This window comes from Stegostoma tigrinum, chromosome 7 (assembly GCF_030684315.1).
Source record: "Stegostoma tigrinum isolate sSteTig4 chromosome 7, sSteTig4.hap1, whole genome shotgun sequence".
Lineage (NCBI taxonomy): Eukaryota > Metazoa > Chordata > Chondrichthyes > Orectolobiformes > Stegostomatidae > Stegostoma > Stegostoma tigrinum.
The window spans coordinates 2,095,526-2,225,836 of NC_081360.1; the positions used below are offsets into that span (position 1 = coordinate 2,095,526).

Here is a 130,311-nt window from a genome sequence, read left to right on the forward strand (position 1 = left end):
TTAGAATAATGGGAATGGAGGTCAGGGCAGTTGAATGTTCCTCCTGCAGAACGTGGGAGGTAAGGGTCACCACTAATTTCCCTGCTGACTACATCTGCAGGAAGTGCACCAAACTCCAGCTCCTCAAAAACCGCATTAGGGAACTGGTGCTGGAGCTGGATGAATTTGGATCATTCGGGAGGCAGAGGGGGTTATTGAGAGGAGTTACAGGGAGGTAGTCACTCCTCAGGTACAATAAAAAGGCAGATGGGTTACGGTCAGGGATGGAAAGGGAACCGGCAAACAGTGCAGGGATCCCCTGTGGCCATTCCCCTCAACAATAAGTATACTGTTTTGGATACTGTTGGGGTTTCAGCTTACCAGGGGAAAGCAGTGGGGCACAGGTCTCTGGCACAGAATCTGTTCCTGCGGCTCAGATGGGAAGGGGGAAAGAGGAGCAGAGCAGTAGTCATTGGGGACTCCATAGTTAGGGGAACAGATAGGAGGTTCTGGGGGGACGAGAGAGACTCACGGTTGGTGTGTTGCCTCCCAGGTGCCAGGGTGCGTGATGTCTCTGATCGTGTTTTTGGGATCCTTAAAGGGGAGGGGGAGCAGCCCCTAGTCGTGGTCCACATTGGCACCAACGACATAAGTAGGAAAAGAGATGGGGATTTAAGGCAGAAATTCAGGGTGTTAGGATGGAAGCTGAGAGCTAGGACGAACAGAGTTGTCTCTGGTTTGTTGCCCGTGCCACATGCTAGTGAGGTGAGGAATAGGGAGAGAGAGGAGTTGAACACGTGGCTACAGGGATGGTGCAGGAGGGAGGGTTTTGGATTCTTGGTTAATTGAGGCTCTTTCTGGGGTAGGTGGGGCCTCTACAAGGAGGATGGTCTTCACCTGAACCAGAGGGGTACCGAAATCCTGGGGGGGGAAATTTGCTAAGGCTATTTGGGTGGGTTTAAACTAATTCAGCAGGGGGATGGGAACCAAAATTGTTGTTCGAGTACAGAAAGGTTGAGAGTAGGGAGGTCCGAAATAAAGTTTCAGGGACGCAAGATGGCACCGGCAAGCAAGAAGTTGGTTTGAAGTGTGTCTACTTCAACGCCAGGAACGTCCGGAATAAGGTGGGTGAACTTGCAGCATGTGTTAGTACCTGGGACTTTGATGTTGTGGCCATTTCGGAGACATGGACAGAGCAGGGACAGGAATGGTTGTTGCAGGTTCTGGGATTTAGATGTTTCAGTAAGAACAGAAAAGGTGGCAAAAGGGTAGTGGGGAGGTGTGGCATTGTTGGTCAAGGACAGTACTACAGTTGCAGAAAGGATGTTTGGAGACTCATCAACTGAGGTAGTACGGGCTGAAGTTAGAAACAGGAAAGGAGAGGTCACCTTGTTGAGAGCTTTCTATAGGCCTCCGAATAGTTCCAAATATGTAGAGGAAAAGATAGCAAAGATGATTCTCGATAGGAGTGAGAGAGACAGGGTAGCTGTCATGGGGGACTTCAACTTTCCAAATATTGACTGGGGACACGATAGTTTGAGTACTATAGATGGGTCAGTTTTTGTCCAGTGTGTGCAGGAGGGCTTCATGACACAGTACGTAGATAGGCCAACAAGGGGTGAAGCCACATTAGATTTGGTACTGGATAATGAGCCCGGCCAGGTGTTAGATTTGGAAGTAGGTGAACACTTTGGTGACAGCGATCACAATTCTGTTATGTTTACTTTCATGATGGAAAGGGATAGGTGTATACCACTGGGCAAAAGTTATAGCTGGGGGAAAGGCAATCACGATGAGAGTAGGCAGGATTTAGGGAGCATAGGATGGGGAAGGAAACTGCAGGGGATGGGCACATTAGAAATGTGGCGCCTATTCAAGGAAAAGCTCCTGTGTGTCCCAGATAAGTGTGTACCTGTCAGGCAGGGAGCAAACTGTAGAACGCAGGAGCCGTGGTTTATGAAGGAAGTGGAATCTCTGGTCAAGAGGAAGAAGAAGTCTTATGTTAGGATGAGATGTGAAGGCTCAGTTAGGGCACTTGAAGGCTACGAGGTAGCCAGGAAAGACCTAAAGAGAGAGCTCAGAAGAGCCAGGAGGAGGCATGAGAAGTTGTTGGCGGATAGGATCAGGGTAAACCCTAAGGCTTTCTACAGGTATTTAAGGAATAAAAAAATGACAAAAGTAAGATTAGGGCCAGTCAAGGATAGTAGTGGGAAGTTGTGTGTGGAGTCAGAGGAGATAGCGGAAGCGCTGAATGAATATTTTTCAACAGTATTCACTCTAGAAAACGACAACGTTGTCGAGAATATTGAGATACAGGCTACTAGACTAGGTGGGATTGAGGTTCACAAGGAAGAGGTATTAGAAATCCTACAGAGGGTGAAGACAGATAAGTCCCCTGGGCTGGATGGGATTTATCCTCGGATCCTCTGGGCAGCCAGGGAGGAGATTGCCGAGCCTTTGGCATTGATCTTTAACTCGTCATTGTCTACAGGAATAGTGCCGGATGACTGGAGGATAGCAAATGTGGTTCCCCTGTTCAAGAAGGGGAGTAGAGACAACCCTGGTAATTATAGACCAGTGAGCCTTACCTCAGTTGTTGGTAAAGTGTTGGAAAAGGTTATAAGAGATAGGATTTATAATCATCTAGAAAAGAATAAATGATTAGGGATAGTCAGCATGGTTTTCTGAAGGGAACGTCATGCCTCACAAACCTTATTGAGTTCATTGAGAAGGTGACCAAACAGGTAGATGAGTTCCGGAACTCGATCCCTCTATGAATAAAAGCTAAAACACTGTATGCCTTCTTAACAGCCCTGTCAACCTGGGTGGCAACTTTCAAGGATCTTCCACCTACCAAAGTGCATCACCTCACACTTGTCCTCATTAAACTCCATTTGCCACCTCTCAGCCCAACTCTGCAGCTTATCTATGTCTCTCTGCAACCTACAGCATCCTTTGTCACTTAGTACAGTTCTGGTCACCGCATTATAAGAAGGATGTGGAAGCTTTGGAAAGGGTGCAGAGGAGATTAAGTAGGATGTTGCCTGGTATGGAGGGAACGTCTTACGAGGAAAGGCTGAGAGACTTGAGGCTGTTATCGTTAGTGAGAAGAAGGTTGAGCGATGACTTAACTGAGACATATAAAATAATCAGAGGGTTAGATAGGGTGGATAGGGACAGCCTTTTTCCTAGGATGATGACGGTCAGCATGAGGGGGCATAGCTTTAAATTAAGGGGTGAAAGAGATAAGACAGATGTCAGAGGTAGTTTCTTTACTCAGAGAGTAGTAAGGGAATGGAACGCTTTGCCTGTAATGGTAGTAGATTCGCCAACTTTAAGTACATTTAAGTCATCATTGGACAAGCATATGGAAGTACATGGAATAGTGTAGGTTAGATGGGCTTGAGATCGGTATGACAGGTCGGCACAACATCGAGGGCTGAAGGGCCTGTACTGTGCTGTAATGTCCTATGTTCTGTGTTCCTTCCCACCTGATCATCAACAATTTCCTCTTTTTTGTCTCGCTCTCTCTTTCTCCATTTATTCAACCCATTCCTTTTTCCCTCCAAAACAAACATTCCTATCACCAGCATAAGTCACAATATTTGCCGGCTGATTTCAGTGTTGATGTATGGTCAGTGGGCTCGAAATTCTAACTCTGTTTTTATTTCAACAGAGCCTACCAAACCTGCTCAGTTTTCTCAGTACTTTATTTCTTTTTGTTTCAGATTTCCAGCAACTTTCTTTGTTTTATTTCAACGTTAATTTTGTTGTTTCGTTGTCTGTCAACATCGCCGGCAAGGCCAGCATCTGTTAGCTATCATTAATTGCCCTTGACTGTGACCATTCCACATGGCAGTGTAGAGCTAAAAACATTTTCGAGGGTCTGAATTCACAGTTAATCCACATCAGGCAATAATGTGAGATTTCTTTACCAGAGGGCATCAGTGTAATGAGATAGGTTGTTAGACAAAATGCAGCAGGTTTTATGGTTGCTATCAGTGAAACTCGCTTTGGTTCCTTTTCTTATCATAACAATTTCAGTTCATCAACAGAATGTGGTGGGAACTGAAACAGTTTCTTTCGTGTAATAACCTGTGCCTCTGAATTACTTGTCCAGCGATTTAACTGTTCTAACATGGTGTCCTGTCGTGAAGTTACTTTAGAGAAAAGAACAAGGGTGTGATCAAAATATAGATAACTCAAAGACTGGACAGAAGAGAGCTGGAACCACAAAATCTGAATTTTACCAAGGCATGGATAATGATTTATTCAGCAACAGCACAAAGACACAGGTGGAAACTGGGGATATTACGGAGATGGTTTTGGATAAGTTTGGTCATGGAGACAAAAACGAGACACGAATCAAAACAAAGACACTCAATGTCGCAAACAGACTTGTTTGTGAGGGGTAATTCTGAAATTCATGGATAGTGACGGGACGTTTTAATTGAAACTGAATGTAATAGTTTAGTCTTTGCCAAATAAAAGCAACAGAAATAGAAATGGAGTTGAATATGATTTAAGGAATTACTAAATGGAAAGAGATAGAGAGACTTACCAGGAACACCAAGAATAGCAAGGATGGGATAGTAACTAGCCTGAATAATCATCAGTACAGCTTGTATCCGATCTGGTGATAATGATCAACCAAAGTAGATAAAACCAACACATAAATTCCTGTCCATTGTTGTAACATTCCAGTCTATTGTTCTCAGATTCTGATCTCTCCCCTGCCTCTCTCTGCAGCTGCTGATCCTTGTTAGTGCCGTAGCTGATGCTCCTGCTCACGCTGTGGGATAACACACTGAATGGTGCCCCTTAGTATTAGGAGAGGGAAAGCCTCCTGTAGCACAGTTACAATCCATAGAGACTGACATCAATCACAGTCACTGAACAAACAGCCCCAGTTAACCCCTTTCAAAATATTTACCTTCAGTTCACCATAGTATCTGGGCTGGATTGCATGTTAACATTGTCGGCTACCAGTCTTGTTTCCCATTGCCAACTACTCTAACAAAGTCTTTGATGAGGAATAATAATGGATGTTGTCTTTTGCAGGCCAAATGGTTCTGTTGTGTTGTCCACGTACAATGTTGTAACCACCTGCATCAACACTCCCCTCCAAAAAACAAGCCATCAAAATGTTGTTACTGTGCTCTCCACTCCTCAAAAACCAAAAAAATTGTTGCTGGGGGTCATTGCCCTGACCTTTGAGAGGAATTGTGGACTTGTCTGGATGTTCTCCTCACTGCTGTAATAAAGCAACTTTGCATTTTCAATTCACATGTTCTTCATTGCAGTCTTTGAGCTTTAAAGCAGTTAACATTTGCATTTCTTGATTCAGTTTAAAGCTAAATGTGGCATGTAAAATGACGTTGTTCATTAAAACCCATGAATTACTGAATCAGGGACACAAGCATGACATTGGATATGAGACAGAGCAGAATCGGGAGCAGTGGCTGTGGAGACTGGAGGGGAGTATAGTGGTATCCTGATGTCACCAGTATTCAACCAACACTTATTCTGGCAGACAGAATGGAATGTAATACAAAGCAAGGAGATGGGTTATATTTGGGAGACAGAATGCCAAACAACAATGTGAGTGCAACATGATCATTTAAATGTGATGCAGGCAAGTATATATTTTGTAGACACCATTTAATCATTGGTTATGCAGATTGATAAGATTGTTCACATCTGCATATGGTATTCAGAATTAAAAGCTGACAAAGATTTCAAAATGTTGGAGCGGTGTGGGGAGGTTAAAGGATGATAATAGTAGGGATATAACACAGCCCCAGCTGGTGCAGAAATGGAGACCTGAGTGATCACTACCTTTGTTGTAATTATTCTGAGATATGTGTGAAAAGTTTTCAGACCCTGAGGAGACAAGCTTTGTCAGTGAAGGACACAGGCTGTACTGTTATTAATAATCTATTTCTGTTGTCTCATGTAGTGCAGCTGCCTCAAAAATGCCTTTTCAATCAAAATCGATTTCCTGAAATTCATGCATTTCACAGGATGTTAGCAAAACACTTTTGTTTGGAACGTAAAGGAGAAACAGACTCCAGTGTAATACATGTGTAACAGGCACAACGGCTCTAACGGATACAAGAATGGCCTACATTGTCCAAATGTAACCACTTTCAACATCTGGACTCATTAAGAAAAGCAAAATGTTAGAAATGGAAATCTGAAGTACGGATTAAAATTGGCGGAGAAACACAGTAGATGAGCAACATCCAGAGACACAATTAGGGTTAACTTATCAAGTCTGATATGAACCTGTTCTGAAAATTTCATATTGTACACACAAGGTTAATTCTCTTTCTCTCTGCTCAGATGCTTTGGGACCTGATTTTATTGTTATTCAAACATTTTCTTTTTTTTTTCTTTTGTATCCAATTTGTCTGATCTGAACCAGACCAGTAAAGGTGTCATTTGACTCTCAAATATTTGGTAATGCTCATTAAATGAAACATTGAAAACTTTCTGTATCGAAGACCCCCAATATCAATGGTGTGTTCATGGCAATTTATCTCAATGCAAAAGTTTGAACTCAGTGGCACTGACATCGCAAGATCAGTCCTCGAAAAGTAACTGATTGAAAATAACGGGGAATGTTACATCAATGTCATGCCATGCTCCTGATGTTGCTGCTATTGCACTCATCTCGCAAAGTCGTACCTTTCTGAGATTTTACAGTAAGCTGTGAAAACTTAAATTGCCTTGGTACTTTTAAAAGGATACATTCATCCATGGGTTCTGGAAAACACTAGCAAAGGCAGAGTTTAATTGTTATCACCAACAGCTCTGGAGAAGGTAACATAGAGCTGTCTTCCTGAGACTCTTTTAATCTAAGTGGTGAAGATGTATGCAGAGAGCTGTTTTTAAGATGATTCCAAGATTTTTTAACCATATTATAAAGAAGCAACAGCAATTTACTCCAGGATCACATGTGGCTTCAATGATAACTTGCTGAGATTGGGTTTCCATTGTTCAGTTGAGAGCATTACCAGTGCAGGATTCTCTTCAATTGATCACATTTTTGTTCAGAGTCCTTGATGCCGCAATGAATCAAGTATGACTGGTGGGATGGGAAGTTACTGTGCTCTCACTTCAAATGACTTTGGAACGTCAGATGAAGCAATAAAGAGTGAAAGTACAGCACACTGTTTGAAAAATGTGTTCACTGTCCTCACAATATTCCAAAGAAATTTCAGGCGTGGACTGCCAATTCTGCCTGGAGGCATTTGCCCTATTCATGATAAGGCTATTTAGTTAAGTGCCTTGTCAGAGGAAGAGAACCAAGCTTCATCTGAACCATTGGAACAAAAATGATCCCATTTCCAGTGCATCAGACAATGGAAAACATCCAGTATTATCTGCTCCTGTTTGCCACTGATCATTTCAACCTCATCATACACTGATGATCAAAAACAACATAGAAATCAGCATCTTCTATCTTCCTGGTTGGAGGACAGAAAGAGAGAGATGGGGATGGGAAATTGCGAGAACCCGGGGAAGTCGTGGGACAGACAGTGGGAGTAGTAGAAGGCTGTGAAGGGAGATGGTCAGAGTAAGGGGATGCAGCAGCAGAAGGGTCAGTGCAAGCGAAGCAGAAGTGTAAGGAAGATGGAGGAGGAGGAGGAGTAGTAGGTGAAGTATGAGCGGCAGGGAAAAGCATGTATTTGGAGAAGAGAGATTGATGGCTGATCTAAAATTACTGTTCAAGAAAATCGGGACATGATTTCCATTGATAATTAAGAAAAGATTTCTGATACTTCTTTTCTAACATTTGGTTCTCATTCAGATTTTACACTCACTCTGCATTTCTGCACTTCCATCAAGTGCAGATTAAATGTTTTTCTCTCCGAGTGCATTGCCTTAACAATCTTTTCAAGGCAGACATGAGAATATGGCTTGATCTCCCAGTGTGTCCAGAATGTAGAATTTAGTTGTATCTTTGTCCTTATCACTCTATCTCTATCAAACAAACTTAGTGAATGAGGCTGTGTCTATCCTGCAGATGAAAAATTCTTTCAGCTCTGACTATTGCAAGGAATGTTTTGAAGAACATGAGCCAGGCCCATGTAAAATATAAGTGTTTCAGTACAAGACACCAAAACTTAACCCACCAAAAATGACATGAAAGCCTTGTTAATATAACATTCAGATGGGCAGAATGGAAAAGGAGAATTCAGCTCCATGTCCAAAATACTATTTGTGCTTCCCTCATAAAAGATCTCAACAGCAGCACATTGTAAATTCATTAAAATAAGAGAAACAAAAGTCTGGGAATTTCAATTCTTTCTCTGCAAATAACATCTGAAAAACAGGAAGAAAATCAAGTTTTAGGTATTGTGATATTCATAAATGATGATGATAATAAGAATGTGGGAGATGGTGGGGAGGGTGGTGGTGCGGGGAGAGGATATGATAGATAATTTTGTGGATGTCACAAAGATTAGCCATGTAGTTCACAATGAGGAGGAAAGTGTTAGGCCACAGGACAATACAAACAGCTTGTTCAGATGCCAGATCAGTAGCTGATGAAATTTAACACTGATAAATGTGAGTTGATGCACTTCAGAAGTAACAAGACAAGAAAATACTCGAACAGTGAATAGAGGCTGGATTTGCTCTCGTTTATCTTTGGAACAGAGAAAATCAAGGGGAAAGCCTGACCAAGATGCGTAAGTGAATGAGAGGTATGGACAGGGTGAACAGACAGCAGCTGTTCACCTTCCACAAAGGGTCAAGAACAAGGAGACACACTTTTAAAGTGAACGGTAAGAGGTCAAGAAAGGATTTGGGCAAATTGTGTTGAATCCAAAAAATGGTACATGTCTGAAATGCATTGCTTGGGAGTGTTGTTGAGGCAGGTAACATCACAAACTTTAAAAAGTACTTGGATCAGCGCCTGCTCGTGCAGACTCGAGGGGTCTTTTCTCGATATGTGGTAGCAGCCATGAAATCTCTGATATATTCCGACGTACCAGCTAATAGAACTTGTTTTTCTGTTTCATCAACTGTGCTCAGTAAATGGTTATTTTACAAATTAGAATCACCTTGTGGAGTATCAGCACTTACTCAACCTAGGACAGCCCAACTATATCTGTGAACATCCAGGGTTTTTCAAATGGTCAGTGCAAGATTATTCCAGCTGTTCGCCACTATCATTTTAACAAAACAAGAGCATGGATACAGCTTTTACTTCATTATAATAAATATTTTTAGCTGCAAGGGTATCATTTTTCAAAAGTAAAATTAGCTCCTTCTTCCCATGTAGACACTTTGAGGATGTCCCTGCTTTCCTGCCAATTGTTAACTCTCACTTCTGTCCACTGCTAATGAACTTGTTGACTGTTTCCATGACCTGGTTCCAAAAAGAATGCTTCTGTTTGAGCCAGGATTGTGAATGCTCACAAACTAACAGACAACATTGACAGTAGAGGAAAACACCAGCCACCAAACTGATTCCTCAGCACCGTTTCACAGTCCTCAGTTCCTTCAGCAGTCTCTGTCCTTATTCCAAAATATGTGGACACCATTCAGGTTTCGCTGATGAATGGGTAACAAGAATAATTTCTCAATGCTCCTGGGCAGGAATTACATCTAACAGGAGGTAATGCAAAAGCCCTTCTTTGATATTCAGTGAGACAAACAACTTCCAATGACAAATATCCTGTGTGTAACTACTCATCAGAAATTCAACTGGTCCAGCCATGTAAAAGAGCAAATCACATAAACCTTGCAATGTGGAAGTAGGCAATTCAACCCAACAAGTCCACACTACCACTCTGCAGAGCATCCCACCAAGAACCATTTCCCTACCCCTGCATTTCCCATGACTAACCCACATAGCCTAAATATCCCAGGACACCATGGGCAATTTGGCATGGCCAATCCATCTCCCCTGCACTTCGTTGGCCTGTGGGAGGAAACTGGAGCACTGGAGGAAGCCCATGCAAATGGGTGGAGAATTTGCAAACTCCATACAGATAGTCGCCCAGGCGTGGAATTGAACGTGTGGCCCTGGCGCTGTGAGGCAGCAGTGCTAACCAGTGAGGCACCATGCAGCCCCAAGAACCTCACATTTATTAAAATTAAACTCTATCTGCCATTCCTTGACCCATTGGCCCATCTGATCAAGATCCCATTGTACTCTGAAATAACCTTCTTCAGCGTCCATTACATTTCCAATTTTGGTGAAACTTTTGGCTGGAACCTTTTGCAGCCAATTAATGCTGGTCGAGCTGCATTAAAACCCCAAATGAATTTAAAAGTAAGTCTGATTTTCTTATGAATTATTGAATTTTGTTGATATTTTTGATGATCTATTGAGCTAATTGATGCTTTTGAAGTGGTGGGGTATATTTGCAAAACTCAGTTCATACATAAATGGAAAGAAAAAGCCAACTGACAGCTCAGGTACCAGATATTACAATATAACACAGCATTTATGAAGCAGCTGCAGGAGCACTCAAAAATGCCAGGGCATCGTGGGCTATAGACCTCAAAGTAAGTGAGATTAATGTAGTTTGGTTGCTTTTGATTGGAATAACCATGTTGAGCTAGAGGGCCTGTTTGTATGCTGAATGACTCTGTGACCTTAATATTGAAAACATTAAATACAATATCACAATTCCCAAAGCTTATGAGCATCAAGTGGTGAGGATTACAATCTCCAAGACCACGCAGCATCCTGACTTGGATCTATATCATTATCACTTCAGTGTAACTTGTTCAGAGACGTGTACTTCTCTATGAAACATACTTGTTAGGGGCACAGCACCATGTGGTTCAAAACCACATTCTGAATGGAAATTAAAAGGAGGCAACAAATGCTGGTCTTGCTAATGAAACTCATCTCACAGGAACAAATGAAATGAGCTGCACTATTAAAGATATCTATTCAGCCCAATCTGATTAATGAAGCAGTTTTAATGATATTTTCACTTTGTCCCACATCTCTGATCTTTCAAGTATTTTCCAAGTACTGTTCAAAAATCACATTTGGAAGCTGTGCCCAGCACTCTGAGTGGAAGGGCCTTCATAGCCATGTGAATTCTCTCATTGTTTTCCTGCATCTAAAGGCAATAGAAATGTAGTAACTAGGATCAGGAGTAATTGATTGGACAACTCAAACCAATTCTACCATGTGATGGAGATCTTGGATGATCTGATTGTGGGCTCAAATAAACAATCCTCTCCACCCCTTATAATGTTAGTGCAGCATTCTTCATCAAGAATATGTCTGCCTCTGCCTTAATAATGTTCAATGGCTTATCCACCATCTCTCTCTGGAAAGAGTTCTACAGACACACAATCCTTTGAGTGGCTTTAAAAAGTCACTTTTTTAAAAAACTGGGATCTTCTTCAGTTTTACAGTCCATCCATGAGTAGTAATCTGTTGCACAAAGTGAAATTGAGTTTCAGAATTCAACTTGAAAAGGCTGGGCGGAATATTCCGGCGTTAAACAAGATCAGGTGTCATTTGCTCAAAGTCCAATAGATCCAGGGCCAGCCTGGTCAAGATTTGCTCCTAAGATAAATACTTCTCACAGGAATCAGTTCAGTGAAGCATCTCTGGATGGCTTCTCATGTCATTATGCCCACAGCTCTCTCAAAGCAGTGTCACCATTAACCTGTAAAACTGCTTAAAAACTGCCCTATTTCTGAATGTATTGTGTTTCAGAAAGTTTTAACATTTACATTTACTCCCTGAAAATTTGATGTGTGTGTATTTTTTATCGAACATGTTCTTGGTTCCTCCATCCCTCAGTTTTGCAATCTCTACATTGAAATAATACATGCCTTTCCATTCAAACCCTCAAAGTATTCGAACACAGACACATGTTCCCTACTATGCTGCATACACCAATAATTTTCTGTTCACTTGACACATCTAGACCCATTTATTGATTTGAGTCTTCTTCATATCTTCCCTTTCAAACCTTTTCAATGTTTATATTCTTCCATAATACAGTCAGAGCATTTTGCCAAATATGTACTTCGTGGCAACATTTAGAGGAGGCAATGGCGTAGTGGGATTATCACTGGACTATTAATCCAAATACCTAAGTAATGTTCTGGATACCTGTGTTAGAATCCCACAATAGTTGATGGTAGATTTTAAATTCATCAAATATGTGGAATTAAGAGTCTAATGATAACCACAAATCCATTGCTGATTGTTGGAAAAATCCATCTGGTTCACTAATGTCATTTCGGGAAGGAAGCTGCCATTCTTACTTCGCCTGGCCTACATGTGACTCCAGCAATGTGGCTGACTCTTAACTGTCCTCTGGTGAATTCAGGATGGGCAATAAATCCTGCCCTTTCCAGTGATGCCCTCATCCTTTCAATGAATAAATAAAATTCCGATGGAATTGACTACATAATCTTTTTTTTACATGTCCAAACTGTCTGTTTGAGACAATGCTAACATGTTTTGCTGTCCAATCACCCATTTCCCAGACCTCAGTTGCAGAAAATATTCTTTAAATCCCAAAACGATGATCAACTCTCTTTGCTTCTGGTGTAAATGGTCACTTGTTCTTTTATTATGAAATTGACATGTTAAGTAAGGATTGCCTGTCAGACTGTGACATTTTGATTTTGTTTACTCCTGGGAATTAAACGTCAGGAATTAGGAACAGGAATACGTGTCTGGTTCACAGATCTGCTCTGCCAGTCAACAAGACCTGATTGCATTCTTATCTCCACATTACTCTCTTGGTCACCACACACCAGGCAAGCCTGCATCTCCCTCAGCTGAACCCCCTTATGCACACTGCCCAACCACCATTGGGGACTAAAAGCCAAAGAACTGCAGATGGAACAACAAAGGAACATAGGAACTAAGAGTGGGAGTAGGCAATTCAGCCCTTGGAGTCCACTGTGGTACTTATTATGATCATAGCTCATCTTATTCAATCTCAACTCAAACTTTTCTGCCTGCTCCCTACAGCCCTTTATTCCACTTTTCATGAGAAACCAGTTTCTTTCTTTTTTTGAATCTGTTGATTGATTCTGCCCCCACTGCACTCTGTGGCAGTAGGTTCCACAGATTCACAACCCTCTGAGAGAAGTAGTTTTCCTCATGTCAGTTTTTAACCTACCTCTTCTCATTCTGTATCTACAACAACTTGTGCAAGGCGTTCCCACAAGAGGTCATGTTGCTGATATCCACCTTATCATTGTCCTTCAGCATTCCATATACCTCAAACAGATCCTCTCTCACTCCTTCGTACTCTAGCGAATGTAATCCCAAGTTATTCAACCTCTGCTCATATGACAACACTTTCATCCCTGAAATCAAACTGCTAATCCTCCTCTCAACAGACTTCAGTGGCTATTACATCTTTCCTAAACTAAGGAGACCAAAATACTCCAGGCGTGGTTTCACCAATTGTGGTGTCATCCACAAACTTAAGAGCCATGCCTTCTGTATATTCATCCAAATAATTTCAATAAATGACAGACAAAATAGGACTCAGAACTGATCCCTGTGGAACGCCCCTGGTGACAGGACAAAAAAGTTTTCTACACATATTTAACAAATTCCTCACTAGCCAAAAATTTAACACTTTGGTAGTGTCAGTCAATGTTTGGAAAATTAAAACAACCTACTATAACAAACTTATTATTTTTACATATATCTGAGATTTCAAAATATTTGTTCCTCCATTTCCCGCTGACTGTTGGGGGGCCTCCAGTACATTCCCATCAAAGTGATCATTCATTACATCGTATTTCCAATTTCAATGTGTATATTTGCACTGGATGATTTTTAAGTAATATTTTCTCGAGTTACAACAGTCATATTTTCCTTAAATGAAAACACCGCTCCTCCTCCTCCTTCTCTTTTGCCCCCCATTCTATCCTTCCTATAACTGCCTCATACTTCTAATGTCTTTCCAATAAAGACTGAGTCCTCACTGTTATTTTTATGACAAGTCCTTTGTTCCAGGGTTATTCTTGTAAACCTACACTTTCCAATGTCAGCACGTCCTTCCTGAGGTTCAGGGTTCAAAACTGTTCACAATATTCCAAACGCTGTCTGCCCAGAGCTGATATAGCCTCAGCAAGATATCTCTGCTCCATACTCTCGGCCACTTGAAATACATGTTAAAATGGCATTTGTCTTCCTAACTGCCAACCGAACCTGCATGTTAACCCTAAGAGAATTCCTGATTTAGGAGTCACAAGTCCCTTTATGCTACAGATTTCTGAAGCCTTTCCCCATTTAGAAAATGATCTATGCACTTATTATTGCTATTTTACTTATGGATCAGGTATTAATCCAGAGATTACCACCTTTTTGGTTGTACTCTTTAATTTGGGACCGAGCTGCCCACATTACATCAGCAGACCCTCATTCCTCTTTTCTGTTTAATGCGATTGTTCATTTCTCATTTCAAGTTCCCCTGCAGCCTAGATGAGATATTCTGAACACAGGCACCGAGTAGGCAACACAGCCTTTGTGACTCCTGCTTCTGGCAGCAGAGAAGAGTGGCTATTTGCCTGACAATTCTATCCAAAATTACAACTACATTTCTTTTATTTTCCCCCACCTCTTGAATGACCCCATCTACCACAGTGCTGTGGCCAGATTGCTCATCCTCCCGACAGCTCCTGCTCTCATCCACACAGGGAACAGGAATCTCAAATCTGTTAGCAAGCTCAGGGTCTGAGGCACCACAGCACTCGCTTTGTTTTCCTCTCCCTGTCTCACTCATGGTCACTGATAGTAAGGATTGGCTAGAGTCAGAGATAACACTGTGTGGAGCTGGAGGAACACAGCAGGCCAGGCAGCATCAGGGGAATAGAAAAGATGACGATTTGGATCAGGACTCTTCTTCAGAAAATCTGTTCCTCCAGCTCCACACATTGTTATCTCAAGCATGGTCACACCTTTTTTGTTCCTGACAACTGACTGTATTTGTGGTAATTAACCTGAAGCCTCTGGTTGCCCCTTCAAACAGAGCATCCAGGTAACTCTTCCCCATCTCTGATGTGTGGCAGTGTTCGGTGCTGAGTCTCCAGCTCATCAATCTGAGCCAGGGTTCTTCAAGCAACCAACACTTGCTGTGAATGGTGTCACTGTGAACCACAATGGGGTCCACTGCTACCCACGTAATGCAGTTGCAGCACATCGCCTGGACCCGCATCTCCTCTTTAATTACTTGTTAATTTTATTTTTTAAAAAATACTGAAACAAAGTCCATTATTCGTGGAGAGAGTAATTGGCCATACTGAAGAGGCTAGCTTAAGGCAATTTTGGCAGCTATCTTGAGGGATTGTGCGGCAGAGATGGGAATTATTATAATCATGGGGGGAATTAGCAAACATGAATGAGCATTTTTTTTTAATGTTGCTTTTTCTCAAACAGCACGCTCGTCATCTCAGTGAGCACAGGGTGAGGAGAACAAGACTCAGTGCAAATGAGTACATGGACAGCGGAGTGTTGGATGAGCTCAGGATTACAGGGAAGTTGAAAGTGGAAGCAAGATCAGGAGTGTTTTAGGGTCATTCAATCAGGAGGTTACAAAGGCCTAATTCTATTACCTACCTTTGGTCCATATCACTGAATGCCTTTGCAAAGCAAAAGTTTGTCTGTTTTAGATTGAAAACTAACAATTGAGTGTTCGAGAATCAACTGCCATTCTTGGAACATAGTTCTGAACCTTTACCACTGGTTTTGTTTAGAATTGATTCCTAACATCTCTCCTGGGCAAAATATTCTCTCAGGTTCTAGACTAAATTAGAGGAAATTTCTATCCATCCAGCACTGGGTGTTGGGGCATCGTGTGACTTAGAAGGAGCTTCAAGGTGGTGACGGTCACAATAAGCCTTGTTCATCATTGTCATGGAAGTGGCTGTTAGTGGAGGCTTTGTTAAAGTTATGGTTGACCTGTTGGTTGATAATACCCCTCTGATTCACCATCTCCTTCTTTCAAAACTCTCTCTTTTCTCAACCCCTCAATCTGCACCAGTCCATTGACGACAGTCTCTATGACCAGACTGGGCAGCAGGTTGCCTCCCAAAAGGACAATGGAGCACCATTTGGGTCTTTATGACAATTGGTAGCTTTCATAGTCGCCTTTTCTGAGTGCCCAGGCCCACAACTTCAGCTCAATTTCACAATCTGTTGCATCACTGGGGAAATGATAGAGTCTATTAAGTTGGAATAACAGATCATTTAGAAATACAGTAAAGAATCAACAGTCAGCATGATTTAATGGAGTGGATGTCGTAGCTGGGAAATTTATTAAAATATTTTCAGGCAGAATCATGAAAGATAAATAAGGGATAAACCAATAAATGAAATATGTTTGGATTTCCAAAAGGCATTCGGTAAGGTATTGCATATGAGCCTATTTCAGATCGTAAGAACCCATGGACCCACACTGTTGGGGATATGTATTGGTCAAGGATATTGGTCAAGGATTGGGTAATGAATTGAAGGCAGAGAGTCAAAATAAAGTGGGAAGTTTCATGATGGAAAATTGTAACTTGTGAATCCCCACAGAGGGGTCATTGCTGAGACCACAATTATTTACAATATATACTAATCATCTGGATGACAAAAGAGAATATACTGTCGCTAAGTTTGCAGATGACACCAAATTGATGGAGGCAAGCAGTGAGGATGGACAACGAAACTATGAGGGAAAGAAATAGGATTAACAAGCAGGCACAAATTCAGTGGGTAGAATATAAGGTGTGAAAATTGAGGCTTTTGTATTTTGGCATGAAAGCTGGGAGAGGTGAATGTTACATACTGTGAAAACTACTGCAGAAAGCGAAAGCACAGAGATTTTTGGGACCTTGTGCTTGAAAGACAAAAAGCTAGCATCCAGGTTCAGTGGGGAATCTGGAAGGTAAACAGTCTGTTGGCCTTTATTTAAAGGGAATGGAGATATCTTGTTAAAACTATACATGGCACTAATCAAATCACACCTGGAATACTGTGAACAGTTTGAATCCCCTTATTTTAGGAATGGCAGTTCAGCGAATTTTAACAAGATTGATCCTAGAGATGGAAGGATTTCTCAGGAGATGCATCCACATAATCATCCAGTACACGCATAGAATGCTTCAGTTGAACCTGATTCCACCACATGTCCAGGTAATGTATTCCAGACCACTACTACTCACTGTGTGACAAAGTTTTTTTTTCTTACAACTCTCTTGTTTCTTCTGCATATCACTTTAAATCTATGCCCTCTCATTCTTTTTTTCACAATGACAAGTGGGAATAGCTTCTTTTTATCGACTCTGTCAAACCCGATTTTGACATTTAAAACTTGCATCAGTCTCCTAGCAGACTTCTTCTCTTTGAGCAGAACTGTTCCAACTTGTTCATTCTGATCACCGGAACTGAAGTTTCTCAATTCCTGGAACAATTCTTGCAAATCACCAACACTTATACCAATGCATTTTTAACTTTCATATAATATTCTGCCCACAACTGCACAATACTCAGCTGAAATCTAACATCTTGTTCAACATCGCCTCCCTGCTCTTGCATTCTGTGCCCCTATAATTAAAGCAGAGAACACAGGGTTTTTCATTAACTTCTCTCCCTTGACCTGCCCTGCCACCTTCAATGAAACACCCATGTCCTTCTGCTCCTGCACCATTGTTAGAATTGTACATCCTATTTTAAATTATCTTTCAGAATTCTTGTGACCAAAGTGCATCACCTCACACTTCCCTGCATTGAACCTCGTCTGCCACCTATCAGAAATATTCCACATGAGTTTAACTGCAACCTAAGATTCTTGCTTCCCAAGCTTCTCTACCATTATACGTTGGCAGAATGTTCCTTATATTTGAAGGTATATTTAATCTCAGCGACACATCAGAACAGCATCTGCTCTCAGCCCTTCAGTCCTTGATCTGATGCACAAGGTTATTCAACTTCGGGAAGTACTTTCATTGTAATCAGACCATGACTCAGATAACATAAAGAACACTCATATAAATACAACAATCTGTATTTATCCCTCATTCCCCACATCATAGGGATAGGAAGAGGTGGGAACATGGGAGGGCACAGTATGAGATGTATTCAGCCCTTTCTTCATCACATTACTCAGATAAGGAGGGGCCATCATATAGAAGGATGAAGCTTGAGCTGTAGTAACCCCTCTGACCTCCACATCAATGGGATATAAAAAACTGTGGTCAAAGTGTCTGTGAGAGAGAATGCACTCTGAGCTGTAGCTCGTATTAGGGATAGTGTGAGATATGATCACCAACTAATCTTCAGTCAAATACAGCAGCAACATTTTTTTAACAAAATAGAGTCATAGCGATATATGAATCACAGCATTGTGAATCAGCACAGGTACAGACACTTCAGTCAAACTCGTCCATGCCCATCAGATATCCTAAATAAACCTCGTTCCACATTTGGCCTATATTCTGCTGAACCCTTCATATCCACATACTCATCAAAATGGCTTTTAAATGTTGTAATTGTACCAGCCTCCATCACTCCTGCGGCAGCTCATACATGCATCATTCTCTTTGTGAAAAAGGGACTCCTTAGATCCCTTTCAAATCTTTCCCCTCTCACCTTAAACCAATGCTTGCTAGTTTTGGACTTCCCCACCCTGGGGAAAAGACATTGCCTATTTACTCTATCAATGTCTTCATGATTCTATCAACCTCTGTAAAGTTGGCCCTCAGCATCTGACACTCCAGGGAAATTAACCCCAGTGTATTCAGCCTCACCCTATAGCTCAAAGCCTCCAACCCTGACAGCATCCTTGAAAATCTTTTCTAAAGATTTCAAGTTTCACAACATCCTTCCAAAAGGAGGAAGACCAGAATTTCACACAGTATTCCAACAGTGGTACAAACTACATCGTGTACAGGCACATGACCTCCCAGCTCATTTACTCAATGCATTGACCAATAAAGGCAAGCATACAAAATGCTTTCTTCACTATCCTATCTACTGTGACTCCACTTTCAAGGAAATATGAACCTGCACTTCAAGGTTTCTTTGCTAATCAACACTCTCAAGGACTTTACCATTTAGTGAATAAGTTCTGCCTGATTTATTAAAGTGCAGCATCTCTTATTTATCTAAGTTAAACTTCATTTGCCACTCCATGGGCCATTTGTTCATCTGAGCAAGATCCCCTTGTGCTTTGAGGTAACCTTCTTTGCTGTCCACTATGCCTCCAGTTTTGGAGTCATCTGCAAACATACTAACTAAACTCCTATGTTTACATCCAAGTCATTTATATGAATGATGAAAAGCAGTGGAACCAGCCCCGATCCATGTGGCATCCAGCTGGTCACAGCCTCCAGTCTGAAAAGCAAGCCTTCACACTACCCTGTCTTCTACCTGTGATCCAACTCAGTATCCACATAGCTAGTTCTCCATTTATTCCGTCTGATCTAACCTTGCTAACCAATCTACCATGAGGAACCTTGTCAAATTTCTTACTGAAATCCATATTGATTATGTCCACCGTTCTGAACCCATCAGCCTTCTTTGCTACTTCTACAAAAGGCTCAATCAATGACAGCTTAAAGAATGAATGGCCGCAAAGTTATGCGTCGTACTGTCAGAAAGCCTGTACAGTCAAGTTGGGGTGAATGGTTTCCATCTGCACCATATGAATTCTGTGGTTGTGAAATGTCTGCTGGGAAATCACAGGAGATCTCCAATGGATCATTTTATCACGTTGGTATGAAGCCTGGTATTTGTATACACCCGAATTTCTGGGGCAGTTTTTCATTAAGGGAATGGTCCCAAGAGAGACAAACGGCAATTGGCCAGTCCTGTTCGTGCCTTTCTCCCAAGTTTTTCAAGTAATCCTGCAATGTGTATCACATGACCTCCTTCAGCCTTGCGAGAGAGAGGCCCACACACAACAGTTGCTGCTTCAGAATCCTACAGAGGACACTGGAAGGGTCTGGTTCCTAACTCAGCTGAAATGTTGCCAGGAGTGAGATTTCAATTCACTCCTTAATAGAGACGGCAAACACCAATGACTCACCTCAGATCACTCAGCCAGGCCACTTTACTTTACCCACTGCTTTGACTAGGATTTATATTGAATTAAATAAATGCAATAAAATTACGTTCAAAAGGAAACAGTAGGTACCACAGATACCAGTATCATTTTTCAGATCCCAGTAACCCTGACGTTACAAAAACAGAAGTTGTTGGAGAAACTCAATGGGCATGACACACTATTAATTATGAACTTTTCCAATGAAATAGCATCCCATAAACGCACCCCTCAGCAAAAACATAAATTTAAGTAGAGATTCTAACAGGCAGGTGGGAACGACATCCAGAGAGAGATTTCAGGGAAAGTCAGAGGAATCCTTTACTGAAGCTTGTAATTCTTCTGGACTCACACATCTTGTGACTGCTGCTGCTAAAAGAAATAAAAACCTGAACTGGGTGAACTGCCCACTCCCCTTCCATTGTTAAACCATTACTCTGTAGACTCTTCAACCACTTCTGCATTTGCAACCTCTCTTCAAAGAAAAAAACCCAGGACATAAATAAGAGATAGCACAGTGTGGAGTTGGAGGAACACAGCAGGCACACAGGCAGCATCAGAAGAGCAGGAAAGCTGATGTTTTGGGTCTGCCCCCTACTTCAGAAATGGGGGAGGGGAACGGAGCTATGAAATAAATGGACAGAGCAGGGGTGGGGCTGGTGAAGTGAGGTGGAATAGTGAAAGTGAGTGCAGGTAGGCAGTGGTGGGAATTGGTCAGTGATGCAAGAGGAGCAGACAGGTGGGAGAGAAAACGGACAGGTTGTCTCAGGTCAAGGAGGCAGGGATGAGAGGGAGGATTAGTCATGGGATGAGGAGGTTTTGAAATTCGTAAAGTCCACATTGAGGCCATTGGGTTGTAGGCTTCCAAAGCAGGGTATAAGATGCTACTCCTCCAGTTTCTGGTTGGCGTTGTTGCAACACTGGAGGGGCCCCAAGATGGACATGTCATCCAGGGTGTGGGAGGGAGAGTTGAAGAGGTTCGGGACTGGAAGGTGTTGTTTGTCGCGAAGTGAGTGCAGGTGTTCCACAAAGCGGTCTCAGAACACCTGCTTGGTCTCACTGATGTAAAGGTTGCCACATAGGAAGCAGCAGATGCAGTTAGCCACACTAGCAGATGTGCTGGTGAACATCTGTCTGATGTGGAAGGTTTTTTTGGGCCCTAGGATGGAGGTGAGGGGGGAGGTGTCACAGCAGGTTTAGTACTTCATGCAGTTGCAGGGAAAGATGCCAGGGGTTTGGGGCTGGGGGTGAGTTTGGAGCGGATGAGGGAGTCACAGAGAACACGGTCCCTATGGAAGGCAGATAAGGGCGTGGAGGGGAATATATCCTTGTTTGTGGGGTCAGATTGCAGGTGGCGGAAGTGGCAGGGAATGATACGTTAAATCCAGAGGTTCGTCGGATGATAGTTGAAGACAAGGGGTTTTCTGTCTTTGGTTTTGTTGCAGTAAGGGGATGTGAGGGCAGAGATGCGGGAAACACAAGAGGGGCGGTTGATTGCATTTTCCCACATAAAATATTCACATGACACAAAATATAGGATTTCTTTTTATCTAGCATTTTTAACAAATAATTCACCTCACTGAATTTCCCTTCAATTTAAAAAAGCCTATTAAACCTCAATTTTAAAGGTTTCCCTACCACTGGAAGTAACACTAACTCTCTATCCCCACTGGCCAAATTGCAAACCTTTAATTTCTTGTCTGCGTCATGTTTCATCACATGCTGTGCTACTCTGACATGCTGTCTAGCCAACTCACATATTCTTAATTCATTTCAATGTTCCTCTCACCTTGTACCCAAAAACTAATTTAAATGGACTGATTTTGGTAGATTCATTTCAAGCATCCCAAATTGCAAGAAGTGCATCAGAATGCTTTTATCCCAGTGCTCTGGATAGTCTTGACAATAAGCCCTCAACATGGTCTTTAAAGTTTGATGCCACCGTTCTCATGCCCTCTGTGATTCTGCATGGTATGCAGTGGAGTTCATTTGTTTTATTCCATCACCTCCTTGAATTACTCCTGTAAATATTGACACTTGATCTGATTGTATTTCTGTGGGTAGTTGGTACCTGGTGAAAAATTTAAGTAACTCTTCTGCAATTCTTTTAGCCATGATATAGCATAATGAAATGAACTCTGAAAACCTAGTGGGCACATCCATTATGGTTAATAAATACTGATCCCGTTTTTTTTTGTTTTATGTAGTCATTTATGATCTTGTTAAAGGGTTCCTCAAACATAGGAATGGATATTAAAGGTACTGGTTACATTGCTGCCTGGGGTTTTCCAAACAGCTGACATTATGACATGTTTTGCAAAATCAGCCACAATCAAATAGTGGACCAAACTCAATGGGTTGAATGGCCTACCTCTTCTCCAATATCTTATGGTTTTATGGACTCGACCCAACTGTCCTGAATGTGGTAGTACAGTGTAATTGGAGCCTAAAGATATACGTTGTTCACATAGAATGACATGCAAGAATGAAAGACAGTACCCAGACCAATGAAAGTGATTTTGCACATTGGCTTACTCTACCACCTCCTATTAGTAATTCATATGTTACCAACACTTATTTTCTATAACCCACCAATAGTATGGCTTGATGACCTGTTTCTCACAGGTCATTTCTCATTTGCCTAAACATGTGATAGCCTCCACTTCCTTATCAAGATTTCATTTTTAAAATAGTGAGGTTCTGGTATACACTCAGATTCTTCTTCTGTGTATACCTTTTGCTACAACTGCTTTATTTTTCATCTTCCTGTTTTAAATCAATAATTTTTTGACTAAAATTATCTACTTTATCCCACACTCATTTTTGTTTTCTCTTAAATATTCGATCAAGCACAGTCACTAACAGTTCTACTTCAACTTTCTTATCTTTGTTTTTTGATTTCTCCTCTTGCTTCACCTGTGGTTTTGCGACCTTGTTAGTACACAGTAAGGAAAAAAAAACACACACTTCCTGTAATAACTCAATTGTCTGATTTTCCACTGGCTTTTCAAGCAAAGAAGTAGAATTCCTACCTGTGATCCAGTGATATTGTTACCAAGGACAAATTCTATTCCTGGAGCTCAAAGTTCCTCTAATACTCTAACCATCACTTCTACACTTTTCATTGGAAACTCCAATTTCACTTTACGTAATGCAACACTGCTCATCTCAGCATCAGTTTCACATATTACCAGTTTTTCTTTCTTTCTGGCAATAGTCCTTCTGAATGACATATCCCCTCATTTCTCACCATCAAAGATTGATATGCTCCTGTATCTCAAACTGTAATTTCTTTATGTAGCTCTTCCTGGAATATATGAGTAAACCTGTTAAAAACCGAAAGACCTGCGGATGCTGTAAATGAGGAACAAAACAGAAGTTGCGAGTAAAGCTCAGCAGGTCTGGCAGCAGAAGAAAAAAATCAGAGTTAACTTTTCGGGTCCAGTGACCCTCCTCAGAATGAATAAATCTTACCTCAAGTAAATTTTTTAAAGAATTCTGGCACTTGCTTCTCAACCAACCCCTAACCATGTTATGCATTCTGGTGCAGCTTTTTAGCTTCCACTGTGCTTTTCATTACCACTTCAACAAAAATTGCTGACTCTTCCTGCTTTCTGAAATCCATTTTCCCAGTGCTTTTCCAAAACCACCAACCATCTGACTTTTTTTTTACCCAACTCATAATCATCAGCCATTTTAGCTGCTAATATTGCAGTTTTAAATCTCTACTTTTCTACAGGAGTTCTCATAGACTCAAGAAATGAATTTTTGAACTCCAACAGAATTGTCTCTCGAAAAGCATCATATGTTTGATGTGTTTTCAATTCTCTTATGCACTGATCAAAATGACTTTGTTTGCTACTTTCAAACCCAATATACATTTGAAAAGGTTCGCTCATTACATTTCAGAAAGGTCGACAGGCTTCTGGCCCAAGTTCAGATGCACTTAGACAGCTTCCTCCACCTCCTCATACTCTGCGGATACCTCCTCGGATAGTGATGCAAATACCTCACTAGCTCTACCTGCCAACTTTGTTTGGATCAACAGTACCTACATGGTCACTGGCCATTCCATGTCTTTCTGAAATGCAATGAAAAAGGTTTTTGCATCTTTCTCATCAAACTAAGGCAACAATTGAACATAATTAAACAAATTCCCATCAGGCCTTTGGCTATGATGGTTTTGCTTGTCTTCACTACCTTGCTCACTAAGCCGACCTTCACCGTTCACCTCCGTCCTTTTAAGTCGACTTTCATCCATAACTGCCAACTTCTGAAGTTCAAACACTCCCTCCTTCCGTTTTTCTTTTTTTATCCCTCTCTCTTTCTTCATTCCTTTTCTCTCTTCCTCTTTTAATTCTGAAGAAAAAATCCTCTCAGCCTTTAATCGGAATTCAAACTGTTTCTTTTACTTTTCTTTTTTCTAGTGTCCCTGGCTCTGCAATGTCCCCCTGTCAATGCACAGAGGCAGAGGACTAGGAGGACCTCTCATTTCATTAATGCTGCAGTGTGACCATGCACAGTACATCATGGTGGTGAATGCCCCCTGACCTGGCAGCAGCCACAGTCTCTGCATACAGAATTAGTTAGCCATTCCTATTGTCTTCATGGCTCCAAATAGAAAGTAAGGTTGGCATTTCAGACAAAGACCAATCCCCGGTGTACGGCTCAAACTACACTCCACAGCACCGCACCCCATTGCAAAGCAATCACATTAAAATATCCAGTATTCACTGACAGCAATGGGCCCACTGGGAACATAGGGAGCAGACCATCAGGGAGATGGAGCAACATTTCAGATGTATGAACGAGTCAGTGTACTCCAGTACTTGCGGCATCATTAAGCCATATAATCGGTCTCGACTTATGTTATATTCTGCCTTTTTTCTTCAAGAAAAAATTGACAGGTTGATATTTATCCACATTGTATTCCATCCACCAATTTTTTGCCAATCAACTTAACCTGTCTTTGTCCAATTACAGAATTTCTACTTATCCTTCGTAATTTAATCTCCTGCCTATTCTTAGTATCATCATACATTTTAGCTGCAATACATTTTTTGACTCTCCAAATTATTGATAAACATTACAAGCATTGGGGACCAGCACTGATCACCGTGTGACTGTGCAGGTTTATGTTCGGTCAAACTGATAAAGGCTGAGTTATCCCTCATGTCTGATTCTTGTTTAATAATGAATCCTTCCCCAGTTCCTGTGTAGCACAGATATAGTAGGAACTGCAGATGCTAGAGAATCTGAGATAACAAGGTATAGAGCTGGATGAACCCAGCAGGCCAAGCAGCACGGTTTTTCTGAAGAAGCATCTCAGCCCGAAACGTCAGCCTCCCGGCTCCTCTGGTGCTGCTTGGCCTGCTGTGTTCATCCAGCTCGACTACTAGTTATCCCTGTGCAGCATATTTGTTTAACTGAATCTTCCAGAAAAAAACACACAAAACGTAAGAACAAGAAGCAATTCAGCAGCTCGAACCCGCTCTCATCTTGTCTCCATGTTCCTGTTAGTTCTCTAGAACCTTTATTTACTTACTGTCCAAGCATCCCCTGAACCCTTGGGTAGTAATTTCCACAGATTCATAACCATTTGTCAGAAGCAATTTGTACTCACTCCATATTAACTCTGCGGCAGATGACCTCCTTTTCTGGATAGTTCCACATGAAGAAGTAAATTCTCTACGTCTGCATTATCAGTCCCCTTTCACATCTTACATACTTCAATTAGATCTTCTCATTCTTCTAAATTCCAATGAGTATAGGACTAAAATGCTCCATCTCTCTTCATAAATAAGCCCCTTATCTCTAAAATCAATCTAGTGAACCTCTTCTGAATTGATTGCAATGCTACTACATCTCTCATCACCAAAAATGTTCATATTACTCCAATTACATTCTCACCAATGTTTTGCAAGAGTGCAGCTACCTCCCTACTTTTATGCTATTTTCCTTTTGAAATAAATTTGGGAATTCCATTTGCCTTGTTTATTTCCTGCTGTATGTATATGCTAGTTTTCTACAGTTCATGGAGGAAGGCATCCAGATTCTCTGCATGAAAGCACTCAGAAGTTTTTTTTTTCTGTACAACATCTTGCCTTTCTACTCCTGTGACCAAAATGCATAAGTTCATACCTATCTACCTTCACTTTTATCTGGGAAATTTTAACCCTTCACCTAAATTATCCATATCCATTTGTAAATTTCTTATTCCTTCCTCACAACTTACTGTCCTAGCTATTTTAGTGTCATCTGAAAAAATTGGCTGCACAAATTTCTTGACCCTCATCCAATTCATTAAAATAGATTAAAAACAGTTGGGGCCTGAAGTCCAATCCCTCTGGCACCCCACCAGTTCCAACTTGCCAAACAGAAGACCTATTTATCACATCTCTCTGCAGTTTGGTGGTTAGCCAATCCTGTATCCACACTAATAAATTACTCCTGAAGCCACATGATCTTATTTTGCATATTGGTCTCAAGTGTCACATCTTTCCCATTTTTTTTCTGGAAGTCCAGACAGAATACACACACAAGGTCCCTGCTATCCAGCTTGCTGGTCACATCTCTAAGATCATCTCAAGCAAATTACTCAAAGATGATTTACCCTTCAAAACAAAACGCTTGCTGACTCTGATGGATTGCAGTTTGATTTTCAAATGTCCTGTTATTAATTCCTTACAAATATATTCTAACCATTTGTCTTGAATCCCAGTAGTTTCTCATTGCATTTTATTCCCTTATGATGATGAACAGTCTTAGTTCCACCTTTTCTGTATCGTCTAGATTAATTTCCAATTCCTGTGTAACGGACAAAAATGGTTAAAAGTTCTGCTCTTATTGCTGTGTAAGAGGCTTGTCTGGCTGAACGGCCTTATTCTTTTCCTGTTTTACAGACTTTATGTGCTGAATGTCCTCATGTTCCCAGGGTCACAGACTCTAGCACCCTGAATGTCTCACTCCTGTGCCTAAGTCAGAGGCTCAAAATCTGAATATCCACCTCCTCTTGTTGTGGAAGGCATTTGAGGTCGAAAGGGATCCAACTGTTGCTGTGTAAATGTCAAGGGGCTGAAGGGTCTCAGCTGTTCCTCCAAATCAGGTTCGAGGTACTGAACAGTTTCCTCCTTTGCCTCTGAACTGGGACTGACGGAGTTATTGGTCCTCTGCTGTCCACATACAACAGATAACAGTACAGTATCCCTAGTGGCCCAGAAAATCCATACTGACATACCTCCCCTGCCCCATCCCTGCAATTCCCATAGCCAGTCCACCTAACCTGCAAATCATTGGACTGTGGGAGAAAATCAGAGCACCCAGCAGAAACCCACACAAACACAGGCAGAATGTGCTAATTCCACACAGACAGTCCCCTGAGGCTGGAACTGAGCCAAAGTCCTGGGCACTGTGAGGCAGCAGCGCTAACCAATGATCTAACATGCACTCGATATGAGAAAGTTTTAGGGGTCAGAGGTTACAAGGATAAGAGATGCATGTACATGCTCAAGCAGGTTACAAATATATAGAAGAGTGTAGGTGCTGGAGAATGTTACAGGGTTCGGGAGTGGGTATAGATGCTGGAGAAGGTGACAGAGATATATCAGAGCTGTGGGAGGCTACAGAGATGTAGAGGAGTGTAGGTGCTGGAGAAAATCGTAGAAATAGGGAGAGTTGAAGTGGCTGAAGGAGTTTACTGAGAGGGGGATGGGACAGGGCAAGGAGTTGATGACAAAATTGGGAGCAGTGTAGCTGAAGGATAAGGTTACAGAGATATGAAGGAGTGAAATCTGGAGGAAATTTGAGGTTTTATGGGCTGGAGGAAGTTACAGAAATGCAAATGTGGGGCAAGAGACATTAAGAGATAGTGAGGCCTATGCATGGCGGAATAGGTTACAGAGATTGTTTTCTTCACTCATTCACAGTATAAGCGGAGAGGTCTGGCTGCTGGAGGTTAGAGAGATAGGAAAGACTGGAGGAGGTGATAGAGATTTGGAGCGTGAATGGGGCTGGCAGAGTTGAGAAAAATCAGGAGGCTGAATGGGTTTGGGAGGTTCGAGAGCTGGGGAGGGTGAATGGGGCGGTGAAGTGAGAGAGATAGGGACTGTGAATAGGGCTGTTTGGGCTAGTGGGATAGGAGGGCGAGTGGGACTGAAGGAGGTCAAAGAGATAGGAAGGGCAAATGGGGTCGGAGGACGTTAGAGAAATGGGGAGGGCAAAGGGGCTGGAAAATGTCACAGGCAGGGAGGGCGAGTATGATTGGAGAAGGCTAGAGAGATAGGGAAGCATGCAGAAGGAGCTGGATGTGGCAGGTGGCGGTGTCGGCAAGGAAAGTTAGAGGCACAGCTGAACAGTTTAAAAACACAGAACTGCACATTAATGGAGAACAAATTGTAGAAATCTGTGCCATAGACAAGGAACTGGCAGTAACTGAAGGAGTGAGACCTTGGAGGGTTTAATCCCAAGGGCTATGTAGTCAGTGTTGTACAGGACAGCAGATGTCATTTGGCCCCTTCAGTTGACAGACACCAAAAATAAGAAGCCCTGTAGACACTGAAAAGTTGTCCTTGCCAGTGTCTGGGGGCTAGTGGCAAAACTTGGAGAGCCATCCTACAGACCAGTCAAGAAACAATGTGACATAATGAAGCCTCATGGTGTCAGATCAGGCTTTGACACAGAAACTTCTGGCTGAATCATCTCCCAGAACTGGTGGATCAGCATTCCTCCACATTGAGCGGCACTTGGAGGAAGCCGTGAGAGAGTAGGAAAGATGGAGAATGTTTACTGGGTGGTCCATTTCAAAACCACCAACAAGAGGCAGCAGCATTGCTGATCGAGATGGTTGGGTTTGAAAGCACATCACTGCTGGGCTCGGGCAGCAACTGGTGGGAAAGGACTGACTAAGAGGAAGAAATGTACTGGACCTCATCTTCACCAATCTGCCCGATGCAGATACATGGATCTATGGCTGTATCAGTAACAGTGACCACTGCGCACACTGTTTCAACAGATGAAGTCCCAGTTTTACATTGGGAATACCCTCCATCATGTGTATGACACTACTACTAAATGAGTTCGATTTCAAGTAATTTTGGCAACTCAAAGCTGGACTGTGAGAGGTGATATGGGTCACCAAAACAGCAGAATTTTACTCCAGCACCATTTTGAATACCATTGCCCAGCATATCCCACACTTTATTATGACTATCAAGCCAGGGATAAACCCTTGATCAATGAACAATACAGGACAGCATGTCAAAAGAGGCAGCAACCCCATCTACAAATGAGGTGAAGACCAGTTCCTCGGCAAATAGAACACGCAGCAAATGATGGACTGATCTAAGCGAACCCAGAGCCAACCAATCAGACCTAATCTCTGCAATGTTGTAACATCCAGTCATGAATGGTGTTGGGCTATCAAAGAACTCACTGGAGGAGGACGCTCCTCAAATACCACATTACTCAATGATGGAACAGCCCAACAGAACAGTAGAAAAGATATTAAAAACAGAAGTTTCTGGAAAAGATCAGTAGGGCTGGCAGCACCTGTGAAGAAAAAAAAGAGTGAACATTTCAGGTCCAGTGACCTTTCCACAGAACGGCCGAAAACATGAGGCTGAAATACTCACAACAATGTTCAGACAGAAGTGTCAGTGGGATGATCTCCTTCAGCCTCCCCCAAAGATTCCCAGTATTACACATGGCAGTCTTCAGCTAATCCCATTCATTTTCTGTGATATGAACAAACTGCTGGAGGGACTGGATAATACAAAGGCTGATCCACCGGCTAAGAAAGGCGATTCAGCAGGAGGTTTCCTCCTCAAAGTTTGATCTGACACCATGACACTGTTGCCATGAAAATAACTGTGTGTAATTACTAGCACATATATTAGTACAAGGGAAAAATAATTGTATATTTTCAAAGTCCTTGCAGTTAATAATCATTTGATCTTGGATGTGGTAAAAGTCTTATGATTTCAAAGTCCTTTGCTGTGATTTGTGCACTGTTCTCATCATATTTTTATCATAAAATTGAACTGAATAAATGGGTAGATGTGCGCTTTTTGGATAATTGGAAAATGGGAATTATTGAAGGCCATCAGTGATGTGATTTTGCTGTTAATAGTTAGATTTGCTGAGAACATTTCCAGAGAAATTTCCATCTCTGGTCACACACAATGTTGGCTTGGGAATGTGTTGACCATCATTGTCGCTGGACAATTCAGTTTGGACACTTACGTGTGGATGAGGGATTCAACATAAGGAAACATGTGCTGCAGGAGTCCATCACCTTTCTCACACCTTCATTCAGGGTTGGGTCCAAGGTGCACAATTACAGAGGTTAGGTGGCACATCAGAAGTCATCAACAGGGATAAACTTATGACACGTGGCTTTTGACAGGTCAATTTCACAAATGTTGAGCTGCAGTTAGACCAACAATGAGCCCAGTGCTAATTCATTGGCCAATCTGCTCCATGCACTTCCTTGTTGTTTGGGGATGCCTCTGACAGGTCTGTTGTGAGGGATTGTGTGACTATCAGTCCAAGTCTCTGGACAGATTTAGGCGATGGCCAGTGTTTTGGAGGTAGTGGTGAGGCCTGGTAGCACTGCGGATGAATTCAAGATTTTGTTTTAAGCTTATTTTTAACAGATTTGCTGACTGCAAGACGATGTGTTCACTGATGTGAACATGATTCAGCTGTTTACAAGAGTCACTGAATTCTGCAATAATTAGGTGTGTATTCTTGTGATTTAATTATTTTCACTTCAGTTGTTTACAACTGAAAAACAATGCATTTGGTTTATTTTAGAAAATTCTAAGACTTCAAGTGATATTAACTCTTTGCTGTAAAAAAAATGTAAAAGTGAGCAGCATTATATTTCTCATGGACTAATCAAGCAACAGTCAGACATCAACTGAAAAGCAGGATTCTGTGAGCAGGATTATGTCCCAGTCAAAATCACCACGCTCTCTACTAATTCTTGCCAAACTGAGCCAGGAAGAGGGGGCAGCTTTGTGGTATCTCGTCACTGTTGTGCTCAGCATTGATGCTGGATCTTGTGGCTGCTCGACTGCTCTGCAGCAGGTTATGAGAAAATCAATAAATGGGAAACATATCCTTAACCTGCATTGTCACCAATCTGGCTGCTGCAGATGCACCTCTCCATTTCACATACCAATAAGAGTGGCCATTGCCTAGTCCTTGTGGGAGGAAGTGACATCTTCACATTTTCTACCCCTCCACCATGTTATGTAGCAAGGTATGTGCTGAACGGGAGAGAATTCAAACAGATCTCGCAACTAACGATGAGGCATCCATGAGGAGTAGTGAACCATCAGCAGTAGAATCATGCTCTGCAAGACTCATCCAGTCTGCAACCTCACGACCCGGCACATTTCTCACTCTACAGTTACCAGCAAGCCAGGAATCCACCCTGTTCAATGAAGAGTGCAGAAGGACATGCCAGGAGCAACAGCAGCCAGACCTAGACATGGGGTGACAACCTGGAAGAAGTTCTTATTGTCTTCAGCTACCAAGCAGAATGAATTGCAATGCCAAACAGCATAAGCAGCAAGTGATGGACAGTGCTGAGTGATCTCACAACAAATGGGTAAGATCTAAACTCTGCAGACCTTCACATTTTGTTGTAAAAGATAGTGGACAATGAAAGAAACCTTTGAAGGAGGAGGCTGATCTCCAACAACTGAATCCTCAGTTCTGGAGAAGCCCAGCACATCAGGGCAAAACAGAAAATGTTAAAGCATTTGTAACAATCTTAAGCCAAAAGTGCCAAGCAGGTATTACGTTTCAGCCTCCTGCAGTGGTCTCCAGCATCACAGATGACAATTTTCAGACAAATTGATTCACTCCATGCTATAATCAAGAAATGGTTGGAGATACTGAAAACTGTGATGCCTGTGGGCTCTGACAACATTTGACTCTAGAAATTGATCACCCTTCACCAAGCTGTTCCAGTCCAGCAAGAACATTAGCATCTACCAATAATGAGGTTAATTAATCAAAAATGTCCTGGACATAAAATCAGGGCAATCTCATTGCAGCCAGTCACTGATATATTGGTTTACAGTCTACCAGGTAAATCTGAAAACAAAGTATCAGCATTAATGTGATCAGAGATAATGGGAACTGCAGATGCTGGAGAATCCAAGATAACAAAGTATGAAGCTGGATGAACACAGCAGGCCAAGCAGCATCTCAGGAGCACGAAATCTGATGTTTCGGGCCTCCGATGAAGGGTCTAGGCCTGAAACGTCAGCTTTTGTGCTCCTGAGATGCTGCTTGGCCTGATGTGTTCATCCAGCTTCACACGTTGCACTTTGTTATCTTATGTCAGAATTGCTCAATCAGCAATAAAATACTGTGATGTTCAGTCAGTGTTCCGTCAGGGTCACTCAGCTCCTGATCTCATTTCAAGCTTTGTTCAAAACAGCTGAACTCCAGAGGGGAAGTGAGGGCAATTATTCTTAACATCAGGGCACCATTTGACAGTCTGTAATAATAGAGGCCCAATTAAAATTAGTGTTAATCAGAATCTTGCAGAAACTTTCTTGCTGTGTGGATTAAATCGCTAGCAACAAAAAAATTAAAGGTTGTCGTTGTTAGTATCAGTCATTTAAAACCCAAGACATCACTGAAGCTATTCCTCAAGTGAGATAGTGTCCAAGTCTCAAACATCTTCAATTGTTTCAATGGCATTCTTTCCCTCATAAGGACAGACATGGGAATGTAGACTGATTATATGTCTACCCAGACACTGAAACAATCCAGGTTCAAATGGAAACAAAAAACTGGAAAATATTCAGGCTTGGTCTAAAAAGTGAGAAATAACAGTGGGGCTATACAAAAGCCAGGCAAATAGAATATTTAATAATCAAACCACTCCCTTAATAATCAAAGGAATTACCATCACTACATCACCAAAAGGATGTTTATCATCATCCTGGGGGAGTTGTCATTGGCTGGCAACTGCATTGGATGAGTCATATAAATGTGACTTCAAGAGCAATTCTGGGGCTAGTGGGTAACTCACTTCCTGATTCCAGTCTTACAGATAGTGAGCAGGCTTTGGGAAGCCAAAAGTGTATTGGAATATTCTCCAGAAATAACCTGAAAAAAAAACAGCTCATTTGATTACTATCACATTGACAAACATTCATCCCTCCAACCAGTTATGCTTCAGAGTAGCAATATACAGCATCTAAAAGGTACACTGCAGAATTTCACCAAGCCTTATGACATAACACCTTCCAAACCATCTAGATGGACAAAGGCAGCAGGTACATGCAAAAAGCACAGTTTGTGAGCTCTCTCCTTCATAAGGCCAGATGTGACTTACAATCATCAGTGATGTACAATTCTCAAGCTCCTCAGATCACCGATCAGTCCAGATTCAAATGCAGCAAGACTTGGACAACAGCCAGGATTGGGCTGACAAGAGACAAGTAACAGTTACACCAAAAAATCTGCAATATACATCTCCAACGAGACAGACTCTGGCCCCTTGACATTCAACAACACTGCTATCACTGCATCACCCACTAACAACATCTTGGGTTTTATCATTGACCGGAAACAGCTGAACTCTCCAAATAAATGCCATGGTTTCATGAGCAGATCAAAGACAAGGATCATGCAGTAAATATATTACCTTCCAATTCCGTAAATCCTGTCCTCTAACTTCAAGTCAGAAGTGTGATGGAACACTTTTCGCTGGCCTGGAAGGGTGCAGCTCCCACAACACTCAAGAAGATTCACACCATCCACTACAAAGCAGACCACCTAATGGTATTCCATCCATTGCTTGGCTTTCTTAGCTCTGTCAATCTGTTGCGACTTTGGTCTGATCCCTGATTCAAGTTCTTAATGCTCCCATGCATTAATTGCACTTGCCCTGCTTGCTGTTAGTTATCCTGTGTCTGGAATGTGCTTCATTTAAGAGCCTTGATAAATGGGTGTATTATGTCTTTTCGATTCTCTCCACTACCAGGGCACAGTAGCTGCAACATTGACGATCTACTGACGTAGAGAATCACTAGGAGACGCGGAGAGTTCTTCAAAAAGATGATCTTTTATTTGCAAACAAAAACCGTGAAAACCAGAAAGCAAATTCTCGATTGTCCCCGTTCTCGGGGTCCGTTATTCTTTATACCTTTTAGTTATCATGATTTCTTCAAAGTTATCAGCATGCCCAATGGTGTCAGTTGAGGTTATCTTTCTGCACTTTGGCAGTAAGCCAATGCTGCTAGTTTATGTTATCTTTCTGTTTCTGCCACTATAGTTATTTTCTACTTCAAACTTAATCAATAAGATAGTGATTATTTATCACTATATCTACCACAGTGGTCTCCCTACTCTAAACTCAATCTTAATCCATTATCTTGATTAGGTTATTTACTATTACATCGGCCACAATGGTCTTTCGCCTCGGGTTGACCCCTTAACATCATGCTAGCCCTTACTTCTATATCACATGCTTTAATTAGCCGAATTAAGCTGCCGTTAGTAGCTAACGCAATTATACTACCATTGTTCTACATTCCCTTGAGCTACACTCAAGCACCTCATTGTATTAAGGTACAGCATTCGATTGATTATTGTAACATTCCATAGATCAGTACATCATTCTACGGATCATTGTAAGATTTATCCCTTCGTCTGCCCCTATATTTTTACTCTCCATCATTCCCCACTTTGATACCTTCTGATCTCACTCAGATAAAACAAAAACCAATAAGTGCAGACCTCCTGTGGGCCAATGAAAACATTGCAGACCCCAACATGGGCCAAGTGAATTTTGAAGTCCAATGCTTAAAGGGTCCTTCCCCTGATCCTGGAGTCCCCTGGGCCAAAAACCTGTCCCCTAATAGCCAGAACAGGGAAAAAATAACCATGGACCCTCACAATCTAAGGCCCACACATCCCAACGAAGTGGTTTTGGCGTCTTCTTTAGAACACACTTCCTGCACCGTATCAGATGTCGAATCATAGTAGTAGAGCAAGGGGCTGGTCCGGGGGTTGTTGGAAGAACCAAGAGTTGCCTTGTAGTAATGCGCACTAAAACAGACGTAATAAAAGGTAAGGCACAACAAAAAACAAAAACGACCATGAGTAGTACAATACCTACAATAATTCTAACCTTGGAAAACCAATGCCCCCATGCCCCCAGTATATTATTTAGCCAGTCAAAACGTTGGAAACTCAGGACAGCTCCAAACGTGGCTCAATGATGTTTCCACGGAGGCCTTCAAGGTGGCCTACTGGCTCAGAGCCATTACGTCTAAAACGTTCAAAGCTCAAGCCTTCACGAATATCAAAGGTAGCCATGGGAACGTATAATTAGTCTTACTGGTGGACCACGGGGTCCTATGGCCGCACCAGTGTTGGAATTGCTGTCATTCTATAGGGTCTCATTGATAAAATGTAGAGGCTTGGAGAAGGAGGCACCAGAAGGGACACTGACACTGTGTGTAAGTTGATGAATCATTCGGGTTAATGGTCTCGGTTAGCTTGTTGCACTCGCCATTGAGAACAGGTGTGGGAGTTATAGGGCATGGGGGAACAACATAATATGATGGAGGTGCATAGGAAAAGGTCCTGTCTGGTCATCATCATAGCTGCATAAATTGCCCATCGATACCAGTGATTATTACGGGCATGTTCTGCACTCCTTACATTCCTGTGTCTCCCAAACTGTCTAACACCAGCATCATTAGGCCAGGTCAGCCACGTTAATGGTTTCCAAGTCTGCATACGAGTATGCAGGTCTGGCACTAGGGAGGGAAGCTTCAGGGGCCTTCCCTGTCCCTTCCCTGGCCTCAACACCAGAAGAAGACCTACCTGCCACAAACTCATCACTGCTCATCCTTAAATTATCAGCGTCTTCAGGGGCCTCACCAACCCCTTGCTCACAATCCCACTGGGGAGTACTAGTTTCTTTATCATATCAACGTAATCAATCACTAAGTGCTTAAACGGTCCTTCAGGTACTGGTATGTGCCCTATAGGGGTCATTATTCCCTTTCAGATGTCGTGCTGGGCACACACCTTGCACTGCATTAGCATATAGTCCACTGAAGCCTGCAAGTAGGGGAACCAGAACCCATCCTGTTTTTTTTTCCTTATTATTTCTCCTCTCGCACAGTGATCTAGCCCATGTGCTTCTGAAATAAGAATTGTCAACAAAGGGACGGGTGCCACCCATAGACCGTCCTCTGTGCTCCACAGACCCTCTTGATTCTACCTGGCTCCCCTTTGTTTCCATAGTGTTTGCTCTGCTAGGATGGCCGTACTTTGAATTGCAATGATGTCCTCTATTGTTGTCTTTGGGTCTATTTGCACCTGGGGTGCAATGACAGCTGAAGAACACCCCAAAGCTACCCTCGCCGCCTCATCTGCCACCTGATTACCCTTTATCACCATATCACTGCCTTTCCTGTGTACCCGGCACTTACTGACAGCCAGTGCCTTTGGCTTCATCATAGCATTTGTCAATTCTATAATTTGTTGACAATGTTGTATGAGTTCCCTATCGCTTTTCTTGAAACCTCTCTGCTTCCACACTGCCCCAAATAGGTGACATACCCGACGAGCATAGGCCAAATCCGTGCAGATGTCAGCCTTCTTACCCTCCAGAAGCTCACATGCCGCCGTTAATGCCTTAATCTCAGCCAGTTGGTCTGAACAGGGTTGTGGGCAGGTCTCCAGCTTAATTGTCTTGAACTGGGACTGGTCACGCATCACAACTGAAAATCCTGCATGATTCCCATCATATTCCCTATAACATGAATAATCCACAAACAAAATCTCTTTATCTTGATCAGGCAATGGCTCAGATTGAAAATCAGCCCTCAATTTAGCAAATGTGGTTACCTCCCTTACACAGTCATGGGGTTCTCCTTCATACTTTAGTGGGATGTAGTCTGCTATATTCTTTGTGGTGCATCTCTGTATAGTTATGTCTGGGAATGTTAGCAACATTCGATATGCTAGAATCCTGGCAGGTGTCAGTACAAATTATCCTTTCTCTACCAATTCTGCTACCTTATGATGTGTATGCAGTACAACAGGATAGCCCATTGTTACAGAAGATGCCTTCTTGTATGCACAGTGTGCAGCTGCTAATCCTTGGTAACACGGTGGATGTTGAGCCACTTCATCCAATCGAGTGCTACAATGAAGCAATTGGCTGTTTGGATTTCCCTACCCCTGCCTCATGCATAAGCACTGCAGTGGCATACCCTTCCTACCCGTTTGACACATAGAGGTGGAAAGGTCTGTCATAGTCAGGCAGGGCCAATGCTGGAGCTGACTGCAAGGCCTGTTTAAGAGTGTTGAAGGCCATTGCAGCCTCCTCATTCCATTGCAGGGCACTCTTCAAGCATGAGTGTCCAGCTTCCTTCATTAATTTCCTTAGGGGTGCTGTCATTTCAGCATACTCCTCAATCCAGTCTGAACTAAACCCTGTCATCCCAAGAATGTCATCATTTGTCCTACCGTCCCAGGTCCAGGGGTTTTAGTAATTGCCTCAGTCTGATTCAGTGCAATCATCTTGGACTCACATCAAGAAGTTAGAAGAGCAAGACAAGAAGGCACTTCACCAGAAGGAGCAGCTACAGCGTGAGCGGCGATACCTGAGACGTCGGCTGGAGCAACTGGCCGTCCAGGGGATGGAGCGTCTCCGTACTGACAGCCTGGGGTCAGCTATCTCCACTGACTGCTCTGATTCTGAACAAGGTAAGGCTGTCTGCCCTCCTGAGGGCTAGAATGTCAGTGAGCTCTGCCTCTAAGCCGCACTCTACTACCTGTGTTCAGTCAGTCCTGGCCATGCCCCGATCTTTAGCATGCCCTCCTGTCCCTGTGCCTTTCACAGCTGTCTACCTCCTGTTGTCTAGCACCAGTGCTCTCCCCACTCTCAGCCAACAAACCAGCTTTAAGATCTCGATAAACCCTGATCACCCGATCTAGTATCTCCATGTGGTGACCTAGTCGAAACATCAGGTGAGGTGACTTGATGGAGGAGCAGCGCTGTGAAAGCTTCTGATTTTAACTAAACCCCGTTGGACTATAACCTGACACCATGTGACTTCTGACCTTGTCCGCCCCAGTTCAACACCAGCACCTCCACGTCAGATCGATACAAGGCACTGGTCGGGCCACTGCTAGAATGTGGTAAACAGTTTTGGCCCCTTATCCAACAAAGATGTATCAGTGGGGTGCCTCAGGGATCAGTTCTGGCGTTGCAATTATTTATGTTAACGAGTTGGACGAGGAAAGTGAAGTACTTTTCATCAAGTTTGGGAATGATTGAAAAGAACCGATCGCGTGTATAAGGTTCTAAAAGGGGAGGGCGAACAGCCAGAAATCGTGTTACATATTGGCACTAATGATATAGCCAGAAATAGGATTGAGGATATAAAAAGTGATTTCAGGGAGTTAGGATGGAAGCTGCAAAGCAGGACGAACAGAGTAGTGTTCTCTGGTTTACTACCAGTGCCACGAGATAGTGAGGCGAGGAACAGGGAGCGGGCGCAGCTGAACACGTGGCTGCGCAGCTGGTGTAGGAGGGAGGGCTTCAGATATGTAGATAATTGGGATGCCTTCTGGGGAAGGTGGGACCTGTACAAGAAGGATGGGTTGCATCTGAACTGGAAGGGGACCAATGTCCTGGGTGGAAGGTTTGTTCGAGTAGTTCGAGAGGGTTTAAAACTAGTATGGCAGGGGGGTGGGAACCTGAGCTGTATACCGGAGGTGAGAGTTGATGCAGGTGAGCAAGAGGTAGACCAGCTAGTGGGAAGGATTTTCCTGGGAAGGAACCAAGGGATCAGTTAAAGTGTGTTTGCTTTAACGCAAGGAGTATAAGGAATAAAAGTGATGAACTTAGAGCATGGATCAGTACCCGGTGCTATGATGTTGTGGTCATAACAGAGACATGGGTTTCTCATGGGCAGGAATGGTTGCTGGATGTTCCAGGGTTTAGAACATTTAAAAAGAATAGGGAGGGGGGAAAAAGAGAAGGGGGTGTAGCACTACTAATCAGAGAGGGTATCACAGCTACAGAAGCTTCCATTGTCGAGGAAGATCTGCCTACTGAGTCAGTATGGGTGGAAATTAGGAGCAGCAACGGAGTAGTCACCTCGTTAGGTGTTTACTACAGGCCCCCCAATAGCAGCAGGGAGATTGAAGAAAGCATAGTTCGACAGATTTTGGAAAAGTGTGGACGCAGTAGGGTTGTTGTAATGGGTGACTTTAACTTTCCTAATATTGATTGGAACCTGCTTCGAGCAGAAGACTTGAATGGAGCTGTTTTTGTAAGGTATGTTCAGGAGGGTTTCCCAACGCAGTACGTTGACAGGCCGACGAGGGGAGAGGCCATTCTAGACTTGGTGCTCGGAAACAAGCCGGGGCAGGTATCAGATCGTGTGGTGGGAGAGCATTTTGGTGATAGTGACCATAACTGCCTCACATTCTACATAGCTATGGAGAAGGAGAGGATTAGGCAAAATGGGAGGATATTTAATTGGGGAAGAGGAAACTATGATGCAATTAGACATGAGTTAGGAAGCATGGACTGGGAGCAATTGTTCCATGGTAAGGGAACTATAGACATGTGGAGACTGTTTAAGGAACAGTTGTTGCAAGTGATGAGTAAATATGTCCCTCTGAGACTGGCAAGAAGGGGTAAGATAAAGGAACCTTAGATGACGAGAGCGGTGGAGCTTCTTGTGAAAAGGAAGAAGGTAGCTTCCCTAAGGTGGAGGAAGCTAGGGTCAAGTTCAGCTAGAGAGGATTACACGCAGGCAAGGAAGGAGCTCAAAAATGGTCTGAGGAGAGCCAGGAGGGGGCACGAGAAAGGCTTGGCAGAAGGAATCAGGAAAAACACAAAGGCATTTTACACTTATGTGAGGAATAAGAGAATGGTCAAAGAAAGAGTAGGGCCGATCAGGGATAGCATAGGGAACTTGTGTGTGCAGTCTGAGGAGGTAGGGGAAGCCCTAAATGAGTTTTTTGCTTCTGTCTTTACGAAAGAAACGAACTTTGTAGTGAATGAAACCTTTGAAGAGCAGGTGTGCATGCTGGAATGGATAGAGATAGAGGAAGCTGATGTGCTGAAAATTTTGTCAAACATTAAGATTGACAAGTCACCAGGCCCAGACCAGATTTGTCCTCTGCTGCTTTGGGAAGCGAGAAATGAAATTGCTTCGCCACTTGCGAAGATCTTTGCATCCTCGCTCTCCACTGGAGTCGTACCTGAGGACTGGAGAGAGATAAATGTAATCCATCTCTTCAAGAAAGGAAATAGGGAAATCCCCAGCAATTACAGACCAGTAAGTCTCACGTCTGTCGTCTGCAAGGTGTTAGAAAGGATTCTGAGGGATAGGATTTATGACCATCTGGAAGAGCATGGCTTGATCAAATACAGTCAACACGGCTTTGTGAGGGGTAGGTCATGCCTCACAAACCTTATCGAGTTTTTTGAGGATGTGACTAGAAAAGTTGATGAGGGTCGAGCTGTGGATGTGGTGTATATGGACTTCAGTAAGGCATTTGATAAGGTTCCCCATGGTAGGCTCATTCAGAAGGTCAGGAGGAATGGGATACAGGGGAACTTAGCTGCTTGGATACAGAATTGGCTGGCCAACAGAAGACAGCGAGTGGTAGTAGAAGGAAAATATTCTGCCTGGAAGTCAGTGGTGAGTGGGGTTCCGCAGGGCTCTGTCCTTGGGCCTCTACTGTTTGTAATTTTTATTAATGACTTGGATGAGGGGATTGAAGGATGGGTCAGCAAATTTGCAGACGACACAAAGGTCGGAGGTGTCGTTGACAGTATAGAGGGCTGTTGTATGCTGCAGCGGGACATTGACAGGATGCAGAGATGGGCTGAGAGGTGGCAGATGGAGTTCAACCTGGATAAATGCGAGGTGATGCATTTTGGAAGGTTGAATTTGAAAACTGAGTACAGGATTAAGGATAGGATTCTTGGCAGTGTGGAGGAACAGAGGGATCTTGGTGTGCAGATACATAGATCCCTTAAAATGGCCACCCAAGTGGACAGGGTTGTTAAGAAAGCATACGGTGTTTTGGCTTTCATTAACAGGGGGATTGAGTTTAAGAGTTGTGAGATCTTGTTGCAGCTCTATAAAACTTTGGTTAGACCGCACTTGGAATACTGCGTCCAGTTCTGGTCACCGTATTATAGGAAAGATGTGGATGCTTTGGAGAGGGTTCAGAGGAGGTTTACCAGGATGCTGCCTGGACTGGAGGGCTTATCTTATGAAGAGAGGTTGACTGAGCTCGGTCTCTTTTCATTGGAGAAAAGGAGGAGGAGAGGGGACCTAATTGAGGTATACAAGATAATGAGAGGCATAGATAGAGTTGATAGCCAGAGACTATTTCCCAGGGCAGCAATGGCTAGCACGAGGGGTCATAGTTTTAAGCTGGTTGGTGGAAAGTATAGAGGGGATGTCAGAGGCGGGTTCTTTACATAGAGAGTTGTGAGAGCATGGAATGCGTTGCCAGCAGCAGTTGTGGAAGCAAGGTCATTGGGGTCATTTCAGAGACTGCTGGACATGCATATGGTCACAGAAATTTGAGGGTGCATACATGAGGATCAATGGTCGGCACAACATTGTGGGCTGAAGGGCCTGTTCTGTGCTGTACTGTTCTATGTTCTATGTTCTATCTTAGTCGCCTTAGAGATCTATCTGCCCAAGTATTCATATATTGTTCACAAAACTGTAGTTTCTTCCTGGACACCTTATGTCCCCCCTTTGCCAGTTTTTCCAGGAAGAGGAGGGTGTCTCGCAGACACTGCTTCTGACTGTCTGAGCTGATTAGTAAATCATCAACATACTGAATCAATATCAACATCATACCCTCCAAATCTGCCTTCAAAACTTGCTTGAATATATGTGGTGAATGCTTAAACCCCTGTGACATTCTTGTGTAACTGTACTGTTTGCCCTTATACATAAATGCAAACAAATACTGACAATGCTTTGCAAGTGGAATGCTGAAGAAAGCAGCGCACAAATCAACAACTGAGAACCAGGCTGCTTGTGGAGGCACGTTAGTTAGTAGTGTATGTGAATTTGGAACCACCACTGGTCAATTCTCCACTACCTCATTTACTGCCCTTAAATCATGCACAAGCCTCCATTTGGACCCATCTGCCTTTAAAACTGGTAACAATGGAGTGTTACAGGGACTGCTTGTTTCCCTGAGGACTCCAGCTTTCAGCAACCCCTGTATTGTTGCTGCTATTCCCTCCACTGCCTCTGGTGTCAAGGAGTACTGTGGTCTTCCAGGCAGAGTGGCTCATGGTTTCAACTTTATTTCCACTGGGTTTGCTGACTTCACTTTCCCCACATCTGTGTCATGTTGTGACCACAGACTAGACGGCAATGTGTTCAATCGCTCATCCTGCTGTTGGTTGTTCTCACTCACTGTCACAGACATACTCTGTTGAGGAGTTCTTTCTACCTCCTTTGGGTTCCCTATCATACCAATGTGTACTATAATTTTAACACAACCATCATCCCCAGATTTCCAAACTCCTGTTGTTATCCTTTGCCAATCCCCAACTATTTCTGCTTGTTTAGTCATGGGCCCAAGGTCTTTAGACTGGTACCCCTCATTCACTAGTAGTGTCACATGGGGTGCAGCTCCTGGCACACCATACCATTTTTCCAGGAATTCATTTCTCTTTATTTGTAGCACTGCTCCCTGTTCTTTTACTGTTATAGCTTCCCCCAATAAATGCTGCGGAGTGACAACCTCACACCGCCACCGTTTCTCTAATACCTCATCCTGAGTCTCATCAAATATTATCGTGCAGTGTAACTCAGACTTAGGTGGCTTTGCCCTCAGTGACATTGTTAGCACTTCTGTTTCCCACTTTTCCCACACATTCTGAATGTAACAGGATATATCACCTATCCAATCCACATTGACATCTCTAGTTTTCTGCATCACTAATGGCGTGTTTGCTTTTTCTACACTGAAGCCCTGCTGTGTGCATTCTAATCTCAATTCTAATTTCAGTAAAGCATTCCTATCTAACAAATTAAATCGGTGTCCCATTGGATACTAGTATTGGCAAGACGATCTCTTTGCCTTCCATTTCTAAATTTACTGGAGCCATGAATGGAGTTAGTTGTGATTTCCCCAAGAACGCTACTATTTTAACAAATTTGTTTGAGTGGCAGACTGTGGCTGCACGCAAGTATATGTGGCTCCAGTATCTATCATCACTGGCATCAGCCGTCCCTCTATACTAAGATGTACAATTGGTTCTTGATCAGCCTCCCAAGTAATTGCAGTGTACAGTCCCTTCCCACCCAGGTTCTCAGGGCAGCCCTAGCACATCCCATTTGGATTAACAGGTCCCGCTGGGCTTGTAGGCATCTGGGGTGTGGCTGCCAGGTATTCCTGATGCCTAGGTCCGTTATGTGATGGGGCGGGCCAATTCCTATAAATGCAATTCCTTCTGAAGCGGTCCGGTTGGTAGTACTCCCAGCACACTTTTTCTGCTCCCCCACCACCCCCCCACCGAATTTGGTTTCTTGCCATGTTTTTCAATCCCCCCCACCCCTGTGCCCCTGTCCTCGGGGACTCCACTTCTGTCAGGGTTGCTGGTTAATTTTTACCTGCCCCGGGTACTGCGTCTGTGGGAAAACTTCCCTGAAGACTTCTATCATTGGCATGGGGTTTTCTAGTCCTTGCCTGGCAATGTGAGACCCCCCCCACCGCCCCAACCCCGTGCTGGCATTCGGTTCACATCTGCATTGACCATTGAGTTGGTTCTCACAGGCAGTACCTTTTTGTCCTTTTCGTTTTCAGCTCTTCAAGCTGCATTTGTGCCAGTTTTCTCTGCACCTCTTCCTGCTGCTCAGACAGTTTTTCTTTTTTTTTGCTACTTTTCAATGCATGAGCTACCTGGTCTCTGAACTCTTGGTGGCCTATTGATGTCAGTCCCACCACCTCCTCCAGTCTTGACCTGACTTGAGAGGGCACTGCATCAATAATAGCATTTTGAAGCATTGTGGTCAGCGACTGATTACACACTGTGTCTTGTTCTGTTTCCAGCCTCCATTTTCTCAGCTGTTTTTCTAAATAGGCTGCCGGGATTTCACTGTCTCCCAAAGGATACCCTTTTAGAGCTTGAGGATCCATTTTAGGTGGATAACAGTCTCTAAGGGCCTGCCATACCCTTCGTCTCACTTGATCAAACCCGGCCCCGTCCACCATCAGGTTGTCCACTGCATTTTTCAAACCGGCTCGGTCCATTATTTCTTTTAACTTCAGGAGTTCCATTAGTTTCACCAGCAATGCTTTCAAGTCTCCCACAGCCAACAAAGCTCTAATCTCCTTTCCCATTCCCTCATGTAAGCTGGGAAGCACACTTTTCAGCCCTTCCAGATCCTGAGTTCCCCAAGGCACATATTGTGGCTGTCTCCCCCCTTTAATAAGTCGTAGTAGCATCTTCGCCCGTCGGGAACCCTTTCCCTTACTGAGCTCACCATCTGATGATTCCTCTTCAGATTCTGATTCGGACATTATTTCTAATTCCTCCCATCCTTTGGTAACCAGTCCTACTTGTGCCCTTTCTCCCCCAGCCCCCCACCCCCACCCTCGCTTTTCTACCTCCTCTTCCATCTTCATTGAGTCATTTTTCCCTCGTCCTCACTCAACTTTTCTTTTACTGTTCAAGCATTCCTCAAGCTCCTTTTGGTCCCTCAGCGTACACAATATGTTAATCTCATGCGTCAGCTCTTGCTGTTCACACTGCATAGCCTCAATTTCTTCCTGCCTTTCTCTTCTTTTCACTTCTCTTTTCCCTCAAGTTATTCCTGTCCTCTCCACTCCTTTTCCATTCAAACTGCCCTTCCATTTCCATCGTGCCCTTTATCACGGGACAATGCCTCATGGATTCTTCATCTGAGCAGGGAGGGGGTCTACCCAGCTCCTCCAGATCTGGGCATGTAGGGACTTCCTTTCCCTGCCCCTCTGTTTCCAGTGACTGTTTAGCTTGTTCTCTAGCACTTTTCTTAGTTACAGCTGGTGCCTGATAAGCTTTGCTTAACTCTTCTCCTTCTTTCTTGAAAAATTTTAGTATCTCCATCTCTTGGCCCCTCCTTTGGCGCCCCTTCTCAGATCTATCTCTTGGTTTGTGGTTTATAAACTAACCCTTAGGTACCATCTTTTGGCCATTTAGTCAATAATTTCTCAGTTCTTTTTCCCCATTTTTCAGAAATTTTCACAATACTATTTTTTTATATTTGGGAATTTTCTACTCAGTATTTCGACTGCAGTCTCTTTATTCATGGTTAAAGTTCCGTTAGTCCAGCTGTCAGTCTTTACTTCCACCCACAAATGCTTTTTAAAACAACGTGGCTGCTCCCTAGTTCTATACTCCAGTCCCGTAACGTCTTCCTGCCTATTTTAACTTCAAGAGGAGTCTAGCAGTCACTGTTATAAAACAATCTTTTCACTTCAGCTCTTTTGTCCATACAGCCCCCTACTTCTTTTTAGGGCGGTATCCACAGAACTCACTACACCACGTGCATTTATTTCTCAGCCAATCGCTCCGTTCTAAACCTATTCACCCCTTGCCCCATTGCGCAGTTTTCATGAACAGTCCTCCACGTCTCCTTCAGTCGCAATTTACCCCTCACCTTTCGGATTTTTGGATCAGAGAGGCCCGCCAGCAGATTCTCGCACCTCCGAGTCACCGAGGACTGCCCCAAGCCAACAGAATAAAGTCCAAATTAGCAGCAAAAGCGCTTATCTCTTTTTGTTGGGTACCCTTATTCTGTCAGTCTTGGGAGCGTACCCGGCAGACCGAGAAGCGGCCTGTTGCTGGCGCCCTCTTTATGGGTAGGTCTCTTCACAACCCTGCTCGCAGAGCCAAATTTGTCATAGAGAATCACCAGGAGACACAGAGTTCTGCAAATAAAAGATCATCTTTTTGAAAACAAAAGCCGTGAAAACCAGAAAGCGAATTCTCGATTGCCCCCGAATCTCAGGGTTCGTAATTCTTTATACCATTTAGTTATCATACTTTCTTCAAAGTTATCAGCATGCCCAATGGTGTCAGTTGGGGTTATCTTTCTACACTTAGGCAGTAAACCAATGCTGTTAGTTTATGTTATCTTTCTGTTTCTGCCACTATGGTTTTTTCCTACTTCAAACTTAATCTATAAGATCATGACTAATTATTACTACATCTGCCACAATGGTCTCCCTACTCTAAACTCAATCTTATTCCATTATCTTGATTACGTTATTTATTATTACATTGGCCACAATGGTCTTTTGCCTTGGGTTGACGCCATAACATCATGCTAGCCCTTACTTCTATATCACATGCTTTAATTAACCTAATTAAGCTGCCGTTAGTAGCTAACCCAAGTATACTACCATTGTTCTACATTCCCTTGATCTACACTCAAGCACCTCATTCTATTAAGGTATAGCATTCCATTGGTTATTGTAACATTCCATAGATCAGTACATCATTCTACTGATCATCGTAAGGTTTAACCCTTTGACTGCCCCTATATTTTTACTTTTCATCACTACAAGATGTAATGCACGTCCCACAGAAGGACAAGTGCAGTTCATGCATGGGAACATTTTGAACTGGAATCAGGATCAAACCTAAGCAGCAGAGATATAGGGCCAGGCAAGCCAAATAGCTTTTCAACATCCAGTTAGGATTGGCAAAGGCAACTAACAACAACTCAGTGAAGGCAGACAAGCCACAAATACCTCCATTCTCATTGATGAAAAAGGTACCTCATTTGTGCAATCAGATTGAAGCATTTAATGCAAACTTCAGCCAAAATTGCTGATGACATGATCGATCTCAGGCTCCTTCAGAGATCATAGAGCAAATTTAATACATTTTTATTGGATTTTGAGAAATGGGTTGCGGCACTGAAAAACACTGAGAAAAGCTCATCAATACAATTGAATTAATGTCCTCCAAAATATTCTGCAGCCCCAGTCAAGCTGTTCTAGTATAGTTACAGTGTTGTCATCTATTTGACATGGTGGAAAATTGTCCAACTATGTCATGTATGGAAAAAGCTATAAAAGTCCAAAATGGTCAATTAGAAATTCATTAGCAATAGAATGATTGAAGGGGACATCAACAGTTCTATCAGACAGCATGCAGTTTGGGTTTTGCAGGGGCGTCACAGTCCTGATGTCATTCTAGTCTTGGTTCAAGCATGAATAAAGAACTGAATATTAGAAACAAAGTGGGTGTAACTGCTCTTAATTTAGTGGCCGCATATGACCAAATATGGGATCAAGGATCCTTAGCAAAACTGGGGTTGTTCATTTTGGAGGCAAGAACACAGCAGTACTTAAATGGGAAAAATGTAGAAAGCTGCAAGACAAAGGGAGTGAAATTAGAAGGAATTCCTTCTCTCATTGAGTGGAGTGCCTATGGATCACTTTGACAGAGAGAGCTGTGGGGCAGAGTCTTTGTACACATTGAAGATAGGTTCTTGAGTACTCGGGGTAAATAGGACTACAGAGACAGAGAAGGAAAGTGGATTGGAGAAAATAACAGGATCAGCAATTATCCTATTGATTTGTTTTTTATGCATTCATATGCTTAGGGGGCCATTGGCTGACCAGCGCTAATTGCCTGTCTCTCGTTTCCCTTGAGAAAGCCACAGTGAGCTGCCTTCTTGAACTGCTGCAATCCACCAACTATGAGTTGACCCACAATGTACTTAGGGAATGGATTCCAGAATTTTGACCCAGTGACCTTGAGGAAACGGTAATATATTTCCCAGTTACGACCACGGTGGCTTTGAAAAAATCTTGCAGGCTGTGATGTTACCACTTATCTGCTTACCTTGTCCTTCTTGATCGAAGTGGTCATGGTTTGAAATGTATCTTTGAATTTTTGCAGCCTTGCAGATGATACATACTGCTTCTCCTGAGCATCAGCGGTGGATGGAATGGATGCTTGTGGATGTGCTGCCAGATCAAGTGGCTGCTTTGTCCTGGATGGTGTTGAGCTTCTTGAGTGTTTTTGGAGTTGCACCTGCCAGGGAGGTGGAAAGTATTTCATCACAATCCTGACTTGTACTTTGTCAGTAATGGGCAGGATATGGGGAGTCAACAGGTGAGTTACTGGTCGCGGTATTCTCAGCTTCTGACCGGCTCTTGTAGCTACTTTGTGTATATGGCGAGTCCAGCTGTGTTTCTGGTCAATGTTTCCCCCTCCCACAATGTTGATAGTGGGGCATTCAATGAAACTAACACCAGTGAAAACGAAGGGACATGGTTAGATTGACTTTTATTGGTGATGGTCAATGCCTGACATTTGCGTGGTATAAATATTCCTTGCGAGTTGTCAGCTTCAGCTTGGCTATTCAGCATCTCCTTTTGTATCTGAATGGCAGAGCAGGCTTGAGGAGCAGAACATCCTACTCATGTCCCTACTTCTTATGGTCTTATGGGAATCAAGCTGCAAATCTCCATTGATTTGAGACTTAGCTGGCCCACAGGAAGATGATTATAGGTTTTGGAAGTCAGTTTTTCAAACTTCAGGACTGTTCTGCAGGAGTTCCTCAGGGGAGTTTGCTATGCCCAAACTTCTTCACCTGCTTCAAAGATCAGGACTGGGTATGTTTGCTGATGACAGCTCAATGTTCAGCAGCAATTGCAACTCATCACTGAAGCAGTCCATGTCCCAGTGCAATATGATCTGGACTACATGCGGGCTTGGGGTTAACATGCAGTGCACAACATTTGTACCACACAAATAATCAGACAATGACCGTCATGAACATGGGGAGTCTCACCATCAACATTTGGCATTATCATTGCTGAATACTTTTTTTCATTGAAATAAGAGCCAATATTCCATTTGCCTTCCAGGTTACTTGGCGAACTATGTGCTAGCTTTGTGTTTCATGGAGAAGGACCCCAGTTCCATTTGTGTTGCAGCTCCCTGCAGTGGTTGCAACAGCAGATGAGAAGCTAGGAATCATGTTGCTTATAAATTTTCCCCTGTATCACCAATAACCTGCTCAGCGACACACAGTTGGGGTTCTGCCAGGGTCAGTCAGCTCCTGACCTCATTACAGCCTTGGTTCAACATAGACAAATAAGCTGATTTCCAGAGGTTAGGTGAGAGTTCCAGCCTTTGACATCAAAGTTGCATTTAACCATGTGTAACATCAAGGAGCCCAAGCAAAACTGGAATCAATGGGTATCGAGTGCAAACTCTATGGTGGTTGGAGTAATACATGACACATCAGAATATAATGGTGGTTGTTGGAGATGAATCATCTCAGCTCCCGGACATCTCTGCAGGAGTTCCTTAGGGTAGTGTCCTTGACATAACCACCTTCATCTGCTTCAATAACGAGTTTCCCTCCATCATAATGTCAGAGGTAATCATGATCGCCGATAATTCCACTGTGCTCAGCATTACTCACGAAACCTCAGACATTGAAGCAGTCCATGTCCAAATGCAACAAGGTGTGGGCAATATTCAGGCTTGGGTTGACCTGTGGCAAGTAACATTTGGCAGATGTGCAGGTGAACCTCTGCTTAATATGGAAAGTCATCTTGGGGGCTGGGATAGGGGTGAGGGAGGAGGTGTGGGGGCAAGTGTAGCATTTCCTGCTGTGGCAGGGGAAGGTGCCGGATGTGGTGGGGTTGGAGGGCAGAGTGGAGAGAACAAGGGAGTCACAGAGAGAGTGGCCTCTCCGGAAAGCAGACAAGGGTGGGGATGGAAAAATGTCTTGGGTGGTGGGGTCGGATTATAGATGTCAGAGGATGATGCGTTGTATCCGGAGGTTGGTGGGGTGGTGTGTGAGAACGAGGGGGATCCTCTTTGGGCAGTTGTGGCAGGGGCGGGGTGTGAGGGATGTGTGGTGGGAAATGCGGGAGACGCGGTCAAGGGCGTTCTCAACCACTGTGGGGGAAAGTTGCTGTCCTTGAAGAACTTGGACATCTGGGATGTGCGGGAGTGGAATGCCTCATCGTGGGAGCAGATGCGGTGGAATCGGGAATAGGGGATGGAATTTTTGCAGGAGGGTGGGTGGGAGGAGGTGTATTCTAGGTAGCTGTGGGAGTCGGTGGGCTTGAAATGGACATCAGTTACAAGCTGGTTGCCTGAGATGGAGACTGAGGGGTCCAGGAAGGTGAGGGATATGCTGGAGATGGCCCAGGTGAACTGAAGGTTGGGGTGCAAGGTGTTGGTGAAGTGGGTGAACTGTTCGAGCTCCTCTGGGGTGCAAGAGGCGGCACCGATACAGTCATCAATGTAACGGAGGAAGAGGTGAGGTTTGGGGCCTGTGTAGGTGCGGAAGAGGGACTGTTCCACGTAACCTACAAAGAGGCAGGCATAGCTGGGGACAATGCGGGTGCCCATGGCCACCCCCTTTGTCTGTAGGAAGTAAACCATGTGTGCATTGAAATGTAAAGAGGCCCCAACAACATGGGATACAATGAACAACCTGAGAGAATCATCCGGGAAATCTATTCGACCCTTTTCAATGTTGCAAATAGATATATGGGTTTAGGAACATGAAACCTGATCATTAACGTCCGGTGTTAAGAATGGCAAAATTTGAGAACTTTGGGCCACAAGAGAAATTGTGAGCTTAGTCATAAAGAAAAATGAGGCGGATATAAGATTTCAGAAACTGAAGGCAGACAGACCCTCAAAAATATAAAGAAAACAGGAAGATTTTGAGAGGTCCAAAAGGGGGCCTTGAAATATCGTTTCCAGACCCGGATTAAGGAAAATCCCAAGCCTTTTTACAGAATATAAGGAACACGATAAAGGTTACATCCATTCAAGGACAAAGAAGGGAATTCATGCATGGAGGTAGATGAAGTGGGTGAAATCTTGAAGAATACTTCCATTGGCATTGACAGGGGAGAAGGGTAAGATGGATGGTCAGTTGAGTAAAGGGATACCTTGATATTCAACAGCATTTCAATATTAAAAAAAAGGTGATGGTGCTGCGTGATCTGAAAAGCATTACAGTAGAAAAGTCTCAGTACCTGATGGGATCCCGGAATCTAAGGGATTAAATTGTTGGGGCCTTGTACAAAATATTTGTGTCCTCTTTAGTAACACGATAAGTACAAGAGTATTAGAGAATAGCCAATGTTGTTCCTTTAAGGGCAACAAGGGTAATCCAGGAAATTACTGACCTGTGAAACTTAGGTCAATAGTTGGGAAATTACTGGATAGAATTTGGGATAGAATTTACTCATTTTTAAAAAAAAGTGGACTTGTTAACAATAGACAGTGTGGCTGTATGCGGGGTAAGTCACATCTCACAGATTTGATTCAATATTTTAAGTTAGTGACAAAGTTGACTTATGAGAGCATGGGGCTGGGTGTTGTCCACATGGATGTTCACAAGACATTTGATAAGGGTCCTGATCACAGGCTGATATAGAATGTGAAGTCAAGTGGATCCACAGTAAGCTGTTAAGGTAGATACAGAACTGGCTTGGTCATAGTATGCTGGAACAGTGATTTTCTGACTGGAGGTCTGTGTGTTGCAGAGATTGGTGCTGGGACAGATTTTCTTAGTGAAATATATAAATCATTTGGAGGAGAATGTGGGTAGGCTGATCAGTAATTTTCTGGATGACTCAAAGATTGTGGACTATGGATTGTGGGAATGATAACCAAAGGATAAAGCAGGACAGAGATGGGCTGGTAACTTAGATGGTGAAAAGGCAGATGTGATTTCATCTGGACAATTGCAAGGTAATGCATTTTGCAAGACTGGATGCAGAAGAGAACAATACAGTAAATGGAAGAAATCCTCATAGCATCAATAACCAAAGGGATCCAGACATACAGGTCCAGAGTTCCCTGAAAGTGGCTCAGAGGATTTAAAAAAGTCACACTGCAGATGTCTACAAATTTAGTTCGGACACATTTGCCAGCAGAAGGATGTACATGTGTTGGAGAGGGTATCGAAATGGGTTACCAGGATGCTGCTTGGCTTGAAGGGTATTAGCCATGAAGAGGCCTTTGGATGCAGTCACAGACATGAGAAGTGTTGTAGCAACTGGTGGAGGCTAGGCAGGTCACAACATTTCCAATGGCTGGTAGTGGCTCAAGGCAGAAGTTCACCACCACCTTCTCAGGCATGAATCAACAATAAATGCTGCTCAGACAGCAATGCTCACATCCCATAAATGAACAAATGAAAAACAAACAAAAGCAGCACTGAGGTCACTCAGCAAGTCTCTTTCCACAGTACTTCACAAACCAGGAACAACTATCACCAGGAAGAACAGGGACTACAAGTGCACGGGATTACCAGTATTCCCAAGGTCCCCTCCAAGTCACACTCCATCCTACCATTGCTGTGCCTGTCCCTGCACCAAAAGGATTGCAGTAGGTCAGGAAGGCAGCACAAAACCACCTGAGCAATGGGAAATAAATGATGGCCTAGCCAGTGATGTCCAGATCCTACAAATTATTTTTTTTTTATATAGAGAAGCTCTCAGATTGTTTATGCCCCTCTTGCTTCCTCTGTACAATTCATATTCCCAGCTAGTTTTGTCATCAACAAGCATGGAAACATTAGAGCCAATAGTGTGGAGCTGGAGGAACACAGCAGGTCAGGCAGTATCCGAGGAGCAGGAAAGTTCATGTTTTGGATTGAGACCCTTCTTTCTCTGCTGATGCTGCCTGACCTGCTGTGTTCCTCCAACTCCACATTGTATCGATTCTGACGTCCAGCATCTGCTGTTCATGCTATTTCCCAGCCCACGGAAACATGACATTTTGTTCACATCCACCAAATTCATTGATTCAGTTAGTGAGTAGTTGAGGGTGAAGCACAAACCCATTTACTTCCACTCTGATAAGGAATGCACAATCTGTGCCAGTACATTCCTTCCAAGCCCACATGTGCCAACTTTACTTCGCCACCGCTTCAGTGGCACTTTATTCAAAGGTTTCTGAAAATTCAAAATGAACTATTCCGCTCCTTCTATCCATTGTATTTACAGTCAGACAGAGAAAAAAATGCAACACAGGGTTCCTCCATCAAAATTTGCCTTTCATAACAACACACATGGCACGGATAGTGGATTGGCTGAAACAGAGACTGGGTTAAAGGGGTCTTTTCAAGGGTGGCAGCCAGTGATGAGTGGAGTTCCGCAGCAGTCAGTCAGTGTTGGGACCACAAGTGTACATGTTACATATTTGCAGTCTGGATGAAGAAAGTGGGGGTATTGTTGCTAATTCTGTGTCATCTGCAAAAAGAGGCAGACAGACAGGTAGCACTGAGGAAGAGGGAAAGCTTTGCAAACACAGACTATGAGAGTGGGCAACAATGTGGTTAATTACAATGTCATGAACTTTGGTAGGAAGAATCGAGGCACAGAGTATTTTCTAAACAGGAAAAGGAAGATCTGAAGCACAAGGGGGCTTGGAATACTCGTTCACTATACTCTTCAGGTTAACATGGACGTTCAGTTTCAGTCAAAAAGGCAAAAATAAATTTTAACATTTATTTCAAGTTGGTTAGCATACAAGAACAGAAACGGACTGCTGAGGTTCGAGAGGGTCAGGTGAGACCGCTTATGGAATACTGTGAACAGTTTTGGGACCTGGACTGAAGGAAGGTTGTGCTTGTCTTGGAGGGAGTACAGCAACAGTTTACAAGAAAGATGCTACAGATGAGGTGCTTGTCACATGAGGAGCAATTATAGACTCCGAGCCTGTATTTGATGAGGTTTCAATGGAGGAGACAGGATTTCATTCAAACTGACAGAATACACAGAGGTGTGGAGAGACTGGAAATGGAGGAGATGTTTCCACTCGTTGTTTATGGGGGAAGCCTAGTGGTATTATTGCTGGATGTAATCCAGAGGCCCAGATAACATTCTGGGAACCTGGGTTTGAATCCTACCATGGCATATATTGGAATTTGAATTCAATAAGTATCTGGAATTAACAGCGTAACGATGACCATGAATCCATTGTCGATTGTTGGAAAATCCCATCTGGTTCATTAATGTCTTTAAGAGAAGGAAACTGTCATCCTTACCTGATCTGGCTTATATGTGACTCTGGACCTACAGCATTGTGGTTAACTTTTAACTGCCCTCAGAGCAGTGAGTGATGGACAATAAATGCTGTCCCGGCCAGTGATGCACTTAGCCTGTGAATGAATGGAGAAAAAAAAGGAGACTCACAAACAGTCTCACTATGAAGGGTGGTAATTGGAGCTGCAGGCTTTACTGAGGTTGGGAGGTTTGAAGAGGTTGGATCAGCTCAGAGTCAGAGAGAATTGTATGGACTGGAGGAGCCAGAGACTCAGTCATACGGCTGAAGGAGTTGAGAGTGAGTGAGGGCTGTGCGGGCAGGCTTGCAGCATTCCCATCAGTTTCACAAAGATGTGGACTGCTGTTTAGGAGGTGGCTATGGAAATTGAGAGGGTTGCAGATGCTGGAATATATTACAAAGACATTAAGCTGTAGTACTTGAGGTGGTTACACAGACAGGATGCATTGAGGGGTTTGAAGCTGCTACAGGCATTAAACATGCCGGAAGTGGTCAACATCCTCACCTGGTTTAGGAGAATTGGAAGGTCTGGCGATAGTGAACGAGAACTGTGGTAGCTGAAGTATAAGTCTGGAAGAGATTTCCCATACAGAATGAAGAAGGGAGATTCAGTTTTCCAAATGACCTGCTCCTACTTCACAATGTGTTGCTGCACAGCTCATAGCAATTTGCCAAGATAACGAGAAATGAAGTCATTCAGGACTGCATAATGTAACCTATGTCGGCAGGTTGTATGGGGTGGAGGTGGTTAGAGAGAGGGCAGACATTCAGCAGCTGAAGGGGTTTACAGGGAGGTGTACTGTTGGGACTGGTGAACAGATTAGACTCACTGAATGGAATCTTCAGGGCCCAGTGCACTAACCTGTGAACCAATTGGTGAGAACCATGGGATAGATATTTATACTGTTACAGACTGTCCAGAAATACTGTTGCCTAGCATTAGACTTAAGATATACAGTATTAAAATTCACATGGTGCCAAACTTTACGAAGCAAAGAAATTCTGCACTCAGACACCTTGGTGACACAATCCTATTATTGACAATTTGAGAAAACAACAGGATCCATGAAAGAGCACTGCATGGGTCTCGCTCAACACTAACGACTGAGGTTCTTGACTTGCTCACCAAGCTGGTGCTTGTTTTTGATTCTGTCAGTCCGATGTAACGTTTTTGGAAACTGTTGTATGGTATTTTGTAAACCACGTTCGTTCATTCATGTTGTGCGAATGGGGTTTTTAATCCTTGTTGGTGTTTGTCAGAGTGTGGCTGTGGGCCACCATGATTCCTAGTGGTCTTAGGAGTCTTGTTGTCTGTTCCAATATGTAATACCATGAAACAACTACCACAAAACATTACATTGGACAGACAGAAAGGAAATTAGCCATCAGAATACAAGAACATCAGCAAGCAGTAAAATGGCACAATGAATTCTCCTTAATATCTGGGCACTCAGACAATGAAGGCCTTCAATTTAACTGGGGCAAAGTGGCCATAGTTGACCAAGCCAAACACAAACAGGCACGGGAATTTCCAGAGGCATGGTTCTCCACCCAACCTTCAATCAACAAATATATAGACTTGGACCCTATTTACAAACCCTTACAGATCAAAACTGGAAATGACAGTACTCACCATAACGGACCAGACAGCATAAACTCCCAGTGAAGTAGAATAAGATCACTTCATAGGCTGTCTCCTCACATGGTGACAAAACACTTGAACAAATACAAGCCAGCTCGGTGAGCAAGTCAACAGCTTTATCCACAACCCGAACTACTGATCTTTGCCAAAACTTTAACTACATTTTTCATTCTGTCCCATTGGAGAACAACTCTTGTAGCTCACAAAACTGTTACTTCAAAGTAACATCAAAAAAAAGTCCAAATGAATGCTTTGATGAGCGGAGTTCTGGCCAGTCACGTAGACGTGGGTATCACCAGATGCATGGAGAGTGCTTTCTACCCCAGCTGTACTAGACGAGTGTCAGATACACAGACAGACTGGGAAAAGAGATTCACATCTGAGCTCACATCTCCCAGCCTGCCAATCTGAGGCTGTGCTCAGCCATTCTAGTAATGAGCCTCAATATCAGCTCAGCAAGATCTCACAATTCTGCATTTGCAGATACAAACCATTTTGTTTTACAATTTCATGATACATTCGGGAAAATCCATGATACAAAAAGTAACCTCCTTGTTCCACACCCTTTCTACCTCGGTACCATCCTACAGGTAATATACTTCCCCCGATCGCTAACATTCTACAGGATACCACCTTTACCTACATTTGCACTATTCCCCCATCTCTGCAAGTGTCCCTTTCTCTGTAACATGTCCAGGTTCTACAACCTTCCTATCTCTGAAACAACCCTAGAATGGCACCGGAGGCAAGTGGAGGTGACTGAGATTGGGATGATTTTGTGCACATGAGGATTTTACATAAATATGGAGGGTTGCAATCACAGAAAGGGGTTTCAAGGAGTTAAAAAGCATGTGATCTGAATGAGGTAACACAAATAGGAAGGGTTGTCAGGAGTAGAGGAGATTACACAGACGGCAATAGATGTCAAGATTGGGAGGGCTGTGCTAAGTGCACGAGGTTTCATAGGTAGACAGGATCTTAGAACTACGAGGAGGTTACATCAAGACAAAGATGTAGGGGCTGTATGAGCTCATAGAAAAAGGGAGGTGAGGAGGGCTGGAGCAGTTTGTAGGGATAAGGATGTTTGTAGGATGAGGGCAGTTTACACAAACAGGGAATGTTTTATGGAATGGTGCATTGTACATAGAAAATGAATTGCACAGAATAGAGGATCCAAAACAGAAATGGACACTTGCAGTGACTGAAGAAATGTACAGATGAAGCAAGGCTTAGCTTCTGGAAGTTATATAGATGAGAAGGCTGGAGTCCAAAAGCATCTTCACTGAGATAGAAACAGCAATAGGGGCTGGAGACAATTATACAGATAAGTAGCATTGAACAAACTGGATGGGTTCCTGAGACAGGGAGGGTTGTTGGGGTGAGTGAAGTTTACATCGACAGGGGTGGAAGAGCTGTTTACAGAGAGGGGGATATTTTTAAGGTACAGTAATAGGGAACACATTGCAGCATTACACAAAGAGACAGTATTTGAGATGCTGGTTTACAAAGAATGGCAGGGCTCTAGGCAGGGGAGGAGTAAACAGAGAAATGAAACATTGTAACGGCTACAAAAAGTGTACAGATTGTAGGGAGATTTATTGGGCCTGGGGGAGATTAGAAGGACGGTGGGCTGCAGAGTCTGTAGACCTGACAGGTGGGGAGTGAGACAGGCGCTGCAGGACTTCACTGGAGATAGAGGTTTGCAGGAAAAGGAGGAGTTCACAGATATAAGGAGGGCAACAGAGGCTGGTTCAGATTGCATAGATAGGGTGGGCTGATGAACTAGAGAGCATCATACAGACAGGCTTAAAGGAGCAGTGATATGGAAAGTTTCTATGTTGTAGGAGGTATGGGTGTGTGGGACAAGGTCATAGAGGCAGGGGTGGCTATAGGGATTGGAGGAGCACATGAAGGTCGGGACACTGGAGGATATAATGATACAGAAATAGGGAGAATTCCAGCAGCTAAAGGTAGTTAAAGAAAATGGGGAAGGCTATTGGACTGCAGGAGAAACAGACTGGGAGTACTGCAAGTACCGGAGCAGATTTGAGAGATAGGCAATATTCTGCAGTCTGAGAAAGTTGCAGTGATAAGAGGCTGTGAAAGTTACACAGATAGGGAGGATAGTAAGGACTGGAGGTGGTTATGGAGACAGGCAGTGTTACCCACAAACACAGGGAAAAAAAAAAGTGTTAGGAGCAGGCTATTCAGCCCCATGGGCCTGCTCCATTCTTCAATAAGATCACAACTGATCATTTAGCTCAGTTCCATCTTCCCACTTTCTCCCCACATGGAGACTGTCATGACTGGAGCCATTTACAATGATAGGGAGCATTGGAGTGACTGGAGGAAGTTACAGAGATAAAGAGAGCTATCAAACCCTGTTGAGGTTAAAGAGGCAGGGAGAATCATTCAGCCTGGAGAAGATTACAATGTTACACAGAGGTGTACAGGCTGAAAGAGGTGACAAAATTGGAGGCATGTAGGGGTTAGAGGAGGTTACTGTGACAGGGAGGACAGTAGAAGCTTTTCTTGATTATAAAAAAATTATTTTCATTGCTTTTGAAAGAGATAACAGACAAAGGTTTCGAACAAATCAGAGTACTCAAACAAGGAGGGGTGGAGGAAGATGGAGAGTTTACAAAGAGGGAGTGTGTTGTCGATACAGAATGAATTTGTGATTGTGAGGGTTGTAGTGATCAAACAACATGATGGCAAGGGTAGTAGAAACTTGACGGTGTACTGAGATAGGTAGGAGCTGCAAGAGGTTATGGCGATAGTGAGTTTGTGGTGATGGGGGATGGTTACATCGATAGTGAGGGTTTCAGGGCATGAAGAAAGTTACCAAGGTAGGGAGGTTTCTCGAGAACGGAAGAGATTACATGGATGGTGACAGTTCAAGGGACTGGATTTTTTCCACAGATATAGGAGAGTCAATGGAACTGGTGAAGGTATAAGGATTGGGAGGGTTTAAGGAGTCAAATCAAATACACACGCACGGAAGGTTGTGTTGATAGGAGAAGCTATAGGGATAGGGACTGTTGTAGGTCCATTTCTTTGTTTTGAGATAATGGGAACAGCAGATGCTGGAGAATCCACGATAACAAAGTGTGAAGCTGGATGAACACAGCAGGCCAAGCAGCATCTCAGGAGCACAAAAGCTGACATTTTGGGCCTAGATACTTCAACAGAGAGGGGGATGGGCAGAGGGTTCTGGAATAAATAGGGAGAGAGGGGGAGGCGGACTGAAGATGGAGAAAAGAAAATAGGTGGAGAGGAGAGGATAGGTGGGGAGGCAGGGAGGGGATATGTCAGTCCAGGGAACACAGACAGGTCAAGGAGGCGGGATAAGGTTAGTAGGTAGGAAATGGAGGTGCAGTTTGAGGTGGGAGGAAGGGATAGGTGAGAGGAAGAACAGGTTAGGGAGGCGGGGACGAGCTGGGCTGGTGTTGGGATGCAGTGAGGCGGTGGGGGGGAGGATTTTGAAGCTTGTAAAGTCCGCATTGATACCGTTGGGCTGGAGGGTTCCCAGGTAGAGTATGAGTTGCTGTTCCTGCAACCTTCCGGTGGCATCATTGTGGCACTGCAGGAGGCCCATGATGGACATGTCGTCTAAGGAATGGGAGGGGGAGTTAAAATGGTTCGCGACTGGGAGGTGCAGTTGTTTATTGCAAACCGAGCAGAGGTGTTCTGCAAAGTGGTCCCCAAGCCTCCACTTCGTTTCCCCAATGTAGAGGAAGCCACACCGGGTACAGTGGATACAACATACCACATTGGCAGATGTGCAGGCGAACATCTCCTTAATATGGAAAGTCATCTTGGGGCCTGGGATGAGGGTGAGGGAGGAGGTTTGGGGGCAAGTGTAGCATTTCCTGCGGTTGCAGGGGAAGGTGCCGGCTGTGGTGGGGTGAGGAGTGCGGAGCGGACAAGGGAGTCACGGAGAGTGGTCTCTCCGGAAGGCAGACGAGGGTGGGGATGGAAAAATGTCTTAGGTGGTGGGGTCGGATTGTAGATGGCGGAAGTGTCAGAGGATGATGCGTTGTATCTGGAGGTCGGTGGGGTGGTATGTGAGAATGATGGGGATCCTCTTGGGGCGCTTGTGGTGGAGGCCTGGGATCATTTTGCAGAACACCTCCGCTTGGTTCGCAATAAACAACTGCACTTCCCAGTTGCGAAACATTTTAACTCCCCCTCCCATTCCTCAGAAGACATGTCCATCATGGGCCTCCTGCAGTGCCACAATGATGCCACTGGAAGGTTACAAGAACAGCAACTCATATTCTGCTTGGGAACCCTACAGCTCAATGGTATCAATGTGGACTTCACAAGCTTCAAAATCTCTCCTTCCACCACTGCATCACAAAACCAGCCCAGCTCATCCCTGCCTCCCTAACCTGTTCTTCCTCTCACCTTTCCTTTCCTCCCACCTCCATTTCCTACCTACTAACCTCATCCCGCCTCCTTGACCTGTCCATCTTCCCTGGACTGACCTATCCCCTCCCTACCTCCCCACCTTTACTCTCCTCTCCACCTATCTTCTTTTCTCTCCAGCTTCGCTCTGCCTCCCCACCTCTCCCTATTTATTCCAGAACCCTCTGCCCATCCCCTGTTCTGATGAAGGGTCTCGGCCCAAAACGTCAGCTTTTGTGCTCCTGAGATGCTGCTTGGCCTGCTGTGTTCATCCAGCTTCACACTTTGTTATCTTAGTTTTCTGTCTTGATTACCTGCCTTGCATTCATTCGTCACTTCAGTATCTGGGTGATCTGTAGGGGTTTACATAGAACATTCCCTGTCTATCTGCTTGGGAAGGTTACACTGACACAGACAATGTTAGGGATTGACGAAACCGACAGAGCCAGGAAGCATTCTATGGACTAGAGATGGTTACGAACAGAGCAAGGATTATAGGGTCTGGAGGGGATTACAGACAAAGGGAGGGTTATAGGATGGGGAAGAGGTTACAAAGATGGTTGGTGTTCTAAGGATGGGACGGCGGGGGGTGCACTGATTGTGATCAATTGGCTTTATTGACATAGAGAAGATCTGTGGAGGTTACAGTCCAAGAGAGGTTTGTACAGGCAATATGAGTTTACACAGACAGGAATGTTTCTCAGGGCTGCAGGAGTTAACAGGGTAGGGGAGTGCTATAACGAATTGAGAAGGTAACAGTCACAGGGAGAATTTCAGTGCCAAGAAGAGGAGACAGTCATATGGCCCTTTGTTTGGACAGGAGTAGGTTACATTGACAAGTAGCACTTTGGAGGCCGAGGGGCTTCACAAAGGAGAGAGAGAGAGAGAGAGAGAGAGAGAGAGATGAGCAGGAACTAGGTAAGGGTTGAGAGAAAAAGACAGTTGACAGGTTTGGAAGATGGTGCAATCATACGGACCATTACATAGTTTGGACGAGGTCTAGAACTTCACAAGGGTTATAGGAACAGGAGGAGGAGGAGGATACAGCTAAGTTGTGGTTTGGAATGGGATAAGGTTACAAGAACAAAAGAAGGTTCCAGGAATATGAAGGGTTATGGGGACTGCAACCAATTCCAGAGATAGGGAGGGATTCACATGCTCCATGTTAGAGAGTTCAGGATGGTTTTTGCAATTGGATGAAGTTAGTAATACAAAGGATTGTAGACACTGGATGAGGTGACAGAGTTCGCACGGTTCTTCGGACTGAAGGACGTCAGAGATAGACAAAGCTGTTGGGACTGGAGTTGGATACAGCAAGAGGATTTTACAGGTACATGGATGGTTTTCATGGCTTCAAGAGGTTAAAGAGTTAGGAAAGCTAATAATGGCTGGAGGAGGGAGAATGAGGGAGCATTGTAGCAACAGAGGAGATTGCAGAGGCCGAACGAGGTTGCAGACATGAAGAGGATTAAAATGACTTCAGAAAGCAATACAAAAAGGAGATTGCAGGAATTGGAGCAATTAACACAGGCAGGAAGAGCTATTGGACTGGAGAAGTTTAGAGAGACAGGGAGCTCTGTGGGAACGGTTGATTGTCACAGATGTCATGTGGTGCTGTGTTACGGGAGGCAGGAGGGTTCTCAGGACTGGAGAACGTTACAGTGATATCATGTGTTGCAGGAGCATGAGGATGATGTCCAGATGGGGAGGTGAGTCGAGGCTGGAGGATATTACAGAGACATAGTGGACTGTAAGTCGTGGACAAGACGACAAGTGTCAACAGTATTGTTATGACTTAAGGAGGAGGACAATACCAAGATTGGACATGTTATCAAGGCTGGGGCATTTTGCAAAGATGGGAAGGGTAGTCAGAATTGGCACAGGTTTTAATTATACAGATGGATTTTAGGGAGGACTGGAGGTGACAGAGATACCAAATGTTCGAGAAGTTAGAAGGATTCAACGTACTGATGCAGATGAGTTGGAACAAAGGATCTGTAAACTTGCTGTGTGGCTGACTGTTGGAGAGGGAACACAGAACGGAAATGTCCCAGGTTTCAATATCACCTCTTGGGAGAGGCCCGCTTTTAACTTTGCTGCACTTATCCTCACTCAGACAGCATAGGCGTGGATTGATAGCTATGAACTTCCTGTGCTGTCCTCGGAAGGTTCAGTGCAACAGAGCTGAAAGTAGGGTGGTGAAGTTTTTGAGAAAATTTGCAGCTCAGGTTGTGGATGATGTTTTAGACTTGCTCACCGAGACAGTGTGTTTGATTGCAGATGTTTCTTCACCCTGCTAGGTAACATTGTCAGTGTGCTTCCAGTGAAGTGCTGGTGTTCTGTCCTGCTTGTGATTTATATGCCTCGGTTTGCTGGGGTGGCTGGCATCACTTCCAATTTTGTTTTTCAGTGGTTTGTATACCAAATCAATGTATTTGTTGATGGAGTTCCGGTTGGAATACCAGGCTTCCAAGAATTCCCTAGCATGTTCTGGGTGTGTTGTCCCAGTCAAACTTGTGTCCTTCTTTGTCTGCGTGTACTGAAAACAGCGCAAACTGGTCATGTCTCTTGGTGGTTAGTTGGTATTTGTGCATCCTTGTTGTCAGTTTTCTTCCAGTTTGGCCTGCATAATGTTTCTCACTGTCCTTGCATTGTATTTTGTATTGGTTTTGGGTGTGGGATCCCATACATTCGTCAAAAGCAGTCGTAGGTGGTTGTTGGTTTGTGGACTAGCCTGATGCCTCAGGGTCTGAATAGTCTCGTGGTCACCTCTGATAGGTTTCTGATTTGCAGTAGGGCGACTGGTGTGTCTGGCTGTATTGTGCCCGATTGTTGTGGTCTGTCATGTGAGTGATAGCGGATTGTGCTTTTTGGGTATCCATTCTCTTTAAAATCTCTGTATAAGTGCTCTGCGCCTGCTCTGAGCAGTTCCAGGTTCCTGCAGCGTGTTGTGATTCGTTTGAATAATGTCCTGATGCACCTCTGTTTACGGGTGTTGTTGGATAGTAGCTGGTGTGATAAAGTATCCAGTCCGTATGTGTGGTACACATTCTGTATACAATGGCCTGGAGTTCCCGGTTGCACTTACGTTCCACCACAGCTAAGGAAGGGTTCTTGTCCTCTTCTTTTATGAATTTTATTCTGGTGAGGATGTTTATCTGTCAGAGGGTTTCTTCTAGTCTTGTGCATGTGATAATCATGAAGGTGTCATCTACCAGAGGGAACCCAGAGTTGCTGCTATGTCAAAGGATAACATCATCTCGCCCTCTTCTGTTCTGGAGTCTTTGATGATGTTGAGGAATTCTTGGGAAGAGAGGATTGTGTGGGTAGTGTTGTCCATGATGTATTTCAGTTTCAGTTATTGCTCTTTGTCTAGCCTATATGTTGGTCTACCTGGTACTGGCTCGGTGAGCAAGTCTACAACATCAGCAGGGTGGTGATTGAGTCTGAGGTTTTTCGGTACTGTGCACCCCCTTCAGCACCGTAGTTACGACATATCTCATGGGTCGATGATTTAAGCCTTCTGCTCTGTTCACTGTGAGTATCTTACCTGACTGCAGGATCTAACGAACGCTCCACATCTCCCTGTCCGTTGTCTCTCGAGCTGGCCAGTTGACTTCAATGTGGTGATGGAGGAGACTGGAGTTGGAAATTCTGCTCAGTCAGCAACTTTAAGGAGCTGCCTAAGACAGAAACATAAACAGGCTGAGAAGTTATACTGACGCCGTGAGGATTACAGATATGGAACGGGACTGAGTACTGCAGGTATCTGGACAATCCCACTCTCCATCCCTGGCCTCTGCTGCCACCTCTGAGTGAAGAATTCTGTTGGCTCAGGGTCTCGTCGTAGGTGCAAAGGCTGCACTCAAAGGCAACAATTAGATCCACACTGTGACAGTTACTGCAAGAAGAGATACTGGGTAATATCACCAGGAAGGCGTCAGGATCACACAATGGTCAGGAAGGAGGAGTTTTGATTCATGGTGCACTGGTATCAGTACTCAGGGATACACGAACTACGAGTGGGACAGGCAATGGCCGTATGTTACTCTCATGAGACTATTAATCCATAAATTAATGACAATGTCAGAGGTACCCATCTGACTCCCTAATTCCGTCAGGGAAGGACATCTGCTATACTCAACTGGTCTGGCCAACATGTGACTTCAGTCCCAGAGCAATAGGCCTGACACCCAACTCCCTCTGAAATGGCCCAGCAAGGCACTCAGCTCAAAGGCAGCTTGGGTGGGAAATAAATGCTGACCAGCTTGAAACACCCACATCCCACGAGTGAATAAATAATCACGGGAACCGTGCTAGGACCAGTGCTCTGGCTAATCATGTCAGTAGGTTTATGGACAGGGCTTAAAACTGATAGAGAGGGTGCAGAGAGAGGGTTCAGATCAAAGAAGCTTTCCAAATCCAAACAGAAAAGGTGAGGCATTGGAACAGCATGGCAATGTGGCTGAAGACTAGCAAGAAGGAGCAGGAAGGGATAGAGTTTCACAAAAACTGTACTTCTGTGAATAGGTGTGGGACAAGAAATTGTGGTAATAAGTAAATTACAGTAATTTGTTTTGAAAGGACGAATATCTGCAATGAGATAGATGGACTTGTATCAGAGAGATTTAGTCACCAGAGACACGTAGTTGCGGGGCAACATAAAGTGGAATTGATTTGGAGCCAATCTACCATTCCCTGAGAAAAAGAACAGGAAATGACATCACCAACCCAAGGAAACCTAAACAGATAAATAGAAAGCGCGACATAACACCAGCGCTTCGTCGGAGGCTCACTGATGATGTTATCTAGAATGGTGACGAAACGTCCGAAAACTAACCTTCCAGCTCAGCGAGCAATCTCACATCCGGAACCTCAACCTGAGCTACAAATCTTCTCAACATAAGGTGGAATTTAAATATTGAACAATATACAAACTTGCAGAAATTCAGGCAGAATGGGGAAGTAGGATGGGTAACCTTGACAGAAATGGATAACAAAAGCATCACAGAGAAAACATTTGGCCTCAGATTATGGAGTAGAATCAGCATTTCATTGTTCATCACTACATGAAACATAAATTCATTGGAATTTGGAACAAAAGGCACTGTGATAATTTTGGGATACCTCAATCTTCTAGCGAGTTTTGAGAAGATTTGTAGCTCAGGTTGAGGTTCTGGACGTAAGTTTGCTTGCTCATTTCTCAGTGAATAAGTGGATGCGAGTTTGCTCGCTGAGCTGGTTGCTCATACGGACCAAATACTGAACTACAGAAGCAAGCATCCCACCACCCACAAACGAAGCTGCATTAGAACATTATTTCAACGAGCCACCACAAACTGCAGCACAGAGGAACTACGAAGAGCAGAAGAAAATCACCTATACAGCATATTCAAAAAGAACAGGAAACCAATGAACACAGTCCTCCAATTTCTCAGCAACAAACCCAAAACAAACAGACAGAAACGTGCCCAGAAACCATAACCACTCTCCCCTACAAAGGCATCTCGGAAATGACTGCCAGACTACTCAGACCTCTTGGCATCATGGTAGCCCACAAACCCACCAACATACTAAAACAGCAGCTAATGAACTTAAAAGACCCTATACAGACAACAAACAAAACGAACGTCATTTACAAAATACCTTGCAAGAACTGTGACAAACAGTACATTGGAAAAACAGGCAGAAAGCTAGCCACCAGGATACATGAACATCAACTAGCCACAAAAATACATGACCCACTATCACTAGTATCCTTACATACAGATGAGGAAGGGCACCACTTTGATTGGGACAACACATCCATCCTAGGGCAAGCCAAACAGAGACATGCATGAGAATTCCTAGAAGCATGGCATTCCAACCGGAAATCCATCAAAAAACACATTGATTTGGAGCTCATCTACCACCATCTGAGAAAAAGAACAGGAAATGACATCACCAACACAGGAAATGACCAACCCAAGGAAACTGAAACACAGAAATAGAAAGCAGGACAGAACACCAGCGCTTCGTCGGAGGCTCACTGATGATGTTACCTAGTATGGTGATGAAACATCTGGGGACAAACCTTACAGCTCAGTGAACCAGCTCACATCTCGAACACAATAAAGACCCACTCTCTTGTGGACTGAGAGGACGAGAGTGCAGTCTTGGAGGTGAAAGGAGGACGTCGGGTTGGCTGTGCACCCTTGCGACCAGTGGATCTTAATGCTGGCTTCGGCCTAACGCTGGTTCAGGGGAGCAGCCAACCTGCAACGATGGCTGCGGCAAGTGCTCGTGCCCCAGGCCAGGGGGTCCGGAACACCATCCGTGTTTCCGTAAAGAAGGTGGATGAAGGTGCACCTGTGGACCGCACCTTCTTCGTGAAGAGGGTCCTGTTGGACTGTTGTGGGTTCGCTGCTGCGGACATTTACTGCCTGCAGGATTTCCCCGGAGGGGGTTTTTACGATGTGACCTTCCGGAGTGCCAAGCTTTGCGAGCGCTTCCTGGAGGTTTTCAAGGAGAAAGGAGGTGAGGGCCCCCTCTCTGTATTGACCGCTGTCCCACTGTTTGTGATGCCAGCACAGAGGAGCCGTATGGTGACTGTACACATGTACAACCCGCATGTGCCAGCAGTTGATGTCCTGACCTTCCTCGGAAGGTATGTGAAGGTGGAAGGGGACCTAACTGACATGGTGGACCCCTTTGGCATCTGGACGAACAAGAGGCAGGTCAAGGTGACGCTGAGGATGGGCGCAGACGGGAATGTCGCACACCCACCGTCCAGCTTCGCGATCGGCGGGAGCAGGGGCTACCTGACCTATGCAGGGCAACCTAAAGTCTGCCATGCCTGTGGTAGGTCAGGTCACATGGCGGCCGACTGCAAAGTCACCATCTGCAGGAACTGCAGGGAGGAGGGACACCTTGCAAAGGATTGCCCACGAGAGAGAAGCTGCAACCTTTGCGGGGAAGCGGGCCACTTCTATAGGGCATGCCCGCGGCGGGGTACCACCTACGCCCAGGTCGCCGGCAGGGGAAATGCGGGGCCAGCCCCCCCAGAGGAGAGTAAGGCACCAGGGCCCAGCAAGGACCCCACTAATGTGCAGGAGGGCCAGGCCGTGCAGGAGGGCCCAGCCCTGCAGGATGGGCCCGAGGCCAGCAAAGCACCCCTGCAGGCTCCAATCCCCCCCGACAACCCGGAGGCAATGGAGGCGGCGACAGGCGACCCAGGGGAGTGGACTACAGTCCGGAAAGCGAGGAGGAAGGTGCGTCGACGGGCCCAGGAACCGCAACAATCAGGAGGGAAGAGACAGCTACAGGGGGGCTATAAGAGCTCCTCTGACGAGGAGGATTCGGAGAGGGCCCACCCGAAGCAGAAGTTAAAGGTCTCGAGGGGGAAGGAAAGCAGCACCCCGCTTCCAGGTGACGGGAGGTGTCCTGAGGCTCACTCCGACACCCAGTCAAGTGCCGCTGGAGCACTGGAGGGCCCCCCGGAACTTCCAGGCGGGAAGGAGGAAACAGCACGTCCCCAGCCTGATCCGGAGCCGGACCCTCCTGCCTCCGCACCCCTGACCGGGGGATGCCACCCGGAAGGCAGCACAGACGGTTTCCTGAGCCCAGAGAGCGTCCAGCAGTTAGCCCGGGCAATGGGCATGAAGGGACAGATGGAGGGGCTGGACCTTGGACTTGGGGAGGGTACTGCGGTCACTGCCCACAATGGGGGTACGAATTGCGAGCATTAATGTGCGCAGCGTCAAGTCAACCGCGAGATGTGTGTCCACGTTGGCCTACCTGACCACCATCAAGGCGGACCTCCTGTTTCTGCAGGAGTGCGGGATACCGCACCTCGGCAGGTACGGGAAATGGTCCGGCGCCTGGACCTGTGGGCCTTCGATCTGGTCGGGGGGTAACGACTGTCGCTCCTCGGGCCTGGCTATTCTGCTGCGGGGGCACAACTTCACCATCTCTCAAGTTCAGGAGGTGGTGGGGGGGGCGCCTCCTAGTGGCTGACATCACCTACAGGAATGCTCCCCTGAGGCTGATCAACGTGTACGCCCCAGTGGTACGGAGTGAGCGGTTGGACGTCCTGCAGCGGCTTCCACCCCTGCTGGCTACGTCCAGGCCGGTCATCCTAGGCGGAGACTTCAACTGCATCATTGATGCAGATGGAAGATCCGGCGTGGGGACAGCGGGTGGGGGGATTCAACTGGACGTCACGTCCAGATTCCTGATGGGCACGGTGAAGGACGCCAAGCTGCTCGACGTCTTCAGCACCCCTGCAGACGGAGCGCAGCAGAGGTACACCTGGTCGCGGCCAGACGGGTCTATCCGCTCAAGGATAGACTTCCTGTTTGTGTCACGGACGTTCTCGGTCAGATCCACTGGTGTCGAGCCGGTGTTCTTCTCTGACCACTGCCTCCTGTTGGCCGACTGTCACTTACAGGACGACCAGCCGGCCGGCAAGGGGACGTGGACGCTCAACACGACTCTGTTGACCCCAGAGAACGTCGAGGAGCTTAAGAGGGAGTACACCGGTTGGAGAACCGTGAAACCCCTCTTTGAGTCTCCAGGCGACTGGTGGGAGACGGTGAAGGAGAACATCAAGAGGTTCTTTGTCCTCAAGGGTGTTCAGAAGGCAAGAGAGAGGCGGGGAAAGCTGTCGCGACTCCAGAAAAGGGTGCAGAACCTGCTCCTTCTGCAGTTGATGGGGGTCGATGTCACGGAGGACCTCCGCGAGGTGAGGGGCCAGCAAGCCTCGCTCTTCGCCGCGGAGGCCTCCAGGATAATCTTCCGGTCCAGGGTCCGCTCTGTGGAGCAGGACGAGACGTGCTCGCGTTTCTTCTTTCAGAAGGTGCACAAAGAGAGCTCTGTGCTTAGCTGGCTGAAGGAGGACGACGGCTCGGTGACGTCGTCTCGGCCCGACGTTTTGAGGATCAGCAGATCCTTCTATGCCGGACTGTACGACACGAAGCCCACGGACAGCACGGCCTCCGAGTCGTTCCTGTCGTCTATCACGGAGGTCTTAGATGACGGCACGAGGGAGTGGCTGGACCGGCCGATATCCCTGGACGAGCTGGCCAGAGCCCTCAAGTCCTTGCAGAGGAATAGGACTCCCGGAAGTGATGGCTTACCGGTCGAGCTGTATTCTGCTCTGTGGGGCCTGGTCGGCCAGGACCTGCTGGAGGTGTACGATAGTGCGCTTCGGGCAGGGGAAATGTGCAAGTCCATGAGGAAGGGCATCATCACCCTCATTTACAAGAGGAAGGGGGAGAGGGAAGAAATTAAGAATTGGCGTCCCATTTCACTTTTGAACGTGGATTACAAAATCCTGGCCAAGGTCATTGCCAACCGGGTCAGGTCTGTCCTGGAGTCGGTGATTCACCCTGACCAAACCTGTGCTGTGCCGGGCAGGAAGATCGCTGAGAGCCTCGCGCTCATCAGGGATACGATCGCCTACGTACAGGACAGGCGGGTGGACACCTGCCTCGTCAGCCTGGACCAGGAGAAGGCCTTCGACAGGGTCTCTCATGCTTACATGAGGGACGTCCTCTCCAAATTGGGGTTCGGGGAGGGCATCCGCAATTGGATCCGGCTGCTCTACGCCAACATCGTTAGCGCAGTCTCGATCAACGGGTGGGAATCAGACAGTTTTCCTGTTAGATCTGGAGTCAGGCAGGGCTGCCCACTCTCTCCTGCCTTGTTCGTGTGCTGTGTGGAGCCCTTCGCCGCCTCCATCAGGAAGGACGTGAGCCTGAAGGGCGTGACTATCCCAGGCAGCGGAGGCCTTCAGGTCAAGACCTCCCTGTACATGGATGATGTCGCCGTCTTCTGCACCGATCGTCGGTCGGTGAGTAGGCTGTTGGACATCTGCGGCCAGTTTGAACTGGCCTCGGGTGCCAAAGTCAATAGGGGTAAGAGCGAGGTCATGTTCTTCGGGAACTGGGACGACCGCTCCTTCATCCCCTTCACCGTCAGGACAGACTACCTGAAGGTGCTGGGTGTTTGGTTTGGTGGAGCTGGGGCATGCACTAAGACTTGGGAGGAGCGTATCTCCAAATTTAAGCAGAAGCTGGGCAGGTGGACGCTCCGGTCCCTCTCCATCGCGGGTAAGAACCTGGTTGTCAGGTGCGAGGGGCTTTCGGTACTGTTGTATGTGGCGCAGGCCTGGCCTATTACCTGGACCTGCGCCGCTGCGGTCACCCGGGCCATCTTCCACTTCATTTGGGGGTCGAGGATGGACCGGGTCCGCAGAGATACCATGTACAAAGACCTGGGAAATGGGGGAAAGGGCGTACCGAACGCCACCCTCGCCCTGACGGCTACCTTTGTGTGTGGCTGCATCAAGCTGTGCGTAGATCCTCAGTACGCAAACACCAAGTGTCACTACTTACTGAGGTTCTACCTGTCCCCGGTGTTGCGAAGGATGGGCCTGGCCTCGTTGCCGCGGAACGCTCCGAGTAGTTGGACCGTTCCGTACCACCTGTCCTTCGTGGAGAAATTTTTGAAAGGAAACACCTTTGACCACAAGGCCGTCAGGCAGTGGTCAGCACGTAGTATCCTCAGGACCCTTCGGGAAAAGGAGAGGGTGGATCCCGTCGTGTGGTTCCCCACGCAGACTGCCAAAGTCGTTTGGCAGAATGCCTCATCGCCAGAACTTTCAAACAAGCACAAGGACATTGCTTGGCTGGCGGTGAGAGGGGCTCTGCCAGTGAGATCCTTTATGCATGCCCGGAATCTCTGCACCACCGCACGCTGCCCTCGAGGTGGCTGCGGGGGGGATGAGACTGTCGATCACCTCCTTCTGGAGTGTGCCTATGCGCAGGAGGTCTGGAGGGGGATGCAGTGGTATTTGTCGAGGTTCGTCCCGAGCAGCTCCGTGACGCGGGACTCCGTGCTCTACGGGCTGTTTCCGGGGACGCACACCGAGACCAACATCAACTGCGCCTGGAGGACCATCAATGCGGTAAAAGACGCTCTTTGGTCTGCCCGCAACTTGCTGGTCTGCCAGCTGAAAGAACTGACCCCGACCGAGTGTTGCAGACTGGCGCACTCCAAGGTCCAGGGCTACGTGCTGAGGGACGCGCTAAAGCTTGGGGCAGCCGCCGCCAAGGCGCGGTGGGGGAAGACCACCGTATGAGCCCCCTCGTCCAGAAAAGGGAAAGGAATCCTATCTGGTAACTAGGCCCAGCTGGCGCCTTCCCCAACTGGTCAGGGGGCCAACTGGGACTGTGCGGGGTGACGACTGCCGGGGCGGTTTCTTTGCTTTGTTTTTTTTTTTTCCCTTTAGTTGGTGTACGTACCCCCGGGTAACCTGGAGTGGCTTGCATGACTGGGTAGGTGTATAAATGTTTTATTTTTTGTACATTCTATGAATAAAGTATATTTTTTCAAATAAAAAAAAGTGACGAAACATCTGAAAACGAACCTCCAGCTCAGTGAGCCAGCTTACATCCAAAACAAAATAAAGACCCTCTCTTTTGAGGACTGAGAAGAGGACAGCGCAACTGTGTTGGAGGTGGAAGGAAGACCTCAGGTTGGCTATGCACCCTTGCAACCGGTGGATCTTAATGCTGGCTTTGGCCTGACACTGGTTCAGGGGAGCAGCCAACCTGCAACAATGGCTGCGGCAAGTGCTCGTTCCCCGGGTCAGGGGGCCCGGAACACCATCCGTGTTTCCGTGAAGAAGGTGGATGAAGGTGCACCAGTGGGCCGCACCTTCTTTGTGAAGAGGGTCCTGTTGGACTGTTGTGGGTTCGCTGCTGCGGACATTTATTGCCTGCAGGATTTCCCCGGATGTAACCTTCAGGAGTGCCAAGCTTTGCGAGTGCTTCCTGGACATTTTTAAGGAGAAAGGAGTTGAGGGCCCCCTCTCCGTACTGACCGCCGTCCCGCTGTTCATGATGCCTGTGCAGAGGAGCCATGTGGTGACCGTCCACGTGTACAACCCTCATGTGCCAGCAGCTGATGTCCTGATCTTCCTCGGAAGGTAGTGAAGGTGGAAGGGGACCTAACCAACGTCATGGACCCCTTCGAGATCTGGATCACTAAGTGGCAGGTCAGGGTGATGCTGAGGACGGGCGCGGACGGGAACATCATACACTCACTGTCCAGCTTCGTGATCGGCGGGAGCAAGGGCTACCTGACCGATGCAGGGCAACCCAAAGTCTGCCATGCCTGTGGTAGGTCAGGTCACGTGGTGGCCGACTGCAAAGCCACCATCTGCAGGGAGGAGGGACACCTTGCAAAAGACTGCCCAAAAGAAAAAAGTTGCAACCTTTGCAGGGAAGTGGGCCATCTCTATAGGGCATGCCTGCGGTGGGGGACCACCTACGCCCAGGTCGCCGGCAGAGGCAATGCGAGGCAAGCACCCCCAGAGGAGAGGAAGGCACCAGGCCCCTGCAAGGACCCGCCTAGTGTGCAGCAGGGCTATGTCGAGCAGGAGGGCCCAGTCCCGCAGGACGGACCCGAGGCCAGCAAATCGCCTCTGCAGGCTCCGCTCCCACCCCCACCCCCCGACAAACCGGAGTCGACGGAGGAGGCGACAGGTGACCCAGGGAGTGGACGACGGTCCGGAAGGCGAGGAGGAAGGCACGCCGGAGGGCCCCGGCACCACAACCATCAGGCGGGAAGAGGCAGCTACAGGGGGCCTATAAGAGCTACTCTGACAAGGGGGATTCAGAGGAGGCCTGCCCAAAGCAGAAGCTGGAGATTTCCAGGGAGAAGGAAAGCAGCACCCCGATCCCAGGTGACGGGAGGTGTCCTGAGGCTCCTTCCAACACCCAGCCACGCGCCGCTGGGGCCTTGGAGGGCCCCAGCTTTACCCAGAGCCGGACTCTTCTGCCTCCATACCCCCGACGGGGGGATGCCACCCAGATGGCAGCACGGAGAGCTTCCTGAGCCCGGAGAGCATCCAGCAGTTCGCTCGGGCAATGGGCATGAAGGGACAGATGGAGGGGCTGGACCTTGGGCTTGGGGAGGGTACTGCGGTCACTGCCCACAATGGGGGTACGAGTTGCGAGCGTTAATGTGCGCAGCATCAAGTCCACCGCACGATGTGTGTCCATGTTGGCCTAACTGACCACCGTCAAGGCAGACCACCTGTTTCTGCAGGAGTGCGGGATACCGCACCTCAGCAGGTACGGGAAATGGTCGGGCGCCTGGACCTGTGGGCCTTCGATCTGGTCGGGGGGCTAACAGCTGTCGCTCCTCGGGCCTGGCTATTCTGCTGTGGGGGTGCAAGTTCACCGTCTCTCAAGTTCAGGAGGTGGTGGGGGGGCGCCTCCTAGTGGCTGAAGTCACCTACAGGAATGCTCCCCCAAGACTGATCAACGTGTATGCCCCAGCGGTATGGAGCGAGCAGTTGGCCGTCCTGCAGCGGCTTCCACCCCTGCTGGCTACGTCCAGGCTGGTCATTCTAGGCGGAGACTTCAACTGCATCATCGATGCAGATGGAAGACCCGGCGTGGGGCAGTGGGTGGGGGGGGAAGTCAACTGGACGTCACATCCAGATTTCTGATGGGCACGGTGAAGGACGCCAAGCTGCTTGACGTCTTCAGCAGCTGCAGACGGAGTGCAGCAGAGATACACCTGGTCATGGCCAGACAGGTCTAAAGGCTCAAGGATAGACTTCCTGTTTGTGTCACGGGCGTTCTCGGTCAGGTCCACGGGCGTCGAGCCGGTGTTCTTCTGACCACTGCCTCCTGCTGGCGGACTGACACTTACAGGGCGACCAGCAGGCCGGCAAGGGGCCGTGGAAGCTCAACACAACTCTGTTGACCCCAAAGAACATAGAGGAGCTTAAGAGGGAGTACGCCGGTTGGAGAACCGTGAAACCCCTCTGAGTCTCCGGGTGACTGGTGGGAGACGGTGAAGGAGAACATCAAGAGGTTCTTTGTCCTCAAGGGTGTTCGGAAGGCAAGAGAGAGGCGGGGAAAGCTGTTGTGACTCCAGAAAAGGATGCAGAACCCGCTCCTTCTGCAGTCAATGGGGGTCAATGTCACGGAAGACCTCCGCGAGGTGAGGGGCCAGCAAGCCTCGCTCTTCGTTGCGGAGGCCTCCAGGATAATCTTCCGGTCCAGGGTCCGCTCCATGGAGCAGGACGAAACGTGCTCACGTTTCTTCTTTCAGAAGGTGACAAAACATCTGAAAACGAACCTTCCAGCTCAGCGAGCAAACTTACGTCCAGAACTTCAATCTTCATATAATATGGGACCATCACACTGGCGATAGTGACATTCAAAGAGGAATTTGGACTCTGATTTTTTCAGTGTCTCTTTGAATAACATATTGTGCAACTGGCTAGGGATGTAACTATCCCAGATCGACTGTTGTGTAATGAAGCTGAAAAATGAATGAGTAGTGTCACACACTGAGGTCATCTGGGCAATTGTGATAAAAGAATACAAAGGAATTATGAAGTTATAATGTGACCAGAGAAAATACAAACAACAGAAACAGAAACAAGGCCAATTACAGGAATTTGAGAGGGGAACTGACCAAGGTAAACAGGGGAAACAGATTTAAATGTATGGCTGTTAATGAACAGTGGAAAACACTCAACAAAAGGCATTCCATTGGAACAGACAAAACCTCAGCAAAAAATTCCCACTCTGTCTCACTCGGAACCAAGTATCAGATTCAAAGACAACCAAAAAAGAAATAAGAAAGATTCTGAAGTGAAGGAATGTGTTTCAGAAAATGACAACGGGCTATCAATATATGGAAGTAGGTGTTAAAGGGACTGCAGACAGTCTCCTTGCAAGAGGAAACATTGTTGGTGCTCAATGAGATGAGGGGAACAGGGAGAGTGTTACAGAGAGTGGCAAGGACCTGAATGAAGTTACAAAGCTGGTATGAATTGCTGCAATGCTGACAAAGGGTGGGGAGGGAAATTATACCCTTTTATTTCTTCATTCGTGGAATGAGGGTGTCACTGGAAGGACCAGCATTCAGTGCCTATTGATAATTGCATTGGGTAATTGCTAAGGGACAGCTACAAGTCAGCCATTTTGTTGTGGGTCTGGAGTAACATTTTGGTCAGATGTGGTCAGATTTCCTTCCCTGAGGGACATTTGCGAAGGAGTTGGGATTTTGTTTTTAAACCGATGATCAACAATGGACACATTGTTACCGATTTTTTAAATTGAATTCTAATTCTAATTCCACTATCTGCCACGGTGGGATTCGAAAGGAATAAGCAAAACAGTGGATTGACAATCTCCTCCGTTCAGGGGAATGACTCGGAGCTGGCTGGCCATAGGCAGTGTACTGAGCAGGGGTAGATAAAAGGGTGACTTGGTGATGGGATACCGGCCTCTGTGCAGTTATTTCACATGTACACAGACGAAAGCAGTTTGCAACGCAGGATTGACCAACTGCAGGTCACAGGTGGAAACAACTCCTCACACAGGACTGAGCATATGCAGTTTGCACACACAGAACAGCGAACAATCACAGTCCACAGATCGTTTCAAAAAAAAAAGACTTGTTCCACTCAGGAAAGTGACATGAACATGGAGAGGCCTGGCCACTCTCAATCTGCGAGAATGTAAAGCACAGTTCTAGGTACAAAACTGGCCATTCATCATTCACAGGACAAAATAAATGTTCCCAAACACAGAACTGATATTTTGCAATGAAAAGGAGTTTTAAAAACAACAGCATCCCACAGAATACATGCTGTCCATCTGCACTGCACAGGTCAGCATTGTCTTGGAATACTCTCCACTTGCCTGGTGAATGCAGCTCCAACAATATTCAAGAAGTTTGACACCATCCAGCACAAAGCAGCCTCATGTTTGGAATGATATTTACTCACTTCACGCGCAACACACCATGACAGCAGTGTCCAGAATCTACAAGGATCATCAGCAGCAGCATTTCACAACACCACAAACAACCTGGAAGGAAAACAGCAGCCGGGACATGACACCAGCAATATTTACAAGGTCCCCTCCAAGCCACGCTCCTTCCTCACAGAATTGTGGCTGTCCTTGGACCCAAAGGATTGCAGTGGGTCGAGCAAGGCAGCTCACAAATAAAAAACAGAAGTTGCTGGAAAAGGTCAACATCTGTGAAGAGAAACCAAAGTTTACATTGCTCAGAACTACAACCACCTTCTCCAGCAATAAGAGATGGGAAGTAAATGATGGACACATCACATGCATGAACATGCAATGAAACTCAGACTATTCATGTCCCCTTCATCACCTTTGCATTCTCTGTGCAGTTCACAATCCCATCTCTGGTTACGCCATCAACAAACATGGAAAAATTTAATTTGATCTGTGCATCTAACTGATCGATAGAGATTGTGAAAAGCTGGAGCCCAAACCTGAATCCTTCCTCTAACTCACAAAGTACAGCCTGCAAACTCACAAATCAACAATTTATTAGCATGTGCTTTTCCATCTTTTAAACAATTTTCAACACATGCCAGCACATCACCTCCAATGTTACGTGGTCCAAATTTGTTTATTTGCTTTTTCAGTGGGAACCTGTTAAAATGCATCTGCAAAGGCAAATAAAGTTTCCGCCTACCATCATTTTTTTGGAGAAAGATATATTAATTCTAATTGGATGTCATTATGGAAAATGACAATTTAGTACAGAAGTTAAATGTCTAAATTTGAGGAATGCAGCTTATCATTAGATTACCTCTACCACTAGGAATTATCACTTTCATTAGACAGGACCTGGCACATACAGACTGGGGGAGGAACTACTTGCAGCTGAGTCTATATTCGGAAAGTGGGGCTGTTATAAAGTGATACAGTTAGAATGCGTGATAAAATAACAAGGTGTCGAGCTGGTTGAACACAGCAGGCCAGGCAGCATCATAGGAACAGGCAAGCTGACATTTCGGGTCTGGAACCTTCTTCAGAAATGGGGGAGAGGAAGGGGATTCTGAAATACATTGGGGGAGGCCGTCGTGGAAGGTGGCTAAAAGAGCAGATTAGTGGAGAGAAGATGGACAGGTCAAAGAGGCAGATCTGGAGCCAGTCAAGGTGAGTTTCGGTGGGGAGTTGGGATGGAGTCAGTCAGTTGAGAGAAGACGGACAGGTCAAGGAGGTATGGAGGACGCTGGTAGGTAGGAGGTGGGAGTGGGAGTAGTCAGTGAGGTTGGAGAAAGGACTGAGAGGTCAAGGAAGAGGGGATGAGCTTCGCTGGTTTTGAGATGAGGTCAGAGGTGAGGAGATTTTGAAGCTTGCAAAATCCACACTGAGACCATTGGGCTGTGGGGTTCCCAAGCAAAATATGAGGTGCTGATCCTGCCGCCTCCAGGTGGCATTGTTGTGGCACAGAATGGTGAGGATCACCAACATATTAAGATTAATAAGGAGCAAGAATTAAATGCTTTTCTGGAATACTAGTGGATAAATCACCAGCACGCAATGAAATTTATCCCAGGCTACTATAAGAGGCAAGAAAGGAGATTGCGGAGGCCTGGCAGCTATATTTAATCGCTTGGTGGCGACAGGTGTAGTGCTGAATGGCTGGAGGATAGTTAATGTGTTTCCTTTGTTCAAGACGGCCAGCCAAGATTAGCCAGGCAATTGCAGAAGAGATAGCCTGATATCAGTCGGAGCAAAATTATTGGAAGAAATTCTGAGGGAAAGGACAAATCAACACTTGCAAAAGAAGGAATCATCGGGTTAATCAGCACAGATTTGGTCAAGAGAGATCCTGTCTGATGAATTCAGTCGAGTTCTTTCAAGTTGTGTCTAAAAATATTGAAGAGGTCAGTGCAAATGATATGGTTTGCATGAACCTCAGTGGAGCCTTTGACACATGGAAGGCTGGTTCAAAAGGTAACAACCCATGGGATTGAGACAAGTCGGCAAAACAGATCCTGAACTGGTGAAGAGTAATTTTTTGTGGTTGACAGCCTTTGAACATTAGCAGACCACAGTATTCAGTGCAAGGTTCATTATTGTTTATTCTGTACATTAGTGTTTTGGTTGTGAAAGTAGACGGTATCATCAGTAGGTTTGTAGATGACAAAAGTTGGACGTGCTGTCCACAGTGAGGTGGATGGTCTCAGACGACAGTCTGATATTGATCAGCTGATAAACTGAGCAGCGCAATGGCAGATGGAACTTATTACTAATAAGTTTGAAGTAATACACTGTGGGAGTTATAGTAAGTGAAGGACATACATAATGAACAGTAGGTACAGGCAGAGTACTGAGAAACAAAAGGACCTTGGTACACAAGTCCATAGATCCCTGAAGGTGACAGCACAGTTAGGCAGGGTGGTGAAGACACATGAACTGGCCACGTCCTGGCAAGGTGAATTGTTAGAGATACCCGAAAGGATTTATCCAGCCTAATAGGGGTGTTGGACCCTGAACAGCAGAGGCTGGCAAAGAAGTTCAAGACAGCAATTTAAATAGACAAGGCAGGCAACAGCATGGCAGGATATGAAGTAAAAGTGATTAATTAAACTGTATTTATTTCCATGCAATGGGCCTGGCAGGAAAGGCAGATAAACTCAGAGCAATGGATGGGGACATGGGATTGGGACAGCAAACGTATTACCGAAAGAACAGCTGATGAAAAGAAAGGGTGAGCAGCTCAATGTTCCAGGGTACAGACAGAACAGGAAGGTTCGAAGGGGAGGCAATTTAGGAGGGGAAAGGGTATTTTTTCAATTAGAGAAACATGACGGCAGTGTTTAGGGAGAATATTCCTGGGGTTTGCCCAGCAAAACTATTTTTGTGGAACTGAGAAATAAGAGTGGGTGATTGCTTTGATATAATTGGACTACAGGCCCCCAACAATCAGTGAGAAACTGAGGAGCAAATATGTTCAGAAATCTTCGCTATCTATCAGAATAATTGGGATGAAATGGTAAGGGATTATAATTTTCCAAACCAAGACTGATACTGCACAGTGTTAAGCGCTTTCATGGGAGGATTTCGTTAAGAGTGTTCAAAAAAAAACTTCCTCAAACAATCCATAGATAGCCCAATTGAAGAAGGGGCAGAACTTGGCCTCCACATGTGAAACAAGGTCAGGCAAGGGACTGATGTGGTATTGGGGCAGCAGTTTAGCAGAGAGATCACAATTTTATTAGTTTGAAAATAGCTATGGAAAAAGATTGGCCTGGTCCACAAAATAAAATTATAAACTGGGTCAAAAGCAATTACGATGGTATTTGACAGGAATTTTCAAAAGATGGTTGGGGAGGCTATTTGCAGACAAACAGGCATCTGGAAAGTTGGAAGCTTTCAAAAGTGAGAGGTCAGAGCCGGCATATTCCTGTTAGTGTGATGAACGATGCTGACAGAAGTAGGAAACTCTGAATGAATATAGAGGCTCTGGCCAAGAAAAATGGGACACTGCTGGATCAAATGAATCTCTTGAGGAGTATGGGAGTGTAGGAATAAACTTTATGAAGGAAATCGGGAGAGCAAAAATGGGACATGAGATAACTTCGGCCAATAAGGGTAAGGAGAATCCAAAGAGATTCAACAAGGATATTAAGGGCAAAAGAGCGACTGGGAAGAAAATAGAGATTGATACAGATCAACAAGGCCACCAATATGGGCAATCACAGGAGTTGGTGAGATACTAAACAGTATTTCATATCAGTACTCACTGTGGGGAAAGACCAGTAAATTCAGGGAAATAAAGAGCAATATCTTGAAAAGAGTCTACAAGTCAGAACAGTGATGTTGGAAGTCTTAAAAAGCTTGATCAAGTGTATCTGATGACTTTTGGGGAACCAGGGATGAATTTGTTAGACCCTGAGCAGAGATATTTCACTCAAGCACAAGAGGCCGTGGGGTGACCTTTTACAAGTTAATTAATACCTGAGGACCATTGAAAAGGTGAATAGCCAACATCTTTCCCCCAGGGTAAGGGAATCCAAAACTAGAGGGCATAGGTTTGAGGTGAGAGGGGAAGGTTTAAAGGAGACATATGAGATAACATTTGCCACACAGAGAATGGTGCATATGTGGAATGAGCTGCCAGAGAAAGCTCCAACATTGAAAAGATAATGAGGCAGGTACATAGACAGGAAAGTTTTGAAAGGATATGGGCCAAACTCAGGCAAATGTGACTTGTTCAGTTCAGGAAACCTGGCCCTTACGGATGAGTTGGGCCACAGTCTGTTTCTGTGCTGCAAAACTCTAACTCCAATTACTGGAGAATGGGACAACTAAGACAAGACATGTTGCAGAGATTGAAGAAAGGTTCAGAGACAGGGATGGTAGTCAGGATTGGAGTATATTTCAAATACATGGAGGAATTGTAGAGAGGCGAGGTGGTTACAGAAATAGGAGCAGTTAGAGGAGTTGGAACTGTTGAAGACTCTGGTCCACAAGTGTCCACATTTGTCCACAGAGGCACAGTCATGGAGGGGGAGCACCAAACCGAAAGATCAGAGGCAGCATTACCGCCCTCTTGTGGGAGATTTGCTTTCACTTCTGTTACGTTGATCCTCACAAAGACAGCACGGGCCTGCAATGATAACAAACTTTCTCTGCTGTCTTTGGAAGGCATAGTGCAAAGATGCTGAAAGTGGGGCTCCCATGACAGTAGTGAATGAGTTTGGCTCAGTAATTAGGGAAAGAAGTCTGCCATTCTCACTTGGTCAGGTCAACATGTGACGTCAGACCCACATGAATGTGGTAGACTCTCAACTACCTTCTGGCTTGCTGTGCCATTTCACTCAGTTCAAAGCAGTTAAGACTGGGTAATAAATGCTGGCCAGGCAGAGAGACACACATCTCATGAGTGAATAAACAGTAACTGGAACCATTGTCCTGGTCAATCATTTTGGTAGGTTTATGGACAGGCCTTTAAACTGAGAGAGGATGCTGGGATTGGGTTCAGGTTAAAGGAGATTTCCAGACCAAAGCAAAAGCTGAAGCATTGGAGCAGCACAGCGATGTTAAGACAAGCAGAAAGGGACAGGAAGCAACAGAGTTTCACGAAAACTGTACATTTGTGAACCAGTATGTGTCGGGGAATTTTGGTAAAATGTACCTTAACATTCCTTTTTGGCATAGACAAAGTATATGCAATAAGAAAGTGTCTTTCGAAGAGGAGCTTGGAGATTATTTGTGTCAGTACTTCTTTGAACAACACATTATGCAACAGGCTAGGGACGGAACTATCCCAGATCGACCGTTGTATAATGAAGCTGCCTAAATGAGTAATGTCACACCGAAAGATCCTAACGGGAATTATGAAAAAGTGGAATTCAAAGGAATAATGAAGTTTTGAAGTGATCATACAAATTACAAACAAACTGCAACAAGGCCAATTACATGAGTTTCGTGGGGGTGGGGGGGAAGAACTGGCCAAGGTATACAGTGTAAAGTGACTGAAATGTATGGCCGCAAATGAACAGTGAAAAACATTTGAAGGAACAGTGTAAAATATTCATAACAAAAGGATATTCCATTGAAACAGACAAAACCTCAGCAAGAAATTCCTACGTGCATGTCACACAGGGAATAAATGAGCAGATGCAATTAATAAAGGCTTAGAAGACAACCAAAAAATACCCACAAATTCTGAAGAACATAGAACAATACAGTGCAGAACAGGCCCTACTGCCCTCGATGTTGCGCCGACCCGTGAACTAATCTATGCCCATCCCCCGACACTATCCCATCATCATCCATATGCTGATGCAAGGACTGTTTAAATGCCCCTAATGTGGCTGAGTTAACTACATTGGCAGGCAGGGCATTCCACGCCCTACCACTCTGAGTAAAGAACCTGTCTCTGACATCTGTCTTCAATCTATCACCCCTCAATTTGTAGCTATGCCCCCTTGTACAAGCTGAAGTCATCATCCTCAGAAAAAGACTCTCACTGTCCACCCTCTAATCATCTTGTATGCCTCTATTAAATCCCCTCTTAGCCTCCTTCTCTCCAATGAGAACAGACCTAAGTCCCTTAGCCTTTCTTCATAAGGCCTGCGCTCCAGACCAGGCAACATCCTGGTAAATCTCCTCTGCACCTTTTCCAATGCTTCCACATCCTTCCTGTAATGGGGTGACCAGAACTGCACACAATATTCCAAATGAGGCCGTACTAGTGTTTTGTACAGTTGCAGCATGACATCACGGCTCCAGAACTCAATCCCTCTAACAATAAAACCTAAAACACCGTAAGCCTTCTTAACAGCACTATCAACCTGGGTGGCAACTTTCAGGGATCTATGTACATGGACACCAACATCCTTCTGCACATCTACACTACCCAGAATCTTTCCAATGACCTAGTGTTCTGCCTTCCTATTATTCGTCCCAAAGTGAATCACCTCACATTTATCCGTATTAAACTCCATTTGCCACCCTTCAGCCCAATTCTGCAGTTTATCCAAGTCTCCCCGCAACCAGCAACATTCTTCCACACTGTCCACCACTCCACCAACTTTCGTGTCATCTGCAAACTTACTAACCGATCCACCAATGCCTACGTCCAAGTCATTTTTATAAATGACAAACAGCAGTGGTCCCAAAACAGATCCTTGAGGCACACCACTAGTAACCGGACTCCAGGCTGAATATTTTCCATCAACCACCAAGAGAAAGAATGTGTTTAAAAAAAATGACAGTGGACTACCAAAGTAGAGAAGTAAGTCTTAAACAGATTGCAGTAGGTCTTCTCACAGGAACAAATGCAGATTGGAATATTCACAGAGCACACAAAGACCACACACACGAATAAACACAATAAACATCATCTCCACATTTATGTCAGTTATGTGTGCCATTACTACTCAAAACTCCGCAGCATAAAAACCTGCTCTCCACACAACATTGACTATTTACAACTCATTTCATGAAAATTAGATCATAAATAACTGACCATTTGGAGTCCACAGGATAAATAAAAGCTCCCCACAGATCATTGACAATTTGTAATTCACAACATATGAACCAGCAGCCCACACAGAATTACCAATATGCTGGATGGGAAGGCTTTAAAGAGGAGGGAAGAAGAGGTTAATGAGAGGTTACATGGGTGAGAGAGTATTAGCTATAAGAACAGGGTGGGCAGACTTGGATTGTTTTTGCTCGAGCGTCAGTGGCTGAGCGGGCAACTTGTTGAAATATATAGAACCGAGAGTCATGGATGGAGTGAATGATCGGAGTCTCTTTCCTCAGGTGAAAATGTCAAATACAACTGTCATAAGTTTAGGCTGAGAGGGGAAAGTTTAAAGCAGACATGAGAGTTTTTACACAGAGGTGAGTGAGTGCCTGGAACAGACTGCCAGGGTATTTGGCCAAAGCAGAGACAAGAGCAATGTTTAAGAGGCATTTGGACAGATACATCAATGGGCATGGAAGAGAGGGATATGGATCACGTGCAGCCAAATAGCATTAGTTTAGAATAGCATCACGGTCATCGCAGACATGTTGGGCCAAAGGAACTGTTCCGGTTCAGTACTGTTTTGCCCTAACAGGCGAAATTAAAGCTCTAAAATTAAACAAAGGACTGCAAAGTCTGAAGATCTGAAACAGAACAGAAACTGGTTGAGAAATTAAAACCAGCTCTGCACATACAACTGACCAGTTGACCACATTAACAGACCAAGGTCAATTGCAGCTTTCAGACAGAAATGACCAGAGTTCACAGAGTGAAAACAAGCTCTACACACAGAACTGATCATTTACAATCTGTAGGATTAACCAACGCTATCCACAAAACTACCTGCAAGATAAATAAAAGCTCCCCAGACAGTATTGACCATTTTTACACCACTGGTTGAGAACCAGCTTAACTGATCCACCTAACCATTCAAAATCCAAGGCTTAAATCCAAACCAGAGACAATTTGCCAAACACAATTTGTAGGTGTAAACCCGCTCTCCACTGCTACAGTGTTGGGGAAAACAAACAAAGAAGAAAGAAAAAAAAAGAAAAAAGAAGAAGAAAGCAAAAAGTAAACAGGGCTTTTATAATCTCCTGAGTGCTGGGGAGTGACTGAGAGCTGGCTGGCCATATGCAATGTACTGTGCAGGAGTAAATAAAGGGTGACTTGGTGATGGCATACCAGCCTCAGTGCAGTTATTTCACATGGATACACACAAAAGCAGTTTACAACACAGGACTGACCTACGGCAGCGCACAGGTTGGAAACAATTCCCCACACTGCACTGACCATCTGCAGTCTGCATACACACAAGAAAGAACAATCATAGTCTACAGGACTTTTAAAAACTTGTTCCAGTCAGGAAACTGACTGTTCGCTCTCCAAATACTTTGTTTAAAAAAAAGTCACTCCACACTTGAACAACTGCTGGCGGACCACAGAATAAAAACAATCACATCTGAACGTGGAGACCCAGACACTCATAATCCACAAGGAAATAAAGCACAGTTCTGTACTCAGAACTGGCCATTCATCACTCACAGGATAAAATAAATCTTCCCAAAAACAGAACTGATATTTTGCAATGAAAATGAATTTTAAAAATAACATCCCACAGAATACATGCTGCCCATCTGCAGTGCACAGGTCAGCAATGTCAAGGAATACTCTCCATTTGCCTGGATGAATGTAGCTCCAAAAATACCTAATAAGCTTGACACCATCCAGCACAAAGCAACCTCATGTTTGGAATGATATTTACTCACTTCACTCGTAACACCATGACAGCAGTGTCCACAATCTACAAGGATCATCAACAGTAGCATTTCACATGACCACAAACAACCTGGAACAAAAACAACAACAGTTGTATGACATGTGCAGCATTTCCACGCGCTTTTCCAAACCACGCTCCTTCCTACCAGCGCTGTGGCTGTCCATGCTCCCAACAGATTGCAGTGGGTCAATCAAAGCAGCTCACAAATATAAACAGAAGTTGCTAGTAAAACTCAACATGTGTATAGAGAAACCAAAGTTAATATTGCTCAGAACCAGCACCACCTTCACCAGGCAATTAGAGATGGGAAGTAAACGATGGCCAAGCCACTGATGGCCATATTACATGCATTAATATCTGACAAAACTCACAGATGATTCATGTCCTCCTTCATCCTCTTGGTATTTGCTGCACAGCTCATAATCTCATCTATGGTTTTGCCTTTGACAAACATGCAAACATTACATTTCACCTGTACATCTCATTCAGCGAGAGAGATTGTGAATAGCTGGAGCCCAAACATGAATCCTTCCTCAAATTCACAAGGCACAGACTGCAAACTCAAAAATCAACAATTTATTAGCGTGTGCTTTTCTGTCTGTTGAACAATTCTCAACACATGTCAGCACATCACTTCCAAGTCCACGTGGTCCAACTTTGTTTATTCGCTTCTTCAGTGGCAGCCTGTTAAAATGCATCTGAAAAGTCCAAGTTTCCTCCTGCCTCCAATTTTTTGGGGATACTGGTAATAACTCCAAGTCTGAATGTCATTATGGAAAGCGACAAGGCTAGTGTGGAAGTTAAGTGTCTAACTTTGAGGAAAGCCATTTATCATTACATCATTTCGATCACTCGGCATTATCACTCTCATGAGACAGGACCCAGCACATTTGGGCTGGGGGAGGAACTGTTTGCAGTTAATTCAATTTTGGAAAGAGAGACTATTATAATAAAGCGATGCAATGAGAATCAAGGGCCACTGTGTTCCATGGAGAGTGAATGGCGAAGGCAGCATTCCAGTGAATACTGATGAAGCAATACAATGAGTTTGATAAAGAAAATACAGCCCAATGAAAAAGGGTAAAGCCCTTGAAAATTATACAGTTTGCAAAAAGAGGTTCTTAAAATTGAAGAGCAAACAATAGCCATGAAATATCTGGAAGGTACTGTTAAGGAAAAAGCCACAAGGTATTTTATACGTATAGTTAGAGTAAGAGAAGTAAGAGGAGTGTGGAGCCTGTGAGAAACCAAAGGGGCAAATTGTCATCGAGCTAGAGGAAGTAGGTGAGGTCTTAAATGAACACTTCTCATCTGTGCTCACAAAGGAGAAACATATTGTGGCCATGGATTTTAGTTAGGACGCTGCGGATCTAGAACGTGCTCAAATGAAAGTTGGGGGTGTTGTCCATGGTGAGGTGAATGATCTCAGACGAGAGCCTGATATTGATCAGCTGATAAACTGAGCAGAGCCATGGCAGATGGACTTTACTTCTAACAAATGAGGTAACACACTGTGGGAGGTCTGGGAAGTGAAGGACATACATAATGGTCAGTAGGTACACGCAGTTTACTGAAAAACAAAGCGACCTTAATACAAAAGTCCATAGATCCCTGAAGGTGTCAGCACAGATAGACCGGGGAGGTGGGGATACACATGTCCTGGCAAGGTGAATTGTTTGAGGCATTGAAAGGATTTAAGCCAGTCTAACAGGGGTATGGGGCCATAAACAGCAGTGAGGCAAAAGAGAGGTTGGAACAGTAGTTCAAAACAGCAATTTAAATAGACAAGGTAGGGAAGAGCAGGGCAGCATATGAGGGAAAATTGATTAATTAAAGTGCATTTATATCAAGGACTTGGCAGGTAAGACAGATCAACACAGGGCATGGATGGGGACGCAGGAATGGGATATCCACAACTGAGGGAATGAAAGGACGAGCAGCTCAATGCTGCAGGGGACAGACGCGACAAGAAGGATAGCAGCCGGAGGCAAGATTGGAGGGCAGAGGTATTTCTGAATCGGGAAAACACGACGACTGTGTTGACAGAGAATATTCCTGGGGTTTCCCCAGTGAAGCTGTATTAGCGGAACGGAAAAATTAGAATGGGTGTTCGCTTTGACGCAATTGTCGTACAGGCCCCCAACAGTCGGTGAGAAATTGAGGAGCAAATATGTTGAGAGATCTTAGATAACTGTAAGATTAATAAGGATGTAATGGTAGGGGATTATAATTTTCCAAACCCAGACTGGTACTATCAGTGTGAAGTGCTTTGATGGGAGGAATTTGTCAAGTGTGTTCGAGAAAACTCTCTTGAACAATATGCAGATAGCCCAGCTGGAGAAGGGACAAAACCTGATGCCCACGCGGAAACAAGGTCAGGCAAGGGACTGATATCGTATTAGGGCAACACTTTGGCAAGTGACCACAATTTTATCAGTTTGAAAACAGCCATGCAAAATGATTGGCCTGGTCCACAAGCTAAAGTTATAAACTGGGGTTAGACCAATTTTGATGGTATTTGACAGGAATTTTCAAAAGATGATTGGGGAGGCTATTTGCAGGTAAAGGGGCATCTGGCAAGTTGGAAGCTATTGAAAGCGAGATAAAATGAGAGGTCAGGACCAGCATGTTCTTGTTAGTCTGATGGACAATAATGACAGAAATAGGAAATACTAGATGACTGGTGATAGAGGGACTCTGGTCAAGAAAGAGGGGACACAATGCATCCCCTGAGGAGTACGGGAGAGTAGGAATACACTTTATGAAGGAAATCCGGAGGGCAAAATTGGGACGTGCGATAACAATGTTGTGCCAACCTATTATCATACTAAGATCAATCTACCTTGCATACCCTACATTTTACAATCCTCCATGTGCCTATCCAAAGGTCACATAAAAGTTTCTCAATTATCTGACTCCATGACCATTGCCGGCAGCACGCTGTACACGCCCACCACTCCATGTGAAGAATCTACCTCTGACATCTCCCCTAGACCTTCCTCCAATCACCTTAAAATTATGCCCTCTCATAACAGTCATTTCTGCCTTGGGAAAAAGTCTCTGACGATCCACTGTCTCTTGTCTCTCATCACCTTGCACACTTCTATCAAGTCACCACTCACCCTTCTTCGCTCCAATGAAAAAAAGCCCTAGCTCCGTCAACCTTTCCTCATGAGACCTGCCCTCCAGTCCAGGCAGAATCCTGGTAAGTCTCCTCTGCATCGTCTCCAAAGCTTCCACACCTTTCCCCTGATGAGGTGACCAGAACTGAACACCATATTCCAAGTGTGGTCAAACCAGAGTTTTATAGACCTGCTGCATACTGTCACGGCTCTTAAACTCAATTCCCCTGCCAACGAAAGCCAACACAACATACATCACCTTTACAACCTTATCAACTTGAGTAGCAACTTTGAGGGATTCATGGATGTGGACGCCAAGATCCCTCTGTTCCTCCACACTGCCCAGAATCCTGTCATTAAGCCTGTATACTGCATTCAAACTCAACCTTATAAAATGATTCATTTCATACTTTTGTGTTGAAATCCATCTGCTACTTCCTTGTCCAACTCTGCATCCTGTCAATGTCCCGTTGCAACCGACAACAGCCCTTCATGCTGTCCACAACTGCACCAACCTTCGTGTGATCAGCAAACTATCTGACCTACCCTTCCACTTCCTCATCTAAATCATTCATAAAGATCACAAAGAGCAGAGGTCCCAGAACAGATATGAAGAGGCAAGGTGTCTGAGATCCTAAACTTAAACTTACTGTGGAGAAGGACTAGTAAATTGAGGGAAATAAAGAGTGAAGTCTTGAAAAGTGTCCACACAACAGAAGAGTGCTGTTGGAGGTCTTGAAAAGCTTGATCAAGTGCAACTGAGGACGTTTGGAAAACCAGGGATGAATTTGTTGGACCCCGAGCAGAGATATTTCGCTCAAGTATAGGAGGCTGTGGAGTGAACTTTTAGAGGTTTATGAATGCCTGAACAACATGTAAAAGATGAACAGACAAGGTCTTTGCTCCCAGGGGAGGGAGTCCAAAAGTACACAGCACAGGCTTGGGATGAGAGGGCAAAGTTTTAAAACAGATCGGAGAGGTAATGTTTTCTACAAAGAGAATGGTGCAATATGGAATGAGGTGCCACAGGAAGTGGTGGAGGTAAGTACAATTACAACAGTGAAAAGACATTGGGGCAGGTACACAGACAGGAAAAGTTTTCAAAGGATACAGGCCAAACACAGGTAAATGTGACTTGGTCAGTTTGGGAAACCCAGTCAGAATGGATGAGTTGGGCCAAAGGGTCTCTTTCCGTGCTTCACAATTCTATGAGTCCAGTTACTGGAGGAGGAGACTCCCGAGATAAGGCATATTGCAGAGACTGAAGCAATTTACAGAGATAGGATGGTGGTCAGGATTGGAATACGTTTAAAATTTATGGAGGGATTGTAGATAAGATTGGTGGTGACAGAAATAGGAGTTAGAATGATTGAAGACACTGGTCCACAAGACATGACACAGATACAGTCAGGGAGGGGAAAACACAGAACAGGAAGATCAGAGACAGCTTTACTGCTCTGTCGTGGGAGATTTGCTTTCACTTCTGTTGTGCTGATCCTCACAAAGACAGCACAGGCCTGGATTGATAACCGTGAACTTCCTCTGCTGTCTTCAGAAGGTAGAGTATCACAAAGCTGAAAGTAGGCCTCGCATGAAAACTAGTGATCGAGTCTGACTCAGTAATTAGGGGAGAAGTTCTGCCATCTTCACTTGGTAAGGCCTACATGTGATGTCAGACCCACAGGAACGTGGTTAACTCACAACTACCCACTGAAATGACACAGCAAGCCATTCAGTTCAAGGATGGCTAGGGGTGGGAAATAAATGCTGGCCAGCCAGAGACACGCACATTTCATGAGTGAGTAAATAATAATTGGAACTGTGCTGGGACCAATGTCCTTGCCAATCATGGCAGACAATTTATGGACAGGGCTTTAAACTGACAGACAGGATGCTGGGACAGGGGTCAGGGGAAAGGAGATTTCCAAATCCAAACAGAAAATGTGATTCGAACAGCATGATGATGTGGCTGAAAACAAGCAGAAAGGGACAGGAAGCACAGAGTTTCACGAAAACTATATATCAGTTTGTGACAGAAAGTCGTGGTATAAAATACATGACAAAACAACTTTTTGGAATGGACAAAGTATGTGCAATAAAATAGTGGCATTCAAAGAGGAGCTTGGAGTATGTTTTTGTCAGTATTTCTTTGAATAACATGTTGTGCAACTGGCTAGGGATGTAACTATCCCAGATCGACTGTTGTATGATGAAGCTGAGTGAATGAGTAACGTCACACAGAGATCCTCCTGGAAATTGTGAAAGAAGTGGAATTCCAAGGGATAATGAAGTTTTAATGTGGCCATACAAAGAACAAGAAACAACTAGACGCAGAAACAAAGCCAATTGTATGACATTGAGAGGGGAGCTGACCAGTGTAAATAGGGAAAACTGACTGAAATGTACGGCCGTAAATGTTCAGTGGAAAACATTTGAAGGAACAGTGTAAAGTATCCAACAAAAGGACATTGCAGTGAAACTGACAAAAGCTCAGCAGGAAATTCCTACCTGTGATTCACTCAGGATGCACAGAAATATATTTAATTGAAAGAGCCTGAGACGACCACAAGAACAGCCGAACAAATCAGAAGAAAAAGAAGGTTGAGCAAAAGAGGGTTACCAAAGTATGGTTGTCGGTATTAAAGGTATTGCATGGGAATTCTTAGCAGAGGAATGCAGTAGGAACAGGAAACATCATCGGGATTTATTGAGATGACAGGAACAGGGAAAGTTGAAGGTGCTGGAGGCGACGAGTGTGTTATGGAAAGTGGCAAGGGCCTGAACGATGTTACAAATCCAGGAGGAATTGCTGAGCTGGAGGTGTCTGTAGAGGTAGGGAGGGAAACACATACCTTTAATTATTCATTCATGGCATGAGGATGTCACCAGCTGGTCGAGCAATCGTTGCCCAACACTAATTGCCAGAGTGCAGCTCAGAGTCAGCCATATTGCTGTGAATCTGAAATCACATGTTGACTAGAGCAGCTAAGAATGTCAGATGTCCTTCCCTAAAGGACACAAGTGAACCAGTTAAGTTTTTTCTGATAATTCAGAATGCTTTTATAGTGGCCTCATCAAATGTCCTGTTCAGCCACAGCATGACCTCCCAATCTCTTATTCCCAATGCTCTGACCAATGAAGGCAAGCATGCCAAATGTCACCTGCATCACCCCATCTCCCTTGACACCACTTTCAGGGAACTATGTATCTGCACCCTAAGTCTCTGTTTGAAAACGCCATCTCCAATGATTAGCTGCTGTGTTCTCCCTGGTTTGTCTTTCCAAGCTTCAATACTTCACATTCATCCACCTTAACCTCCACTTTCTACTCCCATCCCATCAACCGGACAGATCGAGATCTCATTGAATTCTTAGATAACCTTCTTCACTATCCACCATACCACCAATTTTACTGTCACCACAAACTTACTAACCATGACTCCTATATTCTCATTCAAATCATCAATATAAATGGCACACAATATAGTGAACCTGGCGGCACACGCATAGGCGTCCAGTAAGAAAAACAAACCTCTGCCAGCACCCACTGTCTCCCACTGTCAAGCCCATCTTGTATACAACTGGCAAGCTTTCACAGGAGCCCATGTGATCTAACCTTGCTGAGAGCCATGTACCACTCTGCCTTCATCTATCTCCTGGCTCCCTCCTCAAAACAAAATCAATCAACTTTCTGAATCACAATTTTCCACACACAAAGCCATGCTGACTAGCCCTAATCAATCCTTGCCTTTCCAAATGTATGAAGGTTCGGTCTCCCAGGATCTCTTCCAACAACATACCCACCACTGATGTTGGTATCACTGGTTTGTAGTTTCCAGGCTTTGCCTTGCAGCCCTTAAGTGACACAACATTAGCCACCCTCCAGTCTTCCGACATCTCACCGTGGCTGTCGATGATACAAATATCTCTGTGAGAGATCTCACATTCTCTTACCTAGCCTTCCACAATGTCCTGGGATAAACCTGATCAAGGCCTGAGGATTTATCTGCCTTTGTGCATTTTAAGACTCTCAGCACCTCATGTTCTCAATTGTGGACTCTTTTCTAGTCAACACTATTTATTTCACCAAATTCCTGAGGTGCTATGTTTTTCTCCACAATAAATACTGACGCAAAATGCTTGTCCATCTCTAGTTGTCCCACATAGAATGGCTTTGTTGATCTTTAAGAGGCCCAATCCACTCCTTAGTTACTCTCCAGCCCCTGTTCAAACTTGTCAAAATGATCCTGAAAATTCAAATTAACCATATGCCCCAACTGCCAATCCCCTCCCTCACCTTATTTATTCTGCAATTTCTACCCACACCAACAAAATGAAATTGAACACTCATCAAAAAAATTCCCTTTCACAAAATCATGCATCTTCTGTTGCTTCAAAGGGTGCAATTATTGTTTATTGTCATATCCTTTATAATACAGTCCAGCACATTTCTAACTTTGCTGTCAGGCTCACACTGTTTGATTTCAGACTGACTGCACAAAGGGTTTTGGGAGTCCTGATTATCAATCTGAAAAAGGGACCTTACAGGTTCAGAGGTAAAAGAGAAGGCAAATCAAATTCTGACAATCATTAAAAAAGGGAATGAAGTTTAAAAATAGGCTATAATAAATAAGTTGAGTCAGACCACACCAAGAATATTATAAACAGTATAACAGCCCTTAGGGAAGATACTCTTGAATTAGCGAGAGGCCAGAGAAGGGTCACTGAGTTGATCTTGGGAATGGAGGGATTTTCTAATGAGGAGAGGTTAAATAGTCTGAGCTTGTCTCATTGTCATTTAGAAGAATGAGGGAGAAATATAATGAAATATCTAAGATTCTTAGTACTTTTGTCAAACAATGTTAAAAAATAAAACGGTACAGCTCAGCACCAGGCCCTTCGGCCTACTATGGCTGTGCCTACCACAATGTTATTCCAAACTAATACCATCTGCCTGCACATCGTCCATATCCCTTGATCCTCTGCCTGTTTATTGCATTTGTTTCAATCCTACACAAAAACTTCACGCATGTGTCTCACACATCTCATTTAAAATTTCCTCCATCCTGGGCTCCCAAGTATTTGACATTTTGACACTGGAGAGAGAGATTTCGACTATACATATTATCTGAGGGGGCAATTCTTTTCTTTTCTCTTTCCTCTGCTTTTAACCAGAATTTAGACTGTTTGATTTCCTTTTCCTGTTCAAGCTGCTTCATCTGCAATTGAATCTTAGCCATTTCCAAAAGAAACATGTTATAAGTACATCTCCTTTCCTCACAGACAATGTTAACCCCAACTCCAGCTTGACTGCCAATTCCAACAGCTTTGCCTTGGTCACTTTTTGCAAAGACCCCAAATTCACTGCTTCCACCCCCAGAAATCTGAGTGATGGCTGGAAGAACTATTCCTACACAAGGCATGACTTGTTTAAACCAAGGGAATGCAACACCCAAAACAAAAGACACTAACAACAACCACTCACCACCTTGGAGTCAATTAACCCTAAACCCAAAGTGGAATTGTAGAATTATTGCAACAAGTGCCCCCAATCTGTTGTGGGGCCAGGTAAAAATTTCCTCACAAGATTTTAAGAAAGTAGCCTAGGCTCCAACTTTGAGATGGTCAGAAGGGTGCCGACCTGAAATGTCAACTTTTCTGCTTCTTTGATGTTGCCCGGCCTGCTGTGTTCTTCCAGCTCCACACTGTTATCTTCAGACCCTAACCTTGTTATTTTAGAGGCAGATGTCAAGTGGGTGTTCCAGGTATGATGTACTTGGTTTGAAGCAGAACATAATTTATTTAAACAGTACATTAAAACATGAACAGAAAGAAGTGGAATTTAGAATAACAAATATGGGAAAACCTAACCGACCCAACACAGTAAGTCTTACAAATTAACTGTTCCAATATAGTCACATCCCATAAACACATCCCTTGGCAAAAAGGTAATTTCAAACACAGATTCTTAAAGGCAGGAGGGGATAACATCCAGACAGAGATTTCAGAGAAAGCCAGTTAGGAATTATTTATTGAAGCTTGCAAACCTTCTGGACGCACAAATCTGCTGCTGCTAAAATATAACTAGAAATCCTGAACTGGCCACTCTTCTTCCATTGTTAAGTTGGTTTTAAATGAAAAAAAACCAAAAGCCTCCTATAACTCCTGAACACTTCACCACCTCTGCCTCTACAAACGATCTTCAAAAAACAGACAAAAGAACCTTTTTAAAGTGACAGTTTTGTCACACACTCCACCCACCTAAAATGGGCTGAGACCCTTTTGAAAGTGGAAACAGCTTCAGTTCATCTCGTCTGGTGCTACACTCTGCACATACCCATTAAAGACTGACGCAACCCCGGGACCAACCATAAATAATGATGCAATCCCCAGGACACCATGGGACCCACCATAAATACTAACATATTCCCCATGGTCCCTTTCACATGCTGACCTGCTCATTGGGGCCCCTGAACATATCTAAGAACATGAATATGAATGAGGAGCAAAAGTAGAATGTATCTGCCCACTCAAGCTTGTGCTACCAATAACTATGATCATGGCTGGTCATCGAACTCAGTCCTCTGATCTCGCTGACTCCCAATATCATGTGCTCTCTTTAATCCTAAGAACTTGATTAAACTTTGGCCTCAACCACTTTCTGTGGCAGTGAACTGCACAGACTCAGAGGCAATGGCTAAGTGGCATTATCACAGGGCTATTAATCCACAGACCCAGATAATATTGTGGGGTCCTGGGTTCAAATCCCACATGGCACAGGGTGGAATTTGAATTCAATAAATACCTGGAATTAGGAGTTTAATGATGACCATGAATCCAGTGCTGATTAGTGAACCCGATGGGTTTTTTCAACAATGTCCTTTAGAGAAGGGATCTGCCATTCTTACTTTTTCTGATCGACACGTTATTCCAGAGCCACAACAATGTTATTGACTCTTAACTGCCCTCTGGGCAATTCGGGATGAACAATAAATGCTGCCTAGCCAACGATGTCCTCAATCCTTGATTGAATGAAAAAAAAACCTCTGGCAAAGACATTTTTCCTCATCTCAGTCCTAAATGACCTATCTCATATCTTTCGACTGTAAGCCCTGCTTCCAGATTTTTTAGTCATCGGGAATATTGTTCTTACCTGTTACTATGTCTAGACCTGTCAGAATTTTATACATTTCCATGGCAGCCACCCTCATTTTCCGAAACTACAGTGAATACTCTCCTAATCAATCCAACGTCTTTTCATATGTCAGTCCAACCTGGTGTCAGTCTGGTAAGCATTGTCTCTATGGTCAGAATATCCATCTTCAGATAAAAGGAGACCAAAACTGCACATAATACTTCAGAAACGGTCTCACAATGGCCCTGTACAAATACACCAAGATATCCCTGAATCGTCTCCCTATGAAGGCCAACATACCATTTACCTTCTTCATCCCCTGCTGTCCTGTACCCACTGTGTAAATACTAACACATTCACTGGGGAATCTCTACCAATACCGACTCATTACCCCACAAATCCCTTATAATTATGAACACACTCCCAAAGGCACAAAACCCTGACACGATCCTTGGGCACACCTGAAAATTACGGTCAGCCACTGGAGACTCACTGTGGCCTCTCTGTGGAAGTCTGTTACACGGACACACTACCCCACGTAAACGTGAGCAACATCTTACGTAAATGATGACACACTGTCAGCAGCATTCTGTTCAATACACCCTGAGAGAATGGGAGAAGCTTCTAAAAACTGACACACTTCTTGGTAATTCCTCGTAAATTCTACCACATCACATTGGAACACTTCTGTAAATACTGACACGCGCAGAAAGATCCCCTGTAAATACTGACAGTCCCACTGAACTCCAGTAATCATCAGAGTCACCCTGGACCGGCTGTAAATGCTGACTGACTTCCCTGGAGACCCACTGTAGATAGTGCTGTTTTCCCTCTGGAACACTCAGTAATTATTGACACAGTCCCCTTGGATTCTCTGCAGATACTGATATAGTCCCCACAGACTCCCGTAAATTCTAACACATTGTGCATGAATTCCCTGTCAACATTATTCACTCCCCAGACTCTCCCGTAAATACTGAAAAACTCCCAGTCAGGTTCCCAGGAATGGTTAACGCACTCCTGATGGATTTGTTGTAAATATTGATGCACTGCCCTGGGATTTCCTGTAAAAGTCTGTCACACTTCTCAGGAATGCCCTTTAAATATTGATGCCTTCCCCAGAAACACCTAGTAAATGCTGAAAATCCTCCCCGGGACATGTTGTAAATACTGATGCATCCCCTCTGGAGCCCCTGTAAATATTAACACACTCGTCTTGGATTCCCTGCGGATACTGCTTTTAGAGATACAGAGCCACATAGCTCAGAATCAGATCCTTCAGTCCAACCAGTCCATGCCAATCATTAACCCAAACTGAACTGGGGCCAAGCACAGGAACGTGGGACATGTCCCTCCGAATATTTCTTATTCATGTACTTACCCAACTGCCTTTTAAATGCGGTAATTGTACCTGCACCCAGTACTTGCTCTGGAAGTCCATCCAGTACATGAACCCTGTGTTGTATAAAATGCATGGAATTTCATTTTTGTTTAAAATCTTTCTCCTCTCACCTGATATGTATGACCCAGCCTTGAAATCCCCACCCTCTTGAACTGAAATCTGCCATTCACCTTATCGATATCGCTCATGATTTTTAAACCTGTATAAGGTTGCCCCTCAATCTCTTCGGCATGGGGTCCATCAAAATGCTCTAACGATTCCTGTAAATAACAATGCACTCCCCAGCGATACTGTATTAGTATTGGCATTCTCCGTGAACACCCCCTGTAAATAGTGATACATTACCAGGGACTCCCAAGTAAATAATGACAAAGTTCCACTGGACCCACTGTAAATATTGAATGAATACCCCAGACACACTGCCAAAACTGTCACACTCCCCAAGGACACGTTAAATACTGTTCACGCACTGCAGTGAGGACAAACTCCCCAGCAAATCCCTGGGGTACTGAAATAGTTCCGAGTGACCATTCTGTAAAGAGCACTCCACACAATCACTGGAAAAATTCTATAGATACTGACTCATTAACCACAGGCTCACTGTGAATACTGACACACTCACTGGGAAACCTGCACAACTACTGATTCATGCAGGACTCAGTAACAATCGCCAATCGTAATACATTTTGATGAACCCTGTGTTTTTGAGACGAATCCTGGACTTCCAAAACTTTTCAAAGAGACAGTTGGACTGAGTCTGCGAGAAATACACAACACAATAATCATGCCTGGGAACGGAGATTGCTGTGTGGGATTATTGAAATAATAAGGTGTAGAGCTGGATGAACACAGCGGGCCAAGTAGCATCAGAGGAGCACGAAAACTGACATTTTGGGCCGAGACCCTTAGAACAGTACAGCACAGAACAGGCCCTTCAGCCCACAAAATTCTTCAGAAAATTATTGTTTAGCCTGGATTCCCATTTTACACCTCCTCTCTGAAGGGAAGATTGACCGAAACCAATAGATCCTGATCCAAGTGACAGTAGGAACTGATACAAGACAGCTTTTACACTTCAGGGGATGCAGCACAGACAGTATGGAGCCTCCAGAGATACTTGACAGTCAAATCCATTCACACATGCTCTAACTATTGGAAAGCTAATTAACCACAAGAGGACATCAAAAGCAAAACGAAAACTACAGATCTGGTGTGAAGATAATGGGACTCAGTCAGTATAACTGCCAGCCCCGATCTCCGGGAGGAGGAATCTGAACAAAGAGCGTCCGAACACGGGTCTTTCTGAACCGAGAACACTAACAGCAAGAACCTGACGCAGATTAGCCGAACCAGATAACGACAAACATGATCAATCACTGACTTCACCGAAGCCACATGTCCTCAACGTGGAGGTGAAAACCCGCTCACAACACCTAAACGGTGAAGCGAATCAGGAACTCACCAAACACGGCTGAGCGTATCAGCTGACTCAACCCAAACCCACACAATCCCAAGTCTTCATCGAGGCTCCAGATATGGTGATCCAGAATGACTACTGGGACCTCAAAACCACATTCTGGGATGGCAGCATAAACCAGGAGATCTCAAATTCTAACATCGGTAGCAGTGCATTGGGACCCCATTGGGAGGAATTCAGGCAGACAGTGTAAATGTTTGTTTTCTGAGTGTCAGTAAATGATGTCTAAAAGTGGTAATCTCTTTTAAGAGCGTATTGTATTAACTTATGAGAATTTACTGAGGAACCCATTTTTAAAATTATAATTACCTTTATGCACCTAAATAAATAGAGATCCCTTTGCCCTTAAATACTTGTCTAAAGTCTCCACATTCACATCCCCATAAATAACTCCAGTGTTCAGAAACACGGGTCTGGGAGGCACTTAAACATCAGAAAAGTAACTACAAACCAGAATCCGATACTCATTCCCCACAGACACTCTGTAAATACTCACACACTCACTGAGGATTCTCAGTGAACACTGGCCGCGCTCCCCCCCAACCCCGGGCATCCCCCATGTAAACACTGACCCCTACCCCCCCAGGCACATTCCGACCCTCCCAGTAAACACTGATACATTTCCCAAGGAGCCCCTTGTAAACACTGACATGTTTCCTCAGAAACACCTCCGAGGACTGGCACATTCCAGCTCCCACTTGAAATGAAAACTACGGGCACCTCCATAAATGGTTAAAATGAACAATCCAAACAACACGGTTCAATTCCCTACGTGAGAACAGTGACTACACTTCAAGCAGTCTAGACTTCACCATAACTAAATATTGTGTCAGGAATGTGTTCTGAGGGAAAATGTAGATAGTGGGTCTGTGCTGGATTGTCCCATGTATAGGAAATGTTTCTAACATTGAGATCCTCTGACTCAGGATCACAAAGCTGGGGTGTGTGAAAAGACAGGACTGTTTGAGCACAGTATCGCACATGTGACTGTTAGTCACAAAAACTAACCTCTCAGTTTGAGTCCCGTCATGGTCAGTGAGGATTAGTGATCACCACCTGAGTCCCTGTGCAGCAGAAAGTCTTCCTGATCTTCAAAAAAAGCATTTTAAGTTGACTATTCCAGTGTATCAGAACTCCCGTCCAGTCTCAGTGACGAACAATAGACACTAATTTATACACCGACATCAATGAGACACTGAAACAGAAAAGACTCTTTCTCTGGTGCAATCTCAGTGCCACTATCAAACAAATGGGGAGATTCTTTCTCTGAAAAAGAACTTAAAGATAGGGATAACAAGGTGTGGGGCTCGATGAACCCAACAGGCCAAGTAGCATCAGAGGAGCAGGAAAGTTGGCGTTTTGGGCCAAGACCCTTCTTCAGAGACTGAGTCAGATTTACATCATTTAGCACCTGGAGCTTGACTTGCACGTTAACAAAATTATTTGTTCTGAAGAAGAGTCACATCAGATCTGAAACTTGAACTCTGTTTCTCTCTCCACAGGTGCTGCAAGATCAGCTAGGTTTCTACAGCATTTTCTGTTTTGTTTCAATTTTCTAGCATCCAGAGTTCATTTTAGTGACAGCATTGCTGACTTCTCAGCACTCATCCAGTTTTAGCAACATTTTTTGATCCCCTTAGCATCGCAAACCATTTTCTGGAATATAGTCAGCAATTCAGTTCTTAAGATGGAAGTGGTCACAGATTCACAGGTATTTGAGTGAAGATATTTCTGCTTATCTCAGTCACTCAGGTTGTTCTACCATTCTGAGACTGATCCATTATTCTAGATTCCTATCAGCAAAGATAGTTACCAACATTTGTCCTGTCAATTTGGTAAAAACATACAGTTCAAAGAGAATGCCTCTTTATTCACATGCAATATAGGATATCTAAATCTAGCCTACTCAGTCGCACCTCATTACAATCTCCAGTCCCCGAATAAGTCTGGTGCCCCTGTGTTAAAATCACTCGAATGCTAATGTGTGCTTCCTTAAGTGAGGAAAACAAATCTGCACACATTTGTGTATCTCTGGCTTCAGAAGGTTCCACCAAGTGCATTGATGGAAGTCACAGTGCACCTTTTTCCAGGTGCTCAAGTAACTTCATGTGTAATTTGTAGACAAAAGAAATCTGTGTTCCAGGGAACATAATCCCATTAATGACAGGTTGTTGCACACAGTCACATGACCCTCTCAAAAACACAAGCCATTGTCTTATATGTTAAATCAAAAGATTAAGCAGAAAAAGAAGTCATGCAAAAAAAAATCACTCCTTGTCCCTTCAATCAAAGAATTCATTGATAAGATAATGCTCAAAAAAAGTATAATATAGAGAGATAGGGTAAGTTAGAGTAGCTAACTGGTGAGACTGGCTCACAACAACTTCAGCTCCACACAGTGAAGCAATAGGTTTACCGAATCATTGACAAAAATAGCTCGGCAACAAAGGGTTGAATTCTCATAAAACTGACAAGCAAGATGTACCATCAGATCAACAGACAGACATTGGAATTGGTCAGGGAAAAAAAACTTACCAGATACACTGGTGGATGGTGCGTACAAGAAAGCATTCTGAGTGAAATAACTTTGTGATCTAACACTTCGTCACTGAGAAATGAGTCTCTGCTTCACCTAAGAAAAGCAGTTGTATAGTTTACTGGCCACTTGTTTTGCAGGCAAAGCAAACCTGATCCCAGGACTCTCAGGGAAATTACTGTTAGTGACAGTCCATTGCACACAGGTGTAGCCTTTTACACTGAGAACCAGACAGATTACAATTAAACAGACAAGAATCCCAACATGAAAATCTGCCATAATGGGAACTGCAGATGCTGGAGAATCCAAGATAACAAAGTGTGGAGCTGGATGAACACAGCAGGCCAAGCAGCATCTCAGGAGCACAAAAGCTGACGTTTCGAGCCTAGACCCTTCATCAGAGAGCGGGTCTAGGCCCGAAACATCAGCTTTTGTGCTCCTGAGATGCTGCTTGGCCTGCTGTGTTCATCCAGCTCCACACTTTGTTATCATGAAAATCTGCCACTTATTCTGAGGTCATCTGCAAACCAACCTCCAATATTGACATCCAAATCATTTATGAAAATAACAAAAAGAAGCATCCTTTTGTCCCCGACTGTCCATCCAAGGTTTAGCTTTGATCCACATGTTGCCCATTTGAACAACATGAACATGTGGCCAATATAAGTAGACTTTTAAACTGTCAGATATAACTATGGAATTTTTTCTCAATTCATTGATCATTTGGCTTCTATGTATTTTTCAAGCTACTTTCAGCTGTATATTTATAATTGATTCCTGGGGGAAAGTATCTCTCTCTTGTGTATTCTGTTGAATAAACACATTTTCAACCTGCATGTTCCTTGGTCCAATTATCTTAGCAAAATGTAAGTATTTTTAGCCAATTACAGTAATTATCTTTTAAATGGCTGATTCATAATCATAATTAATTTCTAATTATTCCGAGTACAGAACACCTTGTAAACCAATTTATTTTCCTCATCAGAGCCAAAATTATATATCTTACAGTGCAGTCATGTAAACATTGTATTGGTCCATTATCACAGTAAAGCTAAAATTAAAGTCTATTTTTAATGACATTATTTCGTTACTGTATTCTTGAATTACAATGAATAGTGTAATATTTTACAAGCTTTAAATACGATTGAAGTTTCAATACAGAAATTAGTGCAAATAATCATGTTGCTTATCTCATTAATTGTTGTTAGTTCGTAATTTTTTTTTTGCAGTGATCACATTAATATCACTTTAATAATCAGTCTTTCAGCCCTTAGATATATAAAATGAATGTCAAATTATTATTAAGTGAAGTTTAAAAAGTCACACTTTGTTCTTCTGTATTCTAATAATCACAGAATATGTTTCATTACTATCAAATCCATGAATCAAAGTAAATATATTTCACTGCACAGTTTAATAGGCACCATGAATATTGACTCATTGTCACTCACTCCCTCTTATATTTCTCCTCCAACAATGTGCTATATGAGTAGAACAGTAAACCAGTCAGTGAGCACCTGTGTGGATTCTAATCACATAAGCATGTTTAATATTTACCACACTTCAAGGAGACAGTAAACCCCAGAATCGCTCTTGGCAGTATAAAAAGAACAAATAGGGAGAAGGGAGCTGTGCTGAAATTCAGTGGACAATGGATAGGCCTAGTCCGCACCTGGGAGGGGTTGAGCCACTCAGCAGGACATCACAGTGGAAAAGTTGGGTACGAGGGGAGGCATAAGCCCAAGGCGGCCAAAATGGATTCTGAATGGACCCTATCTAAGGACAACAACAACAAAAAAAGGCCTGGAGGGGTGGTTGTTATGAACTGCAAAAAGAAACTGATCATGAAGATGATCAGGAAGGGTTATGACCTGGATGCCCCAAAATCAGAGCAGAGACCCTGGTGGAATAGACAAGAAAAATATGTAAATATGAGAAGGCGGCTGTGACTCTGACAGCCTCCATCAGAAATATGACCAATGAGAAATGGGAACAAGCAAAGGTGTCAGCTCTCACAAGAGTGCTTAAAGCGAAAGGGCATGATGATAGTTACAGTAGGGGAGGTACCTAGTGCCCTCGTCTACTGAGAAGGCATTGACGATGATGACACTGCCTCAAACGGGTTGGATGACACAATACCCACTTCTGGGCAGAGGGACAACAATGGGTCGGATGATCTGGAAGTATGAAAAGGCAGTGCCTATGGCACCACTGTGGATTAAAGTTAAAGCTTGGACAGACAATAAGGGACAAAAGGATGTTGTTTTATGTCATTTACATAAATGATGTGCACGTGAATATAGGAGACAGCTTTGCAGATACCATCAAAAGTAGTGGCGTAGTGGAAAGTGAAGAAGGTTATTTCGAGAGTACAACTGGACCTTTACCACATGGGCCAAATAAACGGAGGAGTGGCAGATGGAGGATAATTTAGATTAATTTGAGGTGTTGCATTTTAGGAAAGCAAATCAGTGCAGACATTCTGGACTTAATGGTAAGGCCCTGGGCGTGTTACCGCACAAAGATATCTTGGAGTGCAAGTTCATAGTTTCATGAAAGTGGAGTTGCAGGTAGACAAGGTAATGAAGAAGGCACTTGGTACGTTTGCCTTTGTTGGTAAGTGTTTTGAATATAGGAGTTAGTGTGTCATGTTGCAGACATACTGGACATTGGTAAGGCCACTTTTAGAATACTGCATTCAATTCTGATCTCCCTGTTACAGGAAGGATGTTGTGAAACGTGAAAAGGTACAGAAAATATTTACAAGGATGTTGCCATGATTGGCGGGTTTGACCTGAAGGGAGAAGCTGAATAGGTTAGGGCTATTTTGATTGGAATGGTGTAGGCTTGGGGGTGGGGGTGCTAATGGAGGCTTATACAGTCAGGGCGGGCATGGATTGGGTGAATAGTGAAGATCTTTTTCCCAGGGTTGGGAGGCAAAAACTGGAGGGAATTGGTTTAAGGTGAGAGGGAAAGATTTAAAAGGGATCGAAGGGGAGATGTTTTCGCGTAGCAGGTGGTGCACGTATGGAGTGAGCTGCCAGAGAAGTGGTAGATGCTAGTACAATTATAACATTTAAAAGTCATCTGGATGGTTATATGAATAGGAAGGGTTTAAAAAGTGATATGGGCCAAATGCTGGCACATGGGACGAGATGAATTTAAGATGTTTGCTTGGCATAGACAACTTGGACTAAAGAGTCTATTTCCATGTTGCACATCTGTATGAATCTGTGGCCATTGACAGAAACTAAACCAACATACCCATATAGATTTGACCCTCACCACCCCAAACACTGAAATTAAAAGGAGTTGGAGGAGGAACCGAGGAAGCAAGATGAAGTGAACCTTTTCTGATGAAATTGGGAATGTGACATGTGTGAAAATGAAATAACAACAATTCTGGGAGTTGATCTTTTACAACAATGAGGAGTATCTAATGCAGTAGAAACCCAAACTATGACGGGGGACCCTCTGGCCAGGACAGGGGCAGGAGGTAGAAAAACAGGCTGCATCTCCAGTCTAGCTACACTGTAGGGAGACTAGGACAGTCAGGCAATCTGGGAAGTTGCACCTGGGACGCACTCTCAAACAGGCATATATACCCTGTAAAAGATCAAGGGCCCTTTCATTCGTCCACACAAACAGTACCCCAAAGCTGGGCTGAGGAGACAGTAATTGTGATCATGAACAACTGGCAAAAGCAGGTAACAGTCAAACCGACAGCATCCCAAACTAATTCACTGAAGCCTGGTGATTATACCTCCCTGAACACATCTGTCACTGAAGAGTATCCTACAGTAGCAAAATCCACACTATATACTTAATGGGTTGAAATTGCAATAGCATTTGTCTCAGTGCAGGTCCGTACCTGTGGACCTGGAATCGCAAAATAAGTTGTTGTTTACTCTCTGAGGAACACAGTATACATGGTCCCAGTTGTTTCAGCAATTCCACAATAGTCCAGCCAATTCCACTGATGTATGACTCATGGAATTAACCAAATTGATCTTACCAAGACCTCATCACCTCAGTCGGTCAGACAGAACATGTTCAACAGAGTACTGAGTCACATCAGCCAGGCAGGGCTTAAAATAAAACCACAGAAAGCGCAGTGGGCACGACAGGGAGGAACGTATCTGGGATATCAGTCAGGTAAGGACAGAGGATAGTCCCAGAGGAATGAAAGAATGCGATTCTAATCTACTCAGTCACAGACCGTGAAAGGAGTAAGACAAACTGGAGGATTGTTTAATTATTGTAGGAACTATGTGGAAAATTTTCAGAACTGGCACGACTACTGAAAGACCTGACATCAGCCAGGAGCCAGAGGGTCAACACGTACACAGACAGTCCTCATGTCTTTGGTATAGTTCATGACCATATATTGGCGTGGGCTCAGCGAGGGTACGTCACCTTGTCTGGGGGCACCTACAGAACGAAGACCAGATTAAAGAGTTGATGGAAGTAGCTAATTTTGTGACTGAAGCAGCAGTAATGAAGATTGGAGCTCACAGCAAAGTCAAAACCCCACAACAACAGGGCAATGAGTATGTGGTCAGGCAGCTAAAATATTTACTGAAACAGTACAGATATTTGACGAAGTGGCAGTGGCAGCAGTTACTGAAGGAAGAGAAGAAAGTTTGAAGACATTTCAAGAAACTGCCCCACAACACAAGAAACGTGAATGGGAAAAGGGTGTGGCAATGAGAGGGCAGGATGGAGTCAGGAAGGCGTAGAATCAGATAGTGCCACCACATATCATCGGTGGGATGAAATGCAATATCAGATGACTCATTGCTGGTGGTGACCTGAAATAGGGAACTATATAATGAATGTTACCGAAGACATGTAAGTACATACACACACAGAGTCAGGGAAAACATTCAAGATTAAATGCAGTCAGCAGCCATAACCCGGGGGCTCATGGAAACAATTGCAGATGGATTCTACGTGCCCCTTACCCAGAAAAATAAATGCAGAATGGTCTAAACATATATAAACAGAAAAATAGATACAGGAGTAGGCGATTCGGCCCTTCGAGCTTGCACAGCCTTTCAATATGATCATGGCTGATTGTGTAATCTCAGTATGCCATTCCTGCCCTCTCTCCATTCTCCTTCCTCCCTTTAGCCACAAGGGAAATGGCCAGCTCCCTCTCGAAAATAACTAATTAATTGGCCCCAACAGCTTTCTGTGGGAGAGAATTCCACAGGTTCTCACTCTGGGTGAAGACATTCTTCCTCATCTCAGTCCTGAATGGTTTATTCTGACACTGTGGCCCCCAGTTCTAGATTTGTTCATCATCCAGAACATTCTTCCTGTATCTAGCCCATCCAGGCTCATCAGAATATTATGTTTCTACGCTATCACCCCTCATTCTACTACTAAATTCCAGCGAGTACATGCCCAGTTGATCCAGTCTCCAAACCAGCTGATCCAGTCTTTCCTTGGATCCTAGATTACAGAATCGCTACATTCGGGATGGGTCATTCAGCCATTCAAGTCCACACTGACCCTTTGAAGAGGGGCCCAGTCCACCCTATGCCTGTAACCCCGCAATTACCATGGTTAACGGATTGAGCCTGCACATTCCTGCACACTAGCAGGAATTTAGTATGGCTGCTTCACCTGAGATTTACTGGGTGGGTGGAAGCATTTCCTGCAAATTCTGAAAAAGGGACCAATTTTACAGGGAAAGTAATTAAACAGATATGTTTGCTGTTAGGTACTGATCAGAGATTCCATTTCCTGTACCAGCCCCCAAAGTTCAGTTTGAACAAATTAACCGAACACTGAAAACTGGTCTAAGATCCTGACAGAGACAAGGCAAGGGCGGTTGAGTGTACACCCCACCATTCTAATGAAACTGAGGTTAACCCCAACAAAGCGAACAAGGCTGACCCCCTTTTGAATTTGTGACTAGACAGGCTATGCAGCTGCGGGAGGATGTGGTAGGAGAACGGCCGGAAATGTGTGATGGAAATGATAGGGTGAAACAATTTTGTGAAAGAACTGGCAAAATAGCTGCATGAGCTGAGAGGGGAAGTTGCAGACGGACAGAGAATCAGACATTGGGAAAGGGAGCATAGAAACATCCGAGCTGGCATTCCTAATCCAGGAGATCAGCTCCTGGTGAAAATATTATCCAATCGTGTGGCACTAGGTGATCATTACAGGTGAGATGTGCACTCTGGTAGATATTAAAGTGGGGGCCAAAGTAAAAGCAATGATCCCAACTGAAGTTGTATAAAGTCCAAACTTGATCATTAACCCTTACGACAAGCTGTGTTGGGTTCCTGTTCTTTACAGGCTGGTGGCCACCGCCATCACCCGCTTTGGTAATTATTCATGGATTCTGAAAGCAACTGAACCACAGGAAGGGAATAAAATGTGAGGCTGGATGAACACAGCAGGCCAAGCAGCATCTCAGGAGCACAAAAGCTGACGTTTCGGGCCTAGACCCTTCCACAGGAAGGGAAGTTTGATTGCATATATGACAATGCAGTGGGAATGTTAAATTGTGAATCGTGCGCAGGTCATGACCCTGGGAGTGATAGTGATGGAAATGTATTTTATGGCAGTATGGAAAGGGAAGGGGTGAAGCTGGCTATGGCAGGCACGCAGCGAACTGAAATAAGAATGAAAGCGAATTGATTAATATGGGCCCCAATAAGTATTACATATAATCACACCTGAATTGTGGAATTAGGGCAAAGACCGGTCAGATTTGTGCGTGGACAAAGTGGAATGGCAATATGCTTCATGCGTCCAGACTATTTATGTTACCTGCAAACTGTATGCTCATGTATCGCTATGGATTTAGTGTAGCTATGAGCCCGAAAGGGGAAGAATTGAAATTGTTAGTAATTGGTTTAAAAAGGCTGCATGGTGGCCCACTTTACATAGGGTCTAAGGATTCTCATCATGTGTTACCAATGTCACCATTACGAGTGAAAATGTGACCATGACCCCAAGCCCAGAGACTGTAACTTTCACCTCTGAACAGAAACATTGCGAAGGCCAACAGGACCTCCGTTCTGGGTCAGTAGTGGAACACACAGGACAAAGTGTGACTGTTGTGCCAGGATATAAGCTTGTGCAAGGAGGTTTTGGCCTGACAGGAAGTACAAGTGCTTGAGTGGTGTCCCACTACCACGAAACAATTGTCTTCCAAGCTCTTAAGATTACAGCTGAGTAGGAGGGGTTTTAAATCTGAGAAAGGTCTGCAGACGTTAAAAGAAAGGATCATTGGAAATAGCAACAGCAGGTGACAGTGACAGTAAACACATTAGATAGAGAGCTACAATAGATGAACAGTTACAGAGTCTGCAGAAGATACACAGAATTGTACACAGAGATTATAGAGATTAGCCTAAAACAGGTCAGCTAGACGGAAAAACTTCCCACATTTTATTAGATGCCATTGAAATTTTGAAGCCACTAAAATATGACCAATTCACTCATTGACCAACTGGATAACACATCTAAGGAAGAACATATCATGCAGACATGCACAACCTATGGCAGCTGGCTGTTGACAATGATCAGTACCAACCTGATGAAATTGGATAGGCACCAAATCCCCAAATGGGTGACTGATAAGCAATTGTGAGAATGAGTAGAAGAGAACATATTCCTGGGACACCTTGGGAGTTTAATTCTTGCCAGCAGATTATTGGGTACTGTGAACATCGATGAGGAGGGATATCATTCAAGAGTAATGTTACACATCCCCAAACATGGAGATGATCAGAATGTACCCCCTAAAGGAGGTCCACAATATTACGAGATACAATGAATAGACAACAGACAATAAGCAATAGGTGTGGGAGTAGGCCATTCGGCCCTTTGAGCCAGCACCACCATTCATTATAATTGTGGATGATCATCCACAATCAGTATCCTGTTCCTGCCTTATCCCCATAACCCTTGATTCCACTATTTTGAGGAGCTCCATCCAAATCTTTCTTGAAAGTATCCAGAGAGTTGGCCTTCACTGCCTTCTGGGGCAGAGCATTCCATATATCCACACTGTGGATGAAGAAGTTGTTCCTCAACTCTGTTCTAAATGGCCTACCCCTTATTTTTAAACTGTGTCCTCTGGTTCTGGACTCACCCATCAGCGGAAACATACTTCCTGCCTCCAGAGTGTCCAATCCCTTAATAATCTTATACGGCCCAATCAGATCCCCTCTCATCCTTCTAAACTCAAGCGTATACAACCCCAGTCGCTCCAATCTTTCAACATATGATAGTCCCGCCATTCCAGGAATTGACCTCATAAAACTACGCTGCACTCCCTCAATAGCAAGAATGTCCTTCCTCCAATTTGGAGACCAAAACTGCACACAATACTCCAGGTGCGGTCTCACCAGGGCCCTGTACAGCTGCAGAAGGACCTCTTTGCTCCTATACTCAATTCCTCTTGTTATGAAAGCCAGCATGCTATTAGTTTTCTTCACTGTCTGCTGTACCTGCATGCTTGCTTTTATTGACTGATGTACAAGAACACCTAGATCTCGTTGTACTTCCCCTTTACCTAACTTGACTCCATTTAGATAGTAATCTGCCTTCCTGTTCTCGCCACCAAAGTGGATAACCACACAATTATCCACATTAAACTGCATCTGCCATGCATCTGTCCACTCACCCTGCCTGTCCAAGTCACCCTGTATTCTCATAACATCCTCCTCACATTTCACATTGCCACCCAGCTTTGTGTCATCAGCAAATGTGCTAATATTACTTTTAATGCCTTCGTCTATATCATTAATATATATCGTAAACAGCTGCGGTCCCAACACCGAACCTTGTGGTACCCCACTGGTCACTGCTTGCGATTCCAGAAGGAACCCATTTATCACTACTCTTTGCTTCCTGTCAGCCAGCCAATTTTCAATCCAACTCAGTATTTTGCCCCCAATGAAAGGACTTCGATATCACGAAAAGGCACTCCCACTCATGTGGTTATCACAATAAAACAAAAAAGGGAATGGACTAAACAAGGCGTCACCTATTAGGTGATCACTGATCATGTCTGGGTGAAGTGACCAGACAAAGTTTCAGAGCTTGTGGTTTTGTAAGGTATGAGAACTGTACATGATTTTTTTTTGCTGGTGAACAACTAGTACTTCTTGCAGTACACCGTGGTCAGATCCATGACTTATCTAGCCACAGCAGCTAGTTATTAAAGGAAGGATCAAAGCCATGCAAAGTCAATGTTGCTAACAGCACCCAACAAACAGCATTACCATCAGTGGATAGGCTCCGCCTAAGCCCGTAAGACAGGCAGTGATTCATCTTACCAACCAGCAACGTGAAGGGGATTGAAAACTATTACAATCTATGGTGTTGCAATTACCACCGATTCCACATTTGACTGGAGTTTGGGTAAAGATTGTGGAAGGAGTTGAAGAAGTTATTCAATTATCCAAACATACAAAGGAGAATAAAACTCCTGCAGCACAAGTGGGCAGGGAATTAAAAACAACAAAACTGGATAAATCAGATGAAGGACAGGGGAGTGATTGCCGAAATACACACCCTGGATCCAGATCATATCCCATGTACTAGAAGGAACACAAGTCAATGTTTTTGTTGTGTTCATAACACTAGTGTGTAAGAACAATGCTGTACCAAAGGGCCACAGCACAGGGAAACATGGGAACTGACGGATTTCCCCTTCAGGTATAACACCTGAGAGAGTGAGTATATCCCATAAGGTACATAGGCCTGCTTAGCATTTAAGTCAAGTACTTAGAAGAGCAAGTTGCTGGAGCAGCTATTGATTAAAGTTGACTTAAAATGGCTGTTCAGGGATTTTAGCCGACAGAAAATGGTCAAAAGGAATTTCCAGAAGTGCATCACAGATTTCCACAGCCAGACGTGTACTCTCCATATCTCTGTAATTTCCGTCAACAGGTAGTTCTAAATATGTAAGCATTTTAGATAGGGACATTCTTGAAAAGCCAAGCTAAACCAGTCCCAAGTTAGTTATTTAGTAAAATTTAAAAAGAAAAGTCTGATCCTCCAGTATTCTGAACTTTTTAGTTAATTGTAAATTAGAAAGGCAAACAACAAACTGGTGTCAAAGAGTTAGCTAAGCTTTGTGAATAAGTGTTTGTAGGTACTGAAATGAGGCCTATTTCATTACACGAAAGATAAAGCATTTAATGGTGTAAACAGAACATCTAAAAAGCACCATGGCCAGGAGTGGGGACAAAAGACGGTTGTAAAAATGCAGTAATTAGGACTGCAGAGAGCTTTCCATCCAGTTATCAATGGAAAAGTAACAGAGACAGATTACAAAATCGAGTGAAGATGCGGTTATGTCGCCTAGAAATTTGAAGAATAGAAGCAAGTTTCTTTGAATGACTCTGTAAATTTGTAAAGAGATTGAATTTCACTCTCATCTGTGGAATTCGAATAGATGATGTCTCACTAAGTAAAGAAAATTAGTGATGCAGAGTGTTTACAGAAGAGACATTAAAGATTTATCCATGAATTAAATACTGGTTCAAAACTCACTGGCCGCATCTAAGTGCTGGAGCTTCTTACTGGAACTGCAATTCAGAGAGACTGTTTGTTTGATTTCTCAGGCCAAGTGAGAGAGGGGCTGTTCCCAATCTGTCAGCTGTCACAGAACTGTAGTGACCTTAAATTAGGGTTTATTTTAACGAGCTTAAAATAAGTAGTAGAACTTAATATCATTTCTAATCTTATGAATTCAGTGCAAATAAAGCCCAACACAAAATTTTGAAGAGTCCTCAGTGATAAGGGAGTATTGAGGTTATTGGTAATTAATGTGGTGCAGCTGGTAAATGTTTGGGAAGGAGTATAAAACTGTCAGGATTGAAATGTGAGTTAATAACAGGTACTCTAAAGGCAAATAGTAAAGGAATCAGATAAACATCAACAGATTGCGGGAGCACCAAGTTCTGTAGAGCCATTACCCATGTGTTTACTGGACTGGATGTATCGATTAGGCAAATGTGGCTAACAATTACACTAACATTGTATGTCATTACTGTAATGTGAAATGTATAAAAATGCTGCACTTGGTTGGGGGAAGTGAGAGCACACCAGGAACTCTCCCACAATGCATTACTAAGGAGCTCCACATAAAGGTTGCACGTGCTGCTGAACACAGAACTCAAGGCTCCTGTTTGATATGTCACCCGTCAACAGTTGTGGAGTGTATTTTTCTGACTAGAGGTCAGGGGCTAGTGCTGTTCCACAAAGATCAGAGCTGAGGCCAGACACACACACACACACACACACACACACACACACACACGTAACTATGAGGTGATGCATTCTGGGAGGTCAATTGCAAGGGGAATGTAAACAATAAATGGAAGGGCCCTGAGCAGCACTGATATACAGATGGATCTTCAGGTCCAAGTCCATAGGTCTCTGATAGTGGCAACGCTTGTGCATAAAGTAGTAAAGGAGGGCTATGGCATGCTTGCTTTCTTCTATCAGTGGCTGAATATAAAGTTGTAATTCAGCCACTTTTGGAGTGATGTGTGCAGTTTCAATCACTACATTACAAGAAGGGTGTGGAGGATTTGGAGAGGTTGCAGAAGAGGTTTACCAGGATTTTGCCTGGCTTGGACAAACTTGGATTATTATCACTACACAGAGTCAATGGCTGAGGGGCGACCTGAGAGGAAGAGAGTGGATAGTCTGAGCCTTTTTCCTAGGGTGAAAATGACAAATTCTAGGGGCAATAGGATTAAGGTGACAGGGGGAAAGTTTAAAAGAGGTGTGTGAGGCACGTTTCTTATACAAAAGGTGATAGGTGGCCACAATGTACTCTCTTGGGGTGTGATTGAAGCAGAAACAATCAATCACAACATTTAAGAGGCATTTAGGCAGACATATGAACAGGCAGGGAAGAGAGGGATATAGATCATGTACAGGCAGATTGTATTACTTCAGAGTGGCATCGATATTAGAATAGACGTGGTGGGCCAAAGGGCTTCTACGGTGCTATACTGTTCTGTTTTCTATGTGGCAGCAACAGTGGAGTCGCAGTTAATATTTTAAGTAGAAAACATCTCTTCTTTAGAACACACAGTGAGTTTGTGCATTTTGAGGGAAACGTGGAAGCAGAATATATATCTGAATGGCACTGATGCAAAGAACAGGGAACGGGAACTTACTATGTACAAATCTTTATCGGAGAGAGAACATAATCAAAATGCATTGAGAAAACTGTATGGGATCTTGGGCTTCATTAATGGAACCAGCAGTTTCATCAGAGCCCTACATGTGTTCGGCTCCAAGATCCAGCACTGTTAAGCTCGATGCGTGACTGTTAGGATAAGTAAGAATTTCTCCAGTGGTTATCCCCCGGCTGGATATTCAGCTTTTGGGACTGTTGAAGGACATGGTTTCTCTGAGAAAAATGGAATGGCCAGTCACTTTTTGGACACTTGGAAGGATTATGTTATGCAGCATTTCAGAAGATTTAATGGAATCATTGTTGTAGGGGACTCTCCGGTCAGAGGCTTAAACAGGAGATTCTGTGGCAGACAGTGTAAATTTAGGATGGTTTGTTAATTTCCTTGTGCTCGGATTAAGGATGTCTCTAAACGTTTCAAGTATATTGTTAAAGGTAAGATTGAGAGGACAGAAATTATTCTACACATTGATAGCACTGACATTTTTAGGGAAATGATTAAAGCAGTACAAAGTGAATTTGACCGGTTAGGTAAAATGTTTAAAATATAAACCTGACAAGTAGTACCTTCTTGTTTACTCCCAATGCCAAACGAGGTAGGGAGAACAAGGTTAAAGGAGACAAATTGATGAAGTAGATCTGATGTATTGTTCAGCGATTCAGGTTTTTGGACAATTGGAATGCCTTTTGGGATAGAAAAGACATGTTCGAAAAGTATGGGTCTAACGTAAACTGGAAAGGGATCAATATCTTAGCAAGGAGTTTTGCTCATTCCATTAAAGGAGACTTTATACTGACAAAGAGGGGGAGTGGGGGAATTATATGTCACAGCGTAAACAGGAGGATTGATGAGGAAGGTTCTGAATGCGAGGAGAGCACATCAATTAAAAAAGAAAGACAAGAGAGTCAGAGTATGTAGTAACTCTTAAGAACTTTTCAAAGCAAGGAGTTTTAAAGGTGAAGCTGATGAACTCATGGCTATGCGCAGCTCAATAGACACTGTGCGTGTGTGTGTGCATGTGCGTGTGTGAGAGAGAGAGTGAGTGAGAGAGAGGGGGGGAAGAGAGAGAGGGGGGGGAGAGAGAGAGAGAGAGAGAGAGAAGGGGGGGGGAAAGAGAGGGGGCGGGCGAGAGGGAGAGATAACCGGGGAAAATATTTCAGAAAAATTGTCCACTCACCCACTGAACGAATGAAGAAAGGGAAGATCACTTTGATGGGATTGTTTTCTCAGCTCCCCTGTAGTAAGAGAGAAACTGAGAAACAAACATGGTGGAGATCTTACCAAATATTTTCTGAGGCTGCAATAGCATTGAAGGCTTAGGTCTTGCTAAATTTGTCAAATGAGTTCAAAAGAGTTTTCTTTGACAATATGTGGGTGCTCTTACAAGAGGAGGAGTAAAACTCGACTTCTTTTGGGCAATAAGGCAGGGAAGTTACTGAAATAAATGTGGTACAACACTTTGGTCTAGTAATCATAATTCTATTAGTTTCAAAATGGTTATGGAAAAGGATAAGCCCTCCACACATGTTCGAGTTTTGAATTGGAGTAAGGCAAATTTCAATGGTATGAGACAAAAACTTACAAAAGTTGATTGGAGTAGACTGTTTGCAGGCAAAAGGACATTTGACAAGTGGGAGAGTTACAACAGTGTGATGACGAGAGTTCCTGTTAGAGCGCAGGGTAAGGCTGATAAGATTAAGGAACAATAGATGAAGGAGGATGTTGAAGTTCTAGTCGCGAATAAAAGAGAATCTTATTTCCGACAGAGACAATATGATTCAATTGAATCTCTTAATCAATATAGTGTGTGGTATTGTTAAGACATAAATCAAGAAAACAAAGAGGGGATATGAGATAACTTTGGCAGATAAGGTAAAAGATTAATCCACAGAGATTCTACAAATATTTGAGGAGCAAGAGGGCAACCAGAGAGGGGGGCAGGGCCTTTTAAAGATCAAAGACATCATCTTTATGTTGAACCCCAGAAGATGGGAGAGATACTAAGTGTATATTTCTTGCCAGCTTTTACTGTGGAGAAAGAAAAGGTGTCTAGAGAATGCAGAGAAATAAACTCTGATGTTTTCAAAAAGCTTCATGTGATAAAAAAGTGGAAGTTTGGGAGTTCATGGAGAATATAAAGCTCGATAAATCTCTGAGACTGGATCTAATATATCCCAGAATGTGTGGGAAATAAGGGAGGAAATTACTAGAGTCTTTGCAAAAATATTTGCATCATCTGTAATGACAGGTGAAGTACCTGATGACTGGAGGGTGGTTAATGTTAAATCCTTCTTCAAGAAAGGTTGTATGGTGAAACTGGGGAACTATAGACCTGTGAGGCTCAATTAAGTTGTGGGTAAATTGTTGAAAGTGAATATAAAAGATAGGATTCATGGACATTTAGAGGCAAAAATTGATTAGGGGTAGTCAGCGTGGTATTTTGTGAGGAAAATCGTGATCTCAAACTTGATTGTTTTGGTAACCTCAAAAAATACAATGGTTAATGGCAGAGCGGTAGGCACGGTTCTGCATAGTAGACTAATTAGTAAAATTAGGACGCAGGGTAAGTTTGTCAACTGAATATGGAATCGGCTTAACAGCAGAAGCCAGAGAGTAATGGTGGAGGGTTGCTTTTCAGACTGGAGGCCTGTGACCAGCCATGTTTCACCAGGATCAGTTCTGGATCCTCTTTTGTCGTTTTATATAAATGATTTGGTAGCGAATATAGAAGGTATGGTGAGTAAGTTTATGGGTTACACCAGAATAGTGGCATAATAGACAGTGAAGAAGGTTATCTAAGATTACAAAGGAATCTTGATTAAATGGGGTCAAAAAATGGCAGATTGTATTCAATCTGAATAAATGCGAGGTGTTGAATTTTGCTGGAACAAACAAGGGCAGGACTTATACAATTAATGGTAGGGCCTTAGGTAGTGTTTGAGAACAGGGGACCTAGGGGTACAGATACTTTTGTTTAAAAAGTTTACATCACATACACCCACAGGGTGGTTAAAAAGGCATTTGGCATGCTTGCCTTCATTGCTCAGTCCTTTGAGTGGGATGTTATCTTGAAGTTGTACAGGACATCGGTGAGGCCTTTTCTGGAATACTGTGTCCAGATCTGGGTGCCCAGTTATAGGAAGGATATTATCAAACTGTACATTGTTCAGAAGAGACTTACCAGGATGTTGCCTGGTATGGAAGGTTTGAGATAACGGTAGGCTGTAACTTTCTTCATTGGAGAGTAGGAGGTTGAAAGGCATTCGAATAGAAGTTTATAAAATACTGAGAGCTACAGATAGAGTGAATGGTAGCTGTCTTTAGATGGGGAATTTCAAAACTAGGGGACACACTTTTAAGGTGAGAGGAGAAAGATTTTTTAAAAAAGTTATGAGGCTTTTTTTTACATTTCGGGTGGTGTGTGTGGAATGAACTTTAAGAATGTGGTGGATGCAAGTCTAATTACAACATTTAAAAGGCATTTGGATAGCTACATGAATGGGAAAAGTTTGAAGGGATATGGGTCAGGAGCAGGCAGGTGGAACTAGTTCAGTTTGGGATGATGTTCAGCATGGACTGGTTGGACTGAAGGGTCTATTTCTATGCTGTATGACTCTGGCTTTAAGAAATAAGAGGTAATGAGTACACACTCACGGAAAAGATATTGAACCTTGATAAAGCTCTGGTGAGGTCAGTTAATTATTGCATCCAATTCTGGTCAAGAAGGATACGAGGGCACTTGAAAGTGTGGAGTACAAATTTACTGTGGTAGTTCATTGAGAAAAAAAACGTTTCCAGCCCCCAGGTCCTCAGTACAAAGCAGGAACCATTCTGTCCGAAACACGCGGGGCTTTGGGGCCAATAAATATATTAGCGGTAACGTGGGCCTCTCACCGCCTGAAACCTGCAGCCCCTTTTTCAGTTTACTGCAAAATGCGTAACCAGAAAGTTCTAATTCGAATGTACAGTTGTACACAAGTGGTATAAAGCCTCCGAGACCACGTTAGTCTTCATTGTTCCTTTTGCTGTTCCAACAAAACTTACATTCTCCCGCTTACGTCATCAAAACGACGCAGCGCCTGCGTGCAAACACTGGGCGGAATGTTGCTGCTCTGAGGAAGGATCACCGGACCCGAAACGTTAACTCTGACTTTTTTTTCTGCACAGATGCCGCCAGACCTGTTGAGCTTTTCCAGCAACTTCTGGTTTTGTTCCTGATTTACAGCATCCGCAGTTGTTTCGGTTAAGATTGATCACGTGTCGCGGCAAGCCGCGCCCCTTGCTATTTCCGATTGATTGGAGGACCGACCTCCCTAGCTCGGTCCTCCAGTCCCGCCCCCTACTTTCTAATGGCCGAACCCGCCGTCAATCATGCATGCTCTGTATTTGGGTTGGGGAGAAGTATATGTTTCGTGAATCCCGTTTCCCCTGCTGTTGCTCAGCTTCAACAGCGAGGGTTCATTATGAGAAAGAATGGGAACTGCAGATGCTGGAGAATTCCAAGATAATAAAATGTGAGGCTGGATGAACACAGCAGGCCAAGCAGCATCTCAGGAGCACAAAAGCTGACGTTTCGGGCCTAGACCCTTCATCAGATAGGGGGCTGGGGAGAGGGAACTGGAATAAATAGGGAGAGAGGGGGAGGCAGACCGAAGATGGAGAGTAAAGAAGATAGGTGGAGAGAGTATAGGTGGGGAGGTAGGGAGGGGATAGGTCAGTCCAGGGAAGATGGACAGGTCAAGGAGGTGGGATGAGGTTAGTAGGTAGATGGGGGTGCGGCTTGGGGTGGGAGGAAGGAATGGGTGAGAGGAAGAACCGGTTAGGGAGGCAGATACAGGTTGGACTGGTTTTGGGATGCAGTGGGTGGGGGGGAAGAGCTGGGCTGGTTGTGTGGTGCAGTGGGGGGAAGGGACGAACTGGGCTGGTTTAGGGATGCAGTTGGGGAAGGGGAGATTTTGAAACTGGTGAAGTCCACATTGATACCATTAGGCTGCAGGGTTCCCAGGCGGAATATGAGTTGCTGTTCCTGCAACCTTCGGGTGGCATCATTGTGGCACTGCAGGAGGCCCATGATGGACATGTCATCTAAAGAATGGGAGGGGGAGTGGAAATGGTTTGCGACTGGGAGGTAAAGTTGTTTGTTGCGAACTGAGTGGAGGTGTTCTGCAAAGCGGTCTCCAAGCCTCCGCTTGGTTTCCCCAATGTAGAGGAGGCCACACCGGGTACAGTGGATGCAGTATACCACATTGGCAGATGTGCTGGTGAACCTCTGCTTAATGTGGAATGTCATCTTGGGGCCTGGGATAGGGGTGAGGGAGGAGGTGTGGGGGCAAGTGTAGCGTTTCCTGCGGTTGCAGGGGAAGGTGCCGGGTGTGGTGGGGTTGGAGGGTAGTGTGGAGCGAACAAGGGAGTCACGGAGAGAGTGGTCTCTCCGGAAAGCAGACAGGGGTGTGGATGGAAAAATGTCTTGAGTGGTGGGGTCGGATTGTTGGGGTCAGCCCACGGCCAACGCCGACGGAACCCCGCCCACGGCCGACGGAACCCCGCCCACAGCCGACGACCTCATCGCTCCGCCCACAACCTCCACAGCCAGCAACCCCAGAGAAGACAGCCACACTGAACCCTGCCGCATCTTCACCATCCCCCCAGACCTTCCACTGACTGAGGACGAATGGTCAGTCCTTAGTAAGGGGCTCACGTTTGTTCCCCTACAACCACACATCAACGAATACCAGTCACGATTGGACATAGAGCAGTTTTTCCGCCGTCTTCGCCTCCATGCCTACTTCTTCAACCGGGAGCCTAACCCTCCCTTCACTGACCCCTTCACCGGCTTCCAACACAAGTCCTCCTCCTGGACACCACCCCCAGGCCTCCTACCCTCCCTCGACCTCTTCATCTCCAACTCCCGTTGAGACATTCACCGCCTCAACCTCTCCACCCCTCTCACCCACTCCTACCTCTCCCCCGCAGAACGGGCAGCCCTCTGCTCCCTCCGCTCCAACCCCAACCTCACCATCAAACCCGCAGACAAGGGTGGCGCAGTGGCAGTATGGCGCACTGACCTCTACATCGCCGAGGCCAGACGCCAACTCTTCGACACCACCTCCCAACGCCCCCTTGATCATGACCCCACACCTGAGCACCAAATCATCATCTCCAACACAATTCATGACCTCATCACCTCAGGGGACCTCCCACCCACAGCCTCCAACCTCATTGTTCCCCAACCCCGCACGGCCCGTTTCTATCTCCTTCCCAAAATCCACAAACCTGCCTGCCCTGGTCGACCCATCGTCTCAGCCTGCTCCTGCCCCACCGAACTCATCTCCACCTATCTGGACTCCATTTTCTCCCCTTTGGTCCAGGAACTCCCCACCTACGTCCATGACACCTCCCACGCCCTCCACCTCCTCCAGGACTTCCAATTCCCTGGTCCCCAACACCTCATCTTCACCATGGACGTCCAGTCCCTATACACCTGCGTTCCGCATGCAGATGGCCTCAAGGCCCTCCGCTTCTTCCTGTTCCGCAGGCCCGACCAGTCCCCCTCCACCGACACCCTCATCCACCTAGCTGAACTCGTCCTCACCCTCAACAACTTCTCTTTTGATTCCTCCCATTTCCTACAGACTAAGGGGGTGGCCATGGGCACCCGCATGGGCCCCAGCTATTCCTGCCTCTTTGTAGGTTACGTGGAACAGTCCCTCTTCCGCACCTACACAGGCCCCAAACCCCACCTCATCCTCCGGTACATTGATGACTGTATCGGCGCCGCCTCTTGCTCCCCAGAGGAGCTCGAACAGTTCATCTACTTCATCAACACCTTCCACCCCAACCTTCAGTTCACCTGGGCCATCTCCAGCACATCCCTCACCTTCCTGGACCTCTCTGTCTCCATCTCAGGCAACCAGCCTGTAACTGATGTCCATTTCAAGCCCACTGACTCCCACAGCTACCGAGAATACACCTCCTCCCACCCACCCTCCTGCAAAAATTCCATCCCCTATTCCCAATTCCTCCGCCTCCGCCGCATCTGCTCCCACGATAAGACATTCCACTCCTGCACATCTCAGATGTCCAAGTTCTTCAAGGACCGCAACTTTCCCCCCACAGTGATCGAGAACGCCCTTAACCGCGTCTCCCGTATTTCCCGCAACACATCCCTCACGACCCGCCCCCGCCACAACCGCCCAAAGAGGATCCCCCTCGTTCTCACACACCAACCCACCAACCTCCGGATACAACGAATCATCCTCCGACACTTCCACCATTTACAATCCGACCCCACCACCCAAGACATTTTTCCATCCCCACCCCTGTCTGCTTTCCGGAGAGACCACGCTCTCCGTAACTCCCTTGTTCGCTCCACACTGCCCTCCAACGCCACCACACCCGGCACCTTCCCCTGCAACCGCAGGGAATGCTACACTTGCCCCCGCACCTCCTCCCTCACCCCTATCCCAGGCCCCAAGATGACATTCCACATTAAGCAGAGGTTCACCTGCACATCTGCCAATGTGGTATACTGCATCCACTGTACCCGGTGTGGCTTCCTCTACATTGGGGAAACCAAGCGGAGGCTTGGAGACCGCTTTGCAGAACACCTCCGCTCAGTTCGCAACAAACAACTGCACCTCCCAGTCGCAAACCATTTCCACTCCCCCTCCCATTCTTTAGATGACATTTCCATCATGGGCCTCCTGCACTGCCACAATGATGCCACCCAAAGGATGCAGGAACAGCAACTCATATTCCGCCTGGGAACCCTGCAGCCTAATGGTATCAATGTGGACTTCACCAGTTTCAAAATCTCCCCTTCCCCAACTGCATCCCTAAACCAGCCCAATTCGTCCCCTCTCCCCACTGCACCACACAACCAGCCCAGCTCTTCCCCCCCACCCACTGCATCCCAAAACCAGTCCAACCTGTCTTTGCCTCCCTAACCGGTTCTTCCTCTCACCCATCCCTTCCTCCCACCCCAAGCCGCACCCCCATCTACCTACTAACCTCATCCCACCTCCTTCACCTGTCCGTCTTCCCTGGACTGACCTATCCCCTCCCTACCTCCCCACCTATACTCTCTCCACCTATCTTCTTTACTCTCCATCTTCGGTCCGCCTCCCCCTCTCTCCCTATTTATTCCAGTTCCCTCTCCCCATCCCCCTCTCTGATGAAGGGTCTCGGCCCGAAACGTCAGCTTTTGTGCTCCTGAGATGCTGCTTGGCCTGCTGTGTTCATCCAGCCTCACATTTTATTATCAGGGTTCATTATGAGGTGGGTGAGGAATGCGTCTCAGTTGCTCTCGTCCATGGTTCACAGCTCCTAGACTCGGAACAGACGCTCCTTTACGTTTTGCAGTCAGTTAGAACAACGGGAATGCTGAAAATGGTGTTTTAAGATTGTGATCAGAGATAACGGGAACTGCAGATGCTGGAGAATCCGAGATAACGAAGTGTGGGGCTGGATGAACACAGCGGGTCAAGCAGTATCGTAGGAGCACAAAAGCTGACGTTTCAGGCCTAGACCCTTCATCTGAAAAGGGGGATGGGTCGAGGGTTCTGAAATAAATATGGAGAGAGGAGAGGTGGCCCGAAGATGGATAGAGGAGAAGATAGGTGGGGAGGTGATACGTCAGTCCGTGGAGGACGGACAGGGCAAGGGGGTGGGATGAGGTTGGTAGGTAGGAAATGGAGGAGTGACTTGAGGTGGGAGGAGGGGATAGGTGAGAGCAAAAACAGGTTGGGGAGGTGGGGCGAACTGGGCTGGTTTTGGGATGCAGGGGGGTGAGGAGATTTTGAAGCTTGTGAAATCCACATTGATACCATTGGGCAGCAGGGTTCCCAAGTGGAATATGAGTTGCTGTTCCTGCAACCTATGAGTGGCACCATTATGGCACTGCAGGAGGCCCAGGATGGACATGTGGTCAAAGGAATGCGGCGGAGGTGGGGGGTAGTTGAAATGGTACGAGACTGGGAGGTGCAGTTGTTTATTGCGAACTGAGCGTAGGTGTTCTGCAAAGCGCTGCTCAAGCTTCTGCTTGGTTTCCCCAATGTAGAGGAAGCCACGCCGTGCCTACATTGATGACTGTCTCGATGCTGCCTCATGCTCCCAAGAGGAACTCGAACAGTTCATCTATTTCACCAGTACCTTCCACCCCAACCTCAAGTTCATCTGGACCATCTCCAAGACATCCTTCAACTTCCGGGACCTTTCTGTCTCAATCTCAGGCAACCACCTACATACCATTGTCCATTTCAAGCCCACCGACTCCCACAGCTACCTGGAATACACCTCCTCCCACCCACCCACCTGCAAAAATTCCATCCCCTATTCCCAATTCCTTCGCCTTTGCCGCATCTGCTCCCAGGATGAGGCATTCCACTCCCGTACATCCCAGATGTCCTCGATCTTCAAGGACCGGAACTTCCCCCTGCAGCGGTCGAGAACGCCCTCGACCGTGTCTCCCGCATTTCCCGGACCTCATCCCTCACACCCCACCCCTGCAATAACCACCAAAAGAGAATCCCCCTAGTCCTCACACGCCACCCCACCAACCTCCGGATACAATGCATCATCCTCCGACATTTCCGCCATCTACAATCTGACCCCACCACTGAAGACATTATTCCAACGCCATCCTTGTCTGCCTTGCGCAGAGACCACTCTTTCCGTGACTCCCTTGTCCGCTCCACACTCCTCTCCAACCCCATCACACCTGGCACTTAACAATGCAACTGCAGAAAGTGCTACACTTGCCCCCACACCTCCCTCACCCCCATCCCAGGCCCCAAGATGACTTTCCATATTAAGCAGATGTTCACCTGCACATCTGCCAATGTGGTATATTGCATCCACTGTACCCGGTGTGGTTTCCTGTACATTTGGAAAACCAAGCGGAGGCTTGGGGACCGCTTTGCAGAACACCTATGCTTGTTTGCAATAAACAACTGCTCCTCCCAATCGCGAACCATTTTAACTCCCCCTCCCATTCCGCAGATGACATGTCCATCCTGGGCTTCCTGCAGTGCCATAATGATGCCACCTGTAGATTGCAGGATCAGCAACTCATATTCTGCTTGGGAACCCTGCAGCCCAATGGTATCAATGTGAATTTCACCAGCTTCAAAATCTCCCCTCCCCCCACTGCATCCCCAAACCAGCCCAGCTTGTCTTCGCCTCCCTAACCTGTTCTTTCTCTGACCTATGCCCTCCACCCACCTCAAGCCGCACCTCCATTTCCTACTTACTAACCTCATCCCACCCCCTTGACCTGTCTGTCCTCCCCGGACTGACGTATCCCCTCCCTACCTCCCCAGCTATACTCTCCTCTCTACCTATCTTCTCCTATCCATCCTCAGTCCGCCTCCCCTTCTGTCCCTATTTATTTCAGAATCCTCTCCCCATCCCCTTTTCTGATGAAGGGTCGAAGCCTGAAACGTCAGCTTTTGAGCTCCTATGATGCTGCTTGGCCTGCTATCATTGAAAAGAAAACATAAAGAAAAGGACCAGATGAAAACCATTTAGACTGAAGTGAGAAGATTTTCTTTTAACCTGGAGATTGGTGAGCACGTGAAATTCTTTTCAACAAGAAGTGGCTGAGTCGATTACACTCACTGATTCCCAGGACGAGTTAGATATCATCCGAAGGCAGAAGGGATCGAAGGATATGGGGTTCCTGACGTGGAAAATCAGTCATAATCATATTCATGAGCAGAGCAGACATGAAGGGATGAGTGGTCTGTATTTGCTACTATTTTTCAAGTTTCTATGATTACAACAGAAAAGGAGAAGCATGACCAGAATAAGCAGGGAGCCAGGAACAACAGCATAATGTATAACTCACTGGGAATGGAAAAATGGGAACAATACATGGGATGGATTCAGAGAATGAGAACAGAGTAGAAACGTGTTGGTCTGCACCAGAAATGCCCACACAAAGTATGCACATCAAGGTCCATCAGGTATCTACAATCTGCGTTTACATGGGGATGGTTAGGGAGGAACAATTTGGGACGAGAAACAGGGCAGGAGATCATCCAACACCACACCCCCCCCCCGCCTCACGCCCAGCCTAACTGGTTACAGAGGCTCGTCTTGGTCTGACCCACTCCTGAACAGGACTGGGTCAAGCTTCAGGAAGTTGCCAGCTGATAAATGGCTGTGTCAGCTGGGTGGGGTTGGAGTGGCTCAAGGAACAGGTTTTGGGCAGTATCAGAGTAGGCATCTTCCCTGCTCCTCTTTCTCCTCCTCTCATGGACCTTTCACTGGAGCAGTGTTGGTAAGCATTTCTAAACTCGTTTCTCCCTGCATCCTCCTAATGTAACTGTAGGTCACTGTGAGTATTAGAATTTTAAATGGGCGATGTTTTATCAATGTTTCATATGCAGTTATCGTAACAAATCTTTTTTAAAAAAATAGAACTGCGAAATCCACTTTGCTCCTACAGTTCTTTTTTTAAATAAAATTCCATTTTTGAATGTGGACAAGTTTAAGGAGCAAGAGACCAGGGAATATGGTCAATCACCAAGAGTCTGTGAGCAGGTCAGAGCGGACCACGTGAGCCATGAGCATGCCTGATTTCTTTCTGAGAATTCTCACACTGAAATGATGAATGAACACTGATAGATGTATAAGTTAACCAAAAAAATTGACATTTATGTAGCAATCTCAGTACAATCTCAGTGAAATGCTCACTAAAATTTCACAGCATAATGTATAACTCACTGGGAATGGAAAAATGGGAACAATACATGGGATGGATTCAGACATATGATATCACAAGATTTGTCACCAAGTGACATAAAGCTGATGATCAAGAACATTGCGAAATGTATCAGCTTGAAGGGCAATTTTGAAATGGAGGGAGAGTTGCAGATGTTTAAGGAGGCATCTACAGAACTTGAGGCTGAAGTTCGAGGTTATTAATGGGTGGAAAAGGACAATTTCAAATGCTGCCAGAACTGCCGAGGGTTTACAGCATTTTGTTTCTCCATCCGTTCTTAGTTCTAAGGAGTAAAGGGATCAAATTGTTTGGGAAGAAAGCTCTTTCACTCCTGAATCTCCCACCTCTGTAGTTTGGTGTAAATACCGACTGATCTTAATAGTATTCAAAGAGTTTACATTGTAATTTTTTCGCAAGTCTTGACTACAAAAATGGCCAGATTAATTCCTCTCAATTTCGCAACCCATGTGCATTCTTCTGTTTTCTCATGTCTCTTTCTTTTCTGTTTGAAAGGTTGATTTGCAATTTAAGGTGCAGATGAAACCATAGCCAGATCTGACAGTCCCTGTCTTTCTCATAACCAAATTGTTAAATAATTTTGAATATTGAAGGAAGAAACACCATTCGTACTGGGGAGAAGCACATGTTTTCTCTGTGTGTGGAAGAGTCTGTGAAGATTCATCTAAAATGTCAAAACACCAATGCAGTCACACTGGAGAGAATGTGAAAATGTGGGGACTGTGGGATTTTTTTTCATTCATCACTGCTGAAAGCTCACCAACTCATTCTGATATGAAGTTGTGCAGACTAATCATGAATTTGAAGGCAGGAATCTGGATTTTGTTTGTAAAATAATGGATGGGTCAAGAGTGCATTGCTTCATTAAGAGGTGAAGTCCTTTTCTTAGCTTAGGGATTTATACAGAGAGAGAAAAAATGTGTCTGCATGTAGCTGAAGATGTACAGCCAGTTCTAAAGTGGAAATGTGTATCAATTAGCTGTGTGATAGGAAACATTGGGCTTGTTTTGTTGTTTTGGCAACGAGCTAGAGTCAGTCAATTAATTTAAACCATTGGGGAGTGCTGTCTGCTTTCACATTTGCATACTGCTTCTGCAATCAGTGATTGATCTTTTTGCATATGTTGTCATTGAAGGTGAAGTGTGTTGTGAGGCATAGATCTAGTAGTGTCATGTTGGTGTCTTTATTGATGTTGTTGGTCTCCAGGGTTGTCTGCCTACCTTATCCTCTTCTACCCTGGGGTACTTGACAATATTGGGGAATTCCTGGGATGAGCGAATGGAGTGTGTAGTATTGCCCACAAAGTATTTCAATTTGTTGTAGTTCGTGGTCAAGTCTATATGTTGGTGTGCCTGACAATGAGTCTGAGAGGGGCCCCCAGTTTGTGTACCTTGGGGTGTCCATAGAATTGAGGTGTGTTGGATCCCTCTGGCTAATTTTTTTTTTGGTTGTCTGTCTTGTTGATGTCTCTGAAACTGTAATTTCTTCAGAGTAATTGTAATCCAGTTCCAGAACCATGATGCAGTCATTTTACTGTTTAAAGATGATATACACATATTGTTGATGAAAGATACTAACTCATGCAATATAGAATCTACATATAGATAACTGAGAAACAAGGTAATAAGTGTGTGATATGGAGCATTAAACTGTAGTGATGATGTCGGGATGGCTTTAAGCAGGAAATCAGAAATGAATGTGGTAAAACAATATCTATCATTGTCAGAGATGTTAATCTTCATACAGATGTGGTGAATAAATAATAGCCACAGTACTGTGGAGGGGGAATCAGTAGAGTGTGTACGGGATAGTTTTCTTGATGAATAGTTTGTGGAGCCAATGAATGAAGAGAATGTTTAGACTTGGGTATTTAAGCAATGAGAAATGAATAATTGACAATATCATTGTGAGAGACCATTTGAAGATGAATGACCGTAAAATGACAGAATTTTTCATCAGGTTCAAGATTAAGGCTACGATGATATGAGGCATACTTTGGTTATAATAGATTGAGAAATGTTTCTCACAAGCCAGTGTTCCATCAATAGCAAACATTCAAAGAGTGAATCGATGAATGACAAAAATTGTCATTCCTGTACGCTGCAGGAGTACAAAGAAAATAATGGCCAAATCATGGCTTACGTGACAAGTTAGAGTTAACGTTAGATGCAAAAAAAAGAGGCAAGCAGATTGGCCAGAAAAAAATAGATCTAAGGATTGGGAACAGTTTAGAAGTCAACAAAGGAGGACCAAGAGATCAAATAAAAAGGTGAAGGAGAGTATGAGACTAAACTTGCGGGCACATCACAACTGACTGTAAAAACATTCTGTGTGTATATAAAGGGTAAAGGATTGGTGATAACTAATATAGGTCTATTCCAGTCAGAAATGGTGGAATTTATAACGACAAGCAAAGTAATGACTGATGAACTAAATTCATCCTTTGCTTCTGTCTTCATAAATGAACATACAAATAATGCACCAGAAAAAATTGGAAAACACAGGATTTAGTGAATGGGAGGAGCTAAAGAAGATCTGGACTGGTAGAGAAATGATTTTAGAGAAATTGATGGGATTAAAAGATGGGTGGCACGGTGGCTCAGTGGTTAGCACTGCAGCCTCACAACACCAGGGACCCAGGTTCGATTCCAGCCTCAGGTGACTGTCTGTGTAGAGTTTGCACATTCTCCCGTGTCTGCGTGGGTTTCCTCCGGGTGCTCCAGTTTCCTCCCACAGTCCAAAGATGTGCAGGCTAGGTGGATTGGCCATGCTAAATTGCCCATAGTGTTCAGGGGTGACTGTGTTACAGGGGAATGGGTCTGGGTGGGATGCTTCAAGGGGCAGTGTGGACTTGTTGGGCCGAAGGGCCTGTTTCCAAACTGTAGGGAATCTAATTTTAAAAAAGCTGATACATCCCCAGTTGACTTAAAGAAGTGGCCTTCAAAATAATGGATGCATTGCTGGACATCTTCTATGATTTCTTAGATGCTTTGACAGTTCCTCCATACTATAGGGTAGTTAATGTAACCAAACCATTTAAAAGGGAAGAGAAAAACCCTATAATTATGGACCAGTGAGTTTGAGATAAATTGCATGGAAAATGCTCAATTCCATTTTCAAGGATTTTGGAACACAGTACTTTAGAATACAATAACAGAAGCACACAGTCACCACAGATTTACAAAAGGGAAATAATTCTTGATAAATCTGATGACTGCCTTTCAGGATGTCATGAGTAGAGTTGATCATGGCGAACCAGTCGATGTGTTTATTTGGTTTTACGAAGGCTTTTGAAGAAAGTCATGCATTAGAGATTAATGTGTGCAGTTGAAATGCATGAGATTTGGGTTAGTGTATTAAGTTGGTTCCAAAACTGGTCAGCAAATAGTCAACAAGGATTCAGAATAAATATGTCTTTTGCCCAATGGCAGACAGTAACTAGTGGGTTATGTTCTTGAATCCCAGCTATTCACAATGTATGTTACTGATTTAGATGAGGAAATAAATATAATGCTTCAAACTTTTTAGATGGCACAAAGCTGGGTGGAAGTTTGTGCCATGAGAAGGGTGCATAGATGTTGCAGTGTGATTTGGAGAAGCTTCATGAGTGGAAAAATGAATATTGGTTACGTTATATTTGGATAAATGTAAGCTTATCCACTTTGTAGCAACAAAAAAGAAGGCTGATCATTATTTGAATGGCACACGGGAGTGCGCAACGAGACCAGAGGATCATACCGTCAGCACCAGTTACTGACAGTAAGTGCACAGGTGCAGCAGACAATAAGGAAGACAAATTATCTGTTGGCCTTCACAGAGTGAGGATCTGAACACAGGAACAATAATGCTTAGCTGCAACTGCACAGGGCCTAAGTAAGTCCACACCTGTTATATGGTGTAGAGTTGTGGCATGCTTATCTGAAGAAGCGTGTTCTTGCTTTCGACAGAGCTCAGCATGTGTTTACCAACTTGATTCCTGGGATGGTAGGAATATTGTATAAAGAGAGATTGAGTCGGTTAAAATTGTATTCACCAGAATAAAGAAGAATAAGGGGATCTCACTGAAATCTCCAAATTCCGAACAGGACTGGACAGGTTAGATGCAGGAAAGATGTTCCAATGATGGGGAATTACAGAACAAGGGGCCACAGTTTAAGGATATGGGGTAAATATTTTAGGACTGGGATGAGGAGAAACATCGTCACCTGGAGAGTGCCTGGAAGTGCATTCCTTTTTTCCTCTCCCTTTCAAAATAAATTAATGTCCATCTCTTGTTTTCGCTGTCTCTTCCTGATACCACACTTACTTAACAGGGACACATTTAGGAATAGCTTCCCAAGCAGATATCAGATGTCTCATTTCATTCAGTCAAATGTCTCAGCTTTTACTTAAATTTCTAACTTTTGAGGTTACACCTAAATGCCTGTGAACAGCTTCAATATGACCATACATGTACATGTTAGCATCAGGAGCAGATATGTGCCATTCAGCCACTCTTACCTGCTTGGTCATTAAATAAAATCATGTCTGAACTGAGTGTAGCTCCAATTCCACAATGCAATCTATCATAATAACCTTTGAGTCTCTTGTTGACTGTCAATATATTTAGCATTAATATAAAAAAACTACCTCCTTCATCTTAGATAACAGCCCACCAATGTTTATTTGTTAATTTGTTTGTTGGATGTGAATGTTGGTAGCTGGCCAGCATTTTTTGCCCATCTCTCATTGTCCTTGAGAGAGTGGTGGTGAGCAGAATTCTTGAACTGCAGCAGTCCTAGTTTTACAATTCACCAATACAAGGAAAGGAATTCCAGAATTTTGACACAGCAACCGTGAAAGAATTGCGATATATTTCCAAGTCAGTATGGTGAGCGATCAGCAGCGGAAATGGCCGTCATTGTTTTTCCCATGTATCTGCTGCCCCAAAACCCATTGGTGTAACTGAAGCTCGGTGGTGGAGGGAGTGGATGTTTGTGGATGTAGTGTCAGTGATGTGGTTTGCATTGTCCTGGATGGTTTCAAGCTTCTTGAGTCTTAATGGAGTTGCACCCATCAAGGCAAGTGGGAAGTTATTCCATTACACTTGTATAGATGATGGACAGGCTTTGGGGAGTCAGCAGGTGAGCTACTCACAGCAGTATTTCCACAGTTTTGACCTACACCTGTATTCACTGTGCATATGTGGCAAGTCTCGCTGAGTTTCTGGCAAATGAGACCCCCCTGCATGTTCACAGTGGGGAATTTGGTAACAGTAACACCATTGAATGTCAATGAATTGTGATTAGTTTGGTTTTATTTGAGAATGTCATTGCTTGCCACTTATATGGAGCAAATGATACTTGCCACTTGTTAGCCCAAGCCACGATATTGTCCAGCGCTTGGTGTGTTTGGACTTGGACTCCTTCACTGTGTCTCTGAAATCTTCTCGCTCCACAAGGCAAGCATCATTTCTGGATGCTCTTTTTCTTTGAAGATAAAAGAAAAGTAACACCTTTTAAACATAGGATAGAAGTGCTGATTAATGGTTGGAACTGTCATCTATCTCCTGTGTTAAGCCAGATTGACAGATTAAACTCTGAAGATGTTTCCACTTGTGTGTGGACACAAGTAAACAGATACTAGTCCAAATGAATCAATTGTACAATTCAGAAATGAGTTCTTTGACTGAGTATAAAACAAGAAGATGTTGGAAATATTCAGTCTAGATGATAACATCTCTGGCTTGAGAAAAAAAGTGTTAATTTTCCCTTTCTGCGGGCTGATGCAGTGAAGTCATGTAATTAAAAAGTGCATTTCTCTCTCAACAGTTGCTGAATATTCTAGTTGACTGAGTCTGCTTTTGTTTATTCAAAGAGTGCTGAGACTATGAAACTCATTACAAGAAGTGATTGACATCTCAATCTGTTCTC

The 130,311-nt window shown here is 44.5% G+C and overlaps 1 long non-coding RNA gene across 2 annotated transcripts; it reads right to left on the reverse strand.

The window, feature by feature from the left end:
* Positions 1-34,148: 34,148 nt before the first annotated feature.
* Positions 34,149-116,932, reverse strand: LOC125454187 (uncharacterized). Of its 2 annotated transcripts, XR_007247945.2 has the most exons (6): positions 116,701-116,932; positions 63,741-63,873; positions 47,926-48,117; positions 45,728-45,998; positions 36,680-36,828; positions 34,149-35,108 (listed from the first exon to the last, which is right to left on the reverse strand). It is a non-coding gene; the product is annotated as an uncharacterized LOC125454187 (long non-coding RNA). The 2 variants fall into 2 exon arrangements; XR_007247946.2 differs by lacking the exon at positions 45,728-45,998.
* Between the last annotated feature and the right edge of the window lie 13,379 nt (positions 116,933-130,311).